The sequence below is a fragment of the Oryzias latipes genome, chromosome 7 (assembly GCF_002234675.1).
Source record: "Oryzias latipes chromosome 7, ASM223467v1".
Lineage (NCBI taxonomy): Eukaryota > Metazoa > Chordata > Actinopteri > Beloniformes > Adrianichthyidae > Oryzias > Oryzias latipes.
Window position 1 is genome coordinate 24411554 of NC_019865.2, and position 144179 is coordinate 24555732.

At 40.2% G+C, this 144179-nt stretch overlaps 4 protein-coding genes across 5 annotated transcripts; 3 read left to right on the forward strand and 1 right to left on the reverse strand.

Moving 5' to 3' along the window:
• The first annotated feature begins 207 nt into the window (after positions 1-207).
• Positions 208-3319, forward strand: LOC101160967 (iroquois-class homeodomain protein IRX-1-like). The gene is made up of 2 exons (XM_023956887.1): positions 208-2254; positions 2346-3319. Exons 1-2 carry the CDS (start codon positions 2042-2044, stop codon positions 3069-3071), a joined length of 939 nt encoding a protein of 312 aa, XP_023812655.1. The 5' UTR covers positions 208-2041; the 3' UTR covers positions 3072-3319.
• Positions 3320-5454: 2135 nt separating this feature from the next.
• On the reverse strand, positions 5455-14746 carry LOC100301586 (CD40). Of its 2 annotated transcripts, XM_011472913.3 has the most exons (9): positions 14601-14746; positions 14034-14115; positions 12258-12383; positions 12042-12188; positions 11866-11959; positions 9779-9837; positions 9137-9232; positions 9020-9051; positions 5455-6305 (listed from the first exon to the last, which is right to left on the reverse strand). In XM_011472913.3, exons 1-9 carry the CDS (start codon positions 14637-14639, stop codon positions 6063-6065), a joined length of 918 nt encoding a protein of 305 aa, XP_011471215.1. In that variant the 5' UTR covers positions 14640-14746; the 3' UTR covers positions 5455-6062. The 2 variants fall into 2 exon arrangements, with proteins under 2 accessions (XP_011471215.1, NP_001153907.1); NM_001160435.1 differs by lacking the exon at positions 9020-9051 and having other exon boundaries at positions 6063-6303; positions 9151-9232; positions 14601-14639.
• A 7878-nt stretch (positions 14747-22624) lies between these two features.
• LOC105353645 (formin-H) lies at positions 22625-93768 on the forward strand. Its single transcript, XM_011472914.3, has 17 exons — positions 22625-22859; positions 23353-23481; positions 25135-25209; positions 26476-26649; positions 26752-26909; positions 29200-29388; positions 30693-31302; positions 31466-31628; positions 42692-42803; positions 43827-43917; positions 54506-54592; positions 66902-67054; positions 74455-74584; positions 74679-74711; positions 74913-75010; positions 82191-82274; positions 91763-93768. The coding sequence occupies exons 1-17, from the start codon at positions 22788-22790 to the stop codon at positions 91862-91864; spliced, it is 2460 nt and encodes an 819-aa protein (XP_011471216.1). The 5' UTR covers positions 22625-22787; the 3' UTR covers positions 91865-93768.
• A 25149-nt stretch (positions 93769-118917) lies between these two features.
• Positions 118918-137794, forward strand: cbln4 (cerebellin 4 precursor). Its single transcript, XM_004086290.4, has 3 exons — positions 118918-119590; positions 129575-129691; positions 135394-137794. The coding sequence occupies exons 1-3, from the start codon at positions 119324-119326 to the stop codon at positions 135589-135591; spliced, it is 582 nt and encodes a 193-aa protein (XP_004086338.1). The 5' UTR covers positions 118918-119323; the 3' UTR covers positions 135592-137794.
• Positions 137795-144179: the final 6385 nt, after the last annotated feature.

The following is a 144179-nucleotide window of genomic DNA, read 5'->3' on the forward strand; positions in this document are numbered from 1 at the left end:
GTGCTATCTTAGATGACCCCACCCTTGCATTGACGTGTTGTCCCTACCATGACAAAGGTGGAAAGATTGCTTGTAATCCATGGACACCAGTGAAGATCACAAATCATTGAAGAAAAAAGGTTCAGAGCACTGTTTAGTGGGTCTAGATGACCCAACTCCCAATGTTAAAGTGCCTAGGATAGCACAAGGGTTACACTGATATCTGGCTAAATTTGTAAAGAAAATAGAAACAGAAATGTAATTTTTCTTGCTTTAACAGATTTTTTTTCTTCTGTAAGACAAAAATATTCATTCAAAAATCCAAACGAAAATCCCTGATTTTTTAGGAGAATTATTTTCTTATACGTTAATTAAAAAACTGCACATACTGGATATGTATTGAAATATATTTAAAAGCTGGCAGCTGAAATCACATTAGAACATCATTTTTTGTTTTCTTTAACTGTTTTACTCTAAAATCTACAAAAAAAAAAAAAAAGAAATAGAAGAAAACCAGTAAACACCGAGGCTTTGGACATTCAGCTGTCAGAACTTGTTTCTGTGTCAAATTACATTAGTAATTTTTTTATTTTTTCCAAAGTTTAATCTTAGAACAAACAAACAAACAAAAACACATTTTAAGTCCAACACCCTTTTATAAAATAACTCATTTGAAGATTTTATTTAAAGTCTGTTGCTTGACCTGCACATCTTTTAGCAAAATGGAGCAAAAAGAGTAGAAAATAAAGTCAAAATACATAATAAAGCAACATTCTTGATGGCAATTAGCTAATTCTGACAGATTCTTCAGGTATTTCTGCATTTACGGCAACAATACTGAACATAAAACGGCATCTGCGCAGATCCATAACTTATTTTTTTTTGGAAACTTTAAAAACTAATAAAACAAAAAATAATAATTCATGAAAGATTTACAAAGTACAAAACCATTTAAGCAAATGTCAAACTAGTTTATCCTACATGTGTGAAAGACGTTAATAACCTCGTAATTTGATGAGTCACCACACCATGACTCTGCTGCTTTTTAACTGGTTTTCTGCAGCTGTTCATAAAAAGCTGCTCCTGCGTCCAGACCTGAACCAGGCCTCCTCTGAAGGACAGGACGGGGGGGACGCGCGCGCAAGAATAATCCTCTCTTATCTGTGACCCACTGGCGCGCGCATCTGTTATCGCGCAATTATCATATACATTAGTCAACACTTGCTTCACTTCACCTCGTTTAATTAGAGCCATTTGATTACTCTGAATTGCGCGCTTTGTTGCGGCCTTGGTTTGGGATGCGTTAACGGAGCAGAAATCCCTGCAGGAAATCCGGAATCAGCAAAACTTTTCGGGAGGTTTTTACGCGTGCGTGAAACTCGCTTTCACGCATAATTTCGTGACTGTGATGCGTTTCATCATTGCGTTCTATCATTTTGGCAGAAAATGCATGAGATGCATGAATGTCAGTCATGGCAATGGGAGTCTACGTGGGAGGGATCTGATGTTTGGCTGCTTTTCCGCAGATTTCTCTGCAGGTTTTGACGCAAAAAGTGTCAGAAAATTGAGATCAAACGAACAGGAAACCCAATTATACATGTTTCAAAACGTGCGAAAAACCAACCAAACCAATGCGCAGTCCCCTAACTTCATTTGGGTGTTTGTATATTCCACTCACAGAAGTCTGTGATGATCTCAGAACATTTGCGAACTTTTACGCATTTGCTAAAAGTTTACAAAGATCCAAGATGGTTCGCAGGTTTCGGTTGCGCCTCCAAAGGTTTTGCTTTCAGTCCAGAGTTGGAGGAGAAACTCTCATTTCCAAGAGAAGCGCACTAAAAGGAACAGCGAGGAGCGTCTTTGATGGGATTTGCTGCCTGTGAAAGCCGCAGGTCTTTTGAACGCAGCTGACAGTCAATGGTGTTAACCCCCCCACCCCCACCCCCACCCCACCCGATGAGCCCCCACCCGCGCGCACACATGTGCGAGCAGCTGGGTGTATAAAAACAGGCCCTGGAGGTTGGGGTTCGCCAATTTGGAAGTTGCTGGGACGCTCGGAAGGATGCCCGCGTCGCAGGTCGGATTTGGAAACTTTTTCCTGGATAGGAGTGTCAACATGCCGAGCGGATATCAGATTCCGCTGCTGGGGGGTCCCCCGTGTGTCCAGCAGCAGCCGCAGCTGGCCGCAGTGGCGGCTGGGATTCCCGTACCGTTCTCTGGACTGCAGGGATACAGCTTCATCCCCTACGCGCACCACAGGCACATGACGCACATGGTGAGGCGGCACTTCTCCCCCCAAAATAAGAAATAACCCCAAGTCTGACTGGCTCAATTTGACCTTTTGTCCTTTTGATATGAATTTCCAGAACAACGGCTTCGAGCTGAAGGCCGCCTCTCCGTACCACCACGCGCTCCTGGCGCACGGAGGCGCTTTCTATCCTCCCTACCGCCCGGGTGGCGCAGAGGATCCCGGCAGGGTGGCAAAGGTGGCCACCCGGGAGAGCACCGGCGCGCTGAAGGCCTGGCTGAACGAGCACCTGAAGAACCCCTACCCGACTAAAGGCGAGAAGATCATGCTCGCCATCATCACCAAGATGAGCCTGACGCAGGTCTCCACGTGGTTCGCCAACGCGCGGCGCCGCTTGAAGAAGGAGAACAGGGTTAGCTGGGCGTCCAGGGGCAAGTCGGACGAGGAGGAGGATGATGAGCAGGAGGCAGAGAGCGACGAAGAGGAGAGCCCCCTGCAGAAAGGTCACCTGGAGGTGGAGCGTGACGCGGAGCCTCGGAGCGGCGCAGAGGAGAATGCGCCCGCGGGTTTGGAGACGCCGCAGCGGAGCGAGGACCATCAAACTGAGCTCGATAAGAAGGTCGAGGGCACCGCTCCGCTCCTCAACAGCGCGGCGGAGGAGAGCAAAGGAGCCGCTGGGAGTCAGAAACCCAAGATCTGGTCTCTGGCAGAAACAGCCACATCAGAAACAGCGCGTAAAGGCGCGGACTGCGCTCCTCACCCCGCCGGGAAGCTGTGGGCGGACTGGGCGTCACGGAGCGGACTGTTCCTTCCATCCTATTACAGCCATCACCAGATGGTCTGACCAGGAGTTTCCAGACTGTTTTCTCCACATTTTTAGCACTTTAACAAACCTTTGAACCTCAAGAAGGAGTTCCGAAAGAACTTTTAAGAATCCACAGAGTCACCAAAGATGGAGCGACTGTTCTCTGTAAATAAATGTATTTTTTCCAGCAGTAAAATGTAAATTATGCTTTTCTTTGTTTCCAAAAACTATTTTTAATAAAATAAACCTGCAGGGAAACTGTGTTTTGGACGTTTGGATGTGTGGAAGCGGGGTTTAATGGCTTCTTCGGGGTTATCCGCGCATGCGTCAGTGCTTGTCGTAAACGAAGTTAGATTAAAGTTTAATTACAGTTTTTTTTCAGTGTTTGATAAGGTTTTTGAGATATAATGTAACTGCTGACAAAGAAAAACCCCTCAGTTCAAAATGACCTCACAGTTGGATTGTTTTTAATCAAACCCTGAGGCTAAAAATGGACTAAGTTTCACCCAGAAAAAAAATATAATCTGGGTCAAAATTAAACTACTATGAACCCAACCATTAGAATTGCTTCAAAAAGTACCCCCAAAATATGTTCTCATATAAATAACCCATAAATTGAACTGTTTTAACCCGTGTGCCATCTTAGATGACCCCCCCTTACATTGACGTGCTATCCCTACCATGACAAAGGTGGATAAAGGTGGAAAGATTTCATGTAATCCATGGACACCAGTGAGGATCACAAATCATTGAAGAAAAAAGGTTCAGAGCACTAGTGGGTCTAGATGACCCAACTCCCAATGTTAAAGTGCCTAGGATAGCACAAGGGTCACAGGGTGTCAAAAAAGTAACTTCGATTTATTTAAAAATGGAGGTGGGGTTGGGGGCGAATTTTAGCTCTCAAGGATAATAAGAAGGCATAAACTCCGATCTGAACCAATATATTTGACAGAAACACAAATTTTTAACCCTTGTGCTATCTTAGATGACCCCACCCTTACATTGACATGTTCTCACCACCATGACAAAGGTGGATAAAGGTGGAAAGATTTCATGTAATCCATGGACAACAGTGAAGATCACAAATCACTGAAGAAAAAAGGTTCAGAGCACTGTCTAGTGGGTGTAGATGACCCAACTCCTAATGTTCAAATGCCTAGGATAGCACAAGGGTTAACCATAAAAAAAACCTTTTTCTGTTGTTGCTTTTTTACGAAGGGCCTAAATATGACACTTTTTCACCTCCCTGTGGACACTATGTGTAACTGCAACAATCTATACTAACTATGTGCTGGAGCCTTTCCTAGCACCTGTTGCTTGACGGCGGGGTTCACTCTGAACAGGTTGCCAGTCAGTTGCGGGGGAACATGATCGCATTTACATTTAGGGACAATTTAGAATCACTAATTAACCAATAAAAAGTGTTTTGGACTGTGGGAGGAAGCTGGAGTGAAAACTCACACGTGCATGAGGAGAACATGCAAACTCCACACAGAAAGGACCCAGCCTGGATTCAAACCAGGGCCTTCTCGCTGTGAGGCAAACGCTAACCACTGCTCCACAGTGCAGCCTTTCAACACAATATTACATAAATTCTAAATAAAATTTTACGGGAACTGTTTTTTAAAAAAGGTTTCCAGGTTTTTTCTTTTTGCTGAGTCACAAACATCATCTCCAAGTAGTAAAATCGACATGATTGAAAAAAAGGAAATCAAATGCCGTCACTAGACATCATGTCAATAAAAAGTATTTCTTATTTTATTGATTTCCTACAATTCCTACCTCTAACTGACATGACAGATTTGATAACATGTCATTCCTTCTGAAATAGAATTTCTTTGTTTTTCCACAGTTATTGTCTTTACTCTGTTGTCAATATTTGTTTTGCTTCCCTTTTCTCCCAAGTTCTTCTAAACCAGGTCAGACAGTTCCAGGTTTTTTTTGGACTTGTCATTCATCATTTTGCTGAAGCTCGGACCCCTGACTCATCAGACCCCATGCCCCCCTCCAGCATGCTTTGGGTCTGTTGCTTTTGTCACACTTAACCCTTGTGCTATCTTAGATGACCCCACCCTTACATTGACGTGTTCTCCCTACCATGACAAAGGTGGATAAAGGTGGAAAGATTTCATGTAATCCATGGACACCAGTGAAGATCACAAATCATTGAAGAAAAAAGGTTCAGAGCACTGTCTAGTGGGTCTAGATGACCCAACTCCCAATGTTAAAATGCCTAGGGTAGCACAAGGGTTACATATATATTAAAATGTGTCAGTGATGCTTATGCATTTTTCATAATTGGCTGTGCATTGTTGGATTTCTTTCTCCATATTATTTGTCATTGCTTTGTTTTTAGAAAATGAAACCTGGTTTAAGTGGGTCTCTGTCGCCATCTTGTGGCCAGGAGCAGAAATGTCAGCAGTCCACTTTTACAACATTTTTAATAAAAGATGACCAGAAACAAGAACAAAACTTTCAAACAATGTAAAAATAGTGCATAGGTCAAAAGAACACAATCAGGTTTAGGTTTCTAATGTAGCTGACAGGAACCACATGCAAACATTCTGATCTATAGGATAAAAACGAAATTTACAGTCATGGATCCTTGCACCTAAATGAACTGCAGTCATAGCTTTAGTCTATAATTTATATTTACATAAATATGTTAAAAACCATCTTTAGACAGTATGTAGTCCATGCAACCTTTCTGATTGTTCTGTATCTTAGGTGTGGGTTTAGACGTTCTGATTTTCACATAGGATGCAAACAAATGTCTTCAGTGATTGAGGAAGCTGCTAAAAATCTTCAGCGTGTTGGTCCATCTGAGGACATCCCGTTAGCTTTCAGGGTCTAACATCCTGATGGCGTCTAAAGATGAAGGGTTTAGTCTTTAGAAGCAGTTGAGGCGTCTTTTCGTTCATTTTCCGCGCTTTCATCCGCTCCTGAGGCTGTCGATGGCGGCATTCGCCATGCGACATATGACACAAAGTAGCCACAGGAATTTGTGGCCACCTGAAGTACTTGAAGTGTTTACAAGGAATTCAATCTCTCACAGGAAGACTTCCCCTCAGAGGAAGAGGAGAATAAGGTTGAATGCTCAGTCGTGGTGTCCATCTGAGATTCCTGACGGGAGAGCTTGACGGCGTTCCCGTGCTCTTGGACAACGCAGTTCCCGTTCTCCGTTATTCCGATGTCCTCGGTTTCCACCGGCGTCCTCGTTTCCTCTTGTCTGATGGGCGTGAACGATTCTGGTCCCAGACTTTCAATAGAACTCTGAGGGAGCAAAACAAAACACAGTTAGGGTTTTTACACAGCAATAACCCATAATGCACAGCTTTAGGTCTAACACTCCAGGAATAACTAAGATATATATATATATATATATATATATATGTATATATATATATATATATACACACACACACACACACACACACTATATATATATATATATATATATATATATATATATATATATATATATATATATATATATATATATATATATATATATATATATATATATATATATATATATATATATATAAGGCCTGCACAATATACCGCAAATTGCAAATTTATCGTTATCGCGACATCAAGCTGTGCAATATGCATACCGCAAAAGACGGCGAAAATCGCAATAAATGGTTACCTTAAATGTGCTAAAACAAACTCATGGTAGCTGGAAGTATTTAATGAATCAAATAAATCCATCTATGCATTTAACCAATCGGAAGGACCCGTTAACGTTGTTGATTAATCAGATGAGCCCTTTTATGTTTGATGTTTTCTCCTACGTCGATGAGGGTCATTTGGAGTATAATTTTTAAACTGTTGCAGTGAAATGGAAATGATGTTTTTGGTTGTTTTGCTATTTGTTTATATACCGCAATTTATATCGTTATCGCAATATTAATCACCAATATCGCATACCGCGAGTTTTCCTCATATCGTGCAGCCCTAATATATATATCTATATATATATAGATATCTATATATATATAGATATCTATATCTATAGATATATATATATAGATATATAGATATATATATATCTATATATCTATATCTATATAGATATATAGATATCTATATCTATAGATATCTATATATAGATATCTATATATATATAGATATCTATATCTATATAGATATAGATATATATATATATATATATATACATATATATATATCTATAGATATATATATATATAAATATATAGATATATCTATATATATATATATATATATATACACACAAATATATTTATATAATAGCATTATGTTGGTTATTATAGCATAATGGTCTTTGGTTACTATATATTAAAAAAAATTTAAATTGACAAATAAATTATCCAGCAATGTACAGAAAATTTTAATAAAGGTAAAAATATAAAAAGGTAAATTTAAGCTGCATATTTTCAGGCTTTTTTCGTGCTTTACAAATCTCCTAGGCCGTCCTCTAACACAGTGTTTTTCAACCTTTTTTGAGCCACGGCACACTTTAACCTTGACAAAAATCCCGCGGCACACCAGCATCCAAAAAAAAAAAAAAGGAAAACAGAAATTCATGGTCTGTATTGATCGACAGCCCCCCCCCCCCCACCCCACCCCACCCGCCCGCAATCTCACGTGTATTTTTGTGATAATTGTGGCCGGAAAAGCAGGAAGTTGCGGCTGTTTTTTCTAAGAGATGAAATGAAAGTTAAATTAGAAAAATTTAGAAACTGTTTGTTTGTTGGGGTTTCAAGACGTTTCGCAAGGACAACTCATTGTGCGCTGGGACACTGGCTCTTTAAGCCAATGCATCATGGGAGATGTAGTGTGAAAAGTGCCGAAAACTTGCAGAAAGACTGGCGTCTCTGAGATTTATTGTATTGTCCACTTGTTTCACGGTCTGACACCGGACTCTGTGGAAAGCTACATCGCTAAAGAAGAGCTTTAGCCGGTATTTTTGTTAGAACTGAGCGACTTTATCAGCAGAATTAAGAACAAGGAAGTGAAGACTTTAAGCACTTCTGATTGGTCAGACTGATGACATGTGATTAAGCCTTCAAGAATGATTGGTGGAGACAGTTAAAGGGACGGGACTTTTCCGCAAACTGTCATAGCTGCAGGTAAATCGCGGTAACGTGATCCTTATCAAAATGTCTTTAATAGAATTAAATAAACACAAAGAAAAAGTAATTTTAAGATCTTTCATATTCCTAACTACTCAGTGTTTTATTAGGGCCTGTTTGGATGAACAAAGAGCTGATATCCTGGAGATGGGAAATGTTTTTAGATCAGTGAATGATTAATGAGGGCAATTTCTCCACGGCACACTTGACCATCTCCCACGGCACACTAGTGTGCCGCGGCACACTGGTTGAAAAACACTGCTCTAACAGAACCATCAGCAAACAACCATGCTAACGGATGTTACGTACACACCAGGCGTTTGACTAAACGCGCATTCTTGACTGCTGTTCACTCTGGACTAGTGTTTACACTGTTTACTAGCACGTCCGCCAACTATAGCAGGAAAAGGCAAATTGTCGACATGGTGTAAATCTTGCGATTTGGGCGCTAGGGCCTGAATGACCTTTTTTTTTTGGAATATGCTAACAGCTATACAAATTGTTTCTTACTGTTCTTATCTTTCTAATTTTTCTAGTCACTGTGCTGCTTTTTCCTTTTTCCTCTATGCATGTCAACCAGTGCTGTATGCGATGGAGATGTCAATTTCCATGCGGGAACCTCCCAAATGGATAAATAAAGCTCTCTCTCTCTCTCTCTATCTATCTATCTAACCTGAAACACACATGTACCACAGAATACATGGACCTTTCACTGGAAGTGGTTCTTTATGGGTAGCTAAATCGTTGTTGAAGTACTTTATGGTTAACAGTAAATTATAATTTGTTTGACTTTTTTGAGATTCAAAAGAGCAAATCCCTTTCCTAATAAAAACAGAATCAAAAGTATAAACTACAACTCCCACGTACCCTTGCACTCTTCTTCATGGATCCTGATCGTCCTACAAAAAGAACACAAAGAGCTGAAACACATTTTTGATCATGGAAACTTCAAACATGTCACCAGAGAGCCTTCAGAGGACGTACGTTTGTGAATACACCAAAGAACGACAACTACAGCCATAACCGCACACAGGACCCCGAAGACTGCAAGTATGGCTATCACATGGTCACGATTTTTGGCTGCAAAGAAAGAGAAAAAAAGATGAATTACTGTAGCAATGATGTCATTATTCATGCCTGAAAAAATCCGAAGGGAAAGAAATATCAAAGGAACATCGTGAAAAAAGGTACGTCTATTCTTTCTTATTAAAAATGTAATTAAATCTTTTTTAGGTTCATTTTTCATTAAAAAAATACTAATTATGTTATTTTAATGATTCTGTAATAAACAATTTCACCTTTGTTATTGTGATCCTTTTTGCAAAACTGCAATCCGATTTTGACTTTTGTCTGCAAGTATTTCCTTGTTTCTCTCAGTTTTTTTTAACCCCCCCCCCTATTTCCAATTTAGTTTACACGGAAAGGCTCATTTGATAACAGCATCCTTCCCTGTGTCTGCACACGCTTGGGTTGTAAACAGAGAAGTCTTTTGTTCCCACACTGCCAACCACAAAGTGTAGCACACGCCCGTCGCAGCACTTTCGCTCTCCGTTTGTGTGTGGTTTCCGACAGCAGGAAGCATTGAGGTGAGAAACCCTTACAGTCAGGCGCGAGCTCAGAACTCACCGCAGATGTTGTCGGAGCGATTTGTTCCGGCTTTCTCAACGTAGAACCCGCTCCCACATCTGCAGAGACAGAAGCAACTCTTTACCGATCCACAGCAGCGTCGCATCAGACGGTCCACTTGTTTGATACATTCAATAGAAAACGTAAAGAAAGGTCTGGTTACTGAATCTGTGTGTTTAACTCTTTTGATGGCAGTTTTGGAGGAGAGCTGAAGGGTTTTCAAACTACAACAGTTCAGTTCGGCAGCTTTATTAGATTTGGTTTCACACTGCGCTTTTGAGGAGGACCAAAGACCCGAATGCTGATTAACAGTTAAAGTGTAGAAAGAACACAGGCCAGATAAAGAAAAGCAGGACATCATGATGGGACACTTTCTAACCTTTGGGAAATGAATTCTGTCCACCAATTATGTAGAGGACAATACCTGTGGAGGTGTCCATCATCAGAAATGAATGGGTGACATTCTGATCATTATTATACTGGGGTCACTTAAGGCCGTGTTACACACCCACTACGTACATTTTGCGCATTTTCCACGTATAAAATTATGGTTTTTCGTGGTACCTGCGTGATACACGTACCAAGCCTTTCTTGTGTTCGTCGATGTGCGCAGATGTCTGTTGAGGGTTTTGGCGGATCGGTTTTTACGAGAATTCGTTTTTGAGCTGTTCAAAATTTTTGGTCGGTTACACCATTTATGCGTATTTCACTTAGTTTATAAGCAATTATTAAGTAAATCTTACACAATTCTGCGTCATTCTTGTGAGATGCTTACACGCAATTCTGACTCTCCAGTACCGGTTCACGTATGTATAACAGACTTTTCACGCATGTCCCACCGCTGTATAACATTTATATAACGTATACGGCGCACTTCACGTTAAAACTACGTAATTGACACACGAATCACCAATGAGTTGAGGATAAACAGCACAATAACCACGCACGGTTCATGTTCTACGTTGATTTACTTGTTTATTGTGGTTTATTCGTACGTCTTCTGTGGTTTTAACAGGGTTCATTTGTGATACACCTGTGAAAACTTCACACCAAGACCACAGCTTTTCACTTTTTCCATGTATATTAACATATAACATATCAACGTAGCGGCTTTGGACTACTGCCTTTACGAAATAACTGAAAATTAAATCACTTATTTACACTAGTTTAGCAAGTTGTTTATCAAGAAGTGGAACATTTAATATGAGGTACGGCACGTTGTCATGGTAACAGCTACAGACTCTACATCTATTGTATGAGGACTAACCAGTGGAAGAAAGTGGTATTTGTGCTAAATGTCACAAAGGATTTCAGAGGGAAAGTTCACCTCCTAAGGTTTTCTTTTTTCCAGAAGATGAAACAAAGTCCAACATCACTTTTTAATGGACACCCAGCAGCCAATCAGAACCAAGTTGTCATCCAGACCGTGGTATACAGCGATCCCTAGTTTATCGCGGCGGGTTACGTTCTAAAAATGACTCGCGTTAGGTGAAACGCAGCAGGATTTCAGATGATCTAAGGCTGTAAAACTCCTCGCTACACAATCTGATCGTGCTCAAAGACTAAACGTGGCAAACTGAACGCATTCTGTACAGGAGACACGGCACGGAGGAGACCACAGCCAATCAGGGTGCAGCACAGAGTGCCCTGTAAAAAACAAAATGTACAAAGTTGCAATGGAAAAAAATGTGTGGGACCACGATAGGTGAACCGTGATGTAACGAGGTACCACTGTATCCACCATTTACTCTGGTCATGAAATATGTTTAGACGACACTCACTCGTCTTGTTGTTGTGATGAACTGTGGAAGAACATTCTGAGTTTCTGTTGGTCCAGTTACCAACTGCCGTTTACAGCGACACAATATACAGAACATTCAGGCTATTTGACTGGAAGTTCTTTGATTGGTGTTCAATATCAATTTTTAATGGACACCTCGCAGCCAATCAGAATTAGGTATTTACCCAGACCCTGCTATAATTACTTTGATCTTTCCGCCTCATCGACAAACTACACAAGACCTTTTGGGTGTTTAAGGCGGACCGCGGCTCAGATGAGTTTTGGGCCAGGCCAAATGAACACTCACTCTGTCCACGTCCAGCAGGCGTCTTCAGCGGAGCTTTCATTGGAAAACGTTCCGTGTCGGCATTCTTCACACACTGTGTCAGACATGTGGCTGCCTGAAAGTCAAAAATGACTTCAAGAAACAGCTCCAACACACAAAAATCTCTACAAAACTGCAGGCCTAATGTGAAAGTGTACCTTTAGTTTGAACTCCGGACCCCACCCCACAGGGGGTGTGAGCCACACAAGTGATGCACTCCCGGCTGGAACAGTGGAAGCCGTCTTTACACGAGCAGACATGCTTCACGGTTGTTTTCATGTCGACCGCCTCCTTAAAGTTCTTGTCTGAAAGAGGACGGGCTCTGTCGGTGAACTTCATAGCAACACGTGGGGTGAAAGGTCAAGAGGACTCACTGGGGTCACAGTAGGGCTGGAGTTTGCATGTGTTTTCTTTGGTGTATTTGTCCTGGTATTCATTCTCCCTGCAGGGCTGGCAGTGAGGTTCACTACAGGACTCTAGAGACGACTGCATTTTCTGACCTGGAAACCCAAAAATCAGGTTTAGTTGGTGACTTTCAACTAAATCCAAACGGACTTCTGCTTCTCACTTTAATTGGAAAACATATTAAACTATGGTTTTTACTTTAAAATATAAATCTTACTTTATAATATAATAAATGCATCTTTCATCTGAAGCTATTCTATCAGTACAATCACAAAAATAATCCAATAATGTGGAGAAATTGATCAGAATATTTGCCCCTTTAGTCTGAAAAGAATAAAAATAAATAATTATGTTTTTTTCTGATAATCATCAGATTTTAATAGTAATATGTAAAGTGTAATCTGTTTTTTTTTATTTATATCAAACGACATAAACACAGTTTAGTTTTTACTTCTATTAAGAGGTTTTTGGTAGGGCTGGGTAGATTCAATGTAAATAATTATTGAAGAATTTGTTAAAAAGAATTATTTTCTTCTTTTAAAACTGAATTTGTTTGGTTAAAAAACACTTTTCTCACAACTAGTAGTAACTTAAACTAAACAAAGGTAGACCGTTCAGAACTAAAATGTTGAATTCTTGAGTTAAAAAGGAAAAGAAAACTGGAAGAAGAAAAAAATAGCTTTAAAAGTAGATCATTAATGTATGAATTTAGTCTACTTTTTTAATGCATATCCAATTTTCAAAATAAAAATCTATAAATAAGAATGCATATTAACCCCTAGTGCCTGGTCAATAACACATTTTCATTGAAATATTTACGCTACAGACATTAAACTAGAGACATGGGAAATAAAAAAATAAAAAAGGAAACTAAACATAAATCAAAGCGGATGAAGGTTCAGAAACGTTTTCATGTTTTCATGCAGATACAAGCTAAAAGGAAGTGGAAGGACAAAAGAGGAACAAAAAACAACTGACACTTAATTAAAAAAAAAAAAAAAGACGCAAGTTTTTCAAACCCAGATCTAACTTGTTTTGTCATTGCTTACTCCAGCTTCTATATTAAGTCCCATCCCGATCCTCTTTTATTGTGAAACCGTTCCATGTGGTCTTTTATTGATGATTTTGTTGTTTTTAGTCAATATAAAAACACGTTCATGTCATTTTCTGAGACATAGTTTCTGCAGAGCGGCAGTAGTTGATTAGAAATTCCCCTCTGAATTGTGGGAGAGACTGTGTGAAGCAATCCAACCCCCACTTCCCATCACCCACTCGCTCCCACTGGCTTACAGCCCCTCACAGCTCAATGCTAACATTAGCAGAGCAACAAAAATGGCGAGCAATGTTGGAGCCATTTAGGCGTAAAAACCTTAGAAATGCAATTTTAAGATTTATTTTCTTTACATATGTCCACTAGTATCACAAAAATGCCACAAGAACATGGGGGAAACAACATGTACACCATTTTCATAAGAAAACAAGTACACTTATTTTCATAAGGAGAGCTTGTAAACAGAGAGCTCTCGACAATGGGGAGGAAAGGGGGGCGGGGTTGCTCCGTGCCATGGTCCCACCAACAACTCAGAGGCGAATTTCTAATAAAGTACTGCTGCTCTGCAGAAACTATAAATAAGTGGTATTGTTTTTTTTAAACTCCAAGTTAAGTTTTAGTGTTTTCTTTAGATTTCCTGGACATTTTTAGCGTGTGTGTGTGTGTGTGTGTGTGCAGCAAAGTGCTTGGTTACCTGGGGGACACATCTTGCAGCACTCTCCACCCTGTTCAAACTGGGTATCTGGATCACAGTGGAGGTCCTCAGCGTCCACCACCTGAAAAACCGACAACATCACATGAGCGGCTGTCCTGACTTCACCCTTGAGCGCAGAGAGAGGGCTCACTTCCTCTCTGCAGGACTGTCAGGGGTTTGGTGGAAAGTACCCAAAAAATCCACCCCCCCTTTTTGCCACAAACAGCAGCAAGTAGTACTGACTTTCAATCTTTCACTGTAGTTTTTGGGTCTTAGCTTATTATAACTCAAGTTGACCAGCTTTTAACTCACCGAAAGTCCATTTCAACCTTAGGCCAATCGAGTCAAATCGAAACTGAAAGTAGGTGAAGTCACGGCGGCTACTCCTCTGCAGCGACTTCACAGAATTTCGACGGGACTATTGCAATTTAGGAACGGACCATCCGGAAATGATCCCAGAACGATGTTACAAACGACTTACAAACACAAGTTTGACTACAGATAAAATATTTTTGGAATATTTATATACTTTTACAGCATGTTAAATAATTGAATCTGCGAACTCACCAAAGCAACTGTCAGGATAAGAGCTGCGAGGAAATTCATGGTGTGCAGTGGTCCGGTCCGCACGCGCTCGTAGATGACAGGCTTTTGAGCGGCTCTACGGGTTGACTTCAGTCAAAGCGTCTACGTCGCGAGGAGTAGTCACGCGGGAGTCGGACTTCCGCCCCTCCCCTTTTATTTCATCTGACCATTTCCTGGAAACGGTTGAATTTCACACCGGAAAACACCTAATCTCCTGTCGCACTGAATATTAACTACTGTATTACAAAAAAACACAAGAGGGTATTTATTTTTTTCATGACTTCCTAACCTTTATTTTGGCTCAAGCTGCATGCTGTTAGCCTAAAATAAAACGTAAAATTAACTTTCAGCACGTGCCACTTTAGCAGTCCTTTTTCTATTTTTCCATTATCGTCAATAATAAAATAATAATAATAGCTTCCAACTTCTTTTTACATTTCTTTTTACACACATGCACCAGCATAACATCATACGAGTCAATAATGCGTCTGACTTAATGTCAAAAACGAATAGTTTTGTGTTGTTCAGAGACGATGTAAAGACCAAGCTGAAGAACTTCTAGCTTTATTTAGTCTCTCAGTGTTTATCTGTATCAGTGTCTTTGCTTTTGACATGGATAGCAATGATTTTGATTTCTTTAGTTTTTCAGTGCTGGATGAACAATTTATGAAAAATGGGGCAAAAACCCTGGTTACTTCTCAATAAACACAACATGAATGTTTGGGAAAACCAGGGCTACAATTTTTTTCAACTTTACATGTCTTTACTTGTACAACATTTGCACTTTTCAAAAGTTAGTCTCACATTCCTCATGTTTTTTGAGTATAAATAAAAACAAACTGAGAAGAGTTTGAGACACTTATTAAAACAAAATTAGATTGATATTTAAATTAAATATGTTTTAAAAGGACAGAAACACAAGACAGTTTGTTGAAAGTTTCCTGCTTGTTATTTTGAAAAAGATAAAAATAAAAAAACTGACTTAAGGGAAGGGGTAACTGTAAATAAATATATGCAGAAGAAGTAGCACACAAACTCATACTTTTTGCACAACTCTGCCAAAAAAAAAACATGATTACAACATTCGGTTTCACGTTTAATAGGTCTGTATTGAATACGACTCTCCCTTGTCGTTGATATGAAATTTCCCCTGTTAACTAACTGTCAGTAATATGTTACGTAGTCACGGGCATTTATATTGAGTCCTAAAACATCGAAACGACAAAGTGTGCCGTATTTAGGCTCATTTAGTAAACTAAAATGGAACAGAACTTTTTAGGATGTTATGGATGCCATAGCAAGGACATTATTTTGTTACCATAGCTCTGTTGAATAAAAACAGATAATAATAGTAACAGCGATCTCTGGACACATTTTGTTGCCACCAGGTGATAACAGCTGCAATGCACCTGCAGGTCAGGAGATCCAGATGCAGCAGGAATGCCTCTCATTCAGTGTAAAAAAGTACATGTTTGCCAAAAAAAAAACCCAGACGATAAGAGAATGATGAAACAAAATGACAACAAAAATGACAAAAGCGCCCAAGTAGCCGGTTGGGGTGACCCCGCCTCTCTGCCATCGCTCTCCCTCCTGCCAGCCATCCAGCCTCTTGGGGTAGGCTGGGGCTTTTGCTCAAGCCCCTGGACCTATTCAGGGCGTACCCCGCCTACGCCCAACAGTATCCGGGACAGGCTCCTGCAGCATCGTCACCCCAAAAGGAATTTAGCGGCTTAAGAAAATGATTGGAAAATAACAAAAATAAGTGAGCTAGATCGGTTGTAGTCTACACACACGCGCACTTCAACCGATGTCTAGTGACTTGATATAAAGGCCTGTGACCCCGTGACATATTTCTGACAGTAATCTAACATTTTGCATTCATAAAAACAGAAATTTCATATTCAAAACAGACAAGTCAAACGTAAAAAAAGGTTTTGTGTTGTTTTGCATAGTTGTGCACACGGTATTCATTTGTGCACAACTGTGTCTTTTTTTCTTGACAGTTACCTTACCTCATAGAAGGGTGTCTCTGTTATATCCTACTTTAAACCTTGAATGAAGGCAGCTCCAGCAATGAATGGGTTTGATGCATCAAATACAAATTAAATATACATATATATAAGTGTTTACATATAAAACATTCATTAGTGTCTTCAATCCTGGTATAGTCACAAGCAGTGAGTTTGATGGAATCAATAACAAAATTTCAAATGAAAAAAAATTGAAGTAAACTGAGTCATTGACGGAGTCTGTGTCGGTCAATAAGATCTCCAGATTACTATAGTGTTGTTGCAAATTCAGTTTGTAGTTCTGATTTTGAGAGAAAAAAAATATTCGTAACATTGATATAACTTTCTTTTTTATTCAGCTTTTTTCTTGTCAATATAAAACAGATTTTATTTGAACCCATAGGTTTGTTGAACGTGTGTTTCTAAGTTTAGGATTTACTCCAACTCTTCAGAAGTTTACAAGAAAAACGTTTTTTTTTTCTCTCCCTACTCGAACATAAATGAAATATACTGCTGGAATCCTCACAATTATTGTTTAGAATCACAATTAAAAGTGAAAGTATAAACACTGCACAAAAACACAGCACGCTCTTTGTTATCTATGCTCTAAAGCGCACAGCGTCATCGAGAAGAACAAAGGGATTCCCCTGAAAGTTTTTATGGGGGCTTTCCCCAGCGACGGCCATGAAACTGCTGGGAGAGATTCCCCTCCGCTAATGTTTCAAAGAGGAGTTACTGAAACCTGCATTATCTGTTGGTCAGCTAAAAAAAAAAAGAAGAACTTATCAGGGCTCAATGTTGCACACTCAGGCAGGCCATTACGCTAATAGAACGAGGAGTGGCCAAAAATCCTCAAACTGTGGAATTTCTCTGTTTTGACTTGCTGGAAATCGCTCCTTGTTGTTCTTCTGCAGGTTTCATGTGAAAATCAGTCAGCTTTCCCATAACATGTGGTATCAGCGGTGACATGTCGTGTGTCTGTCCTTAGACGATAAAGAATTCCTTTGAATTGTTCTTGTCATGCGTGTTGCATCTTATTCCTGAAAAGTTTCAACATGTTCTTAAACTTTCCTTGCTGTGCTCAACCTTCATTTATTGTACGTTTGATTTGGGTGACTATACAGAGAAATGTAAGAAGTAAAGCCTTTGCCACATTGCCACATGTATGTGGGGGTTGACCCACACGGGTGCTGTGAGTTTTTGGGTTGTCCAGGCCCTTGGAGGGTCGTTTTTGCAGAGTGCGCAGGGTTTGGCATTATTTTAAAGAGCTTTAAAATATAAAAAAGAAACAGGATTTCTCGAAAATACGTTTTCGAGACGTCAGGTTGTTGGGAAACTGAAGCTATTGAACTCAGCAAAAAACTGCAGAAATTCTTTAAACTTTTCTTCTTGGTGTTAACAGAATCACAGTTCATTTCAAACGGTAATGAAAAGACTCTCATTCAGGGTGACCTGATTCCTAGAAAAGGAAGCTTAGGTGCTTGAAATGAAACCTGTTTAAAATGTATGTATGTATGTATGTATGTATGTATGTATGTATGTATGTATGTATGTATGCATGTATGTATGTATGTATGTATGTATGTATGTATGTATGTATGTATGTATGTATGTATGTATGTATGTATGTATGTATGTATGTATGTAAGTATATCATTTGGTATACATACATAAACCAAATGGTATATGTATGTATGTAAGTAGGTAATAAACATATATTTTCACAAGGCAAAAAAAAAAAAAAAAATACAATTAAAAATACCAAAAATATGTAATATACAGCTTGGAAATGTCAAAGACAATAGCTAAATCCTGCATTATGCAATACAAATTATAAGAATCAGACTGTTCTTGTATGTTTTGTTGTCAATAAAGTTTTTTACCACTAAAATGAATGCATATTTGCATCATGTTCAGCAAATTTATTTTTGAAAATTTTTGGAATCTAGAGCTGCCATCTGCAGCTACGCCTCTAGTAGTTCTGTTAACGAAAGTAAATAGAGGAAGGAAAGGGCTCAACCATGCATGGTTTTTGTATCAGAAATATTTATGTTTTTTCCATCTCCAGTACACATTTCTGAAGAATACATACGTATAGACATCCGCAGGGTTTCACGTCCCGAGGTTCTGATCATTTCAGTGGTGTGGCACAGGAATATACAAAAGAATCTTTTTTTTTTTAACCCAAGGTATTTTTATTGAGTTTTACATTATACAAACACTATTACAGAGTTCTGAAAGTCTGAAAGACAAATAACTGAAAGAAGTGTTTATAGTAAAGCTAAGGAAAGAAAAAAAACATACACAAAGAAAACAAAAACACAATAATATATAAGAATAGTAAATAAGATAAACAAAATACCCCATACCATTACCTGTCACTGCCACAGTCATACCATCACTCCTTCACGCATGACCTGTACTATGTGCTACCACAAGCAGCTAAGCTGCTGTAGGCTTATGTATATACTAAAGAGCTGGAAATGTTTTCAAAAGGGGACCCCATCAATCTTCAAATATGTCAAGACACTTTTTGAGTGAACACCTAATTTTCTCTAGTTTTAAGCATGACATTATATCCTGTAGCCACTGTGAATGAGACAGGGGAAAGGTATCTTTCCATTTAAGCAGTATAGCACATCATGCCAGGAGTGATGCAAAGGCTATACCCTGTTTTTTGGCAGTACCTAACACAGCTTGATCCTCCACAACCCCATAATGGCTGTTAATGGATTTGGTTTTAAATCAGTGTTAAATACATGAGACATTGTGTCAAAAATTGTCCTCCAATATACATTCAAATGAGGGCATGAAAAGAACATATGATACAGAGAGGCATCTGTAAGATTACATCTTGTACATAGTGGACTAACTGTGCGGTACATAGAGGCCAGCTTAACCCTGGAAATATGGACCCGATGTACTACCTTGAACTGAATTAGATGCAATAAAGCGTAAAGGCAAACCAGAGCCAACAAAGGTCAGAGGCAAGAGATTGTTGTCTTGGCAAAGCTCGAGCGCTATCCAGTTAGGACAGTCCGAGTGGTCATGGTAGAAAGACCAATTCAAAATATTTCTTATATTGGATGCCCAGTAATAGAAGCCAGAATTCGGCAAGGCAAGCCCTCCTTCTATTTTAGTTTTTTGGAGGTAAATTTTATTTAGATGAGGTAATTTACCCTGCCAAATATAGGAGGATATAAAAGAGTCCAGTTGCTGAAAAAAAGAGCCATGCATATTGGCAGAGTTTGGTAAGTTTAGGCAGTATGACCATTTTAACAGAGTTCACTCGTCCAACTAAGGAAATTGATAGGGAAGACCACTGCCTGACTGTCAGTTAAATTTGGTTTAAATAAACAACAAAATTTTCTTTGAATAAATCTTTATATTTTTGGGTAACTGTGACTCCAAGGTAAGTGAGTCTACTGCGCTCTACTTTCAGAGTGAAACTATCAAAGTCTATGTTTCGTGCTGCTTTGTTAACTGGAAAGAGCTAACTCTTACTAATATTCACTTTATAGCCGGAAAAACTGCTAAAATGACTGAGCAATGCCAGGGCAGAGGGAAGGGACTGAGATAGGTTTGAGACATAGAGCAACAGGTCGTCTGCATATAACGAGACCCTGTGCTTCACGCCTCTTCTCCTAATACCAGATAGGTCTTTACAGATATACAAAATAATCTTACAAGATAAATAGGTTCGTGTCCCTATAAAGGAATTTCCTGATTGTTCTGCACTGTTCAACAAACAAAACTTCCCGATTTTTTTCAGGTGAATTTTTAAGTTTAAATATATTGTCATTGTGCATTATGTATGTTTTGTATTCTGTAAACATTATGTAACGCAAAAATATCTGGTTTCACATTCTTAAAAAAATAAAAAGCTTCAGACTGAGCTGTTTAAGCTGCAAAAATAACATCTTTATTCAACGATTTCAATAGGAAGCGATTTTGGATTGATTTATTTTTGATAAAGAAAGACTCTAGACTCCAGCATTGTTTGTCTGGAATGCAGAGATAAACATTGTGAAAAAAAAGGCGACTGACCGTTCTGATTTCATTTCATTGGTGCCGGTAGCAAGTCATTTTCTATGGGTGACGTCACTCTCTCGGTTCAATTTTCATGAAAAAGTCAGACTAAGTAAACGGACCCCATAACGACCCAGAACTAGTAACGCAAATAATCTTCACTGTCGGTTCAACAGGGACTGGGTATGAGGTAATTGCTCCTTTTTCCACCAGGAGGTTTCGGGCACACTGTGACAAGAGGACAAGGTTATTACCAGGTAAGGAGGAGTTGTATGAAAACTGATTTGTTTAGGTTACTCATTTCTGTGATAAGGAGGAATCGTGTGGATTAAAGACACACAAAGTTAGAGAAGGAGGAGGACAGAGGGAGGCACAGCTAGGCAATCAAACTGAACTTATTATTTACCCCAAAATCAAAAGAATCCAAAAAGGTCAGGCTTCTATATCCAAATAGTGGTGATTTTAGGTTTGGTATTGAGGCTTCAAGGTGTGTGTTGACTAGTGGAGGAGGAGTACCCCCCCAGACCCAAATACAACCTCCAGCCCCCAACCTTAAACGTACCAATTCAGCACCAGCAGCCATAACAATCCAAATCGATCCTTACCTTCACCTCACTGTGAAATTACGGAGCCCTTGTCCTGACATTAAGATATTAAAATATATCTTGTTCCCACAGATTAATATCTTGTTCCCTCAGATTAATAAGTCGTTCGTACGAAATACTATTCCGTTCCCACAAGATACTATTGCGTTCCCTCGAAATACTATTCCGTTCCCTTTGAAATGATTAACTCGTACGAACGCAATAATTATTGCGTTCGAACGCAATAATTATTCACGTCATAAGTCATTCACGGGGATATGCTCTCTGTACGCCGCTGCGTTCGAACGGATTAATTATTGCGTTCAAACGAAATAATTTCTACGTTTGCACGAGTTAATCATTTCGAGGGAACGGAATAGTATTTTTGAGGGAACGGAGTAGTATCTTGTGGGAACGGAATAGTATTTCGTGCGAACGAGACAATAATCTGTGGGAACAAGATGTTAATCTGTGGGAACAAGATATATTTTAATATCTTAATGTCAGGACACAGGCTCTGTATGAAATATCATTTGCATGATTTCCAAATTGTCCTTTGTGATTCAAAAATATTTATTTGTATCAACATATAAATACACACACACACACACACAAAGAAAGTATACGGCATTATGTATGTCCTGGATTTTATTTTGTCTGACATGTTTGTTCACAGGCTTTCGGAAAAAAGCCACATTTCAAATTCAATTTGTTACCAGAAGATGTCCTGCTAATGCAAATGAAGCTTTGAGAAGTTTTACACTGGAGTGAACCAATTGGATGAAAGGCTTCAATGCTTCATGAAGCGTCATCAGCCCATCACTACCAAACAGAAGAAACAAAGTCAGAGCAGTCTCACCACTAAGTAAACTAAAAGTAGCAGCTCAAAATGTCAGCAATGATTGAGGCAAACCATCACTGGCTGAAGAGCCACAGTTTTTGAAGAGCAGGGCCTGCAGGCTGGAACAGAGGTGAGATTATTCAACCAGATTACCTGGCAAGGCTGCCTGCTGACGGGGTAAGGGGCGTGTCATGACGTAAACAGTCATTGTGTTGACCTGAAATTTTGCAATCTTAAGTTTATTCATCTTTGGGTGTTACATAAACTGAATCATGACAATTTAAACTTTAACCTGAATGAATCAAATCTTTAAAATGGCATCATTATTAAATTTTTAAGTAATTTATTTTGCTAGTAGTTTCCAGGCTTTACAAGCTCACTTTCATGAAAGACAGAAAACTAAACGCATTGTTGTGCAAGTGGAGGCATGCTGTCAGTCATGTTTGGCGCCCTGCAGGGAAGGCCGCCTTCCAGAGTGGGAGGGACTTCATGAGTTACCTTTATTGGTGCAACCTGAGCTGTAAAAGGGAGGCGGTCAGAAGTGCATACAAGTCATGCAAGTTTCTCTCCACCACTCCATTTGGTAAAAGCAAGTCTTTGCATGGGACCCAAAAAAGTGGGTGTAATATTGTGCGAAATAACAAACAAACCAAGTGAACCATTTTTTTGTGGATTAAGTTTATGTATGGAATTCTGATCCGCCGCAATGCCGAGTCTAGGATTAAAGAAGAAAGAGAATCTCTGTAAGATGGACAAACTAGCTGAGGGCGTGCCACAGGTATGACTATCTCATCATGAGTTCTACTAATAGACCTTCAGCATGCCTAGCGTTTCCCTAATAGACACCATGAAGTCCTTCTTTGGCAAAATAATCTGCTTCTAATGATGAGTAATAGTAACGTTTCAATTCCAGGGAAAACAGTAGTGCAGCTTTCATTCACATCAGATCTATGCGGCAGGTTTTCGTTGGGGATTCTCAAGCACCTTTCACTTCCTCAGATGAACTTTTCTTCCTTAATGTCAGTACTTCCCCAAACTGGTTGCTTTATTGACTCACAACTGTGACAAAGAGGAAGATTGTGTGTTCCTGTAACTGCATGATGGAGAGTGAGTTTGTATTCCAAGAATTTTGCATAAGCGCCCAGATTATTTCCCATTTTTTGGAAATCAACATGTGCCTCTTTGACAAATGGAAATGAAATTTGGAAACATTTTTTTGATTTTGTGACACATGATTAAAATGTTTGACCCTAAACGTTTGGTGTTCCCAGCTGAGCAATGAGATGCAGCTGAGCATCATGAACAGGGTGAAGAATGGAGAGCTGTCTATCGACGATGCGCTGAACCAGGCCAGGAGGGACAGAGTCAACCTCCTGAAACAGCAGAGCCTTTCCACTGAAGTGAGTTTCCTCATCGATGTGCTGTAAAACCAAAACACACGTTGTGATTTCCCAGGTTTCACCCAGAACAATGGATCTGATTGTAAATGAATGCGGAACGTCGCCGGAATGTCTTCCGTGTGTGGTTTAATGTAAATTTTGGTATGCAACTTTACTTGTTTGTTTGGTTTTAGGATTGGTTGACAAAAAACAGGCAAAAACAATTAACTCAGCAGCTAAATAAATATCTCATCACAAGGTGGTAAAGACATAATAAATAGAAAACAATTAAACTCAACACCATTGTGGAAGAAGTGGATTTACTGATTTTTATGACAGATCAACATTTTTTAATAAAAAAAGTTGAAGCAATTATTTTTTGGAGAAGGCTCTAAATTCTGAAAGTGGAGTTCATTTATGGTCATTTTTGCCACCTTTTCTAAGACTCAGAGTTTATTTGATTTTCTTATGTCCTACTAAGTGTGGAAAAATTATGTTTAACCCATTTAACACCAATCTTTTGTTGATCTAAATGCAGACTCTGTGTGTCTAAACTAGATTAAACTGCATTCACACATCACAAAATGGCTCCATGAGGTAACCTGATTGCAAGTTTTTCGGCAAATTCGTATCTGGAATTTGGGAGACGGCAGTAGCATTTCTACACACCATGCGGTGGCCGCGGAGGTTTTTTAGAAAAAGCTGAAATTTTACAGCGACAAAACAATTTTTTGACATCGGTCTGTGGTCGATGTGTTATAATTGACCGATAAAATGTTCTCCAAGGTCCCACAATGGTCTGATAGTCAGCCGATTTCAGACTGCCACTCTCCTTGACCCCATGCCGCCATCCTTCTACCGTCTTCCGATTGTTAGAAATCGGACGGTAACAGCATGGGCACTTGACGAAGGCTGCTTGCCGGCGATGGCCAGACTTCAGTTTGGCAATCCCGGCCTCTGTGAGTCTCGCATAGAAAAGGGGAGACGGTATTGGTGCTGCATTGATGCTCTTTATTCGATGACGACTACTGCTGTGGTTAGACCACTTGACCTTCCTTTTCTTGGGCGCTGGGGCTTTACCCTTGCAGGGTTTCTTGGGAGGCATGTTGTCTAAAAATGTGTACATTTGCAAATTGACTAGATTAAAATGTGTGCTCAAAATGCACCAGTGGTGCCTGGGTGGCTGGGTGGCTGGCGGCTAGTGGCACTTGATATGGACGGCTGCTGTCTGGAGACATTTACGCATCGGCACGATCAGAGCTGCTGTTGGCCGGCAATCTGGCCACCACCAAACAGGAAGTCCCCACTGCCTTTCAATTAAGAAATAAACAGCTTTTACTCAGTCATTACATTTGTTAGAATCAACATTCTCACCTGCTGGCCCCCACATTGAACACTTGAAACATTTGATTGACAGATTACAGACTAATCACTGTTTACTGACGACGTCTCGCTTTAACATGGCGATCGGTGTCCGTATTGCAAAAAATAACGACGGAATTTGGCCTTCATTTCGTGGGGGCCGTTCACACTCACTCGGTCCAGTTCTCATATACAGTCATTGCTTGAGACTTTAAATCACTTTATTGGGAAACAATTAAAAAAACGAAATAATAAAATCAAGTAGGCTGATTCTGTTCCAGCAACTGATTCCTGCCGGGTTTCTGGTTTCAGGAGCAGCTGCCTTCACAACACAACTTCAGCGTTCACAAGTACAACCGTTACAGATGGCAGAAGCGTATTCTTCAGGTGAGTGAAAAACTGTTGCTACTGTTACATCAAGCTTTTGAAATAATAAAGTGTCACTCGTGGGGACGACATTTTAAAAACCCTCTGTTTCTGTGCATTTCCTGCATTAATTTTCTCTAACACATGAAGTATTTGTGAGTTCTTAATAAATGAATAAATAAATAAAGGCAGTAGCAGTTTTATCTTTGTTTTTCATTTTGACGTTCATTCAACCAGGACGTTTATTTTTCTTTCACGTTCTTAATCACACGTCAAGAAGTAGAAAAGTAATAAGTCCTAACTGTAACTAAAAGATATACATGTCATTTTTGTACAACAAAGTATTCGGGCCACCATAACAAAAGACATATATGCAAATAAAGTTGTACAATTATGAGAAAAAAGTCGTACAGACATAAAAAAAAAATCACCAATTTACGTTAATTAAGGTGTAATCTTTTTTTCAAAAAGACTGAATTTTTCAAGGAAAATGTCATGCTTTTCAAAAAAAAAGTTAAATTTGGCATTTAAAATGTTTAGAAAAAGACAAAGCATTACCTGTTTAATTTAATTGCAGAGACATCTGATGAACACCATACTGTTCAAGATTGCCGCTGAATCTGATTTGCTTTTTTGCGCATGTACAACTTATTTTTTGTGAAACTGAAACTTTATTTTCGAAAAAAATTGACTGTTTCCTTGTAAAATTACGATTTTTTGAATTGTAAAAAGTTAGGATTTTGCTCTTGTACAATGTAAACTTTCTTTGTAATTTTGCAATGTTATTGTTGCAGAATTTATAATTTTCAATCATCATTTTACAACTTTATTCTATTACGGTATCCTTATTCTTTTTTATTTTATGGTGGGCCCATTACTTTGTCTTGTTTTTGAGACTAACTTAATAAATGTGCGCTTTTTTTCATTTCATTTTTTTTATCAATTTAGATTAGCCTAGTTGAATTATATGAATGTTTGCTAAACACTGTAAAATGTGGTGTTTATGAGAAGAAAGTGACTATTTGCATGTAATTTTCTAAATATGTGAGCCCGGTGCTGAACTTCTTTCTTACCCGCACAGACCGGAGAAAGGGTTAGGGTTACGTTTAGTGTTAGGACATAGTTTGTGTTCGCAAAAAAAATTTCCATCCGTTTTTATGCTTGGTCGGATGGACTGAAAATACATGTGAATAACATCAGCCTTATGAGAATAAGACTTATTTTTATCTTTGCTATAAAAAAATGCTTGCTTCATGTTCAGGCACTAACTCGAACCACTTTCCCCAGATTGATTTCAAGACCAAAATGCTGTGCAGCATAGAGAGGGGCATCATCAAGCGCCAACTGCCCTTCTCTACCGTCAAGAGTTGTGATGATGGAGTGGGCTCAAAGTTCTCCATTTCCTTTAAAGAGCATCATGATTATGAGCTTGAGGCCACATCTCTGGAGGACAAACACAAGGTAACTTCATGAACTGTTAATCCGTATATAAACTAGCATGGGGTTTATATTGCCATGGGTTTTATGGATGCTGTCACCCACATCTTGGAGTTCTTTGTGCAGATTATGCAGCTGGTGAATCAGATAATTTATGGGAATATATACAACAACCCTGAAGAGGATGATGCAGAAGTGAGCCACAGCTCTCCAGAGTCACGTAGCCTTCGGGAGGGCACGTTGTTACTGCACAGAGGAGGCCTGGCATCATTCAAATGGGTGAAGTACGGATCTCAGTCTCGCTGCAGCAGCACTTGCAAAAAATAAAAATAAATAAAATAAAAAGTCCCCAAATCTGCATATTCCTAAATGAGTGGAAGATAAAGAATGACCCTTTCTCACGAAAAAGTATGTTCAACAAGAGAACATTTTGTACTTCACCTAAAATACGTTTTTCAGCTGAGGGATGTAAAAAGCCACCTTCAAGACCCAACTCTTAATAAAAATGCTGAACATTGATGTCACAGAGTTCCAATAAAACAGTAAAAGCGAAAAAGAAGAACACGTACAGGACTGTCCGCTGTATTAAAAAAAAACATGGTTAATGAAAATAAGTATCACACCTGAGAACATACTGAGAGATAAAGTGTTGCAAATAAGGCTAAGAAAATGTCTTAATGGGCGTTTAGAACTTGTTCAAAAGGCTGACGTTGCTAAAACGTATTTGCTACACGCTAAATTAGCAAGAAAAGAAAAAAATGTGTCCCAAAAAATGAATGATAATTAGTCTTTAATGACTAAATTAGCTGCCGAGAGCATTCAAAACAAATTTTAAAAATATTAATAAAAGCAGAAAAAAATATGGAAGAATGCTATAAACACAATGTTAGCGGATACAACTGCCAAAACGAGCATCAAAAGAATGCTATGTGATATTAAAAAAGCTAACAAAATTAGCAATGGAAAGTCTGAGTTACTCAGACTGGAGTAGTCAGTTGGCCCTGACCGTGTCCTGAACGTTGAGTTTGGTCAACCAGACATTTTTTGATTTGAACCAAAGCTTGTAAACTAAACCATATGACTAAAGATCTCTTCAGTTATTGGTATGGGATTACAAGTGCGAGGCAAAGTAACAAGAGAAAAAAAAATGGAAACCCTGCGCTTTGAAAAAGTGAAAAATCCTGATTGCAAAATTTTTATTTCACTGATCAATTTTGAACGTCTGTATCAAGGTCAGGTACAACACCTTTTATTTTGGAGGCATACTGCAGGGTGATTATTATGCAGGCGAAGGTACACTGATAAGTGTTTATGACATAGATTGTCGGGAAAAAATTTGAGAAGCAGCGTTGATCACGTTAAAAATTGTCTGATGAGCTTCCATTCATCCGACCGCGAACTGAGACCACCTCGAAAGATGGGTCAGAGAGCGGTTCCTGGTCCCAGACCAGGGTCCGCTTGGGTGTATTGAGACTGAAAATTCGTTACAGATTATCATATAAAACAAACTCTGGTTCACTTTAAGCAAACCAAATGTGTCCAGTCTGAATAAACCCTTAGAATCTTAAAAAAAAAAAGGCTGAATAATTGTGAACATAAACATAAAGTTAGCCAATAAAACTACGTGTACAAATGCTAACAGTTAAATTAGCCAAAAGAGAAAAAAAGTGCAATCTTGAAATGTCCAACTTTCATGCCAAAACTGCTAGCTTTTAGCATGTGTGCTAAAAGCTAAAGTAGGAAAAAAGACCTTAAAGTGTTCAGTATTAGAGGCATAATCTAATGTTTGAATAGTTTTGCGTTATGGAAAACTAGCCATTGGTAAGCAGAAATTTAAGATGATTATTACTTCACAGAAGTTACAAACATCAAAGTAAAAGCAAGAAGGTTTAGTTTAGTTCTTTAATGATACAAAAACCTATCTGATGTAAGACAAAACTAGGTAATGAGGGGTTATGTGTGCAAAAAATGATTTAAAAGTAAAAAACGGGTGCAAGTTACACCTGAGACTGAATCTGTGTGAACTTTCTCAGGTTAACCTTATATACATATTGAAAAAATTTTTTTTACATTTAAAATGATTCTGTTGAAGGAGTACGAGTAACTTTATATTGTACACTTTTGAAAAAAAAAACATTGTCATTTGTTTGTAAGTTTTGGATCATGATGTTGTCTTAATAATAAGTTAACCCCTTCACAACCATATATTGGTATGGTTATTTCATAACATACCATTTTATCCAGGACTCAACTTAATTTGGCATAATCTTGAAAGGAAAAGCACTTAAAAATATTATTTATATAATTGGAAAATAATTTAAGGCATGAACAGGTCAACAGGTACAATATTTGTTCTAAATATTTGCTCAAAATCAGTAAATTAGCTTATAAATGTTTGTTTTGGGAAAACGTGCTGCAGAGCATGGACCTGAGAACGTCACTTCTATTGCATAATAAAATGAATTTTTGTGTTCAACTGACATCATGCAGCAATTATATTTGCATATTATTGTATTAGCTGATTAGCAGCTTGGGATACAGTTTTGTTATTGAAAGTTCTTTGTTTCGTCACAGATATGAAGCACAGCTGCATCCTGGCCAGTTGACACTGTTTGCTGTCAGGCACCGAATCCCAGCAGACGGCGAGGGGGCGTCTCTGGAGCCTGTCTCCATTGTGATTCACTTGTCACATGGTGACACCCATGTGCAGAAACTCCACGCCACTGACACTTTCACTTTGACCACCCACAAAAACGATTACCAGTGAGTGAGAATCACAACAGAACGCAACGTTTTTTTTCCTCACCTTGACCCTAGTTTGCTTCACAGTGTTTGCCTTCTGTTGGAACATATACAGGGTTTTGATGGGGGCAACACAGGTGTCAAACATCAGTGCTCAATGGGTCTTTCTTTTCTTGATATCTCAGCCCTACATATCTACAGCTATTTATTTGGATCAAATAAGTACAGTCAACAAGAAGCTGGAAGGGCAGGGATGGTTGGAAAAGAACCAAACCTGAAGTGTGACATCTGTGCCCTAAACTCTTGGTTATCTGACAAATTTGGCTTGATTGAGGAACTTGGATGTACGTCTGTTATGCCTTATTCACAACTTCCCCAACGGATAGATACAGGCTGTCTGCAAGTGAAAAATGGGCAAACCTGTATGGGGCACGCAGGTGGCTTGCAGGAAAGATTAAGTTCGTAGACCAATAGGGCATGCTACGGGCGACAGGGCGAAGCATGCTCTTAAGCACATGTAGATGTAAAATAGGTAGAACCGTAGGCGTATTTTACAGATTTTACAATTTCCCATGCCCCTAAATCCTGTGCACTGCGTTAGGGACCCTTCAGAGCTGTTCCAGTGATAAGTGTGCAACCATTGGGTTCACCCTGACTGTAACGTAGAACATAGTTTGTAGGTATCTTGTTGGTGTCCTATGGGTACTTATGTATCACTTGCACACCCTTTGTTCGCTAAGGAGCCAGAACTCTCATCTTAGAAACGGCTAAAGTGCAGCGTAAAGGGCACCGTAAGTTAAAAGTGCATGCAACTTACATAATGATTACAAATACTTCACGATAGTCTTACAATGGTACTTGAGGTGTCCATATACCTATATATAAAAAAAAATAAAAAATTTAAAAAAAAAAGGCGGCTGAGTAGCTCAGTTGGTAAGGTGAGCGGCTACCATGCAGGAATCCAGGGCTCGATTCCCGGAGGGGACGAAACAATGGTACTGGGGGCAATTACCATATCAATGGCAAGCAGTTAACATCACTCAGTGAGGGTCCTTAGGCAAGACCCTTAACGCTACTGCCTCCCGAGCGCAGTTCAGCTGCAGCTCACCGCTCCCCCAGGGGATGGGTCAAATGCGGAGAAGAATTTCCCCAATGAGGGATAAATAAAGTATCTGAAAAAAAAAAATACCGCACCTGCGTCAACTTTAGATAGGCCCCTCCAATCTATGACCCTCCATGTGTCAGAACAACCCAAAAACCTACAGCACCAGTACCGGTCAACCCACTGTATGTGTGCATTTGACTAAGGCATTAATATGTTTCAGGTTCAGGGTGCCCATACCCGATCCAGTGTCCATTTCCAATACCGTGCAGGAGGAGCGGGATGCCTGGGTCCAAGCCATTAGCAAGCTGTGTTCGGAGTGGAAGAGGAAATCCAAGTGTGATCAGTTCTTTGGGGAGCAAGAAACCTTACGACCTGTCAGCATACCCGAAGACGCAGAGGACGATAGCGCAGATCTTGAATCGAGCGGTGGATTTGAAGGCTTTGCTTACCCTTTACCTGACTACACAACAGAAGATCCCACTTCCACCAGTCCCACAAGCCAAACTCCACCTTTAACCGGTTTTTCAAAGCCTGTCCCCAAACCTAGGACTCCAAAGACGGCTATCCAAGTTCATGATGTTCTGGAGCCCAACTCATCTTCGACCTCTACCACTCCCATTGCCCCATCATCATCATCCCCGCCCTCCCCTCCATCCTCATCTGGCTCTGTTGACTTGAAGGTTTCTTCCATGACACCAGGTTCTCCAGTTGAAAAAAGGCCTCCACCTATGATCGTCCCAGCTCCTCCACCATTACCCCTGAGGTTGAAGAGATCTTTAAAAAAACCTCGCACCAAGGCGTTCCACTGGGATGTCATTGGCTCTGACAAGGTAAAGGATCCTCAAAACAGAGTTATCTAATGGGTGAACCACACATATTTTAGTTTTACTTCCCCACCCACCCCACTTTGCATCAGCATTCCAGTCTTTTCTTTAGTGACATTGATTTTCTTCTCAAGCTGAAGTCGTGCTGACTTAATCTCTGTTTTGGCAGATCGCAAAGTCATTTTGGCTGCAAGAAGGCACCAGGAAGACTGACATTGACACGTCCCGATTGCTCGAGCAGTTTGGCATGAAAGATGTGGTGACTTTCGGCACTGCTGAGCCCAGCAATGCCCAAAACATAAAGCTCAACCAGAAGATCGCTCACAACTTCAGTGAGTAGCCCCACTGTGAAAACAGTCCTAGAGTTCCACTCCTGTTAACTTTTGATCTCAGTAAAGGCGTCCTCAACGGTCTTTTCATTATGATTATACAGTTTTTTACCAAGATCAAAAACACTTTTCAAAAACACATAGTTACTGCAGAGTTAAAGCAGTTCATTAGAAATCTGCCTCTAAATGGTGGTGCAGAAAAAGCTTATCGCTACTACTTGTCACCTATCTGTTTAAACTCTCTCCTGCTAGTTTACAGCCCCCCACACCCTCAACTTAAAATGACCAGCTCAACCAAATGGCAAGCATTATCTGAGCTATCAATCCACACATTTAAAAAAATACTCATATATATATGTATATATACATATATATATTTAACCCTTGTGCTATCTTAGATGACCCCACCCCTACATTGACGTGTTCTCCCTACCATGACAAAGGTGGATAAAGGTGGAAAGATTTCATGTAATCCATGGACACCAATGAAGATCACAAATCATTGAAGAAAAACGGTTCAGCGCACTGTCTAGTGGGTCTATTTGACCCAACTCCCAATGTCAAAGTGCCAAGGATAGCACAAGGGATAAAACATGTTTTTAATCTTTTTATCTTCATAACCACTAGAGGGCAGCAGAGTATTCCTGATGTTGCAGAAGCACAGCTCCTGCTTTTTGAACTGGAAATGTGTTATCCTTTATTGAGTAGAAGCTCTAGGTTAAAATATTTGTATAAATTCTGGAAATTGCCATTTCTGTAACTACGTTGGAGATGAAGACATTTGGAAGTCGCTGTTTGGTGCCAGCAGGGGGCACTAAGCCACCAAACCTGCGAAGACACAACTGCTCTCAGACTGTGCAGCAGTTTTGGAGTGGAACAAATCCTGCCTTTGATTTTGAAGGCTTTTCACTTTCGGTTAACTGAAGCTTGTATATTTCAAGACCCCAAAGGCGAGAACATTTCAGAAGGTTCTCCCTCTCAGGTCCGCCAAGTTGCACTGTGGCTGCGGAGACATGCAGATGTGGTGTGGTTGGTTGCTCGACAGAATCAGAGTGAATGTGCAGAACGGAAACTTAATTAGAGTTCACATGTTCATAAAATATGGATTCAGGGAGACTTAGTAAGAAGGACAGGGATTTCCTGCCCTGGTGAAGAACACCCCTGCAGATGGAGACGGCGCCGCTCTCCGACTATTTACTTGTGTTTGTATCAGGAGCTGAAGATGAGCGATGATGGCCTGCAGGAAACGTGGGGCCGTGCGGCTTCCTGCTGTAAGCTTCCGGAAACGTTTGATAAGCGAGGGGTCTATCCCATTTTGATGCTCTGCTTTTTCGCTCTGATTAACATTGGTACAGTAACATTCAAACTGAAAAAATCCTACTTGAGGTGGAGTCTCACCAATACAGACCTAACTGAACGGGTGAGGATGTGAACATGCTTTACTAATTTTACAAAAAAAAAAAAAAACTAACTATTTTTTTCAGGATTTTCTTAATAAGAGATAAATTGGTTAATATAAAACATAAAAACCCTTTTGAAATAAAAAGCTTTTTTGATGACGCATTGAGCCAGGTCGATCAAAATGTCAAAAGGTTACACAATTAAGTAATTGTTTTGATATGAGGTGCTACCTTTGTGGTTAGATTCAAAAACTTGTCTGGTCTTTTGATTCATTCAACCTCTTGAATGGACGTCGCTAATTCACAACATACCATTTAATCCAAGAATACTTTTGATTTAGAATCACCTTAAGGAAAAAAGAAAAGACACTAAACATTTTTTTTTTTAATGATTGGAACTAAATTCAGGAATTAAAGGGTTAAGGGTACTGGACTAGTTCCAACAACTGTTCAATAAAAATTTTCAATAAAATAAAAATAAAACAACTGATTTATTTTTATTGATTTTTTTGGGTTTGCAATATTATGTGAACTGACTTTTAAACCAAAGAGCAAGCTGTTCACATCTGCACTAAGGCATGGTAAAAAAGAAATTCAAAAAGTGGAGTTCACTTAGTGGCCACCAGGCGGCTTGTCTTGTCAGTTAGAAATCCCTTTGATGTCAAATGAAAGTGTAACCCTTGTACTATCCAATTGGGTCAAGATGACCATTGACGTGTTCTCCCTACCATGACAAAGGTGGACAAAGGTGGAGAGGATTTCATGTAATCCATTAAAACCAGTCTAGTGGGTCTAGATGACCCAACTCCCAATGTTAAAGTGCCTAGGATAGCACAAGAGTTAAACCAGAAATGAAAGTAACCACACCCTCCAAAGTTGTTTTTTCTGCCTTTGTGGTCAAATTTAACATCCATAATATCTCTATTGGGGAAGAATTTTATGAATTCTTTCATTATTTTTTATATTTTAAAGCAAAAATAAATGTTGGGATGGTTGGTTTAACCAAGTTCTCACTCTGATCATCTTTTGATCTGTTGTAAGACAGTTCTCCTAACAGATGGTCTTAAAACTATGATTATGCCATTTGCAGCCAAAATCAAAAAACGTTGTTGTTTTCTAGGACATTTCTGCAGAGCGGCATGCAGGAGCTCATTTGAAATTCACCTCTGATTTTGTGGGCGGGACTGTTGGTGCGGCGCAAACCCCCACTTCCTGTTGCTGTGAACTCAGATCAGGGAGACTGTGGCCCACCTTCTCTTTTGATCAACTCCTGAATCCCAACAATTTTAAGAAAGAAACACACAGAAAAACAAATTTAAGCTTATTTTTTCTAACATATGTCCTCCATTATCAGAAAAAATGCCACAAGAACATGTTAAAAACACGTAAAGACACAATCTTTCATCAGAAGGGGAATTATTATCTATTTAATTTATTTGAATTTTATTTATAAAGCCCAAGATTGCAACACAGTTGTCTCAGCGGGCTTCACAATTGTACAAGACATAATTTTTTTTGATTTGATTTGATTTGAAATGGTTTATTTCAAGCAATCAAAATAGAAATAATACACAAAAACAATATAATCATCAGTTATACATTCATACAGTAACTAATCAAACTTAGGATAATTAGACATAATTAATAAATATTGCTTGAAAGGGAGTGGAAGGACGCAAACTTATATAAACCCACCCCGTTATACTGTAACCATTTTATTACATGATTTATCAATATCCGGTTCATAACTTTTATCAGACAGAATTAAGAATCATAAGGTATCAATAAAGCAGATGCCAAAGATGAATTACTTAAGTACTACGTCAAAAATAACTATTTTAGAAATCAACATGGCAAATGCAGCATCTGAAATATATGCAAATTATGTTGCTTTTAAAAGTCATTCATATGCTTTAAAACATAATACTATATCAGTAAAATAGACACAACACTGTTTCAGGAATTTTCATAGCAAAATTTCATCAAGTATCAAAAGTTATAAACATGTGCAAAGTTATGCTACATTAGGAAAGATTTTTGAATCAATTTATCAATTTTAGGAGCTAGTGAAGTAATATCATCAAAGGTCAATCAATTTAGCAAATTTTCAAAAAATTTGTTTTACTCTTTTTATATATTTTTTTGTATTTTTATTTTATTTTTTTATATAATAAAGTAATGCTGTAGGGGAAAAATAAAAAGGGTCCATAAACTGTCGAATTGTCCAAGGTTGGCATTTCTTCTTTTACTGATAACACCCGATTTTCTTGGTTTAAACAGTTAATAGTTTTCTTCCATGTTATGTCTGCAGACATTAGATTCAGGTCCATATCCTTCTTCAGCTGATATCAGCTGTGGTGAAAGTTGAGGTCAAGTTGTCTGCGGGTCAGAACCCTGCTGTTATTCAGGTGACGTCAGACATCCAGAGAAAGTGATGATTCCAGGTGTCATATTTCTTGAAATTATTTGGCTCTTTGATTTATTACTCCACGTTGTTTCAGACAACCGTAATCAAGCACTTCTCAAAGTCCTTCATGGTGTTCACGACCAGAACCTTGGCCCGGTCCTCTGGACCGAGTGGTTTGACGTAAATCCTGCAGCCTTTAACCCAAGTGTTCTCAATCTGCTTACGCTTCCTGAGAAGCCGTGCATGTTTTGAGATTTCAGCATTCCTTCTGGTCAGATGGTCGTTCAGATAAACAGCAGATCCTCTGAGATTTTTGCGTTGATTCATCAGAGCTAGCTTGTGTTTGAGATTCACAAACCTGATGAGGATCGCTGGTTTATCCGTCTCCTTTCTCCTGGGGAGCAGGTGGCAGGTCTCCATGGTATTGAGATCCAGGGAAATCCCTTTAGATGTGAGAAATGAATGTATTTGCTGTTCCAGCGTCGCTGCACCAATCTCCGTATTAGAACTGCTAGCTACGCTAGCGCTAGCATTAGCAGTGCTAGCTCCAGCTGCATTCAGCTTCGCTCGAGGCTTGATTGGTACTCCAGTGAGAATGACATTATTCATCCTTACTTGCTGTTCCACATCGTCCAGTCTTTTCTCCAGAATCTCGACCCGGTTTTCTCGCTGCTCGTTTTGAGCCCGAAATCTTCGGAACTCTTCCATCATATCCCAGAGCGGTGTTAGCTTAGCCGACACTTGATCCATAAAACTTTTCAGCGTTTCTTGAATAATGTCAAGAGACTTTTTGAGATCTTCATATTCCTGGGGTTTCTTCGGGGGCATGGTCAGCTCTCTTTTTTGGAGAAAAATCAACTTTTTAAGTAATTTGAAGATAGTTGTATTCGCAGAGAGGCACGCCACGCGTCCTGCTGTATAACCCGGAACCGGAAGTCACCGGAAGTAAAATCAGTTATGAATTACAATAGCTGATAGCTAAACTAAACAGACTAAAGTAAACTGGACATCCTCGCCCTTAGACCCTCCTTCTCGGTAAGGAAAACCTCCTAAAACAGATTCCAGGAAATATTTTCAACCCACAAATAGATTTATGGGCGAGTTTTACAGCCTGTTCCTTCTGCTCTGCCTTGCCAATTTTTTCATTTCTGGAAAAAAATGAGATTTTATCACAAGATAGGAACAATAACTAAAAAAAAAAAGTCTTTACATCAACTTAACGGTTCCCATGACCTCCATTCCTTTTTTTCTCTTTTCTTTTCTATATAACAGACTGATGAAGTTTTTATGCATCTCAAGTCAATTAATTGCTTCATCTTTATAAAAAAAAAGAAAATGTGTGTGAGTGATAAGATTGATCTAAAATAACTTTATTTAAAATGAGTAACCCGGCTCTTCTCAGCGCTATTTTATCAAGGACATTTTGAAATGAAAGTTTTATTGCTGAAATATCTAAAAAGTTAAGGTTGCAGGGAGTCATTGCGAATGTAATTTGATTTTTCCCCCTCCTCTATGACTGTGGAATAGATTTTACTCCATTGTCACTCATGCCGTGTATGTTAAAGCCCCCCCCTCAAAACACCCCAAACTGTGAGTACAAGCACAGATTAGCACAGATTTACAAGAACCTGAAGTAAAGTGCAGTAATTCTGGTTTTATTTGAAGTGATAACTAATTAACTCTTCACACTTAGATGGTTAGACGCAGTTTCTGGGCGTTTACACCATGAAACACTAATGATCGTTCCCCGAATTCAGCTGTCACTCAAAATACAAACATGCAAATACAGCCATTCTCCTTCCCTCTGCATCCGCTGGCATTCCTTATGCAAACACACACACCATGCTATTGTGTTGATCGTCACAAACTTGCCTAAATCTGTGCGGTTTATTCAGCTCATATCTCATTCTTTTGCCACACTATTTACTCATCAGATCCTATTATGCAGGTAGTTGATATGCATGCAAACTCTCACTTTTTCTTGGGAATCGGGGGTGGGGGCCTGGGGAGTCGATCTTTGCAGACGGTGAGATTTCACCTCAATTCCAACAATTTTACGTGGAGCAGTCATTAACATACAAATGTTGATGTGATAATTGGCGTCCTGCTAACAACACGGTGGTATTTGTGGGCACACGGGCTAAATCTAGTGATGCATCTATGCGTGCAGCCGCGCACAGCCCCACATTCACCTACAGGTGTTACAAGGTGAAAAGGGAAACTCTTATTTTAAGTTATTGGCAGATTTATTTCGCTGAGTGTCCCTTTAGGGCCCCTTTAGGCCGTGTTACACAGCCGCTACGTATATTTTGTGAATGTTGCATGGATGAAAATTGGTCATACGTGAAAATGTGTGGAAAAAGGGAGAAAAGTCATGCTCTTTAAGTTAAATTTTCACAGATGTATCACAAATGAACCACCATAAAACCACAGAAGTACAAATAAACCATTAAAAAAACAGGTAAATCAACGTAGAACATGACCCGTGCGCGATTATAGTGCTGTTTATATGTAATTCATCAGTGATTCATCCTTCAATTACATAATATGAACATTATATGTGTGCCGTGTGCGTGATATGAAGGTTATACATCTGTGGTACATGCGTGAGAGGTCTGTTAGCCATACGTGGAACAGTTGTGGAAATTCACCAATCTTTGTCTCACAAAAATCCCCTACAAATACATAAGATTTATGTAATAATTATGTATAAACTTCGTGAAATATACCTAAACTGCCTAATCCTCAACCAACCAAGTATTTGGAACAGAATTCACGTAAAGACCCATCGGTCAAAACCTTCGACGGACATCTGAGCACGTCGGCGAATGACAAACGCAAGAAACATGAGTGAATTAGGTACGTCACACATGTATCACAAAAGACTGAAATTTCATACATGGAAAATACGCAAAATGTACGTAGTGGCTGTGTGACACGGCCTTTAGAAATAGGTAAAACATTCTTACTCCACTAGCAGATTTTATTTACATTAATAAAAGAAATGGTCTTACCAAGAATTTTCATTTTAAGAAAAGATTCTAGTCACTAAAATGTGCTTTATCAAACTTTGCTATTGAAAAACCTTCTTGATAGGACCATTTATCTTACAACAGGGTCTTTTTACTTTCCTAAGATTCCGTCTTTGCAGTGTAGAAAACAAGAGGTGCAGGCACCCAACTCTTTGAAGGAACCTTTAAGCTTCTTAAAAAAAAAACAACTCCTGAGACAAAGCAGTTATGAGAGAGCAGCAGCCGATGGAGGGGCGTCAGCACTCGGTTGGCTTGCAACTGGTGTTGTTTCATCACTCAGTCGGGGACAGATGCGTTGGCAGAGGTACACCACAATGCTGCTCGGCCAAAAAACACCCACAGAGCAGATGAAAGGCAGAGGTACCAGGCTTGTGTGTGAACGCATGAGCAGGAATACTAATGTTGCGTCGGCATGCTGTTGTGTCACCACTTCGCTCAAATCTGGTGTGTCAAGGTTAGGGGGAAAAATGAATGTATCTTCAACCTTACAGCAAAATCATTATGATGTATGATGACGGCGCCTCCTGAACTGATGTCAAAATGTTCTCCAATTAAGTTGGGGTATGAAGTTTGAAGTTAGCTGAAATGTTAACAGACGTGGCCTCTAGTAGGACCTTGGTATTTGAAAAGCTGAGAAAATTGAATTTCAGTAATGCTTTTCATGATCTTATCTGATAAGTAATTTTTATTTTAGAAAAATAAAATTAAAAGAGATGAAAAAAATCAAGGCCATGAGCGGCATTGTAGGCACTACCATCCCCTGCCCTCGCCGCCTACGCGGAGTGGCTGTTAAAACGCCCCTCACTCTCCCCTTCTGCCTATCCATTGGTCAGAGCTGCATGCAACACTTTTCAAAATGGTGTCTTTTCTTTTGGATCTATCTCCATAGCAACCATATACTTTTTTGGTCTTCTGGGGATAACGAACAGGTTTGTGTAATTTTTAGAAGAATCAGCAAAAGTATGTTTGGATTTTCCTGGCAACAAAAGGTTCTTTGTCAACCATGTCCACATTCCTAATATGTTCGTATCATATGTCATTTCATTTTATTAACCTTGTGCCTACAATTCTATTTCCCATATTGTGGGGAAATGTGATAATCGCCAAGTTTCACACTTTGCCACAAAATGGCATCCAAGCCATAGTTCCAGTGGCTGTTCCATAATCATTTTAAAACTTCCTTTACATGTACTTCCTTTATATTATGGTTTTTCCCGTTGTGATGTCACCAGTTTTTTGGGAGGGCTAGTTCACTATAACAAAAATTAATTTTCACTGGGTTCTTCTAGCTGAATGTAAGTTTTTGGAGTATGTGGCGGGGGCCAAACTTTCGCTCAAAGGTGCATTAAAAAAGAAGAATTGCAAAAACAATTTGGTCCTTGCAGTCCAGTACTAGTGCAGGACATAAAAAGACAGAATTCCAGTTTAAGATAATACAGAAAAAACACATTTTATTGGAGGTGTAAATACTTTCATAATAAGGCGATCTTGGTCTTTTTTGTTGCTTGTTCGTTAAATATGGTTATTTATTTTGAAAGCTCCACTGCAAGCCTCCTGTTTAATGAGTGGATATGTCGCAGTCCTAATTAAAAGTCCACCTGTGGCTCCATGCACCCAGTGGGACACACTCTCCAACTCTATTACATTCCTCATTTGTCAGGGCAATGCCCAGTGTGTCTGAGTGTCTGTCAACAAAGAATAACATTAGCACGAACACAGAGCAAATGATAGTCCCATTTAATTAGATGACATTTTTGAGTTCTGTTATTGCTAAAAAAAGGGGGGGGGGGGGCTTGTTTCTACTCAGCGGTACAGTAAAGTACAGCACGGTAGTTTGAACACTTCAATGATAAAATAGGCTCATTAAGCCAGAACGGACCAAACCATTTTTGTGCCCCATTGGTTGTAGGTCCATAGAAAAAAGGAATGGACTGGTTGGGGCGGAGCTACTGTTGAAACACATTGATTAGCTGAACGACCAAAGAAAGCGCCAAAAAGCGGCCGTATTCTTCTTCGCAGTCCGCAATTTTCTCCCAAACAACATTATCATTACCAACATGAGCTGCTAAAACCTTCATTGTTGTTGTTGTTAGCTTCATCCCGTATGCGCCGTGACGGTCAACCTTTGAAGGGAAACCTTCAACTAAGTTGTCTGGACCATTCTAAACCGGACCAGATAGGAACATATCGTACTGGACTGAAACGTACCGCTCAGTGAAAACAAGGCTTAAGTTTGATGATGTGAGATGAAAACCTTTGTTGATTCTGATTGAAGAATCTATCTATTTTCTGTAAGGTCAAGGACCTAAAAACAAGACTGGAAAAAAAGGCTTGAATCTGACATTATTAATATAATGATGAGTGTTGATGAAATAACTCACCTGTTCAATGTCTAGTTCGACCTCAAAAGGATTAGAAGTAATTTTCATTGACAACTACTATTTCACTTGAGTAAGAATGGGCCCAGTTTTTAGACATAAACTCCTTTCAAACAAAAATACAAACAAGATAAATATTTCTGTTTTTATACAAGATAAAATCCGAAATGTAAAAGCTGGATGTAAATCAAAAGACGTCGACAAATTGGGAGCAGAGGTTGGTAGTGCTGGCAGAAGTGCAAATAAAATCCTAGAAAATGAACAGATGTGAATGAATACATTTTTATCCAGGTAAAAATCAGAAGAGCATTCTAAGAATATTAAGCAAAGTAGCACTTAAAGGAAGAGCAGCGCTTGAAATTCAAAACTGAACATATCAAAGAACGAAAGGCTGTAGGCATGTAAAAAAGAAATAAGAACGATACACAAACCATTGCTAGCTCCAAAAACAAACCTCAAAAAACGTAATAGTTTCAACACGTCCCACCACTGTACTAAATGTAGGTCAATACATCTTTCTCAAAATATCAATTTAACTTTTAAATTTGTCAGAACTAATCAAAACGTTTCTATTTTATCACGCTGTACTTGTAAGCTAACGTACACTTAAAAATAACAAAAGAGCTACATACTGTCCTCCAGCTATCCTTTTGAGAAACTTCAAACTTACACAATGTGTAATATGTTAAGCTCATACAATGTAAAATAAATAAATAATACTACTTTTTTTTTCTTCAAACGGCGAAAATAACGTCATCGATTTAACGAAATTAAAATCGAATTAACATGAATGTTATGCAACGATCATTTTATAAATTTCTAGGGCACTCGATTTTGGAATTGTAGATTCGGACACCACTACAAAAAGGTTAACGTACTATGTATGAAGTGAGTAGGGAAGAAATTCGGACACAAACCATGTTTTTAATCAGGCTAATGCTATTTTTTTAATCATCATGATAAAACAGTTATTCCTTTACTACTCACTACTTGGTGCACTATATAATGCGTTCGGCATTTTGTGGTGCTGTCGGAATCTACAATTCCAAAATCTAGACATTTTCCAGAAGTTTCTGCAAAAAACCAGCCTACTTGATGCTCACCAGATTATTTAACAATAAAAAATTATAATTAAATTCAATTATTTAAAAAAATAAAATTTACTCATTTTAAATTTAATTTATTATAAGTATTTTTTTATAAACCATCCATGTTTTTATAAAGAAAGCACAGTGGACTCATGAATAGTTTTGTAAAATATTCGTATATATTAGGTCTTTACTTTGTGAAATCTGTGAAATCTGTGACGTCATATTTGACAAAAAAGTAGTGAGTATGGTGTTTGTAATTGTTTTTAAAATCCAGGGCAAAAGATGGTCCCACTCTATATAGTTTTTTACTAGTAAGGGAGTAGAGAGGGAATTCCAAAATAGCAAATGTGTTTTAAAAAAGTGCTTCTTCAATAATATGGCTAATACTGCTGATAAATAATTACAATTGATTAATCAATCCTAATGCCTAAAAAGAGTTTTTTTTCTACTAGTCACTACATTTACACTTGGCTTAAATATCTGAATTCTAATACTTCACCCAGCTCCTGAATTATGCAAAGACATTTCAGTAAAAAAAAAAATCCCATCAGCTTTGACTTGATAAATGCAAATGTGTGTATTTCCCCAAGGCATTCGGAAGAAAGTAATTAAGAAAAGGACCCTTTTGTCTTTGAAATGCTTCTTGAGTCATTTTATTTCAGGAGATTAAGACTATCTGTCAAAGGAAAAGCTTTTATGTACAAGTGAGAGCCTTGATCCCCCCCCCCCCCCCCCCCCCTTATCTATTGTTCTTTCAGACATTTTCCTCAAAAGTTTTCCGGTACAGCCGTGGGAGCTGAAGGACAAACTGTTCATCATTGATGAGAAAGACGGAGGTCTGTCTGATGAGCACATCGCCTCTTTGAGAAGGTAACGGCGGACTGTGCCAGAAGATACTTGTTTGTATTTATTTCTCGGGGTGTCACAACTAAAGCTGAGACATGTAGCACTTTTAGTGCCCTGGTCAGAAAGAACTCGTGTTTTTTCTCCAAAGCAACAGCTTTATAATCATTAACAGACAATGTGGAACAAGAAAAACTAGTAGATAAACAGGAGCCTTCAGTACCTGACATACTGAGAAATACTTTTTTTTTTGTAGCAGCTTGCTTATAAAAATTTTATATCCAGTTATTTGTGGAAAGCGAAACTATTGGCATGCCCTAAGGAATACATCGCTGAAAGCGGGTAAAAGTGTTTTCTGATTCCTACCTACAGTTCTCTTGTTGACCTCCTGGAAGGCTCCAGTGATCTAATGTACTGTGCGCAGGATTTGATTTATTCTATAAAAACGTAATATATATTTTAATACGTTCTGGCACAGGCCTGAGGAATAAACTCTTGAAAGAACCACTCCCAACAGATGCTGCAATATTAATGAGTGATGCCGCTCCAATGGCACAGACTGTATCCCAGACTCGTCAAGGAGTGAATTCCTTTGGTTTGAGGTCAGAAAGCTGAAGTGACAAGAAGATGAAGTCCTACTTAAGACAAGTGGGGTTCAAATTCAGTACCAGAAAGGAGCTGTTCCCATCAGCGTCTCTACCCTTAATAGAAGTCGACGACGGCCATCAGAACCGCTTGGCTTTTAATGACATCTCCAGGCCACTGGAAATCCATCTAATGGGTATAGAGCAAAATGGGGACTTTCTAAAAAGAAAGCATATAATATTTATGTTGAATGTATGGGTTTCTATTTGATTGTTTTTTTCAAATACAAGACTATTTTCTTGCTGAAACCTTTCGGAAAAGTTTAGTTTAATGCTTTACCCTATGGACAAATGCTGAAAATAGTCTTTTAGAGCCATTTTGGTCAGAATTGATTGTATTGGTGCTTGAAATACAGTTTTAAATCAACTAATAGCTATATTTTAAGTGACTTCTCTTGTGTTGAAGGTATGTCCCCACCATGGATGATGTGGAAATGTACAAATCCCATAAAGGACCTGTTACAGAGCTTCACATAGTGGATCAGTACATGATGGAGGTAACGTGTGCAAGAGTGACTTTCCTGTCGAGGACAATTTAATGACTAAAACCATTTCACGTTGTACCTTAGTAAAGGAAGAATATTCATAAGGCAACCAGCTCTAAATTCCAACATGCTTAGAGGAACATTTTGCATCATAGTTGTCTTGAACGGCACTCTGACTGTACTTGAAGTTTTATGCCCAAGGAGATGTTTTTCTACACACATCATGTCACTTTATAGTAAAGCAATTAAAAAATATATGGGCTGTTGCATGTGCATACATTACAAAAAACAAACTGTCTTACTTTTCTTAATATATGGCGTATACCTATTTTATATTCTGTGATGTAGGGAAGTGGTCCCCAACCTGCTTAGACAGTGTATAACCCTTGTGCTATCCTAGGCACTTTACCATTGGGAGTTGGGTCATCTAGACCCACTAGACAGTGCTCTGAACCTTTTTTCTTCAATGAACCTTCAGTGAACCTTACTGGTGTCCATGGATTACATGAAATCTTTCCACCTTCATCCACCTTTGTCATGGTAGGGAGAACACGTCAATGCAAGGGTGGGGTCATCTAAGATAGCACAAGGGTTAACATCAGACAATATTTTTTACAGATTGGCTTGTAAGGGGATAAAGTTGGAATCAGATTTTTAATTTTACTTCCAGTTTCCCTTAACTTTTGAGGGAAAAGTTAATCTGCATCCTCACTACATCAGTCAGGTTCAATGTAAGACCCATTAAAATGCGGCATACACTTACAGCCACTTTATCAGGTACACCTTGTTGGTACCGGGTTGGACCACCTTTTGCCTTCAGAACTACCTTGATCCTTGGTGGCATGGAGTCAAAAAAGTACTGGAAACATTCCTCAGAGAGTTTAGTCCATATTGACATGACAGCATCACATAGTTGCTGCAGATTTGTCAGCTGATCATCCAGATCTGGTGACTGTTGAGATCACCCAGTCAGTCCAGTGAATTCATTGTCAAGAAATCAGTCTGAGATGATTCAAGCTTTGTGACATGGTGCCTTATCCTGCTGGAAGTAGCCATCAGAAGACGGTACACTGTGATCATTGAAGGATGGACAATAGTCAGCTTTCCTTTGGTCTATTGCCATGCCTTTTTTGCACAGCCTTAAATATGAAATGTCCATAGATAATGTTAAATGCCACTAGTTAACTAGTTACATGCAAATTTTCTACAAAGTCACTAATAAGGTAACAAGTTAACTAGTTTGACCAAAATCTCATACTAGTTTACTGGTGACATGCAAAATGTTAACTAGTTATTTAGTGAGATGTGTAAGTTTTACTAGTTAAATAGTAAGAGAGAAAAATTGCACTAGTTAACTTGTGTCATGCAAAAAAATCCCACTAGTCAACTAGTGAAGACAGTATTTTCTTGCAAGTTCACTAGTGCATCCTTATAAAAGTTACTAGTGAAGAACTTTTTGTCAGCTAGTTAACTAGTGTCACAATATGCTAATGTGGAGGAGTGATGTAATGCAGATAAAGTCCTCCCATTGACTCTGCAGTAAAGCTCCAGCATTAACCCTTTCAGTCCCAGTGTTTTTTCACTGTTGATAATTACAGCCCTGTGGTCATTTTGTTAAACTATAATTTCAGAATAAAGAGAATTATGTGAAAATTGCATCATCATAACAATAACCTGAACACAATGTCTTCATTTTTGGTTGTCACCTGTTTACTAGTTGTACGTTTGGCATTACCAGTTAGGCTTAAAACAGCCTGATATCAATGACATCGATGTGACAGTAAAAAGGCCTGCCATAAAGTGGTAACACTCAGCCAAGGCCTTAGCTTTGGTTTAAGCAGTTTGAGGTGTGGGTATAGTTCCCAAATTTCTATGAGAAAAGCAGATTTATTTTCTAAATTACACTCATTAGTGAAAACTCGGGAGAATCAATTAGTATTTGTGCGATCAATATGCATTGACTTTGGAGTAAAAGTCACTTGGTTTCTGTTGCTGTGGATTCAGAAAAGTTGACTTTTTCAATGCATTTCAGTGGCTCCCTTTTGATGACAAGAACAGGAAAAAAGTCCTTTTGCATAATAGTAACCAACAGAATACTTTTTTTCTTTTCACCTTCATACATATTTTTTAATTATCTAACAGGATTTTAAGGCTTGCAGAAAATTGACTGTAACACAATAAGACAAATTTTCCTGTTAAGATTGCAGCTTTTAGAGAGGTGAGCCTTTTTTAATTTTGAGAACCTTCATTGAAATGTAGCATAATTATGGTTTAACTGAAGATCTGTTTTCATAGATGACTTGGATGAAACATGTAAGTCAGGGGGTGCTGATGTTAGGTTACCTCTTGTGAGCTGTTCCTCTTGTTTGGAACAAAGTGGCTTTCACTAAAACTTTTATCTGATTATTGTTTTGTAGGAAAGGTCACACATGTTCATGATGTCTCATCATCTCATAAATGTCTCAAGGCTAAAAAAAAAAGGTTATAGATAAAGCCAAGTGAAAGGGAAGAGTCTGATACCAGGCATGAAGGCTGCAGAAGACGGGCTGTTGATATCTGATCGTGACTTTATGAACTTCTAGAATGTATTTGGGCTAAAGCCTGTTTTCGTTTTACAGAACAGACACAAATATTCCTCTGAGAGAAATACCGACATTTTTGTTTCAACTGAAGTTGAAATGACTTTTGACTTAAATCTGGGCGTACTTAGTTATCTTAACTTATCCTGTGATGGACTGACGAAACATCCAAGATTTACTCTGCTTTTATCCTAACAGCGGATGGGATAGAACCCAGCAATCCTGGCATCCTGATGATGATGAGTCACAACTGTCCTCACACATGGATACAGGCTATCTGGGGGCAAAAAATGGGCAAACTTTTACAGGGCCTACAGGTGACCTGCGTGAAATTTCCAGATTGTAGACTGCTCGGTGAGCCTGAAGAACAAAAATGGGGGGCCCTTAAGTGTTGTTCAGGTGGTAAGTGCCCTGAGTGCCCCGTACAGATTTGGCAATTTTTTGAAGAGCCAGTATCTAGCCGGTCAGACAGTTGTGATAGATTCTTTACTAACAACTAGAACAGGGATGGGCAACTCCAGGCCTTGAGGGCTGGTGTGTCTGCATGATTTCTTGATATCCAAGCCCTACTCATGACTGATTACCTGGTTCAGGTGTGTCCAGTCAATTAGAACATGCCAGAGCAGTTGGAAAACATGCAGGAATGGGGCCCTCGAGGCCTGGAGTTGCCCATCCCTGACCTAAAATGTGGTGTAAGGGCACCACATAACAGCATCCTTGGCATGTCATAAGTGTTTGGAACTTACAATACTTACAAACTGCAAGACAGACATGCACTCCCCTTAACCTTTCAATGTTGGAGATGTCACCGGTGACACCTTAATAGTACATCCTTGACACGAATCAGCTGAGAGTTACAGCAGTCAAAATGATGTAAACACTGGAGCTAAAGTTACACGCACCTTGAACCGGCCGCTCCTTTCTCTCTATGGTCCCGGAAAACCCAAGAACTTGCAGCACCCGGATGAGTCAACCCCTATACAGGGGCTTGTAAATACACCTTTAGACCAGTTTCTGTTTGGTCTTCAGCAGAGTTCCAAGGTGCTTTCACACATGCCAACACACCTGTCTACTGTTTGAAATGGTATAGAACAAACATGTTTGTTCTATACCATTTGTACATGAAACATTTTTCCTTGTTCTCGTACATGTTTACATCATTTATGGCATCCGTGGTCTACAAAAGCCTCGACAGCAACATGCTTTAAAACATCATTCTACATCCGTCTCCCCCTTTCAGTGTCACACCTCCACATTGTTTTTTTTGTTGAAAAACCTGACTTTAATTTTTGCCTGATCACACTAAACATTAGCTGCATTTACATTGAAAAAATTAATCGGAAAGAACCCCTGATCAGAACGAAAATGCTTCATATAAAAATGCCATTCAGAATACTCCGCCCCTATCAGACTCATTCAGATCAAAGTTTCTTTCCGATTGAGATGGGTGGGAGATGCCGATTGTTGATCCGATCGTGGTGCATGTAAACAGTTTATTCCGATTGTGGGTCACTACTGCTTTGCGTCACGCATAGACAGTGGGGCGCTCCAGAGAAAGCCTTGGAGCGCGAACAGGACCTGCCTGCTGCTCTGCACGTGCAAACCGTGTCTCTGAGCAGAGCAGCCGGACTCGTAGCTTTGTGTTTGCGGGGAGGGGGAGGGTGCTTTGTTACATTGTGCGCACCTGAGGAGACTTTGTCCATCCAGTCGCTCTGCGTGAGCCAGCTGCCAGTCTCAGGAGAACCGTGTCCCCCACGAGGACCGTGTCTCAAGCAGAGAATTGGCTTAAAGATGGTGTGAGCTGGCGGAGGCTGTTTTTGAATGCAGAAATGCTGCTCCATGCAGTCCTGAAAAAAACGTGCAAATAGTTGTGTAAATTCACGTTTTAAATTGTGTCCAGACAAAACAAAGGCTACAGCTACTGCTCTTATTTCTGTGCATTGGTGGGTTCTGCACATATTGGATGTTGTTACATCTCAACATTCATTCCTTGAATTATTTTTTCCTTGTTTACTGTTTTATTTTGAACTTTATTTACCCACTTTTATTGGGTTTTCAAGTGTAATGCTTTGGGGTTGGCTCTTTGGATGAAAGCGGCTTTGCCTTGCCTTAATAAAAAATCCTAGTGGCTGCAACTGAATACCCAGAAATCCATGATAGTATTGTTTCAATAAGGATATACAGGCATTTTAAAGGGAAAAAATAATAATTTTGAATAACAAAAGTTATTAATTTTTGAGTTTATTGAAACATGGGTGTACTTTGTTACTTTCCTCAGTTTGTGTGGACTGAAAGACAATAAAATGTTATCTTTTGAGTCTATTTTCTGTTTTTTTTAAAGATAACCCATGTGTAACACCCATGTTAGCCTCACAACCTAAAAATATTCCAGCATTCTCACAAAAATGTGTAATATCCCTGTTGAATGCAATATTTTCACATTTTAAATTGAAAAAAGTATATCAGATTGTATGAGTGTGTGTTTTGTAACAGATTAGAAATCCAGGATTGCTGGAATTCTTTTGTGTGCCGTTTGTTGCTACACAACCCCAAAGCTGCATAGTTGACCCTCATGTTTAACAGTTGACAAGGTCCTCTTATAATCAAAAACTGCTTTTTTTTTTTAATCCGCAAACATAGCTGTAGGGATTGTGGCCAACAAACTCAATTTTGACTCAATCTTGACTTTGTGATGAGGTGTCCTTCTGATGTCACTTCCATACCAAACCCGTTTGCTCATCAATGCCGTGCAGAGGAAGTTTGCTTGATCTGTCTTACCTTTCTTGCCAACATCTTTGGAGTCCTGTCAGTGTTGCTGAAATCTTGTCAGGAACTTTATGATTTCCTTCCAAATTCTTCTTTTCAAACGGCCTTAAAAGGAATAAATCCTAAACGATCGATGCAGTTTTTAAAACGATTTTTCTTTAACTTTGATTGCAATCTGTTTAATGGACCAAAAGTTTCGTTTTTGGGCAAAAACAAAGCATATGACAAAACATGTCATTAAAAACTTGTATTTTGTTTAGATTGTAGAGTCTTTAAAAGAGAAAGGATACATTTTCTTTTATTTTTATTGATTGATTTGATTTGTTTATTTATTTATTTCAAGCATTGTAATCCATACAAAAAAAAAATTAACACAGATTTATCAAAATCGTTACAGAAATGGATTGATTAAAAAAAAAACTGAAAAAAGCCCCAAAGAGTGTTAAATTACTTTTGCTTAATTAAATATAGTGAGCATTACCTAGAGTCATGCAGAGCTTGATTTATTATGATAAAGCTGCTATTGGCTCATAGTAAAATTGCTCTAGTTTATAGTTTTAGTAAAAAGTCTGCCTTGTCTATTCAGCTTTATGATAAAAATGACACACCAGGCTGTTTCCTGTGCCTATCTTATATTATTCCTGTTTATAGTGAGATTTTCCAGGACATTTAACTCGGTTGTGAAATACCACAAAGTTAGAATTAGTTCAACACACTTTAATGAAGCACAGATGATAAAAACTGTAAAGCAGATGTTTTCAATGTTTATGTGAAGCGATTGCCGATTTAACTAACTTTATCTAATCTAATTTCAAGTTTCATAACGTTTTATAAAAAACAAAAATCTTTCCATATCTTTTTTTTTTTTTAGTTTGCAGTGGATTTTCTACTTAATTTCTACAAATTCAGGAAAAGAAAATCAGACATTGATAAACTTCACATGATGCATCACACATTTGTGCAGAGCTGTTGGACTTGGTAAGTTTTCAATAGAAAAACGTGTCTAAGGATTTTTTTCTTTTTTTTACATGCAACTCCTTTGCTGAGTATAGAGAAAAGTTTTGGGTATAGGGAATAACTGATTTACTTCTTTTTATATGCTTATTGATAGGAGTATTTTGTATCTTTCACTATTATCTGTGTAAGTACATTAAACCCAGAGCAGCTAAACAGTACTTTAGGTAGAAGTGTTTGCACGGAAGCTTTCAAGGACGCAGTTCAGTTTTCTATCCTTAAATACTTTACAAAAGACAGAAAAAAATCTGGTCCTAATAAAATTTTGTTCAAAGGCTAAGGAAATTACATTTGTAACTTATAAATGTTTTTGTATTGATCGGTCCCACTGTCTGGGTCAGGACTCCTTTGAAAAACCGATTGGTCCTCTCAACATGGTTTGTCCTGGTTAAATAAGGTTGGATAGAGGTTAATGAACATCAACAAAAATGTCTTCTTTTGTACACTTTGGTCTGTAGTTCAGCTTTCCAGTTTTGTCATTGCTATACCAAAAAAAATGAATTGTGCATTTGTTGCATAGTTATATGTCAGACATCTTTAGAGTTTTACTAAGAGTGGTGAAATAGCATCATAAACACAGTTTGGCCATTTTGTCATCATACAATGTCTGAATGGTTTTATGTCTGAGTCCTATCTCAGTGGTATGTAACATACTAAAAACTGGTGCTTTATTGTGTGCAAATACTCATCTGCACCACTGACTGTATATGAAAACTGGACTGAGTGAGACCCCCCAACCGATGTTCTAAACAGGAAGTACTGTCGGGTCAAAGAATCTAAAATCCCATAGCGAGATAAACAGTTATTACTCAGTCATTCTATTTGTCAGAATACCCATTCTTACTCTGATACCTTTTTATACCTTTATTTATAAATGATTTATTGATTTAGTTTAAGCTATAAAAATAAAGGAATTAAGATAAACAAATAGATAAATAAAAATACATAGATATATAAAGTCTGTTTAATATTAATCCATATATTTATTATAAAAGAAAAGAAAATGATGCTATGTTTTTGACATAATACTTCCAATCATAAATAGACACATTTGCATTTATACTTTACATACAACATAAAACATTGAATTCAATTAAACATTAAGTTTGTCAAATAGTTTGAATAAATGCTTTACAGTGGGCAGCAGGAATGTTAATTTACATAACAGCCCCCTCCAAGTAAGGGTTAATGGCCGATGAAGTCTGCATTATCACTTTTTAACGCACGCCGTGGAAGCCTAAACCGTCCAACGCGAAGTGCGTTAAAAAGTGATAATGCACACTTCGAAGGCCATGAACCCACTTATGCCATGGTCACTTACAAAAGAAATAAATAGTAACCAGTTTTTAGTCCTTAATTCTTGTTTTTTTTTTCCAATTTGGATCGCTTTTCTCACAAAAAGCAAACCATTTGTCCTGCGTGGTAAGGTGTAACAAATTGTCCACGTCGCGCCACCGCTGTAGTCAAGATTTGGCGATATAAAACGATATAAATATATGCTGATCATCCCGATGGGTAGAATAAAGCATCAGTTCAGAAAGAAATTCACCTCTTACCGTTTGTTTTGGCCCAGATGATGAAGCAAAAGGTTGTTTTAAAGAAGCCGGCGCAGTGATATAAAACATTTAAGCTAGGTGACCGGAACTTATTTTTTCACCGTGCGGTTATCCTGTGGTCTATCACTTTTTAACGCATACCCAGCAGCCAATCAGGATTCCGGACCATGGTATAATGTGCTTTATTTAACTTTTTCAAATTGAAACTCAGAAATTTTCTCTTGACCTCTGTGTCATGATTTGATTTTGTTGTCTTGTTTTTGGTCCTTGTTCTGTCTTGTTTCTGTTTCCTGTTTTATTTTGAAAGTCTCCTGTCTTGTCTGGTTTCTTGAGTTTTACTTCCTTTGGTTCCCATTCAGCCCTGATCGTGTCCACCTGTGTCTTGTCTGCCCTGTCTGTATATAAGTCTTGTCTCTGCCTTCCTCCTGTGTTGGTCCATTATTCCTGTTCTGGTGTTCATGTCTTGTCATGCCATGTTCCTTGATCTTTGTCTCATGCCACGTCACGTCACGTCACAGTGAGTTTTTGGTTTTGTCATCCTGCTCGGCAGCGTTTTTTGTTATAATTAAACCCCTTGCCCTTGAACCACGTGCCCCTGCCTCTGCATTCTGGGTCCTACTGGCTCTCGAGCCCCACCACCATGACAGAATGGACCAACCAAATTTTTTGGACCCAGCAAAGCGGGACATGCGGCTTCTGGAGGCCTACTGCCAGGAAGCCGAGCATACGAGGTCTTTTTGGGTGTTTGACCAGGCCCAGTTTCCCTCATATGCCTGGAGTGGGAGCTCCCTGGACTTTACTGGGAGCCGGCTTGCCCTGAGGGGGGGTCGTCGTCGCCGCCACCGTCCCCGTCCACGTCCAGTGGTGGTCCCGGACGCACCACAACTTCGTCCAGTGGTGGTCCCGGACGCACCACAACCTCGTCCAGTGGTGGTCCCGGACGCACCACAATCTCGTCCAGTGGTGGTCCCGGACGTCCCCCGACCCCTCCCGGCTCCCAGGGGGGTGCCGCCTGCGCCCCGACCCGTTCCTGCTCCAAGGGGGGTGCCGCCTTCGCCCCGACCCGTTCCAGCTTCCAGGGGGGTGCCGCCTGCGCCCCGACCCGTTCCTGCTTCCACTGGCACGCCTGACCCGCCTGAGCTCGGCTCCACGCCTGACCCGCCTGAGCTCGGCTCCACGCCTGACCCGCCAGAGCCTGACTGCTGGCCCGACCCGCCAGAGCCTGACTGCTGGCCCGACCCGCCAGAGCCTGACTGCTGGCCCGACCCGCCAGAGCCTGACTGCTGGCCCGACCCGCCAGAGCCTGACTGCTGGCCCGACCCGCCAGAGCCTGACTGCTGGCCCGACTCCACGCCTGACGACTCCACGCCTGACGACTCCACGCCTGACGACTCCACGCCTGACGACTCCACGCCTGACGACTCCACGCCTGACGACTCCACGCCGTCCTCCGGACCTGCCTCGCCGGACCGCTCGGCCCCCCGGCCGTCCTCTGGACTCTTGTGCCCGTCGAGGTTTATCCTCCGGGGCCCCCCCCTCATGTGACTTTTGGAACCTCGGAGCGGTTCCTTGAGGGGGGGGGGTACTGTCATGATTTGATTTTGTTGTCTTGTTTTTGGTCCTTGTTCTGTCTTGTTTCTGTTTCCTGTTTTATTTTGAAAGTCTCCTGTCTTGTCTGGTTTCTTGAGTTTTACTTCCTTTGGTTCCCATTCAGCCCTGATCGTGTCCACCTGTGTCTTGTCTGCCCTGTCTGTATATAAGTCTTGTCTCTGCCTTCCTCCTGTGTTGGTCCATTATTCCTGTTCTGGTGTTCATGTCTTGTCATGCCATGTTCCTTGTTCTTTGTCTCATGCCACGTCACGTCACAGTGAGTTTTTGGTTTTGTCATCCTGCTCGGCAGCGTTTTTTGTTATAATTAAACCCCTTGCCCTTGAACCACGTGCCCCTGCCTCTGCATTCTGGGTCCTACCGGCTCTCGAGCCCCACCACCGTGACACTCTGAACTGCAAGTCATATCTGCTCATGCTGAGTTTGCATTTCTGTAGATTCATCCATGCTGTAGATGCATTAAGTGTATTTGTGTGATGCATGGATGCTTAAAATATTAAATCTCACATGTGAATATGACACATGAGCAGATTTCAATCCCACGTAGATCAGCATGTTAACCTTGGCGTAGAATCTCTGTCAGCATCCCATTTAAAATGCAAAATGTGTCAGAGAACATAACAAGACAAGGAGCGGGTTGCTGCATCTTATGGAGCGTGACGCACTCTGAGACACTAGGGGACGGGAGGCGGCGAAGGATTTCAAACACCAATCCTAATCTCGCTCGTTTAGCATCCGTCAGAGCAGCTGCCCTTTGGGGTTCCCGTAGAAGCTGCGCCGGATGGTCCGCTCACGTGCCGGCATTCATTACAAGTTAGCTTGAACACAAAGGTCAATAGGGTGGTACAGCCAATCGTTTCAAAGTGTCAGGTCTTCCGTTTCTTTGTTAAATCGGCCCGTCGACAGACCTGCAGCCTTTCAAACAGCTGTAGCCTCAGAGCACACTGCAGGTTGTTTTTCTTGCAGCATTAATGGCTCAGCAGGACTTCCCTTTAGATCTCCTCTTAATAATCACATGGAAATGGGTTACGCTGGTGTGATAGTTGCTCTCTCTGATTAGTGGTTTTTGTGCTGCAGATGTGCAATGTGCCCTACCTGAGCGCACAACTTGACCTGCTTCTGGCTTTGAGAGAGCTTCCCAGCAGCATGAACGACCTGCAGCCGGTAAGTTTCCGCCCACAAAGTCACATCAGGTAAACTAACAAGCTGCCTCCAAGTACGCCCCAAAGTGAGGCACGCAAATGGATTCTATAACGCAAAAGTTCATGTTCAGACGCAGCGCGGCACTGAGATGAGGAGGAACATCTATGACCAGCGTCACGCCATGAAAGCTTTTCCACTTCTAACTAGGTTTTTAGTGCTTTGTAAAAAAAAAAAAAGGGGTTGATTTTCTGCCTCAAAGTAGAAAAGGCTAGGAGCCACTTTAAAACGATTCTCTTCATTTGACAAAACAAAAAGGAAAGACAGAACCTAATGCAATCAAGTCATATTGTTCTGCAAGTGGTGCATATTATATATATATTTTAATCTAAGTTCAATAAAAAAAGCACTCTGGAGTTTTAGAATAATTTCTACAAACTTCAGAAGTCTTCTCAAAGTCTTAAGTGAAATGGCATAAAGTCCAATAAAAATGTGCTGAAAGGTACGAATTGGACGGTGTATTTATGGGTTATTGATGGATAAGGATTTAGAAATTTTAAAATAATAAAAATTAGATTTTATTTTTGCAATTTATCAAACATTTGTAACTTGAAAAATGTACACACATCTTATACTCTTTGATGGAGCTAAATGTAATTAAATTAAATTATTGTAATTCAAGATTGAATTAATTATAGATTTTAGAGTCTTGAAAGGCCAAATTATAATTCTTTAAAGCTGCTATTATATTTGATTAAAATCGTTTTTTTATGTATTAAAATAAACTACTTTAATTGTTTAGTTTAAAAGGAATTATGCAGCTTAATCAAATCAAGTCACATTCTTCTGCTAGTGGAGCAAATTTATTTTTCTTTAATCTGAATTCAAAAGAAAAACACTGGAGTTTAAAAAAATCTCTTCCTTTTTTCTTAAAGTAAGTGACAGGAAGTACAATAAAAATATCCTGAAAGGTACAAATTGGATGGTGTATTTATGGGTTATTGATGGATAAGGATTTGGACATTTTAGAATGATCACAATTTTATTGCAAATTATCTAACATCAAGACAGTTTTTATCTGTAAATGCACATAGATTAAGAAAAAAATTGTGTGATGAGTGTTTATATGGTCAAATACTATATCAATGGGATTTTGGCCTTAAAAAAACTTTTAGTGCAACCATCAGTTAGATCAAAATGAATCATGTATTTCTTAGTTTATTTGAGAAGGACTTTGGACATTAAAGTCGGATCATCTTTTGAACTATTGTGAAAGAGTTCCCAGTGGTCTTTTAAGTATGATTATGCCATTTTCTCGCAAAATCAAAAACTTTTATTAGATATAGTTTCTGCAGGGCGGCAGAAGTTAAGTAGAAACTCACCTCCGAGTTGTGGGCGGGGCTATTTGTGTGGAGCAACTCCACCCACTCCTTCATCTAAGGAGGAAGTTTAAAAAAAATATTTTTTTTAAATTTTTTTTAGCATTTTTCATGTGCTCCTGAAAAAATATATTTAAACGAATTTTTTTCGCAATAATTGTTGAAACGCAATTCATTGTGGTCAATGTTCGCCAGTCTAATGAGCATCGATGCACACTAGATACCTGCAGAGACTCCTGGGAAATTTCTAGAGCACTCGATTTTGAAATTGTAGATTCGGAGAGCACTACAAAATGGCAAACACACTATATAGTGCACCATGAAGATAGTAGGCAAGAAATTTGAACATAGCATTAAACTTGTTTGCAACTTGTAAAGAAAAACAAACAGATGCCACTAAATATATATACAGTGTCAGCGCTAACTCCCAACCTTGTTAGTAACACGTAAAAAAACACGGTCCGACAACGCTAGACTTTAGCCTAGTTAGCGTATTCACAATAACAATCAAACTTGTTTGTAATTTGAAAAAACAGAATGGCATTTTGACAGAGCGTTGTGTACCTCACAAAATTGCTTTAACACATGAAACACAACCAACACACAAATAATCCATATATATATATATATATATATATATATATATGTAATCTGTATGACCTTAATCTAATGTCTGCAGACATAACATCGAAGAGAACTATAAACTTTGTTTAAAACCAAAAGAACGGCTGTTAATCAGCAGAAGAAGAAATCCCAACCTTGGTCATTCGACAGATTATGGACCCGTTTTATTTTCCCTTACAGCATTACTTTATTATAAAAAATAAAAAAAAAAAAATGCAAAAAAAGAATAAAACAAATGATTAATCAATTATTGAAAATGGTTAAATTACCTCTTCACTTGCTCCAAAAAAATGACAAGTTGATTTATGATTTTTCCTAATGTAACATAATTTTGCACATATTTTTAACTTTTGATACTTGATCAAGTTTTGCTATGAAAATTTAACAGTGTTATGTTTATTTTACTGATATAGTATTATTTTTTAATCATATCAATGACTTTTGTACGTAACATAATCTGCATATATTTTGGATACTTCACTGCCATGTTGATTTCTAAAAGTTTTTTTTTTTTAATTAATTTAAGTCATTTTCTTTTTCATGTGCTTTATTGATACTTCAAGATTCTTAATTCTGTCTGATAAAAGTTATGAACCGGATATTGATAAATCATGTTATAAAATGGTTACGGTATAACGGGGTGGGATTATATAAGTTCGCTTCCTTCCACTCCCTTTCAAGCAATATTTATTAATATGTCTAACTATCCTAAGTTTGATTAGTTATTGTATGAATGTATAACTGATGATTGTATTGTTTTTGTGTATTATTCTTATTTGATTGCTTGAAATAAACCATTTCAAATCAAATAAAATATAAAAGATTCTAAGACGTGCTGTAATAAAATAAAAAATGAAGGCTTTTAAATGTAGCAGTAGTATTGTAGTAGTAGTAGTAGTAGTAGTAGTAGTAGTAGTAGTAGTAGTAGTAGTAGTACTACATCTTTCTTCCTCCTAATCACGGAGAGCTTCTTCACACCGGGAACATCGAGATGGCCAGATACTGCAGTAGGAAGAGGACGGCTCCCTGCTGGATTTTATTTTTGATGGGGATTCTCTCTGCTGCCTTCTGCTTGTTTCCCAATAGTCCCAATCCATCCTCTGTCTGAGACCAAAGAGAATCGGCAGACAACAGTCATGACGGTTTAATCCATTGCCTTTCATTGTTCTTCCGTTATGAACATATTGTGTGCTGGCAACATGAGTTTACAAAAAAAAACACGAGGAGCTTCATCGAATTTCCATTTACTCTGCTTCTCCTCTGCCATCAGATTTAACGGAAAAGGTCATCCTTTCTAAACTCCTCTATTTGAATGCAGACCCTCTGTAACACGGATCTGCCCTCCAATAATCAGTTTTGCATCCGTATGGCTGCTCTGTCAGATTTTAGGTTCTTCAAGACTAAAAGGAAGAAAGTTTATCAAACATTTGGATGCTGCTTCACGGAGAGGACATAGGCTGGGAAAAAAAGAACTTTTTGTGTACTTCATGACGGTACCTGCTTACCTCTGTAGCTTCATATATAACATCAAGGCGAACAAAACTGACTGGGGATACCGTGATGAGAACATAAACAAAATGGGTCATGTCTATGACACAGATACATTGTGGCTTTTCAGCGTTGATTTGCAGGTCATCCAAAAGTTTCCATGAGCAGATGGGGCAATGGCCAGCATGTTTGGAGTTCTTTAGTTTTGTAGTTCTTAAAAAAAAATTAGAAAAGAAAACGAGAATAAAAATTAAATGAAAAAACTGAAAACTTTAGAACGAAAATCAAAATTTAACATGAAAAAAACAAGAAAATCGGGGGAAGAAACATAGAAAAAAAGAACAAATTAGAATGAAAAATATGGAAAATAATTAGAACGAAAGCTAAAAAAAAAAAATAGACTGAAAAATATGGAAACATTTTGAACAAAAAGCACTGAAAAAAATTAGAACAAGAAAAAAAAACTTTTTTAACAAAAAAACACGTCAAAAATTAGAACTAAGATAACGCGTTTTTTTCCCCATTGAATCCAGTACATTTCCATAGTATTTCTTCAAATTTAAAATATTTTTTGTCAAATTTACAATTTTATTTCTCAACTTTACTATCTTTCTTCAGGTTTCCAATGAGTAGTTTTGAGTTTGAAATAAATCTTGAATTTACGATGATTTTTGATGATTTTTCTCAAATTTCCAATCTGGGTTTTCATTCACTTCAAGCTGATCCTGATTTGTCCCCGTATATACAATAACATGTACTACTCCTGCATACTTTACTAATAAAAGGATGAATAAAAGTTGAGCGAAAATCCAAAGCAATCTTAAATAAAGCTGACCCCTTCATGTCTTACCATTTGGGACACTTTCATCTTTATTGGCCCCAAAGAAAAGCTCAGCATCCTGGCTTGGAGCTGCTCTTTATTGCAGTTAGGGAACTTTACATGTGTGCCCAAACGACCACTTAGTTTTCCAGTTTTTAAGTTTGGCTTTCTGTGTAAAAATGCTAACAAGGCAACTTGTTTGCAGAAACTTTAAATCGCTGGCTACACTTTCATGCAAAAGGCCTCTCATGTTCAGTTTAAGATTTGATCAAAACCCGATAGACCAACATTTTCCAAAGAGTGCCTCAAATGGATTAAAATCATGCTAATATGGATAAAAGCATGAGGCATTATAGAGCCATTATTATTTGGCTAAAATTGCGGCAGTGCTGTGTGGAAGAAAGAATTCCGCCTTTAGGGTTTTTAAGGAGGAAAAACTGCAGTCAGGTGCTGCTCATCAGTGATTATTAGCAGCCCGAGTGGCTTTTTCTGCAGTTCAGTGGCCTGGAGAACACAGCTGTGTGTTAACACCGATTGCAGGGAAAAATGTTTAAGCGCTGACCATTTTCCCTCTTCTCCTGATAAGTGCATCACTTTGGTTTGGCCTTTAAGCAAAAGTCTGTGAAAAACAATCCACAACTATATTCTAAAGCACGGGTGGGCAAACCCTTTGACTTGAAGGCCACACAAACAGTTCTGAAATTTGGCAGAAGGGCCGGACCGGGAGCAGATATGTGGAGTGTTTTGGTAATGCGTCTTTTAGGAAATACCATGGAATCTGGATGAAAAAATTCTTTAATTGTTATAGAAAATGAATATATATATTTTAAAACAGAACATTTTGGAGCTTTTATTTCTGAACTGTGGTTTTTGTTATATTTTAGTGACAGTTGCACCGATGAGTTGATGTCCCTCGGGAACCCCCCCAAACTACAAACCAAAAACCACTGCTGTAGGCAGGCAAACTCGAAACACTAGAAACAGGGGGGGGACAGCATAATAACAAACTATGGAACAGCACAGGAGGAAGGGAAGGGCAGGACTTAAATACATTCAGAACAGACGAGACACAGGTGGAAACTATGAGGGCAGATGGGGACCAAAAAGTAAAACTCGAAACAGCAACGTAACAGGAAACTTTTTAAACTAAAACAGGAAGTGAACTCAAAACACGAAGAAACAAAAGACAACTACCGTATTTTCCCGACTATAAGTCGCCCTTTTTGTCATAGTTTGGCAAGGGGTGCGACTTGTACTCCGGAGCGACTTATATTTGAAATAAATTACATTGTTAAATAATTTCACACGTTTGTTATTTTCACACTTACAACCGCAAGAGGGCGCTCCAGGCTCGGAGTGGTACTTAGTGGTACTTTCATACCACTAAAAACAACTGAGGAGGGCTGAAAAATGCCACTAAAAAGAAAATCATATTCTGCAGATTACAAGCTGCAAGTAGTGAAATATGCTGCCAGAAATGGTAATCGAGCAGCAGAATGAAAGTTTGGAGTGAGCGAGAAACTTGTGAGGGACTGGCGAAAGGCGGGAGTTATTCCTACTGGAATGAAGAAAACCAAAAAAGCTAATCGCGGGCTAAAGGCTAGGTGGCCACAGCTAGAGGAAGTATGCTTATGGTTGAACAACGTGCCTATTTAGCCTGTTCTCTAACCCCCTGTTATTTTAAGTTGCCTTTCAAATTGAGATGTATGTTCTTGGTCTCAGATTTTGTCAAATAAATTTCCCGTCAAAATGCGACTTATAGTCCAGTGCGACTTATCTGTGTTTTTTTCGACTTTATAATGCATTTTTGGGCTGGTGCGACTTATACTCCGCAGCGACTTATAGTCTGGAAAATGCGGTACAAAACAAAAGTAAAGAACTAAAACCGCGACATGATCTCGCTTTAAGATGTGGCCACTCCTCTCTACAACCTTCCATGGGCCCGGACAACCCTGAACCCCACAGCACTCTTAGAGGTGCAGCTTTAAACGGTAAACCTGCGATCTTCCACAGGCTGCCATATAACAAGAATAGTGATGATGAAGATAATCAGCAAATGTAAAATTTTGGAGAATTACCTCTGACTGAAGTTAATTCAGTGTGCAGATAGAAAATAAAATAAAAGATAGAAGGATAAGGAAAGAATATTGGCAAAAAGAATGAATATATAAATAAGGAGAGAGTATGGGTAGACAGGATGAATAGATGAAAAGATAAAGAGAGTGTGGGTGAAGTGCGAAACTCATATTAATGAATGGCTGAAGATAATGAGGAGGATATACAATCAACCAGAATGAGTGAATGAGGAGAGAGTGTGTAGGAAGAAAGGAGCGCTAAACGGGTCAAGAGGGAGGAAGGGAGTGATGGAGGAGAAAAGTGTTCTGGCAGAAGGCAGGGGTGGATGAATAGCTAAAGAAAGAATGTACGTAAAAGCTGAAATAATAAACAAATAAGGATGTAGGGTATGTTGGAGAAGGGGGTGAACGAATGAGGAAAGCATACAGCAGATGGAATGAGTGGAAAAAGAAGAGTCCCGGCAGGAGGAAGGGATGGAAAATAAGGTGGATAGGGAATAAATGTCCTTGCAGAAAGAGCTTTTCCTTTGGCGAAAAAGACAAATGAATTGTGGGTAAATTAAAATAAGGAGATATTGAAGGTATGGATGAGTGGTGGAGTTAGCGAAACCAGAGATGGTTGTTGAAGGTCCAGCTACAGAACATTATCTTACTGCTTTATCTTCATTAAGTCTTAAGCTACGTTCACAGAAGCCTCAGGAATGCGCGTTGTAGCGCCCACTTCCAATGAAGTCCATGTAAACATGAGTTTGAGAATTATACGATTTTCACATATCAAAATACAGCTGTGACAAAGAAAACCTGGAGCAAGAATCAAGATATCCAACTGTAGGCACATGCGCTAGAATCAGGCAGCGACATTCCAGTATGAATACTCTATGCTGAAAGCACACCTACGAATGTGCATCACATGCCAGTAAGAACATAGCATTAGTGACATTCTCCCATAATGGGATGTTGACCCGTTTGGTTGCTGTGGGCTTTTTGGTTGTCCAAGACCGCGGATGGTCGTAGAAAGGTGAGGGAAGTGCAAATATGTCTTGCAAACCCCTTGAGGCTAGTACTTCAGAGGATAGCTTTGAAAATTCAGTTGATAGTCACGCATGTGGTATTTGAAAAGATAATGTGAGTTACATGCATGTATGAAGTCCAGGTGATGCTGTTGTACCGTACCCTTAAGCTACACTCTAGTCATTACTAAGGTGCGAGTACTGGCCACTTACTGACCTTAACCCTAAATCAGCGATGTCAAAGTCCAGGCTTCGAGGGTCGGCCTCCTGTTGGTTTTCCAGGAATCTTGCCTGATCTGCTGCCGACTACCTGGATCAGGTGTGTTTAGCCAAGAAGGGGCTTCGATCGCAGGTTGGTTGGAAAACGTGTTGGACACCGGCCCTCGAGGCCTGGATTCTGACACCCCTGCACTAAATGCTGTATGTGCACATAATTGTAAGTGCCTGTAAGACGTTCTTGAGCTAAGAAAGTTGAGATTCTGATTGTCTATTTATCTAATTTCTAACGGTCAACACTTATCACTTGGGTGTCCCTTGCGCAATCTTCAAGATTTTGGGGGGGGTTGAAAAATGAAAAATCTGTATGAAATGCCAGCATCTCACCCACATCACCCTTACTCACCCGAGTGTTCCCAGCGACCTGTTGCTTATCTATAAAAAGATATTCCTGATTTTCTACAGGCTCACTAAAGCTATGGTCACAGGTGCCAAAATGCCACAGCGCAGTGACCTCATTTACAACGTTTTTTAGCAAATTCGGCAGGTGGCCGCGTGGCGGCCTTTGTAATTAGGAGGCAGCAGTCACATATTTACAAGCTGCACGTCGCTTTTTTGACATGGGGCGGTAGCGACCCAGGCACATCTGGAGGTTGCGGGGGGCAGTCCAGTAACAGGTGGGTGGCAAGAAGGCAGCTTGATAATTGACTGATAGGAGGGTCTCCAAAGTCCCCGAAATTGATTGATGATCAACCGATTTCCAACTGCCACCCTCCAGACCCCCCCCCCCCCCCATCCGATTGTTGGAAATCGTATAGTTGCAGCTTGAAGAATCTGCCGATGCCCCCCCTCCCCCCCAATCAAGTGGTGGCAGCTGTATCCCATGTAACCACATGTAACCATGGCATTAGCAGTCTATGACCTTGATATTTTGTCTGGGTCGCCTGCGTACCCTGTGCAGTTTGTCCATTTTTCATCCCCAGACACCCCCGATCTACCTGTAAGGGCCGTTATGACTAAGGCTTAAAAATAAATAAAGAAGTTTTAAAGCACACTTTTGGAAAGAACCCTGTTACGTATGGCTCATATGGAGCATTTCACAAGAGGAAAGCTGGTTGGAGGAAACAAATGTCTTCTTCTTTTGCTGCTAAATATGGATCTGCGAGCTGTTGAGCCATGATGTGTGCCGAAAGTCTCCCAAGCTTCCACAGTTGGAAACTAATAACAAATACCATCCCTGGAATTTTTATCAAAACATCTACCGTTATGTGGGTCTTCAGTTTTCTCACAGAAGCTTTTTCTCCTCCGGCTGGAGTTTTCATCCAACTGTTGTCTCGGGTGTCTCAAAAGCTCATCCTGAAAAGGAGGAACCTTGCCAGCAGCAGCATTTCTTATGAATACTTCTCAAACAGTTCGGTTGGAGCACACTTATGTCAGAATGATGCAGAATCTGTGAGTAAAAAAAAAAAAGATTTATTGTCGACTAATAAAAAGGGAAATTTTATTATAAAATATTTACAAGATTTCAAAGTCATAATCCAATAAGTTTCCCCAGTAAAAATGGTTGCACACTTGCTGATTGTTTGGCTTTTTTTCCTGTCGTTTTTTATTACCAAAACGACAATGCGCCTTATAATCTGGATGGCTTTATATATGGATTAATTCTGATTTTGCCATTGCAAACAAGGTTAGTTGTTGTTGTAAAATATGCTAATGTGGATAACATGTAGTACTATGGAACTGTGTTTAGTTTTTTTTTAAGTGTTACTAACAAGATTTGGAGTTAGCAGAGTTAGCAAAGTTAGCCTAATGTAAATACCATTGGCGAACTGTGCATTACACACCTGGTCCTGGAGTAGTGAGTGCAACGTCTGAATCACTCAACCCCTCATGAGCCATTTTACGATGCAGAAACGAGTTTTGTATTGCTTATTGAAAATTCCTGTAGCCACAATAAATGCCTCTAAATCAGGGGTCCCCAAACTTTTTCCAGTGAGGGCCACTTGACGTTTCCATTCTCTGATTGGGGGCCGGGGGTTGAGGCCTGTGTGACAGTCGCAGGGTTACCTAAATGTAAATATTTATTGTTTCCCAGAAAGCCACACATAACCAAATATAAATAACTCGATCTGATATAAAATAATCCTCTCTGGGTTCTTCACCAAAAAAAAAAGAAAATAATAAGAATCAGCTAACATATAATAACTTAATAGCTATAATAGCTTTGAGAGTTTGTCTGCTTGCATTTGCAAGCTATCATATTTCTCTTTGTGACAAAAAAATACTTGTTTGTCCACCACAGGGTAAATACCCTGCATTCTTGATCAAATTTTCTCTTCCCTAACCTTATAGTCATTTTTCCGTTCTGAGGGGGTCTGTCCCAGTCGCCTGGACAGAAAGCCATTTGGCAGTTCTATGACTGCGGGGCAAAGGGAGGTTGCATTAGCAACATTTTTAGGTGGGCTGACATTTTAATTCAAATAAGCTTCATTGACGTGAGGAAACAATTCCAGGGATTCCATTGGGCAGGCCCAGCTCACCATGCTTCACTTTCCCATGCTTCCATGAGTCTCGATCATGTGGCCATGCTAAAAAAAAAAAAATGCAACAAAAAGGAAAGAAAAAGGGTCCCTTTCTGGTATCATTCAGGGGGCCGGGTCAAATGCATGGGTGGGCCGGGTTTGGCCCCTGGGCCACAGTTTGGGGGCCCCTACTCTAAATAAATGGAATAAACAAAACATTAAATCTTGTTATGCAACTACAGCCAGCAAAAAACCTTGAAAATAACCACATACATTTATCATGTGATATTTATCATTTAACTCATTAAAAAATCTCCTCCTCTCTTTCCTCCAAAACAGTTCGATCACCCTGTCGTGTAGATTATCATGCTTCAGTTTCGTCAAGAAGTCCTTTTCTATTCCATCAAGGCCATTTCTGAGAGGCGAGTCTGTCCAGTTGTGTTTCTGTGTAGTTTTTAAATCGCTTTAGAGCCGAAAATGTCCGCCGGACAGATGCAGTGTACACAGAGATGGTCAGCGCCAAACACACAAATCTGTACGGCTGCTTCATGATCTCACTCAGATTTTTCTGATGAAGGAAGTCGAGGAGATCAGTGGGAGATTTTCCTGCAAAATCATTCATGGCGTACATTCCAGTCAGCTCTGTTTTTAACTGAAACATCAAAAAGTGCTCCGCGGCTCTGTGTCAAACTGGACAAGGCTGCATGTGGGATATTTTTCCTGTATTCCTGAAACTTCTGTCCAATCACAGGAAATCCCTGCTGACACCAACTCAAAATCTGATTGGTTAAGGGAAATGAATGTCCGTCATCAGATTTCGCATTAGGAGGCCTTCAGAACTGATAATGAAGGCCTCTCTAGCTCTGACTCTGCCTGGTCTCAAATTACAGCTGAAATGCGATTGGTCAAATGCTCCAATATGAAAATACATCTCTGTCTGGAAGCAGCATAACCATCATAAACACAATGAAAGGAAATGGACAGACCATTTGGAATGATTTAATGAGTATGCATGGACACATGATTCAGATATTTTTTAGGACTTCAGAGAAGGCCTTGAAGACGGCCCACCTCTGGTAAATACACTAACGCTGCTTACGTGTAGCGGTGTCGGGCTGTCAATTTTTTTATATGCATTACTTACAAGGTTGGGAGTTAGCGTGGTCACAGGAACATTTGTTTTAGCAACATGATTCTTTTGTTAATGTGTTAATAACAAATTTTACGTGTTAATAACAAAGTTGGGAGTTACAGGTATTGTGAATACGCTTACGCTGCTAACATTTAAGGGTTTAAGAAGATACGTTTTTTCAAACTGTCACATTTGTTTGCTGAAGTTTTGTCAAAAACAAAACTCATGTTCTGTTGTGACTAAATCCTCACAAAGCTGACCCACAGTTTCTGCCCAAATCCATGGAAGTTTGGGACACCCACAACATTTTGGAGAATTTTCCTGTGACTGTAAAAGTCAGAAGTATTTTTTTTTTTAACGACATGCTTTGGATTAACAAGCTTCTGAATAAAGACCAACTTGCTGGTCTTTTTAGATGGCTCCTCTGCTGCCTGGCTCCCACTCAGCAGATAAGACATTGCTGACATTGCTGGCCTTCATACGAACAGGTTAAGGAGCTGTGAAAATGAGTGTTTTTTTCCCACAGTGTTCCAGATGGTGCTGAGCCGAGCCAGTTTATCTGATGAAGCCTGATGTTGGCTTTCTCCTCCGTTTGATTGAGGCTGTCCCACTTGTCGGCTTTTGGAGGTTATTCTTAAAACAGGAGCATATGGTGGAATTGTTGTTTCGGGCCTGATTTGGAAAACTGTTTCCAAGAGCTGTAATTCCCGAAACACCAACCCCTTTTTTCCTCCAAAACACAGAACCTAAAAATCCCACTGTTTAAAAAAAAATACATATTTAGTAGGTTTTATTTAGATTGTTGAGCGGGGAGGCTGAAATTCTGAAAGGGTGTTTGTTTTGTTGACTCATAATCATACCAAACTACAGGATTCCTGCTGTTCTTTTCCTTTGGTCCGATGAGGTGCTGTGAAAATCATATGTTTAATGCACTATGTGTGTACTTTTGTTACTCTTTGTGTCGTCGGAGAACACAAACAAGCTTCGGATTAGAGAAAGCTGCTGCGTGAGGAAATGAATCGGTGAAGGAACTGACTTGGCCCTGTACCCTTGTGTTTGTCTTGCAGCTGATTAACCAGAAGATGAGAATGTGCACGCAGCTGGACGAGTGCAGGTCGTTCGCCTCTGTGCTGCAGTACCTCCTCGCCATTGGTAATTATCTCAACGAGAACGCCGGGAAGGAAAAGGCCATGGGATTTCGCCTCTCCTCCTTAACCAAAGTATGATTCCACCTTGCGTCTGACCTCTCGTCGAGTTTGGTCTCTTGGCTAATGAGCGAACTCATTGACACACACGGCAGGGCTGCTGCACGTCCGTCAGGACTCCGATGGTTGCTCAGGTTCATTCGGGTTGGTCATAGAAACCCTCTGTGACGGCGTTGCCACCTGGATTGACAGGGAAAATGAAGCCTCACAGATACTGTGGCCGAAAGCTGGAATTACATTATTTGTGTAAGAGGTTGAAGAGGTATATGAGATGAAAGAATGTCAACATTTAAGCTAAACCTCCAGGATTAAAGGGTTAAAAAGTAGGTCAAAGTGCACTGAACAAAGGTCGACTGCAGAACCACTCCCATCGGAACCACAGAAGCTTTGCTTTGGTTTTGGTTTGACGACAGAATTTTTTTTTTTTTTTTTTTTTTTCCTGTCCAACAGCTAGGCAGGCAGATGAGACTGAGGGCCTCTTGTGTTGGACATATTTTACTTTAACAAGAGGGGTTATTAATCTTCAGACAAACCAAAGGTGTGACTGAATAAACCCCTTTTGTAATTGAGGCCAAACTTTATTAATTTCAACCATGATTGAAAATCTTTGGTGTTGGACCGGACGGAAAAGGAAAGAAGGGAAGAAGAGGGAGGGATGTCAGAGGGGGGGGGGGGGTGATAGTGAGAGGGGGGGGTAAGACCATGAAGCAGCATAAAGCAGACAGGTTTACTGGTTGTTTATCATTACGGTACAGTTCAAATGTAGTACAAAAAGGGCGGGGCCTGTTCACACACACAAATATTATCAACACACCTGCTAGCTGCAAAAAATGTTCACATGTCAACATGTACACAAAACAGATAGTGTTCACGAACGCATACCTGTGCCTTTAAACCAACTAGTGTGAAATATTTCATTCATTCAATCATGCAAACTATTAGTGCAAAGGTGAGCTAACACCTGTGCTCAGGTGAGTGTTTATGTTCTTCTAAAATGGATGGTGGAATGTGAAAAGAAGGAGGAGGAGCGCCCAGCCACCCCCACACCCAGACCCCCGCCGCAGCAGCAGCGGCAGCCGGAATTCCCCCAACGCAACACGGGAACAGGCAGGGAACAACCGCCGCCCGGACGACAGAATTTTTTAGCTGCTTGATGAACAACGAGACAAAAAATGAAACTGTGATGCTGGGTTTACACCGAACACTGCTGTGTCTGAAAGATGGCCGCTTTTGCGTTGTTTCCGTCTGCTGTCCCGCATTAACCTGAGAGGGAAACAATAAAAACAAGAATAAAATCAGGGAGCCGTATGGCGAAATCAATTGTTCAGCTCCACGGGTCCTTTGACAGACTGTCTAGGGTGTACCCGCCTTTGCCCAACAGTAGCCGAGACGGGTTTCTGAAACCCCTCTGCTCCGAAGGTAATACAGGTGTTAAGAAAAGTTCAGAACTTTGAATCGATTCACTACATTGGATGTGTTTTCTAACCACCGTCACTGAAACCGTCACATGACCAAAGTTGAGTCCCTGATTGGTTGATGCTACCTATAGAGACCACCCCAGAGTCCAGATTTCTTGTAAACTCTGTGCCACCCAATTCGCCCCTTCGTGTCAGCAGCTTAAATCGCGCTACAGGACCTCAGATCGCGTCTGTACATTGACTTAACATTGAAACTTGCCGCCTCCGCCGTGGGAATCGCAGTGTTTCTGCAGAACGGCAAGAGTTCTTTAGAATTTCACCTCTGAATTGTGGGTTGGACCAAGCCCCCTTTTTCTTCCCGTTGTTGGGAGCTCTATGTTTACCGTTAGCTTACACCCCACCTCCCCAACATAACATTAGCGGTACAACAAAAATGGCAAGAAATATTGGAGCTATCCAGCCGTACGCTTTTGATCCAGATTTCAGCTCAGGCAAGGAAAACAACGAAGTACATGGATATATTTGTCTGCATCAGAATGGAGCAGGAGGGAGGTTGTGGTTCGCGCGGCACATTTTCCACATCACATAAAAGCTCTCTTTCAAATGCCTTTTTTTAAAATCTGCTCCAGATTCACAATAATTTGAATGGATAAATACTCAGAAATGTAATTTTTAGCTTAATTTTCTATATGTATTTGTTCTCCATTATAAGAATAATGCCACAAGAACGTGTTAAAAAACCCATAAACCTAATTTTCATTAGAGTTGGTCTTTAACTGGAGCAGCTGCTTACTGTCTGTCATCCCCATGGTTGACTAATTCTTGCTACATGTTTTCAGCAAAGCTACAGAACTTACTATGGACAGCATTCTCTGTTATGTGTTTTAGCACACATTTAACTGACCCTGTGATTTCACTGTGACATCACTTTAAAGAGTCAAAACCTCTTTTCGGGATCAAATAACTTGCTTCTTACATGGTACAGCGATCCCCTTTATTCTTACCTGGAACGGCCTGCCGTTGGTCTAGCAGCCTGAACCAATTCTAAACAGCTTTTGAAAAAAATATGTTGTCATAGTAAGAAATAATTGCATAAGAATTCCTGGGTGGGCGGCCAGAGCAGGAAAACAACACACTCTAAACAATTACAGTGTTATAAATCAAATATTGTAATGTTCCAGCTGCTATGTCACTACAACAGAGCTGCTAATGTAGCAGCTTCGTTGAAGAACTGTCTGTGCCCCATTTACCACATGACCCCAGACAGTCTCATTGAGGAAGAAGTTGGCAGAGAAGCAAAGTCTCCTTTTCAGCATAAACACCCATTTATTTGAACACACAAACAGCCTAACAGCATGGAGGTCACTTCTGCTTCCAGCCCTCTCACTCATGGTTTTCACATCAAGATTCCCCACTTCCCATGAGTCTTAGGGGGTGAAGGCGAGGCTAACCCCCAGGTCGCAACAATATGTTTATCCTGAGGATTTGTTTTCACCTTTGTCACACATGATTCAGATCATTAAACAAAAAACAAAAAAATACACTAAAGGCTATATCTGCAGATTGTTGTTTAAGTCAGATTGTCTGTTGACATAAAGGAGAAAATGGGTCTTTGAGGCTCAAAAATACATGTTTAATTACTGCTCACAATCTAAAAAAAAAAAAGTTAAGTGCAATAAAATCTCAGAGAGAAGTATTTGCTTCCTTGTTATATAATAATTGACTCATTTTATTACCGTGTTTTGTCACTTCTCAGCTTTACAGAAAGGTGTGAGCGCCATTATGGCTTCTGCTCAAAGAATACAAACTATTTCTACCAGGTCGACAGCGGTTTTATGAACTCTAATGTGATGTATTTTGGGTTAAAAAATTTAGCCAAGTCATCACTGCACACTCCTGCAAACTGAAGTTTTCTCTCCGTGGAGAGAGCTCAGCCTCAAATTCAACCCGTCACATTCTGACGCTCTGTCAGGACCCATTATCCCACACTGCAACGCACCGGCTCTCACTTTTTTAGGTTTGTTACTTTGCTGAAGGGGATGTATTTTTAGCTAACCTGGATCCGTTTTCCCAACCGAGCGACTTTGGTTCTTTCATTAGTCGGGTTGTAAATCTAATATGAAGAAGGAGTGAAGAAGGATTTTTTAAATCAAAATTGAGATAAGTTTACGTAGATGTTTTCATGCTGGATGCCATTTTTCACCTCCTTTAAGGAAAACTGCTTCCTTTCAAAGGGAAATTTTAGAGTTAAATTAGAAAATCCTAAAGCTACATTTGCACTGGGCATGTCATGTGTGTTTAACACAGATTTACTTCACAGTGTTCACACTGGACAAACAGGTAGGGGCTTCTTCTTTTTCTACTGTTTACATGCGCATGTTTGCCACCTACAGTTGGAAGAGGCTTGGTGCGAAATGTCGAAACGGTGCAAATCAAGTGAATTTTGCTCCATGCTTGGTGTCATATAAATCAGACTGGGAACAAACCACAGTTGTGAATTTATTTTCCTTGATGAATTTTCGAATGGTTGGCACTTCTGTAAATTAAAAAGGAGGCCATTCATATTTAATCATCAAATCTGATTGGTCAAAGTTAGACATTGTTTAACTTTTAACATGCGTTCTATGACCCCGCGTTTTGTACGTAGAGCGTGAAAATGGTCTTACTGTAAAAATGTCTGTAACTATGCGTGAACCCGATAGTTTTGAACGTGGAAGCCCAAAACACACATTTGTGCAATTTCACATAGACTTCTCATTGGAAGTTGTTGTTTGAAAACTGCAGAGTGCAGTGTGAACATGGCTTAACAGTGCCTGTTTTTGAGGATCAAAAATGTTGAGCGTAAAGGAAAACATTCATCCAACAATTAACATCCAACTCTTCAGCAGAAAGTAGAAACTTTGAATCTTGATTGCTATTCACCCCAAATGGCTTGTTGTCTTCTCTCACATGCCCTGAATGTCTTTTTTTGAGTTCGACTCTTCCTGCTGGGAGGTCATGAAGCAAAGCGTCCTCTGTTTCATTAAATGAAGCTGAGACCTGCGAGCTCCCTTAGAGGTGTCTCCACATCTAATTGAGAAGAATAAACTGTTGCCGCTCCAGTCAGAGTCTCTTCAAATTAACGCCCGACTGCTTTCAAGAAAAATGCGTCAAGGTTATTGGAGATCTGTCCTTTTCTTCTTCTTCTATTAGTCTTCGTGAACGTCGATACTCCCAGCATCCCCTCAGAGGCTTCAAATGGTAAACAGCTTCACCTAGAAAAAGCTATGAGAGTCTGTTAAGGATTAAACAAGTTCCTTTTTAGAATTTCAATTATTTGAAATGTAGTCCTTTCTGGAAAAAAAAATAGCATCCTTTAAAAGGGATATTGTAAATATATTTATCAAAATCTAGAGCATTTAATTTTTTAATGTATATTTTATAAGGATTCCCTAAACAATGCCGCTGCACAGCTGAAGCCCTTCCCACTGCATTTTAAAACAGTTTTCTCACCAGTGATGTATGCTGAATAAATAATGATTTAGTATGTGTTATGTTTTATGCAATTCCCAGTTGGACCTCTAATTACTGTATTTTCCTCAATATAAGGCGCACATGAAAGCCTTATTTTTATTTTTAATGGCAGCGTGTCTTACACACTGCGGCTTACAAAAATAATTCTGGTTGTGCTTACTGACATCAAAATGTTTGGCTGGGTGTTATTATGAGTACGCTAATGTGGCTAACATGAACTGCTGTCGGATAGTTGTATTTTTTACATGTTCCTAACAAAGTCGGGAGTTAGCTTAGTCACAATGATGTTTGTTTTAGGTGTATCAGTCTTTTTTACACGTTTTAGAAAAAAAGGTCGGGAATTACAGGTTTTGTTAATATGCTAATGTGGCTAACGTGTGGCACTGTTGGACTGTATTTTCTATGTGTTAGTAACAAGGTTAGGAGTTAGCGTTGTCATAGTATTGTTTGTTTTGGCGTTATCAACCAGTTTGCATGTGTCGCAAACAAGGTTGGGAGTTACAGGTATGGTTATTATGCTAAAGTGCTAAGTTCTAAAGTTACTGTCAAGGCAGTTAAAGTCTTTGTTTCTGATGGACTTAACTATGACTTTTTTTTCAATTAATGCCTCTCATAGTTCAGTGCCTCTGACAAACATTTGAAAATAGACCTTCACTGTTAGTGCATGCTACGATATGGTGCGCCCCACAGTGCAGAAACTATGGTAAGTAGATATTATCAAATACATGATAGGAATTCTTCTTAAAAAGTTCAACTCTGATGTGTTTGATATTCCTCAAGCATTGGTTTATTTTGGTTTGATGATTACAACCAACAGTTGATGAAATCACAAGATTTTGTGTTTGAGAAATAGCTGATTGCTTTAAAACTGTTCAAGCAAAAGACAAACATGTTAGACTAGGATAAAGATTGAGCAAGGCTATTTACCACTTAGTTGGAGCAGTCTTTGCATTAACTTAGACCTGATGGTCATTGATATCCTGGCGTAAAGGCAGTCCAGACAGTCACATGGACATATACAGGTGCTTCAGGTTCTTGGGTTGTCTAGGCCCATGGAGAGCTGTAGATAGGGGTAGCTGTCACTTAACAAGAGCACAGGTGTGTCTTGCATTTCCCTCAAAGCTCATTGCAAATAGAACGTACAATTGTTGTGCATGTGGAAGGTGTATTGTGAAGTATTTTGTAAGGGTAATGTAAGTGGCACGCACTTACGACGTGCGAGGGACGCTGTTGTACATTGCCCCCACACTACAAGGGCAAATCTGTACAGGGCACGCAAGGAGCACCAATTTATCACGTAAACAGCCCCTACGGGATCCTGGTGCAGTCCACAGGATCAGAGGGGTGGATTAAAAAAAATCAAAAATCTGTACCACATGCCTATGGTACACCTACTTTACCTTTACTCACTCCTGCATATTGTACAAGGTAGCAACCTCTAGCTAGCAACCTCCCCCTAAAAAAACTTCAAGAACATTTTTGTTCAACAGACTCACTAAGTGGCCTATGACCTACCGTACTCTTGAACCAAAAGATCAGAAGATGTTTTCAAGGAAATGATGTTCCTGAAGTCTGCAGGAAAAAAGTAGAGTACAGGAAAGTAGAGGTCGATGAAAGTAGAGGTACAGGAAATTTAAGTACAGGAAAGCAGAGGTACACAAAGTAGAGTACAGTAAGGTGAAGGTACAGGAAAGTAGAGGAACAGGAAATAAAGTACAGGAAAGTAGAGGTACTGTATATGAAAGTAGAGGTACAGCAAAGTAGAGGAACAGGGCAGTAGAGTACAGGAAAGTATAGTACAGAAAAGTGGAGTACAGAAAAGTATAGGTACAGGAAAGTAGAGATACCTGAAAGTACGGTACAGGATAGTAGAGTACAGGCAAGTAGAGATACAGAAAGGTAGAGGTACAGGACAGATGAGTACAGAAAAGTTGAGGACAGAAAAATGAAGTAAAGAAAAGTGTAGGTACAGGAAAGTAGAGTACAGAGTAGTACAGTCCAGAAAAATAAAGTACATGAAAGTAGAGTTCAGTAAAGTAGAGGTACAAAAAACATATTTTTTGAGGTGCAGTGAAGAGTTTCCAAATCTTTTGCTGGTGTCGGTCAACTGTTTGGTCAGTACAATACATACATGTACCTGGAGGTTTTGAAGGACTTTAAAATTTTGTCTTCAAACCAGCTTTTAAAAGATCTCATTAATTTTCTTATACAGCAACTTGGCTCTTGCCCAAAAAAATGTAAGTTATATTTCTGGACCATCTGAGATTGATGATGAATGGAACGGTGTGTCAAAAGTTTCACATTTTAAACCAAATAGCTGATAAAAAAGAATCTTTATTAACATTGCAAAAATTTTAAATTTTAACCCAGTCTCTTTTTCTCTATCGAACGTTGAGAAACCGGCTTCCTGGCATAGACAAAAACGTACCTTAGGTTTGAAAGTCTTTGAAGTCTTTCATGACTTTGCATCTCCTGTGTTCCCAGCTCTCCCAGCTACGTGGCAAAAACATGAAGTTCACCTTACTCCATGCACTTGTGGAGCAGATCATGTTGCATGAGCCCTGCTTGGCCTCGTTTACCCAGGAGTTGGCAGAATTTGAAACTGTCCCTGGAGGTTGGTGCGCATCAATATTAATCAACTCTGAAAAAGAAAAGGTAGATTTTCTGTATGTGACTGTTATTTTTCTGTTTCTCTTGTTTTTGGAAAGCTTCCATCAAAGGCTTGATCGCAGAAGTTGATGGTGAGTAAATCCCAGTTCATCACTGCACCAAAAATAGTGTTCCGACATGTGATAAAATTGATGCAATTGATTCATCGAAAAAAAACTGCAATGTTCTAGTCTGTGAAACAGAAGCTCCAAACTTATTGTTTTAGATTTTTATTTTATGCAAGTTTCACAGCCACAAACTGTCCTCAAAGTGTGTTTGTGTGTGTTTTCCAGTGCTGAAGAACGAGCTGCAGAAAGTCAAACAGTTTAAAAAAGCATCCAAGAAAAGAAGTGGTGGAGCTCGTCACTCCACTTTTCAAAAAGACTTGGAGGTGAGGAAGTAAAAGCTTGGCGATTTATTTCTTTACTGCTTTAAAATCTTCCAAACAAACATTTAGGAAAACAGGTGAATGTGGAAAAACCAAAAGAGGGAGCATTTCATTATGCTGCGTTCACTCCTAATTATGCACCAAATTCACCACTTGACATGTCTGATGTGAGTAGGGAAAGCTACTGTCTAAAGTTTTTTGCCACATCACTATATGGAAGCATATAGTGATGCATGAAGGTAGTTTTACAAAAAGTGCAGACAGATCTAGATAACAGGCTGGGTGGTGGATCATAAGGATCAGTTACAATGCATGTAAAACACGGATGATGTTGAGAGATTGGGTTAATTTATTTCAGGGGTCGGTAACCTATGGCTCGCGAGCCATATATGGCTCTTTTGATGGTCACATGTGGCTCGCAGACAAATCTTTAAATATACTTTTTTTTTTTTCATTAGACCAGTCCTTGTCTGGCGCGATGCGATGCCAGAGGCGCGCAGTAGTAGCGGTGCTTGGAGAACAAAATCTACACCAGCACTATCAGTTACTATTATCTATTATTTCACAGAGTTTGTACCAGCTGGAAACCTGTGAATTGCCGTGCCTAAAACTGCGCGCTCACGTCTCTGAGAAAGAGCGCGCAGTTGCGGGGACGGGATGTGTGAGGAAGAAAGCAGAGGGGGTGGGGGGCACGGCCAATAAGGTGAACCGCGCAGGGATTGTAAATACGTAAAACCCGCTGCCCGTCACTCACTGCAGCGTGTGAGTGTGTGTTTGGCTCCAGGTCTGCATGTGATCAGTCTGTCTCACATCTACAGAACAGTCAGACCTACGATCACGTTTAAAGTCTCAACGCCTGAACGAAGCAGAAACTCACCACGTATCAACCAGACCATCAGCAGAACTACCACGAGAAATACTCATCATTTATTAGCAACAGCATAACAATGTTATTAAAAAGAATCCACAGACTTATTGTACTTTAAAAATGTTGAAATTACATCAAATGTACACATTCATTTGTATATTTAGTTTTAAACATATTGTCGCGGACTGAGTTTAACTTGGCTGTTGGGCCGCGTTAAAAGTTCTGGAGTTCATTAAACGCATCAAGCAGAGATCTGACTGGCCATCAGTTCTGTCGCTCAGCCTGTTGTCAATTAATTAATGTGGATCAATGGGGTTCAGCTATGGGCCGAATAAGGGAAATGGGAGGGCTGGAGCGGCAGGAGCGAATATAAAGTTGGGAGAAGCGCTCTCTCTCGTCTCGCCTCGGCGGGAGAGATTCAGGAGTTGCTGAATTAATTGTACGGCGTTTGTTGCGGTCTGCAGTAACCAGAATAGACAACCCTAAAAGAGGTTAAGTCTCCGTGCCTCAGTGTGGGAAAGGGACACTACATTATTGTATGGCTCTTTCGAAATTACATTTAAAAATATGTGGCGTTTATGGCTCTCTTGGCCAAAAAGGTTCCCGACCCCTGATTTATTTAAAGAACTTGAAGAACTGCGTCTGAATGACGGCCGCTTCCAGCGTTACTTCCGTCTCTGAGTGACCCAGTTTCATGACTTGCTGTTCCGTGTTAGACCGAGGAGCGAAAAAACAACAATACAAGTAGAGGAACTTTTTATATTTGTCTCGATATAAAAAAGAAAAATATCAAAAAGTTTGGTAGAAGAACAAACGGCACAGATCAGTTAGTCCTCCATGTTGGTTTTAGCCGGTTTCATCAACATGCCACGGACCAAAACTGAGTCCCTGATTGGTTGACGCGAAATTTATTCTACAAAACGTCCGAAACATGCTGCTGCCAGACCACTGCGCCCCACCTGATACTCAAAACGTGTCAACATCACTCAAGGTATTGCCTTAAGATTTAAGCTTTTGCCCCTGCTGCCCAAATGTTGTTCAATGTAAAAGTAGCTTAAACCCCTTTACACAGGAGCTTCAGCTTCAGAGTTTATATGAACAACCGTAACTCTTCAACCGTTTGCGCAATTTATGTAATTCCAACGGATTCTAACACGAAGAAAAGCAGCCAGATATTTATCACTTTACAGTAGTGACGTGTTTCCAAAATCAACGTTAATCAGCTGATTCTGTTGTAAGAAAAGTGGCTTTATGTTAGTTTGTATTATTGTGTCCAAGCAGAACCCAGCCGCCATAATTTCACAATCAAGTAATGTTGTCTTGTCTTAAAGTTTGTTTGCGTATTTTTTGGCCAAAATACATCAATCCCAGTGATGGGAGGGTGTTTGGGTTCATAGTGTGAAACAGGCTGAAAGATCTATGTTATCGTTGCAGGTGTCTGTTGTGCCTGACATGAATGTAGTTTTACTTAAATCCAGTACTAATTGGATTTGTGAATGCAATATAATATTTGGATGATGTTTTGTTCTTTTTTTGGCCAATGCTTATAAAAATGTAGCTTTTCTAGACCTGCCTAACCTTGGTCCTTATGATCCACCACCCAGCCTGTTATCTAGATCTGTCTGCACTGCTTTCTGCTAAATACCTGACTCAGGTGTCTACCTCATTCTGACTGATTGAGCACATCTTATCCAGGTTATCAGCAGGGCAGAAGTGCAGGGACAGATAGAAATCAGGAAGATGCACAAAGTGTGGTGAAGATTCTTCATGCTTTGGGAGCCCTCCTTGTAAAACTACCTTCACACCGCCTTTGGCTATGTGCGTTCAAGCGACTGCTTCCTATGAAAAGTCTATAAACATAAATTTTGGGATTTCCATGTTCAAAACTTTTGCGTTCACGCATTGTTATCCAAGTTTCTATGCAACTTTCTACAACCATTTTTGGGCTCCACAGAAAATGTTCAGAAAGGTGTTGAAATGTAAACCAGTTGACCTTTGACCAATCAGGGATTTGGATTTGGTAGTGACGTATAGATGGTGTCCTTTTTAATTCACGGGCGTGCTAACCGATTGAAAATAGAACACAGAAGAGTTTGTGCTCAGCCAGATTTCCATGACACCAAGTCTTTTATGTTTCGCAATAGAGCTGTGAAAGAACAAATCTGATTTAAATAGTAGAAAAAGGAAAAGAAGAAGAAGCCCCTCCCTGCGTGTCCAGTGTGAACACCCTATGCTAAACACGTGTTCAAGAATGCGCAGTGTGAAAGTAGCCTAAGGTCTATGAAGGTTCGTCCCTCTAAGATGCACATAATATTTTCTGGTCATGACAGAATCAAGTTTTAGTGTGGTTGCTTTTGAGTCTATGGCTGTGTTCAAATTCCGTCACTACTCACTACACAGTGCACTATATAGTGTGTTTACAATTCTGTAGTGGCAAGGCAAGACAAGTTTATTTGTATAGCACAATTTGTACAGAAATTCATTCAAAGTGCTTCACAAAACAGGAAAATGCATTAAAACCATAATACATAACAATGCAAAGATTAAAAACATACGTAATCATTATAAAAAGCGCTGTCCAAATATGCCATTCCAAAATTGAGTGCCCTAGAAATTTTCCATAAATTTGCGGAAAAAACCAGTGTGCATTGGTGCTCACTATTGGGGAATATAGACCACAATGCATTGCGTTTGACCAATTTTTGTGAAAAAAGTGTTAAATGTATTTTTTAATAAACCTTCCACATTTTCAGAACACAGTGGGTTCATAAATGGTTGTCATAAAATGGTCGCATTGATTCGATTTTTGCTTCGTAAAATCGGTGACGCCATACTTAGATGGCGTATACTTGTATAGCACTTTTCTACCTTCTTCGACGGCGCAAAGTGCTTAACAGTGACAGTCCCATTCACCCATTCACACACACCTTCACACTCCGCTGCCGAACACCGACTTTCCACCAGATACAAGGCAGGGTTCAGTGTCTTGCCCAAGGACACTTTGACATTTTGGTGGGCAAGGTTGGAATTGAACCTGCTGATCTTCTGATCAGAGGTTGACCGCCCTACCATTATAGGATGGGGAGACCGGCACTTCTGAAACAACCCTAATAAGCTAAAAGAAAATTATAATTTTACCTAAATATCTTTTTAATAGTCCAGAATTGGAAATAAAAAACCTTGGAAGTGATTCTTTATTATTTAAACACTTAGCTGTTGTTTGAAAGGTGATCAGACAAGATGTGAATTTGAAATATATAGAAAGTTAACTCCAATTCAAACAGCCTTCTTTCAGCTGCTAGTTTTGATTATTAATGAAGCTCAAAGCTCCAGCTGTTTATCCATCCAGTGAGTGCAAAAATATTCAATTTGTGAAATGTCACCAGCTGACAAATGAGCCCATGATTGCTGGTAAAACTTTAAAACGTCTTTAACTTGAATAATTTCTGAAGACAGACATAAAAAAAAGAGGAAAAAAAAATAGTCTGAGCATTATGGGATGTTGAAGTCGTGCAGCAGTGGACCGGGCCTTCTGTCAAACGCCTCATCCCTGGTGTTTTGTTCCATGTTGTGCTGAGCACACAGCTCTGGCGAGGCTCCGTTATAATGAAGCCGTTCATTTGCATCTCCCTCGCACGCAGTTAATCTCCTCCTCGGTGTGAGCCTGCTGAACGCTGCAAGAGACGTTGCCCATGTTTTCTTTGCTTTAAAATCCCCAAACTCTATCTGTAGTTTTATGTTTTTTGTTTTTATTTTTATCCTTTTCTATCGTATTGACTGTAGCAGAAGCAGCTAACAGGAAGTCTTTGAAATGCATATTACTTGAAACTTGTTTTTATTCTTCTATTTCATTTCATCCACACAAAACTTGGAGTTTTGTCAAAGTTTGGAGTTTTTCTTGTAAAAAGGAAAATGCTGTAAACCGGAACGTTGAGCCGTAAGTTGTCTCTTCCCCCAAAACAATGAAAATTTCCACCAAGGTCGCAGCGCACGGAAAAATGAAAGGAGTGGCATTCGCCAATTAGTTTGTTTCCTGACAGTTCCCAGAACAGCCATGAGGCTACGTTTGTGCAGCAGGATGTTACAAGCCTTTGTGTACTGTGGCCCTTAAAAATTCAAACAAGACTTTGAGGTAAGAAACCCACAAAGTTCAACAAAACAATATGAATTCAGCTGTTGTTTGCAGTTTGTCCCACAGCCCCTTTTACTGCCTTTGTTCTTTAAATCTTGCTAGTGTATGAACCCCCACCCCCACAGGTACCAATGTCTAAAAGAGCCCTCAACTTTGTGCTGTTAAATGGTTTGTGCTACTTTGTAGTTTTTGCAGAGTTTTGTAACACTCTTTTCTTTTCCTTCAGTTTTGTCAGTGGCTAAATGATTTGTGCAGAGGCGGTTCTAGCAGTTTTGGGGCCCAAGGGTGCACTGCAGAATGGGGGCTCTGCACATCAGCTGCTTCCTACAGCTTCTTAATAAAGTGAAGTTTTCCTTAACAGGTTATTATAAAGCAAAAATGCTGACACTAAACATTACATTTTTTAGGGACTTTTTAAGTAACCTAAATAATAATGTGGATCTTTGGGAAAACAGGCTTTGTACAAGATACAGAGGACAGAAGAGATTGATTGACAAGACCAACAGCCAATCAGAACACACTACGCAGTGCACTGCTATAAAAAAAAGAGGACATTTGTAAAAATCTGCAAAACTATTATGATGAACTGCGAAATAGCCAAATTACAATGTATTTGTGGTTTTTGTAATGGCTAATTGGTGATCTTTATAAATATAGTAGAGTCTAGTTAAATTACACAAGTGTAAGTATTGCTCTAAAATAGCATAAAAATGTTGGATTTTGGACATATAAACAAAACTAAACTAAACTAAACTAAACTAAACTAAACTAAACTAAACTAAACTAAACTTAACTAAACGTATGCCCTACTGTGTTGGTGAAGGTATTTCTTCCCAAAGTAAAACCATCAAGAGTTTTTACAGTTAAAATAAATGAGACTTAAGTTCAGTTTTCTCAAACAATTTCTTAAAAAAATGATTTTGTTTTAAATATATTTATGACTATTTGAATAAAAAAATATAAATATTTGTTGTTCAGTGATTAAAACAGTGATGCTCATGTTTTGTTTACTGATGAATTTAGTCAGGAAGTTAAGTGAATTTTTTTTGAGTGTGACGCTGTTTAAAGTGATGGTTACCATTTCTTTCTTTCAAAATCTTTGTGTTTTTATCTGTTATGTTTTGTTGATTTTGATCTCCTGTTCTAGATGACTATATAATTATGGCGATTAAATACATATCATTTTATTTTCATAAATCCATTACAAAGACACACATATATAACAAGTATTGAGACACAATATATCAAATACTAAAGAATTGGTTTTATTTGTTGATCTTGATTTGTGAATCAATTCGTATAGTCACCTAGGCAATGATCCCAAGCCATATATGGCTTATGGAAAATGGCATAGACTTATAGCTCCTTTTTACCTTATTTGAAGGCCCAAAGCTCTTCAAGGTCCCAGTCCCTGTCACTCATTCATACACACATTAACTCAGTGATGGTGGCTCTACTGCCTACAACCTATGACATCCAGAGGCAAAGTGGGGTTCAGTGCAATCTTCATACCTCTGCCCCATGGCCGCCGGTGAACCCCAGAAATGTGAATGGCGTTGAAAAAGGCGCTAAGCAGGCATTCTTCAATGCTCTTTTGCCATACCATGTTCATACTGGACAGTGGCTATCCAATACTAGCGCATGTACTCAGAATTGGAAGAGGATTGGTGGGAAATGTCAAAGCAGTGCAAATGTCATGAATCTTGCCCCAGGCTTTTTTTTTCACAAATGTGTTCTGAAATACGAAAAACTTGTCATAGAATTCTGGCTGGGAACAAACTGCAGACCTCCATAATCAATTTTCAGTTGGTTGTCTCTTCTGTGTTTTGGGTCAAAGTTTAACTGATTTAACTTTTAAAGCGTGCTCAATGGCCACGTGTTTTGTTTGTAGAACCTGAAAACGGACTTAAGAACTCGCATAGCAATGCATGAACGCAAGAGTTTTAACTGCAAAAGGCCGAAATGCGCATATGCACATGTGTACATAGACGTTTCATAGGTTTGCTTGAACGCCCATTTCCGAGCCCGGTGTGGACTTAGCATTACAAACACCACAGCAGAGACATTACAAAGCCAAGTTCTCAATCCAGTGAGATGTACGTGACAAGTTGACCACTGTTTTCTCATCAGAGTAATTACGAAACAAATGTAAATGTTCTTTGTTGTCTTCCTTGTCATTCCAGATGGTGGTTGAGAGGTACAAAGTAGATTTGGCTTCGCTGACGAAGAAATGTGATGAAATGAAGAAACTCTACTCTGCCATCTTGGTAACCCCTGAGTTATTATTTCAATTTCTCCATAGTACAGCTTCAAGGCTGAATGCCCCCACCTTACGACCCATGCTCTGCCGGTGTCTACTGTAGATTACCCTCTGCACGGCGAGGGCACCTGTGGCGTTATTTTAAAGGGAAAAGGTTGCCTCTTTTGTTTGAGGTGTCCTTAAGCTTATCAATTGCAGCCACAGTTCAGGTCCGCGGCCTCGACGTCATTTCTTTTCAGCCGATTTGCGTGCCCAAAAATATTCCATTCTCCATCTCTTTCATCGTTTAGTCAGGCTCAGTTGGCTGGGAGCAACAGGAGAATGGGAATAAGTTCACGGTGACTCTCAAAGCGTCATGTCGTTTTGACAAAACTGGAAACCGTCGCAGTACAGAAAGGACGTGTCGGCTGACGTTTTTATTCAACAGAATTGTTGTAAGAGAAAAAAAAGACACACGAGTGCTGTGAGCTTCCCTTGTGCTTCAGATGTCTGCATGAGCTCATGATTCATTTGTGCTTGGAGTATTCATGATTTACGTGCTTTTTGATGGGATCTGCTCCGTGAAAATAGCAGTTTCATGTCAAATTGTCCCTAAGAGCCGAGCTCACCTGAGCGTTTATCCTTGACATAAAAACCTCTAGTGAAGAACACATCTCCGTCATGGATGACAAATTTATTGAGACTACTTGTACCCGTGTGGTCTTCCATCTCCGTGGAGGAGAACGTGTTCTTCGTTCACTAACTCGGCAAGATTAGTCGGTCTTATGACATCTTAACGAGTGCTTTGTCTGTCTCTTCGAAAAATGATCGAGATAAAAGCAGTGTTCATTTTCTCATTATCTTCTGTGTGTGACCAATCCATCACCATTGAAGGTCTACTCATCTTCACTGCTGTGTTTGAGTATAAAACCATAGTATCATACGTCAGAATGCTGCGCTGATCTTAAACCAGTCCGAGAGTAACTATCTGAAAAATTACTCATTACTGAGCCCTACAGATCTACTTCTACAGGACATTTAAAACCATTTTTATCCCAAATGTCAATAAAATAGAAAAAAGGATGAACCCAGTTGAGTGGAAAGCCTCAAAGTAGGGTTGAAACTAGCAATTATTTGGTTTCTTGATTACTTCACTGATTATTTTATATGATTGGTCAATTACCCCTCAATTAGTTTGACTATTTTGATAAAACTGATTTGCATGTATGAGTTTATGGCTGCAACATGGAGGACTTCTTTAGAAGATTTGCTGCCCGCAATCTTCTCTCAAACATTAAACACTTTGCATACCTCCATTGTTGTTGTTGGCTTCACCCCACATGTGCAGAGACGGCCCAACTTTGAGTACAAGCATTCTCCTGTTTTGCCTGGACCATTCTAAACAGGACCGTACCGGACCGTTCAGTGGAAACTAGGCTTTAGTATCTTTTAAGAAAAAAGTTTGTTGTATTTACTGTTTGAATGTTTTTACATGAATCTTAGTTCAATATACATGAAATTTGATGGTGGCGCAGCCACAGCAAGAAGGCCCCCGCTTCAAGTCCTGCCTGGGGGACCTGAAACAGAACATCAATGGGGGACCTTTCTGTGTGGAGTTTGCATGTTCTCCCTTTGCATATGTGGGTTTTCTCCAGGGACTCCCACTTTCAAAAAACATGCTTCATAGGTTATTTGGTTACTCTAAATTGTCCTTGTCCTTGTCCTTTTCTAAATGTTTCTATGTGGGATTTAAGTAGTTTTAGTATTTTAGTCGGTTCTTTTAGGATTGCTTAACTCCAATTGGCCATCATCTTGTAAATGTAAAAACTTTTTGGCGAAAGCTATCTCCGAATTCATTCATTACTCCCCTCTCCGAATCTACATTTCCTAAAAACTTCTCAGAATTCTGAGAAAAAACATCAATGCCCACTAGATTTGTGAAGACAGACCATAATGCATTGCATTTGAATAATTAGTCATTTGAAATAATGATGTACTCTTTTTTTTTTGTTAACATGTAAAAGAACAGACTGATACCTCTAAAAAAACATCACTGACTCCCAACCTTGTAAGGAACACGTTGATTAAAAAAAAGCCTGAAACAGCTACACCTTAGCCACGTTTGTGTATTCATAACAGCACCCATTCAAACATTTTGACAGAGTGCTCTGTACCTTTTAAAATCTAGACAATATAAAATTAAATCAACACGATTAGCAAAAAACAAGCTTATATCTCTGCAATTAGTCAATTATGATGAACATGTTTTGTTTCAGAGACCAAAAGTAGGACAAACTCAGGAGTGCAAGACACCAGATTTATTTATTCTTGAACTTTGAGGACCCCAGGCACTGGAGACACACAGCCAATACACGGATGCTAAGAAGATAGGATAGGGTTAGTGACAAGGAAATTACTTGGAATATTCAGAATATAAAGTAGGAGGAAGGCTTACTGGGATGAGGAGAGTTATCCGCAGGGAAAAGAGAGTCGTCAGTACAGTAAATGGAAGGAGGTGTGGCTGCTCACACGGAGGTCAGAAAGGAGAAGCACGCTCGTAAGAGCCTGGTAAAACTCAGGGTCCTAAGGCTCAGTCACAAGGACTTTTGATTTCACAATCCAAATAATACTCTTCAGAAGGGTCTCTGGGAACAGTTGCAAAGTTTCAGAGATGGCTTGGGGCAAGATGGTGTGGCAGGGAAGCAGGAGCAGACAATGGCGGCAGCAGTGTGAAGCTGATAGCGGAGGCTGGAACACAGGCTTAGCAAGTTAGCAGGAAGTTAGGCTAATTGGCGAGTAGAACATGTAGACGAGCTGGCAGCATAAACAGAGCAAATTAGTTGACTGAATGCTTGCAGTGCAACGATCCAGCGGAGAGTGAAGGGCAGAGGCAGAATCTTTTAGGAGCAGGCACAGGTGGAGGAAATCAGTGACGATTAGCAGCAACGGGGAAGTTGCTGCCATGACAGTTAAAGTGGAAGTTAGGTAGTCTGCCCTCTCTGGGTGGGTGGAGTGCCTCTGCCCCAGGTGGAGGAGTTCAAGTATCTTGGGGTCTTGGTAACGAGTGAGGGAAGATCAGAGCGTGAGCTGGACAGGTGGATTGGAGCGGGGCCCGTCATTGGGCGGTCGCACCGGTCCGTTGTGGTGACGAGAGAGCTCAGCCAGAAAGCAAAGCTCTCAATTTACCGGTCGATCTTTGTTCCAAAACCCAGCTATGGTCATGACCTCTGGGTCGTGACCGAAAAAACGAGGTCTAGAATAGAAGCAGCTGAAATGAGCATCCTCCGTAGGGTGGCTGGGTGCTCCTTGGAGATAGGATGAGAAGCTCGGTCACCTGCGGAAAGCTTGGAGTAGAACCGCTTCTCCTCCACATCAAAGGGAGCCAGTTGAGGTGGCTCGGGCATCTAGTCTGGGTGCCTCCTGGACACCTCCCTGGAAAGGTGTTCTGGGCATGTCTCACTGGGCGGTGGCCCTGGTAAAGACCCAGGACACACTGGAGGGACAATGTCTCTCAGCTGCCCTGGCCTGGGAATGCCTTGGGGTCCCCCCAGAGGACCTGGAGGAAGTAGCCAGGGAGATGGAAGTCTGGGCCTCTTTGCTTAGACTGCTGCCGCCATGACCCGGAAGAAACTACTGGTTTTCACACACTCGCCTTTAGAAAGGTGACTGTATTTAAGTACTATAAAAAGAAAATCAGCCATAAAAAGCACTAGTCCATTGTTGTCTCAGTTTTGGATGAAGGTTGAGCTCATCTGCAGCTTTTGTAGACACCCAGACTGATTAAACACTGCAGAACCCTGAAAACCAGAAATGTTTGTGATGAATCGGAAGCTCATCCTACGTGGCCCAATCTTCGGAGATTGGCTGTAGCTGCCTGGACTCACATCCTCATGAAGTGTTTGATCATCAGACTTTAATCAATGTTCCAAAGGTTTAATAGACTTTCCACATTGAAGTAATCTCAGCCAGACGGGGAAAATGCTCAGAGCTTTAGGCTGCAGAAATCACCTTTCACAGTAGCAGGCTGGAATCTGAATGCATGCAAGGATGCTCAGATAATTGAGGAAAACATTTTTGAAACACCATTGCTGCAGTTCTGCTTTTAGAAAGAGGAAATGACTAGATTGTACTCCAGGTGTCTAAAAGCGAGTGACCTTGAACACAAAGTGACTAAATCTGCCTCATAGTAGTAGTATTTTCTTGTGCAGCCATTTAAAAGACTGAACACCTCAGATAAAGTCCTGCTAGTGTGTACTTTATAAATGCAGTATTTTGAAAGGAGACATCCTAATCCCTCTTGGACCTTCAGGTACAAAAAAAAATCCATCAGAATTTACAACCAAGGAAAAGTTCTGCTTACAGTCTAGCTGTGCACATTTATTTACACACCATCACATCTACAGTCATTAGTGCTTTGCAGCACAGCAGTCAAGCTAATTCAAACAAATACATGAAAAAAGTAAGACAACCATCAAATCAGCCAGACCCATTAAGAAAGAGTAAAAAAATATATACAAAAATATCTCCTCTTCATTTTTTAATGAAAATGCAAAACAATTCTCCCCCGTGAACCGCCACCTTAACGTGGTGGGGGAGTTTGAGAGCTCGAGTGATCCCAGGAGCTAAGCTGTCTGGGGCTTAAGCCCCTGGTAAGGTCTCCCATGGCAGACAGGTCCTGGGTGATGAGCCAGACAAAGAGCGGTTCAGAACCCTTTGATGAAAGAAGAGAACAAGGACCCGATTACGTCGCCCGGATTGGCGTCACAGAGGCCTCACTCTGGAGCAAGGCCCGGGGTTGGGGCTCGCAGGTGAGCGCCTGTGGACCGGGGCTCTTCCCACGGGTCCCGGTCGGGCCCAGCCTGAAGGAGCAACGTGGGACCGCTCTCCTATGGGCCCACCACCCGTAGGAGACCTCAAAAGGGCCGGTGCTATGTGGTTTGGGTGGCAGTCGAGGGCGGATGCCTCGGCGACCCAAACCCCGGTCATGGAACTTGGCTTTTGGGACATGGAATGTCACCTATCTGGGAGGGAAGGAGCCTGAGCTGGTGCGAGAGGTTGAGAGATACTGTTTAGATATAGTCAGGCTCACCTCCACACATGGCCTGGGCTCTGAAACTCAGTCCTTAGAGAGGGGTTGGACTTTCTACCATTGTGGAGTTTCTCAAAGTGAGAGGCGGCGGGCTGGTGTGGGCTTACTCGTGAACCCCGAGCTCAGCCGCCAAGTGTTGGAGTTCACCCCGGTGGACGAGAGGGTCATGTCCCTCCGCCTCTGGGTGGGGGATAGGTCTCTGACTGTGGTTTCGGCTTACGGGCCGAACATCAGTTTGGAGTACCAGACCTTCTTGGTGTCTCTCGAAGGGGTACTGGAAAGTGCCCCAACGGGGGACTCCATTATCCTCCTGGGGGACTTCAATGGCCACGTGGGCAATGACAGTGACGCATGGAGGGGCGTGATTGGTAAGAATGCCTCCCCTGATCTGAACCCGAGTGGTGTTTTGTTATTGGACTTCTGTGCTCGTCATTGTTTGTCCATAACGAACACCATGTTCGAGCTCAAGGGTGTCCATCAATACACCTGGCATCAGGACACCCTAGGCAGAACGTCAATGATCGACTTTGTAGTTGTTTCAGGCAACCTTCGGTCCTGTGTCTTGGACACTCGGGTGAAGAGAGGGGAAGAGCTGTCCACCAGTCACCACCTGGTGGTGAGTTGGATTCGCTGGCGGGGAAGGAGGCCGGAAAGACTTGGAAGACCCAAACGTACTGTGAGGGTCTGCTGGGAACGTCTGGCCGAGCTCTCTGTTAGGGAAGTCTTTAACTCCCACATCCGGTAGAACTTCAAACAGGTACCGAGGGAGGTTGGGGACATTGAGTCCGAGGAGGGTCAGCACCGTTAAATCTGAGGCCATGGTTTTCGACCGGAGAAAGGTAGTTTTCCAACTCTCGGTGGGTGGAGTGTCCCTGCCCCAGGTGGAGGAGTTTAAATACCTTGGGGTCTTGTTCACGAGATGGGGATGAGATTGACAGGTGGATCGGAGCGGCGTCCGTAGTAATGCAGTCGCTGTATCGGTCCGTTGTGGTGAAGAGAGAGCTAAGTCAAAAAGCAAAGCTCTCAATTTACCAGTCAACCTTCGTTCCAATATAGTCATGAGTTATTGGTCATGACCAAAAGAACAAGGTCCTGAGTACAACCGGCTGAAATGAGCTTCCTCTGCAGGGTGGCTGGGTGCTCCCTTAGAGATAGGGTGAGAAGCTCGGTCACCCGCGGAGAGCTCGGAGTAGAACCGCTTCTTCTCCACATCGAAAGGAGCCAGTTGAGGTGGCTTGGGCATCTAGTCTGGATGCCTCCTGGATGTCTCCCTGGAGAGGTGTTCCGGGCATGTCCCACCGGAGAAGACCCAGGACACACTGGAGAGACTATTTCTCTCGGCTTGCCTGGAAGCGCCCGAGGAAGTGGCTGGGGCGAGGGAAGACTGGGCATCTCTGCTTAGACTGCTGCCCCCGCGACCCGGTCCCGGATAAGCAGAGGAAGATGGATGGATGGATGGATGGATGGATGGATGGATGGATGCAAAAAATTTGCTCATGAAAGCTGAAATGCAGGGATTTCCTAGGTGTAGCTAGCAACCCAAATCCACCTTGCAGCACCTTAAACTCTGATCACCTAGTGTTCCCAGTGATCTTTTTTAATATGATCTTTTTTAGGACATAGTTTCTGTAGAGTTGCAGTAATCCATTAGAAATTTACCTCTGAGTCGTAGGTGGGATTGTTAGGGTGGAAGTAAGCCCCGCTGATGTCCCATCATCCCTTTGTTTACCCTCTCTCCCGCTATCTCACTGTCCCTCACAACTCCAACCTAACATTACCAGTGCAGCAAAAATGGTAAGCAATATAAGAGCTATCCAGCTGTACCATTTTGAGCCAAATATCAGCTCAGAAGAGGAAAACAAAGACGCACATGGAGCTATTTGTCAACAAGTGGATGCATCAGAATGGAGCAGAGCATGAAACTTTTGACATGCAGATGATAGTTTGTACGTAACAACTACAAGCTTTTTCAAACTGCAGTATTGCATCTGTTCCTGATTCACAATAATTTGAGTACACAGAAATACAGTTTTAACCTTAATTTCTTTTACATATGTCCTACATCATGAGAATAACATGACAAGAACACGTTAAAAACATTTCATTGGAGTGGGCTCTTCAGTATCATGTATGAATAACCAGGATTTTTGGAAAGACCTTGAGACACAAACTACAACCCTAAAGACCCACTCTGATGAAAATGATGTTTTTAACATGTCCTTGTGGCATTTTTCTGATGATGGAGGACAATATATGAAGAAAATTAACATTAAAAATAGCATTTATAATTATTTCTTTATTCAAATCATTGTAAAAAAAAATTATTTTTGGATAAAAACATCCAAAACATTATTAAACGACCACTGCGAACGCTTTGAAAATAAAGCAAACGATGATCGGAGTTGGTCTAAAGACAGCTTTCAGAGACATTGCTTCTGGAATGCTGTCTTTGTGCTGGCTTCCAAACACATCTCAATATTTGACCTCAGTCTCATAAATCGCTCTTTCACTCCATGGTATTTTAAAAATGAAGAGGTTGGTCTTTTAACTTTAATGTGCCCTTCAGGCCATGTCACATTTCAATTACCAGGCAGAGTGCGGAGCATCATTCCTGCATGTTTTATCAAAGTTGCTAAACTCTCAAAATATTTTATGATTTTCCGTGTGATTCTTTTTTTATTTGGTTTCCCATTGTAACAAGCTTTTCCCAGTATTTTTTAATAACCATATTTTTTCTCCTTCAAGTCTCTTTTTACTGTTTTGTCAATGTTGAGGCAGACAGACATTTGTATTTCCACTTGAGCGTGTCCTTTCCAGTCACCTGTCTGCCAACGCTGTGCATGCAACACATGTGAATAAAAAAAACAAACAGAGAATACTTTTAAAAAAGATGAAAAGAGGATCGGAGTGGGAGTTTATTGATTTAAACTTTGGAACATATTTTCCCTGAAATGTTTTGCAGCGTGTTTAGGACTTCATGTGAAAATGGCTGGAGTGGGTCTTTGCCTCTGCCTTGTACTGCAGGACTGTCAGTGAGCTGCCTGCTGTGTTGTGCAAGCACCTCATAGAAAGCCTTGGGTGATGTTTCTGGTTGGCTTTGGTGGCGGTGGTAGGTTTTAGGACTCCTGGCTAGTGGTGGGCCTCTCATCTGAGTTAGTGCAACTTTTAGGTAGGCTGGACTTTATAATGAAACGCAGCCCTGGGGTGGTCTCTACCCAGGCTTGCATTCCCTGTTCCCTTCCCTTGTTCCCTTGTTCGGGGGTGGATGCTCCTCAGTCTGCCCTCTCTTGTGGGGTCTGTGTGTTCTTGTGGTTGGGTCCTCACCTTTTTACTCCACATTCTCTTATGTGCCTGCTCAGTTTTTTTACCAACACATACAGGTGTGCAGGTATGCCATGAGTGACACTTGTTTGTCTGTATGCATTTGTGTGTGTCCGTGAGAGTCCATCAGGACACTGCAATACAGCCAATGTAGAAATAGGTAGAAAAAAAATCAAGAATTTTGAAACATATTCTTTAAATAAATAAAAAATTATCCAAGGTGGTAAGAAAAATGTTCTTACCAAGAATTCTTATTTTATGAAAAAAATGCTAGTCACAAAGATGTTTTTTCTAAACTAATACTACTTTTGCAATTGAAAAACGTTATTATTTTTATTCACATTATTTGTCTTGCAAAACAGAAAATAAGACAAGGGTCATATCAAATATTAGTGCTTCAGTAAAAAAAAAATTGGTGAAACTTAAACTTTGACCTTTACTAGGCTTTTTCTGTTGTTTTTTGGGTCTATTCCCAACAATTTTATTTGTTTCTCTGCAATTTCCTCCCAAAACATTAAAGTAATATATACAACATAGTGTCTCCAAAGATGACATTACACACGTGACAACAGTGAATTCCTTCCAACGCAAGAAGCTTTTATCTTGTTTGCTCAGCTGCTGGCAAGGAAAAAGTTAAGCAAAAGAAAAGAGGAAGTCTTTTTTAAACTTATAACATATCAATGATTCTGCGCAACACAGAAGAAGCTCAGGAGCCTGAACCTGAGCCACAGTCCATGCAGCCCGGAGCATAAAGCAGACCAATTAGTAAGGCTGGCCCTTTTTGATAAAGTTCCTGATAAAGAACCGCTGACATTCCTGTGCCGGTGACCCCCAACCATCCAGGTGTAATTATTAATTAGCTAGTGCATGTTTGCTCCGCTCTCTAGGTGCACCCCAGGACACAGGTGCATGACAAAGCAGCACAAGAACTAATTATATGAAAAAAAAGTTTAACTTGCAGGACCCTGGCTCCTGTTCATTAATGAAAGTAAAAGCGTAGATTAATTCCTTAAACAGTTTTTTGTGAGTTCAAAGGTCTCATAAAATGTAATTGATGGCAGATAAATATTTCAGACATAATCCTGTTTTTTTTCTTTTTTCTGAAGGTTCAATTTGGTGAGCCGGCAGATCAAGACTCCAAGGAGTTCTTCGGGGTGATCAGTCAGTTCCTCCACGACTTCAGGAGAGCCCACGCTGAAGCTGTATGAGTTACACTTCGATCGTACTTTTAATCCAATAATGAGGATTCTGTTGTCTCAGGTGGACACCAAGTTTCAGAGACATCTTAAATGTTCATTTTTCTCTACGTGGGTGAGAAATCCTACCATGGGGAGGCGTCCCAGCAGACTCATGGAGGAAGAAGGCAGAGCTGAGTCAGGGTCAGAGTCCACTATTAAAGAAAGACTGTCATTCTCCTGAACTCAATCTCTGACTTTTGGAAGGGTTGAAAAGGTTGGATTCTAAAACATGGACCGGTTTAGATGAGCTAACAAACCTGTATTTTTATTTTTTTTTTAATCGCAGCCCCTGTTATGGCAGGCCCTATTACAAAGATTTATCATCTTTCCCTTCAGACTGCTGAAATCCTTCATGCTCGAAAATCTGATGTGGTGTATCCCCTCTTTAAAGGTGGAGATTGGTCTGATCCCAACTGCTACAGACCAATTTCAATTCTCCCTTGTCTGGAAAGAATTGTAAATCATCAACTGACAAATTACCCGGAAAGCCACAGTATTTTACCTTCTGACCAATCAGGTTTCAGATCTGGTTATGGGCGCACAACAGCAACCCTTAAAGTTCTTAATGACATTACTTCTGCCTTAGATTTAAAGTTGAAGTACTCAGCAATTTTTTATCGATTTAGCTAGAGCATCCAACTCTGTTAATCGCTCCTGTCTTATTGATTGGTTTTGTGATATTTGTCTCTGAAAACCCACATCTATGGTTCCCAAACTATCTCAGTGAAAGAAAGCAATGTGTTAAATCAGAACAAAATCTTTCTCATCCCCTTCGTGTCACCACTGGCATACCACAAGGTTCTATCATTGGGCCCACTCTTTTCTCCATATATATCAATCACAGGTGATTTCTATGCTGATGACAGTTTTTTCACTCCGTCTGCGCCTCCCTGGACTCAGTGGGAAAACAGCTTCAACATCCACCTTTTCCTCTCTAGACTGCATCTACATTTAAATGTTACCAAAACATAAATCATGTGGTTTGGTAAGAAAGAACATCCACCATTAAATACCCCTACTATCTCCATGCTTGATGGGACACCTCTAGAATAGGTTATCGAGTACAAATATTTTGGAATCTGTCTAAATAATACTTGGTCCTTCTTAACACACATTGGCTGTTTGGAGTTGAAGGTTAAATCAAAAATAGGCGTTTTCTATGGAATGCGCTCTTCCCTCACCTTCTCTGCAAGACATGCTTTGGTTCAAACAGCTGGTTGGTGATGTTATTTACAGATCGGTTTGTAATCATCTGCTGGAAAAGTTGGAACCTCTCTATCACACTGCTATTAGATTTATAACAAATGGTTCCTTTAAAACTCACCACTCTTTACTCATCGGTAAATTGGACATCATTATTCACTCGTCAAAAAATTTATTGGCTACTGTCAATTTACAAACTCTGCTTGGTCTTTCTCCACCTTATCAGAGCCAGCTTTTGCATACCTCGCCCCCGGATACAATACCCGCTCTGCTAAACTGATCTTTTTAACAGTGCCGAAATCAAAATCCTTACTTGGTTCTCTGTCTTTTCAATCTGATGCAGCCACAGACTGGAATGATTTATTAAAAAACTTTCAGATTGGACACTTTTATTTCACAATTAGATTTTAAAACCCATCAGAATGACCATTTTAAAGATAAATGCTGGCTTCACACAGTGCAATGATTTTAGGGTTTTATTTTTTTTAGATTGTGTTTTTTTCTTCCGATTATATTTATTTTTTCCTGTTCTTGTAACCTGTTTACTGCCTTTCTCAAAAGGTCTTTCCTGGTGCCAGGCCAGTTGTAAATAAGAATGTCATTCCTAATCTGTCTTGCCTGGAAAAAAAAAGGTGAAATAAAAAGAAATAAAAACAGATCTAAGGCTACAATTTGAGATCTTTGGGGATTACTCAGCAATGATGCTGCAAGAAGATGATGCAGAACTTCGCTCCGGAATAAAAATGCTGGAGTTACTCAGTTGATTTTGAAGATCTTTTTTTCCCTGTGTGTCCAACAGCAGGGCTTTTCGCCAAACGAAAACAGTTGAAATGAAAAATTTCTCTTTTTAAGCATTTACTTTAACTGCAATATTAGGTGCCAAAAAAAAGAATACCCACAACAGTTTTCCTAATACCACTGCATTTGCATCACACATATTCTTGTAGTTAACCCGGTAAAATATGTCTCAAAAGCATATTTTGGGGTATTTTATTTTTATCTTTGTATTTATCTTTGAAAGTAACAGTACATGTTATAATTTAGGATCAGTAATAGCAACTAATTTTGGTTTTACATGAAAGCTTTTCTTGCTTTTTATCTTCCAGTTTATAGGATTGTCTGTTCTTCTGTTTGCTATCATCATATTTGGGTGACATAAAGTCAAGGTTTCTCAATCAGTTAAAGATTTCACTTAAGTATAGTTCCAGAATAAACAGGGTTTTTTGAAGGAATTATTCAGAACATTTTAGAAATAAGATGAAAGAACCCACAATTCAAAGTTTGTGGGTTTGAGGAAGTGGCTGAAACATTTTTTTTACACAAATCTCAAAAAACTACAGAACCTGAAGTGAAAAGCACATTTTTTCAATCAAGGTCAAAGCACATGCTGAGAGTGGGAAATAGCAAATAAAGCAACTGCAGAAATGTGGACATTGTAAAAGAAAATAATTCATAGCTTTTTAGAACTATTGGACTTAGTTGTGAATATTTAAACACGTTAAAAGACCTATTTTAGTTGTACCTGCAAAATGATACCTTGATGTGAAAGTTGAGAAAAGAAAAGGCCTGAGACCTGCAATGGACTGGCAGGGTGTACCCGCCTTCCTAGCTGACATAGGCTCCAGCAAAGATATGACCCCAAAAGAGATGAAGTGGGTGTTAAATTTCTAATTTCTGTTGTGTCATCACATTTAATCACCTGGTGGTGGATGGTCATTGTTGGGGTCAACCAGCTTTGTGTTCTCTGCGGCCCAAAGCTGTCTGGTGATTGTTGCTAATGTTCAGGGGGTAAACTTTGTGCAAAAAAATTCCTGCCTTAACAAGTAGAACATACTGTTTATTCAAAGTGCTTCGGGCCTAAAAGTAAATTCATGCTACCCAGGGTCACATGACTGGATTATGGACTACCTGAATGACAGACCCCAGCCTTTCCAGAACGCTTTGCAGCAGTGTGGGGGCGCCTAAAAGTAAAGTTCTTTCTCCTATGTCGTTTACTCTGTACACCTCCGACTTCCAACACAACACAGAGGTTTGCCACATACAGAAATTTTCATACAATACCGTCATTGTGGCCTGCATTAAAGAAGAGAAGGAGGTGGAGTATAGGCAGCTGGTGCAGGATTTGTTTTTTTGGTCCAAGCAGAACCAGCTACAGCTGAATGTCCAGAAAACCAAAGAACTAATTCCAGACTTCAGAAGACAACCCCTTCTCTCCCAACCAATCTGTATAGATGGTGATCTGGCAGAGATGGTCACGTCTTATAAATACCTGGGAGTGGTGTTGGATTACAAACTGGATTGGAATGAGAACACCACTCTGCTCAACATGAAATGTCAAACCAGGATTTACTTCCTGCAAAGGCTGGCATCTTTTATCACCACCAAGCTTCTCAGTATGTTTTATCAAACAGTTATTGAACGTGCTCTGCTGTATGCTGTGGTGTGCTGGTGCGGCATAAGCAAGAGAAACCATATCTACTTAAATAAGATAATCAGGAGCGCTAGCTCTGTGGGGGGACTGAGTGGAAGAGGTGGCCGAACAACGGAGATTGTCCAAATTTTGAGCAATCATGGACAATGTGTCACTCTGCACTCCTTGCTCTGCATGAGGCCTTCAGTAAGAGAAAAAGCAGTTTTACCAGCAAGTTTTTAACCCAACGTTGCGCCATTTGCCATCAGACTGCACAGGTCTGGGGGTCCTGACGTTGTGCTCGCCTATGCCTTGCGGTGCCGGAGGGGCCCCTGTAGGGGGGGCCTCCTCTGCACCTGGCTGGGTGGGTCCTGTCGCCGGGGATGGTTGTTGGACAGAACAAGTTAAAAAAAAAAAAAAAAACACTGCACAACACACCATCTTAGAAAAGGAGAGCTTTTATTTTAACTGCACCCCCTTAGTAAACACACCCTTTACTCCTCCAAATATACATTCCAACATATACACACATACATGCACACACACCCTCACAAACACACACGCATTTTGCAAGGAAGGTGGGACCTTGGACCATCTGTCCCCTACCCCATCCCTGGTAGGGGGAACTGGGCCCTTGGCAACGGTGGCCGCGTCCCCTGGTTGCTGGTTTTCTGGGCCCGGCAGTGCCCTCTCCAAGCAGGGAGAGGGATCCCTGAGTTCTCTGGCAAGGCCAAGAGCCGGGTATCGCATCACACCTGAGCCGCGGGTGTCCATGTCCCCGGCGGGGGTCTTGGTGTGGGGATGGCTGGGAACTCTCCCTCCTTCTTTACACATTCCTCCATCCATTTTAGAAGAACATGTCATGATTTCACAAGGGTGAGGAACCCAGATGCTGCAACCCAGAAGGAAGACAGGTAAGTGGATGATGAGAAAGGATTTATTGTTTTCTCCAGATGTGAAGATGGCTGGTTTGAAGAGTGTCCCGATTAGACGTGGCTGTGGCGTGGCTGGAGGGTCTTGAAGCGGTTAGCGGTTGCCGAGGGTTTCCGTTCTCCTGAGGCGTAGAATGGAAGGTCCGTGCTGCCGTCACTCGTGAGCGATAGGATCCTGAGACAAGGAACAAAGAATTAGTCAGAGTCAGAGCCAGAGACTTGGAACAAAGCTGTAACGAGGCTAGAACCAGAACAGTCACCATAAGGGGTAACAAACTGGCGTCGAGTAGTGGCGTTGGATCTCCTTTTGAATCCACAGAAGATGATGAGGAGAGTGATGGCAGCTGGTGGCAATCAGGAACATCAGGGCAGAGCTGGAGGGGGAGGAGACCGCCAGGCACCGTGACAGAACATAAACACTCAATTGAGCACAGGTGTTAGCTCACCTTTGCACAAACACTAGTTGGTCTGAAGGCATAAGTATGCGTGTGTGAACACTATCGGTATTGTGTACATGTTGACAGGTGGACATTTTTGCAGCCACCAGGTGTGTTTAAAATATTTGAATGTGTGTGTGGACAGGCCCCGCCCCTTTTGTTGTACATCTGAACCTGACCTTATTGATAAACATCCAGCCTCTTGTTGCTTTATGCTGCTTCATGGTTTTACCCCCCCCCCCCGCCTATAATCACCCTCCTACCCCCCCCCCTCTCTAACATCTCTTTCTCTTCTTCCCTCCTTTCCTTTTCCGACCGGTCCAACACAAAAAATCCTCAAATACGATTAAAATTAATAAAGTTTGGCCTCGATAACAAAAGGGGTTTATTCAGACATACCTCTGGTTTGTCAGAAAATTCAGAACCCCTGTTGTTAAAGTAAAATATGTCCAACACAAGAAGCCTTCAGCTCTCATCTGTTTGCCCAGCTGTTGGACAGGACAAGTTAAAAAAAAAAGAAAAGAAAAAAAGAAAAGGAGAGCTTTTATTATATTTTTTTACTCGATCAGATGAAATGTTCTTGGAAACTTGATTTTAGGTAATTGTTCTTATTAGCGTTTAATCTATTCAATGTTTTTTTATTTGTTTTAGGAATAATTATATTATTTAGGTGTGGAGAGCTAGCCACCTGAAATTTCCTTCGGGAATAATAAACTCGATCCATTTGTCTGTCTGTCTGTCTGTCTATGACAGTATTTTACTCAGGCATTCAGGTCTGAAGACGAAACCTAAAACCCATCTTCATAACAAAAGGGAACAAATTCCTGAAAGTCTTTAGAATTGTCTGTAATCATGCATCGTCTTGCATAAGTAGAGCAGAAGATCATCTGCATAGAATTGAATAATGTATAGGACAGAAGGGTGAAAATTTAGGGTCCAAACACAGAACCCTGTAGAGCACCACGATTCCCTCTTAAGTGTTAGAAAAGATCATTAGTGTGGTTTAAAATGTATGTTAAATGAAGTAAAAATTAGACCAATATGCCCCTTTATACCATACCAACATCTTGTTAGTAATTAATTATTCAATCACAAAAACAAATCAAATCAAAACAAAACATAAAATGCTGAAATCTTACAAAACAAGTGCAGCCCCAACGATTAAAATTTAAAACCTAAATGTGCAAATATTTGTACTGAACACCAGCTTTTTGTTTGAAATATGGCTGTGGCTTTTGAAAACATGACATAAATTCTGTCTGTAAAAAAAATAAAAAAAAAACATATTACTGAAATGTCAGTTCAGGGAAAAGCTTCAAACTGTCTGGATGAGTTGGGTTCTAAAATCAGTCTGATGGTTTAGACAAAGTGTTAAAGAGCTGTGGGGCTTTGAGAACTGCTCCGACAGTTATGAAGGTGAAAAATTGCATGAGCACAAATTTGGATTCTGTGGCTTCTGTGCTCGATGAATGAGTGACAGTGGTGGCAAAATTCCATTAATTATCTGTCTTATAGAGGTGGTTTTCTTTGTAAAAAAAAAAAAAAAAAAAAGGAAAAACCTCCTAAAGTCATCGTCACTGAAAATGCTGTTAATATTTCTGCAGAGCTAAAAGTCTCAAACCTTTTTGCCTGAAAGAATCATAGGATAGATTTTGTTCTTTACTTTTATGAAGAAAACCAATTTTTAAACTTTTGAAGAGCTTTAATATGCATTTCTGTACTGTATGTATGTGTCTGTGTGTTTATGTGGGCCTGTGTGTGTGTTCAGATTTCATTTTACTATTTTAAATGAATTAAGCCTTAGTTGGCTGGAAGCTTTTTGTTTGTCCAGGTACGTGGAGGGTCATAGAGAAGAGTGGCTGCATCTTAAAGGAAGCAAAAGTGTATCTTTCTGTTCATTTGAGGCTCATATGGTCATCCCAAGGCACGTAATTGATTGACGTGTGTGGTAAGTGTACCGTGAAGTGTCTTTAAGGATAATGTAAGTTATACACACTTATGACTTATGGCTGATGCTGTTGCATGGTGCCCTTAGGCCACACTCTAGTTGTTGGTAAAATCTGAGTTCTGGCTCCTTACTGACCGTACTCGAATATGTATATTCTATGGATGTACTTTGGGTGTCAGGTTGGATCAAACACTTAAACTACACTTAAAGCTAAGTAAGGCGGAGGTAGGTGAGATGTTGGCACTTTCTTCAGATGCAGAAACTCTGTTAGTGCTGTTCAAGAGATACCGTAAGTACTGGCTTATCGTCCGTCTCTTGCGCACAGCTGTAGCAGTGTTCAGTGTTTTTGGCTATGGTAACTCTTCAACCGTTTATGCAATCAACAAAATTTGAGTGTGTTTTGAAGCAGAGAAAAGTAGCTTTGTGCTAATATTCAACACTTTATAGCAGTGAAGCGTTTATGCAATAGATGTAAATCAGCTGATACCGCTGCCAAGAAAAGTAGCTATACAAGTTTTGAATATTGACCCGAGAACAATATATAAAGCCGCATTTCTCTGCATCCAAATCTGTTTGGAATTACAATATTTGTGTAAATGGTCATAAAGACATGGTAGATTGAAAAGCCTGTGTTATGAAAGTGTTGCGGGCGACATTTCCAGTGTTAAACGGTTAAAACCACACTGAGTCAACTGGATGGAAGACCCAATGATCTGTTGATAAAGACATGGAAACAAAAACACTAAATGTACACTAAATCTACTGTTTGTTTTCACGGGCGAGTTGCAGACACGCTGTATAGGCCGGCTCTAGGTTGACATCATAAAATGGGCAAATCAAGGGTAAATCATATTTACTTTTAAAAATTCTGTTCTTTTGTGTGCCAAACATTATCATATTAATGGGCATGGTTTACCATAAAAGGCTTAAGAATAGCATGGTATAGGCCCTTTAAAGGGTTAAAAAAGAATTGTATCAATGCTGTGCATTTCATGTGGCATCCTGTTACATCAAATTGCACTTCAATAAACAACCGCTTTAACCCTTGTGCTATCCTTGGCACGTTGGGAGTTGGGTCATCTAGACCCACTAGACAGTGCTCTGAACCTTTTTTCTTCAATGATTTGTGATCTTCACTGGTGTCCATGGATTACATGAAATCTTTCCACCTTTATCCACCTTTGTCATGGTAGGGAGAACACGTCAAAGTAAGGGTGGGGTCATCTAAGATAAGGGTTAACAGGTGACAACCTATAGTGACATCAGTGTAACAGAAAAATCTCAGAAAGGTGTTTAGTGGTCCAATTGGTTTGTAGTGTGTCCTACATTACTTAATTATGTGGGAAAATGGTTTATGGGTTCAAATGCATCTTTCTACAGCCTAAAATTATTACTGAAAAGTATTGCAACTTTCTAGAAAAACTGTCACAATCTTAAGCTTTCTGTGCAGCAACAGTTCCAAAAAATGTCAACAACTTCCTATGGGACTGATTAATGCTTAGTAATATTATGTATAAATAAAAGTAACATTAAATTCTGTCAAACGAAACACATATTTGGTCACTTCTGTTTTATTTCAAAAGTCGGTTTAATTGATGTTGGTTTTGTGTTAATTGGCAATTATTATGAGACGTCTTAAACGTAGACTTCAAAACTCCCATCTGGCTGAAATACAGACAAGCAGCTCATTTCCACCCAACTCTATTTTCAGAAGCACAAAGCAGACAACTCTTCAAAGTCCTTCAGAGACAAACTCTGCAGTGAGATTAATCTGAAGCTGCTGTTGTGCTCCGGTCACAGACGTTTCCTCCCCAGACACCCCAGCGAAGGCATTGCAATCCACAACGTTGTCACTCTTTAACAAAAACTTGCTTTCAAAACAGGGGAAGCTTTTTCTTTGTGTGCCGTGGAAGTGGTTTGTGTGCTTTGTTGTAGCTGACATTTTAATCAGTTGAAAGAACGCTAGCAACAGCACAAAAACCCCTGTTCACAGACATTACTGTGAACCAGGATGACACCATGCACTGCTGCAGACAAGCAGGAAAAAACTGCCCAATCCTTAAAGACTAGGTGCAGCTGAAACAAACTGTTTTTAATTAAATCGTTTTATCTGCATAAAGCTGTGATTTATTGGAATGAAACGAAGCTATATAATTAAACCTATACATTTCTCTGGTAAACTTTGTTTTTCTTTTTTTTCTTTTTTTTCTCTTTTAATAAATCTTCAACACTCTTTATGTGAATGTTTATAATGTATTTAAATGCCCAAGCAGTTGTTAAGCTCCTTCCTCAACAGAGCCTCAACTGCTTTCCTTGATGCCCAAATCAAACAGTAGAAGCGGGGAACGTGGCGCCTTGTTGGACAGCATTTCTATTTTGGGCCGGGTGCTTCTCCATTCGCCGCTGTCTTAATTGGCAGCTAAGGGAATAACATAAATTAACACAGAGGCAAAAGAATGCTCGCCCCGGGTCACGTTTTTCCATTTTTCTGTCCGCATCCGGAATGCTTTGATGCACGTTGGTGGCATGTCAAAGAGGGCACTTAAGAGAAAAAAAACCCCACAGAAGAACAGGACATGCATAGAAACGGGTAGAGACACACACCCGTCTGGATTCTGGCAGATTCAAAAAGGCAGAGGAACATCTGGGAACTGAACAAGGCATTTTTAAACTTACAGCAAAGAAATCACCCGAAACACGACTCTAGAGGAATGCTAATGTGACTCAAACAGCCAAAAAAAAAAAAAAAATCAAAAAAAAAAAATCAATTAAATGCAGACGGCACCCATCAGACGGAAACATGCCTGTTGTGCTGCTGACAGACAGACACTTCTGGTGTAAACAATCAGTTTGTGAAATTATGTACAGAAAGTCAAGAAGCACCAAAACGTTACTCATTGCTTGATGTGCTTAAAGAAAAACACAAATAAATGTTTGTTTTTTATGTTTACTGACATCCGCTGTTGGTTCCCCCTTGATTTGTTTGTTGTAGTCTGGTTACTTTATTTTGGTCTGCATTAAATCAAATGAAAAACATTGATGCCATTTCTGCTGCTTGTTTTTTTTTTTTAATTTCAATTTATTTATTTATTTGTTTTACCCACTCAGGCATAACTTGTGATTCTATCCTTATTCTGTCTTTTCTTGTACTTTAAAATAAAACCCAGAGCCTCACTTTACTTATGTGTTGCTTTCAAATAGTATTTTTTTTTTAATTCTATCAAAGTAGTTTCCCTGGTGTGTGTGTTGTCTTAAATTCTGATATCCCGACAACTTTTGGAGCTGAAGTTGAGCGCAACTTGATATGTTTCTGACGAATGCTGACGTCACGTTTGTTCCTTAAAATCCATTACCTTAACCCTTGTGCTATCTTATGGGGTCAAAATGACCCCACCCTTACAATGACGTGTTTTCCCTACCGGAACAAATGTGGATAAAGGTGAAGAGGATTTTATGTAATCCTTGGACACCAGTGAAGATCAGAAATCATTAAAGAAAAAAGGTTCAGAGCACTGTCTAGTGGGTCTAGATCAGTGTTTTTCAACCAGTGTGCCGCGGCACACTAGTGTGCCGTGGGAGATGGTCAAGTGTGCCGTGGCTCAAAAAAGGTTGAAAAACACTGGTCTAGATGACCCAACTCCCAATGGTAAAGTGTCTAGGATAGCACAAGGGTTAAGCCAGGGGTATCAGTCTCCAGGTCTCCAGGGCCGTTCTCCTGCTGGTTTTTAAAAAAGGCCCTTGAGGTCTGGAATGTAAGAACTGTGCCTTCCCGGTTCAAGACCGTGTCACACAGCCACTTTGAAGATTTTGTGCATATGGCACGGATGAATAATGGTCATACATGAATATACATGGAAAAAGTGGGAAAATTTGTGTTCTTTATGAGGAATATTCACAGATGAACCACGTTAAAGAACAAATAATCAATGCAAAGAACAAGTAAATCAACGTAGAACATGAACAGTGCGTAATTATTGTGCCATTTATATGCAATTCATTAGTGATTTATGAGTTTCGTAATTTGAATGGGATATTTACACCGTATTTGCAATACAAAAATTGCACATTGGTGGTACATGTGTGAAAAGTCTGTTAGACAAATGTGGAAAGCCACACATTTTGTAAAGCGGCCTAAACCCTCATCAGACATCTGCACAGATCGACACATGGCGAATGCAAGAAACACTTATGAATTATGCATCACACAAATATTTTTTGATGATTTTTCTCCTACAAGATTTTTGCTTTAATGAAAACGTCTCACTACTTGAAGCATTGACCTGCAAATGTTCTGCTTTTTCTACGGCTTTGATTTTGATTCAGAAATGTCAATGCTGATTTGACGCTTCAAAAAAGAAAAAAATTATGGAAGGATAGCAAACACCTATGTCTGCCAATGACGCGTGTACTCCTCTGTTTGCACACAGAAAAGCCAAAGTTATATCCATGACAGCAGAGAAATGAGCCGTCACTTGTGTGGAGATCATCATTCTGTGAAACACATTTACACAAATCCTTGAGAGGCTTGTAGGTTTTACTGACAGTTCTTCCTCTTTTTCCTCTTTTCAACAATCCATTCTCACTGATAATAAAACAAACCCAGCTTATTATGGAGCAGACATGAATGAACAGACAAAAACACAACAGGAGCCATGAACAAAGTGGGTATTTGGTTGTAATAAAAGCACAATTTAGCAATTTTTAAAGATGTTCTTTAAATGCTGTTTCACAATAAGAGCACAGGTACACAAAGACTTTTCTTATTTGAAAAAAAGTAAAACATTTTAAAATAATTTGGCTTTACTTTTCTTACCTCCTGAAAAAAGGCGTTACATAAAATCAATGATTTATAAACCTTTGATTGTTGAGAAATTCATAAACCAGTAAATATCAGAACCATCAACACAGTGCAACGACATGGATAATAATTTAGATTATGTCATGGTGCCTCTGTCAGACTCCTCCCCTCTCTGCTTGGTTCCTGATGCGACTCAGCTGCGACCACTTACCTCATCACCTGCCTGTCTTCTTAAGGAGCCCCTGGACCAGTATTCATCGCCAGTCCGTTGCCCCTGATGGTGGATAGTATTGTTGTCATGTTCATAGCTCTCGTTATTAAGCCTTGGTCTAAGTCTCGCTCTCTACCTTGTTCCCAGGAATCCATAAACACGAGTCGTCGTCTGAGTCTTCTTCATCCACGGATCCAAGCCACAGCATTCCCTCCTGTCATGCCTAGAGCCTCTGCCGTAATTCTAGAGACACCACGAGCCTCTGCCGACCCACCAGTGACGCCACGGGCCACCGGACCGAACCATCCTCGCCGCGGGTTCCTCCAAGGACGTCAACTCCACCAAGAACAATCCACAAACCAAGAATCAATATTAAAACCTTCTTTCATTCCACCACGTACTCACCTGTGTTTCTTCCGGGTTCCAGCGTCTGGGTCTATTCGTTACGCTCGTCATGACAGAACGGACTGGCCATACTCCTGACCCAGCTGACTCGGAAGGATTTCGCCTCGCCCTCTCTCAACAAGGAGCCTTTTTGGAACTCCACTCCAACGCCATCTCAAGAATTACTGCCCTTCAGGAAGATCCACTTTCGCGGATCCAGGTTATTTCACGAACACTACATAATATATCCAACCTCTCTGGTCATTCCACAGTTCCCGATCCGTCCTCATGTTCCGGCAACAGTCCCACTTCCGCTTCCGGTTCAGCCGAACTACCCGAAAATTTCCGCCTCCAACCGGAACCATTTCATGGTGACGTCAAAGCCTGCGGTGGATTTTTATTACAAAGCCAGCTGATTTTCCAGCAAGCCCCCAGGTATTACCAGACCGACCACAACAAAATCACCCTTATTGTCAATTCTCTCAGAAATAAAGCCCTCCGTTGGGCGCAGGCCTTCATATCTGCTAACCCCATTGCACGTCTTTCATATGACCATTTCCTCCGTGAATTTTGCCTAATATTCGATCAACCCCGGAAACAGGAGGAAGCTACTCGATGCTTACTCAACTTCAAACAAAACAATTGATCAGTCAGCGACCACGTCATTGATTTTCGTATTTTAGCAGTTGAAGCTGGATGGCCCGACCTGGCACTCAAAGGTGTTTTTTACCAGTCATTAAATGAGAGAATAAAAGACCACCTCTGCGCCCAACCAGAAGCACGCTCTTTTGAACAGTTAGTCACGGCGGCTCTCCGCTCCGACATTCGTTTACGCGAGCGTCAATTAGAACGCACACAAATTCTTCTTCAACCGGTGACTAGCCCATTTAGCATCTCTACTGCCAAAAATACTCCTCTTATTGAAGCTCCTGCCACGGCAAAATATCTGGAGGAACCGATACAAATCGGCCACTCAAAATTAACTGGAGATGAACGCCGTAAAAGACGAGAAGAAGGTTCCTGTTTCTATTGTGGAACTAAGGGTCATCTAGTCTCCACCTGCCCTCTCCGTAAACCACAGAACACCACGCAAAACGACAGGTCGCTGGGGGCAATAGCCAATTCTGGTAAAGAATTTTTGCTTATTCCTTTCAAACTCTGCCTTAAAACTCATGCTCATGATTTTCGTGCTCTTGTTGACTCCGGGGCGGAGCAAAGTCTCATTGATCAGCAACTAGTTAATGAACTCTCCATACCCACAGAACCACTGGAAATTCCCATAGAGGCTTCGGGCCTGGGTGGCCAACATCTGTCACGCAATACCCATCGGACCAAACCCATCCTGCTCGTATCATCAGGTAACCATAGAGAATCCATTCAACTTCTCATCACGCAGTCTCCGCAAAACCCCATTGTCCTAGGGTTTTCCTGGTTAAAACTACACAACCCTCAGTTCAACTGGTCCCAAGGCACCATTACTAATTGGAGTTCATATTGCCTCGCCAATTGTCTGCTATCCGCAGTTCCCACTGTTTCTGTTTCCCGCTCTGAAGATTCCAGTAATGTTGATCTGTCTAAAATCCCTCCGTGTTATCACGATCTCAAATCCGTTTTCTGCAAGGCCAAGGCCAGCGCTCTTCCACCTCACCGCCCCTACGACTGCGCGATTAACTTACTACCCCGCGCCTCGCTTCCTAAAGGCCGTTTGTTCAACCTATCAGGTCCTGAGAAGGTCGCCATGGAGGAGTATGTTCAAGAAGCTCTGTCACTGGGGCATATCAGACCATCCTCTTCCCCAGTGGGAGCCGGCTTCTTTTTTGTAGAAAAGAAGGACAAAACGTTAAGGCCGTGCATTGACTACCGGGAGCTCAATCAAATAACCGTAAAAGACAAATACACTCTACCTCTCATTTCATCAGTCTTCGACTCTGTACAAGAAGCCCGCATCTTTACCAAGTTAGATCTCAGAAACGCGTATCATCTTGTCCGCATAAGAGACAGTGATGAGTGGAAAACAGCCTTCAACACCCCGTTGGGTCATTATGAATATTTAGTCATGCCTTTCGGCCTTACCAACGCCCCAGCTGTTTTCCAAAGGATGGTTAATGACATATTACGTGACTTCCTGAACCGCTTCGTTTTCGTTTATCTGGACGACATCTTAATCTACTCTCACAACCAAGCCCAGCATGAACACCATGTCCGCTTAGTGCTGGAGAGACTGTTAGAAAACCAGCTATATGTAAAACACGAGAAATGTGAATTCCATGTACCCACGGTGCGGTTCCTTGGTTACATTCTGGAAGCGGGGTGCATCCGTCCCGATCCCTCCAAAATAGAGGCCGTCACCAACTGGGAACCTCCCGAAACCCGCAAAAAGCTCCAGCAAATTCTCGGTTTTGCTAACTTCTATAGACGTTTCATCAGGAACTACAGCAGCATAGCCGCCCCACTTACTCCGACCGAACCATCCTCGCCGCGGGTTCCTCCAAGTACGTCAACTCCACCAAGAACAATCCACAAACCAAGAATCAATATTAAAACCTTCTTTCATTCCACCACGTACTCACCTGTGTTTCTTCCGGGTTCCAGCGTCTGGGTCTATTCGTTACGCTCGTCATGACAGATTATTTTCACACTATACTTTTCAAAAACGTTTATAAAATTTGTTTATGTTTATACTATCATTAAGTCTCACTCAATGTATTATTAAACATGCTGAAATAAATATAATTCTACTAATAAACAAAGAATATTTTGATAAAATAAAATTCTATTTAGGACAAACATTTTATAATATATTTAATTTTTGTTTTGGCCAATAAGGCATAGAGTTATTACAGTATTACAACTACACTACCCAGAATGCTTAGAAGGATCAGCAATTGGTCAGAAGGGTTGATAGGTAGTTTTTTTAGCAAAAGTCTTTCTTCATGTTTTTTTTCCTACGATAATCATCTTTTGCAGAGAGTTCAACAAGACAGATAAATCAAACTTTATTGACAATACCCTCATTTCTGTCGTACATTATGTTGAAACACGGCAACCTTTCCATCCTCCAGCCACATGACTACAGTACCCATAATCCACCAACGGTCCATCAAAACGGCTTTGTAATTTTACCAAAGTCGTACTTGAAACATTTGGACATACTTTAAGGTGGCATTCAAGGTCATCAATAGATTCAAAGTCAATAAGCACAACCAACCTTCGTACGAAAACTATTGATATTTGAGAAATTTAAAGTGCACCTAAGGGTCCTGCATGCAGATTTTAGAATAGCTCTCCTGCAAATGTCACTTTACAGTTTATACAAAATCCTATATCGATGAAACATGAAGCGTCTTTTTTTTTATCATATAAATGCAACACGTGGAAACTGTTTGCAATGTCAAGTGTGTAGAGCCTCTCTATGAAAGACTATGGTCTGATTGGATCTCTTTGTATTTCCTCTTAGTTTTCGTTAGCAGCCTGATTTTATTTGTCACCAAAAACCGCAATACCGTTTTTAGAAAGTTTTTATTTAAATTAAAAAAAATTTTTTTACAGATGTTTTACTATTTTCATTATTTTTTAATAAATTATTTTATTTTTGGCCTGGGACAGACTGGAACAGCCTTCATCCAGCAGTAGCAGTAGTCTTGAAGATGGATGGATGAAATGAGTGTAAATGGGTGAAGATTTAGTTTTCTTCAGGAAAAAAAGTTTTAGTCAAAAAAAAAAAACAAAAAAAAGAAATGAACATGGATCAAAAGCCCTTTTTACCAAGAGGACTTTGCTGTGACCAAAACTGTTCTGGCGTGATATTATGACCAGCTGCCTAAAATTATTTTTCTCGTTTTTGGTGCCAAATCAGCTCACATCTGTCATGAAGCTCTTTGAGACCTCTGCAGGGGTGCTGTGGTGTAGGCGCCAACATGTCAGCACTTTTTAGGCTTTCATAAAAATGTGAGGCAGTTCCTCCCTGAATAGAACTTGTTATCGGCGTACATCTGACAAAAGCTGGATGGGATTATTGTCAGAGGTCAAGTCAATGCTTCAAAATCATAGTTATACTCCTTAACATTTTACTGAATTATTCCTGCTTCATCTGGCTGGGTTTAGAGGTGAGCTTGCTCTACTACAGTAATGCTTGGGTAGCTGATTTTTTATTAAAATAACGTTTCCATAGATGCTTGGAACACACGTTATTTTAAAGATACTTCCCACCAAAAATAAAACAAACACAAAATAAGTTTTATTTAACATATAAGAAAAAAATCTACAAGGAACTAAAGCATGATTAAAAAATAAAACAAAAACAGGTCAAAATAAAGAAAAAAACAGTGACGTGCAAAGGATGTGATAATTAGTGATTCACTTGTAGCTAAGTGGCCAAGTGGTGCGGTGTCCACCCTAACACCAGGATGGGTTCTTATCTTTGTCTCTTTGTCTTGGACTGGACTGAGTGACCCCCATACCACCTCACGTTCCGAACAGGAAGTACCCGCCGGTTCTAAGAACCCAAAATCCCATAGACTTCTACAAAGAGACGAAGAGCTATTAGTTAGTCATTTTATTTCTCAGAATAACTATTCTTGCTCTGAAACCTTTTTTCATGATATATTTTTCTGTAGTTCAAGTTATTCAAGTTGTAAACTTGCCAATCAGATGTCTCAATAAAATTGTGTGGTCTCACTTTAACGTTCAAAACATTTGACAGATTTCGCGTCGGCCTCCTAACCTTGTTAGCCGTGTTCGAGTATTTACTATGACATCTAACCATGTTTGGAACACAAATTAAAAAAACAGACTGACGCACGAAAAACAAATGCTAACTCTCTACCTTGTTGGTAAAAAAGAAAAAAAAACACAGTCCGTGACCGCTTGTTTCCAACTCATATAAAAAGCAGACTGACATTTTGTACCTCTCAAAATAACTTTGCCATCAGTAAACACAGCCAGAACTATTGCATATACTTGTGCTATCCTAGGCACTCTAACATTGGGAGTTGGGTCATCTAGACCCACTAGACAGTGCTCTGAACCTTTTTTCTTTAATGGTTTGTGATCTTCACTGGTGTCCATGGATTACAGGAACTCTTTCCACTTTTGTCATGGTAGGGAGAACACGTCAATGTAAGGGTGGGGTCATCTAAGATACCACAAGGGATAATGGGCACCTGGTTTTAAGGAGCACTGTCATTAAAAAACAAAGTATAGCTTTTATTTTTTTCGCCTTAATGCAAAAAAAATGCAGAACTTTGTCAGTGTTCAGTGCAGTAAAAAATACCACTTCTTGCCAATTTAAATCATTTTTTTGACTTCCTTTTTCCTCTTGGAGAGCAGAGCAATTCTTATTTTCCAGATTGATTTATAAACATAACAACACACAAAAAAAGGAAGAAAAGTAAAGATAAGTGGCTTCATTGATCTGCCGCCCAGAAACGCTGCAGAGTCTTCTGGATCAAGACGTCAGACTTACGCACCAAAGAGGAGGAAAACCACACCGGCTGCCATGTGTGAAAAACGCAAAAGCCTGCATCTGTGATGGTGTGGAAGAGCAGCGCTGCAGCTGATACGGGCTGCTGAAATATCTAGCTCAACGGGCTAGATATAGCTAGATAGATAAAAGCTATAATCAGAGAATTTGCATTTTTGACAACAATATTAGTGCACAGACTTAAAGTTTAGGAAGAAATAATAAAGTAAAACATGAATAACTTGTGGACAAGAAAAGAGAACGGGGTCAAAATAGGATTGTAAACCAGATTGTAAATCTGAAATTTGAAAGTAGTATATTATAGAAACTTGCAAGACATGTTAGTAGTAGGTTTAAAAGTTGTCATCTGGACTTAGTTTTTAAAGTTGACGACGTTTCACCTCTTATCCAAGAGGCTTTGTCAATTCTGAAATAGCTGCTAAAAGAGCTGGCTTATGTGAGCTCATGGGGGAGGAGGTAAACCTGAAACTGGATAGTATTGTCTACTTAGACCAGTGTTTTTCAACCTTTTCTGAGCCACGGCACACTTTAACCTTAAAAAAAAATCCCGGGGCACACCAGCATCCAAAAATTAAAAAAAAAAGAGAAAGTCATAGTCTGTATTGATCTACAGCCCCTCCACAATCTCACATGCATTTTTGAGATAATTGTTACAGAAAAAGCTGGAAACTGCAGCTGTTTTTTTCTAAAAGATGCAATAAAAGTTAAGTTAGAAGATTTAAAAACAGTTTGATGTGTGTTCGTTGGTTTAAAGACGTTTAACAACAGATCTCCTTGTGCGCTGTCACTCTCACAACCCAATGCATCATGGGAGATGTAGTGCATAAAACGGCCGAAGATCGCTTTTCTGAGCTTCATTGTTTTGTTCACTTGTTCCACGGTCTGATACCGGATTCTGTGGAAAGTTACACCGCTAAAGACGAGCTTTAGCTGGTATTTTTGTTAGAACTGAGCGACTTTACGAGCTAAATCGGGACAAGGAAGTGAAGACTTTAAGCAATACTGATTGGTCAGACCGATGACATGTGATTAAGCGCCCCAGGAATGATTGGTGGAGACAGTTAAAGGGGCGGGGATTTTCCAAAATACAGCCGGAGCTGCAGCTGAACTGCGTCATTCTTATCAAAATGTCTTTAATAAAATAAAATAAACGCAAAGAAAAAGTATTTTACGATCTTTTATATTCCTAACTCCTCAGTGTTTTATCAGGGCCTGTATGGATGAACAAAGAGCTGAAATCCTGGAGATGGTTAATGTTTTTAGATCAGTTAATGAGGGCAATTTCCCACGGCACACTTGACCATCTCCCACGGCACACTAGTGTGCCGCGGCACACTGGTTGAAAAACACTTACTTAGACTACATGGTTTCGGGTCGTTAGGACCCGAGACATATTGAAGATAAAAAATAAAAATACAAAAATCCCCCATTGTAAATATAAAAAAAACAACAAAAGAATTATTTTTAAAAAATACTAAAAACTTAAAAAAAAAAAGAAAAACTGTTACTAAATGAACAAAAGGTTTATTTGTAACAGCTGCTGTTTATTTTTCCGTATCTCTTCCAAATGCTTTTTTAAATTCACAATTTTATTTCAGAATTTGTGTTTTCAAAGTTTATCCTGATTTTATGTGTGGTCGGGGCTTAAGCACATTGGCTTTTAATTAAATTAATTTAATGAATTAATTTTAAATTTAATGAGTTGTTTTAATGCTGTTAGTTTTGTTTTCAATTTATAGCATTTCTCCAATTTAACTTTTTTTTTAATTGTCAATTTTTTTTTTAAATTTACAACCTGTTTTTTTTATTCACTTCAAGCTGACCCTGATTTGACCCCATGAAAGAACTTCTACAAGAACACCTAAAATTGTGTTTAAATAAAATTCCCTTAAGCTTTTTGAAAAATGGTCATTTTAAATTTACAGGGCAAATAAAAAAAACTAAACACACCAAATTAAAAATATGTACAAATTGAAAAGAGTAATTTAAAGTTGTTTGTCTCTAAAGGAACTCTTTCTTTAGGGTCTCTACTAGCAAACTAATTTTGACTTTAAAGCAACAAAGGATTTTTAATTAAGTTTTGTTCAGGTTGCATCTTTTTCAGTTTTTGCAAATGTAAATTCATGACATTTTAAAGACAAATATATTTTCAAAGGTGGCGTTTCTCCCTGAAACATAAAACAATGCAGTAAGAAGATCTAGTCGTCTACAAGAGGATGCATCGGAATAGAGCGGAGCAGGGAGCTTGTGGCCCGCCCACTGTGTTTTCTACATCACAGCTACAAGTTTTTCCCCACTCCATTTTTCGTCTGCTCGTGATTCACAGCGACATTTTTTTGTACATGTCCTCCATCATCAGAACATGTTGCCAATTTCAGAAACACATTTTATCTGAGTGGGTCTTTAAACAAACAGAAAAAAATCCTTAGAAAGTAGCACTTGTGGGCTGAAAGCATTTGACACAACCTTTAGCTCACATGTGACAGACAAGAACAGACACTTTCCCAGACTACAGTCGCCATGGGAACACAAGAAACCATTTTGGAATGACATATGGTCTGGTTGTCAATCAGGAACTGTGTGGCCTTTTAAGCGGCCACAAATGAAGTTACTTAAATGTGAGTTTACTTTGGGAGCACAAAGCATGTCACACTGATGCTGTGTGCAACTCCTGAACCATGAAAGCATCTTTCACGTTAGTCTGGAAAAGCAGCAGGAGGCTGACTCCCCAACATAAATAACTAATTGTGACGTAGAGAAAAGCAGCTTTTCTTTGCACCGTATGACGTAAATTGCAGCGTATCAGCGCAAAGCAGCTGTTCTCTCCTTCAGAATCTGATAGAATCCCATTAGATGCATACATGAAAAGTTACAGTAGTGGATACATTAGAATAGAAAGACTGGAGCTACAGCTACAGGCTTAAACGGATAATTGTTCATGGAGAAGGAAAAAGGTTTAAGATGATCATAAATACAGGATGCATGATTAAAAGTGGTTACTCCACAAACCAAATAAACCAGACAAGAAAAAAAAAGGTTAAACTTATCTTAAACACAGCAGATTGAAGAAACAACTAAATCCAAACTTACCCACAGGAGGATAAAAACAGAAAAAAATCAGGCTCTTGAAAGCAGGTATAGATCTTTTTAAATTGTAAAAGAAAATACATTTCAGGAAGTACAGTATTCCTCCCGTATTTGCTGGGGTGAGGGACTAGAGACCGCAAATCCACAGTCTATCAGTCCACAACATTGTGCAGAAGACAAACCATATTTTCAGATTCCTGCAGTCAAAATGGAAGGAAACACAGAAGGACTGAAGAGGCCTGGTGGTTAGTGACCTGGACTTCTAGCTGAAGGGTCATTGGTTCAACTTCTGATGCCCTCAGACCAAAATAAGGAGGGGTATATAAACTTGCTTATATAAACTGAAAGGGGGTAAAACGGGGAAACCAATTCCCCGTTTTACACACTTTGCAAACTATTTGATATAATATATTACCTTTGGCACACTGAAGATCAATTTTCTGACGAAATATTAGTTTTTTTGCAGCCCATGACAACTTGATCTCTTGTGGGTGCCGCCAATTTCATGGCGTTAACCTGGAGTCGGCCTGTGTCACCCACGAAAAACAAACAACATCTGAACTTTTGCAGAGTTGGATGTGCATATTGTGCGTATAAAATGAAAGCATCAGTGGAGAAAGTGGGTGTTTCTGTTGGCCTGGGGGCGGTGCTGGCAGCGCAGGCACTTCCTGGAAGGGGCTGTTCTCACTTTGTGACATCACAATAATAATAAACTTTATTTGTATAGCACCTTTCAAGAAAAAAATCCCAAAGTGCCTCACAGTAAAACATGGTAAAACACAGTCATGTGAACAATGTGAGGACCCACTCGTTTTGGTGGATTGGGAAGGGCTGATGCTCAGAGAGCAGAGTTTCAGAGGAAAACTCTGCGTCAATAGATCTGTCACAAGAACAGGCAGACGGCTGTTTCTAGCTAAAAGTCCACAAAGCTAAATCAAGGTCAGGCAGGGGTCAATAACAGCCATGAGAACATCAGAGAAGACAGGGGTAGTTAGGATCCAGGTGAGAGTCGGGGCAGGCGGCAGACAGAAAACAGCAAACAGACTCAGATACAGGGTAGGGAGACAGAAGATCAGGTCTAAATATAACGCTCGGTAATGAAGGCAGAATAGCACAAACAATACTTCGCGCTAACCGAGGCTCAGTGCAGTGCTTAAGTAGACTGTGAGTGATTTGGCACATGAGAGTCAGGTGTCCAGCACTCAGAAACTGCATGCTGGGGTTGCTGGGAGACAAAGTGTTGGTCCATTAGTTACCCCTGTTATGGTGTTCATGCCATGTTCCTTGTTCCTTGTCTCATGCCACGTCACAGTGAGTTTTTGTTTTTTGGTTTTGTCATCCTGCTCGGCAGCGCCTTTTGTTTATAATTTAACCCCTTGCCCTGGAACTGTGTGCCTCCGCCTCTGCATTCTGGGTCCTACCGGCTTTCTAGCCACCCCCGCACCGTGACAGAATGGACCAACCATACTTTCTGGACCCAGCAGAGCGGGACATGAAGCTCCTAGAGGCCTACTGCCAGGAAGCCGAGCGTACGAGGTCTTACTGGGTTTTTGACCAGGCCCAGTTTGCCTCGTATGCCTGGAGTGGGAGCCACCTGGACTTCACAGGGAGCCGTCTCGCCATGAGGGGGGGTCGTCGTCGCCGTCGTCCCCGCCGTCCCCTTCAACCTCCCCTTCCTGTTCCGGAGGTGGTCCGGCACGCACCACAACCCCTTCCAGTGGTGGTCCCGGATGCACTCCAGCCCCTTCATGTTCCGGAGGTGGTCCCGGACGCACCACAACCCGCTCCAGTGGTGGTTATGGACGCACCCCGACCCGTCCCGGCTCCCAGGGGGGTGCCGCCTGCGCCCCGACCCGTTCCAGCTTCCAGGGGGGTTCCGCCTGCGCCCCGACCCAGCTCCCAGGGGGGTGCCGCCTGAACCCCAACCAGTCCCCGCTTCCACTGGCACGCCTGACCCGCCTGAGCTCGGCTCCACGCCTGTCCCGCCTGAGCTCGGCTCCAGGCCCGACCCGCCTGAGCTCGGCTCCAGGCCCGACCCGCCAGAGCCTGACTGCTGGCCCGACCCGCCAGAGCCTGACTGCTGGCCCGACCCGCCAGAGCCTGACTGCTGGCCCGACCCGCCAGAGCCTGACTGCTGGCCCGACCCGCCAGAGCCTGACTGCTGGCCCGACCCGCCAGAGCCTGACTGCTGGCCCGACCCCATGCCCGACCCCATGCCCGACCCCATGCCCGACCCCATGCCCGACCCCATGCCTGACTGCTGGCCCGACCCCATGCCTGACTCCATGCCTGACTGCTGGCCCGACCCCATGCCTGACTCCATGCCTGACTGCTGGCCCGACCCCATGCCTGACTCCATGCCTGACTGCTGGCCCGACCCCATGCCTGACTCCATGCCTGACTGCTGGCCCGACCCCATGCCTGACTCCATGCCTGACTGCTGGCCCGACTCCATGCCTGACTGCTGGCCCGACCCCATGCCTGACTCCATGCCTGACTGCTGGCCCGACCCCATGCCTGACTCCATGCCTGACTGCTGGCCCGACCCCATGCCTGACTCCATGCCTGACTGCTGGCCCGACCCCATGCCTGACTCCATGCCTGACTGCTGGCCCGACCCCATGCCTGACTCCATGCCTGACTGCTGGCCCGACCCCATGCCTGACTCCATGCCTGACTGCTGGCCCGACTCCATGCCTGACTGCTGGCCCGACCCCATGCCTGACTGCTGGCCCGACCCCATGCCCGACCCCATGCCCGACCCCATGCCCGACTCCATGCCCGACCCCATGCCCGACCCCATGCCCGACCCCATGCCCGACCCCATGCCCGACTCCATGCCCGACTCCATGCCCGACTCCATGCCCGACGACGCCTCCAAGCCTGACAACGCCTCCAAGCCTGACGACGTCTCCACGCCTGACCTGCCTCGCCGGACGGCACGGCCCCCCGGCCGTCCGCCGGACCTGCCTCGCCGGACGGCACGGCCCCCCGGCCGTCCGCCGGACCTGCCTCGCCGGACCGCTCGGCCCCCCGGCCGTCCGCCGGACCTACCTCGCCGGACCGCTCGGCCCCGCGCCCGCCCTCCGGACCTGCCTCGCCGGACCGCTCGGCCCCCCGGCCGCCCTCCGGACTCTTATGCCCGTCGAGGTTTATCCTCCGGGGCCCCCCCCTCTTGTGACTTTTGGAACCTCGGAGCGGTTCCTTGAGGGGGGGGTACTGTCATGATTTGAAACTGTTGTCTTGTTTTGGTCCTTGTTCTGTCTTGTTTCTGTTTCCTGTTTTATTTTGAAAGTCTCCTGTCTTGTCTGTTTTCTTGAGTTTTACTTCCTTTGGTCCCCATCTGCCCTGATCGTGTTCACCTGTGTCTGGTCTGCCCTGTCTGTATTTAAGTCTTGTCTCTGCCTTCCTCCTGTGTTGGTCCATTAGTTACCCCTGTTATGGTGTTCATGCCATGTTCCTTGTTCCTTGTCTCATGCCACGTCACAGTGAGTTTTTGTTTTTTGGTTTTGTCATCCTGCTCGGCAGCGCCTTTTGTTTATAATTAAACCCCTTGCCCTGGAACTGTGTGCCTCCGCCTCTGCATTCTGGGTCCTACCGGCTTTCTAGCCACCCCCGCACCGTGACATAAGGCTGGCATTCATTGTCATTATTTTGGAAGCAAAACTGTAAATTTGAGAATAAGGGATAGTTTTAGAATTTATGAAGATTTACTAAGACTTGTACCTAGATTGTATTTTCATTTTGTTCACATTTTGTTCTAAAATGATTCATTTCTACTGTTACACAAGTTCAGTTTGTCACTGCAATCAAATCAAACAACAACTAGGTACATAAAAACCTGAAAATTTTGAAACCATTTGCTTAGAACTACCAAAAAATATTCATTATTAGGCTGTGTAAAATATATTTTGAAGTAATTCCTTTTATAGCTTATTTTTCCCTTTTTGAATGGTTTTTTGGAACATCTTGTCAAGCAAAAATAATTTGCTGCATAGACAGATCATTTTACTACCTTTTAAGATTAGTGTTCTTTTTTCTATTATATGTCTTTTAGCAGGGCATCAGTGTGGCCCCCTTGAACCAAATTGCGCAATGACCACAAGTTGATCTGGGATAAATGAATATGAGTTTACTTCTATAGACCAGCACAGAGACTTTTTTGTGATTACTTATCCCATTTCTTTCTTCGCCAAAACAGACAGGCTGAGGAGAATCTGAAGATCCCACCTCACTGAGGTACTGGGTTATAACAGGTTACTGAAGCAAGATCTAATATTTTTTCCTCCCTTTTGTTTGTTCCTCCAGACGGCTCTTCTTTGGGGGAAGAACTTGAATCTGGAGAGTAGCAAGTGAATAATAAGTGAAGTAAATAGTCATTTTATCTCTGGGAGAGGAAAACATATTTGCATTGAAATGTTGACTCTTCTCTTCTTTGCTCATTAAACTTATTGTTGGTTTGGCATTTCTGCAAGTAAACTCATTTTGCCGGCGAACCAAATATAATTCAGGCATAAAAAAAACCAATAAATATAAAAATGTCTATTGATCCAGACAGGAAGCTTTCCAATTTGAGCCATAGATCAAACAAAGACAGGAGGTTTAAGTACGTCAAAATAAAAAAAGAGAGGTGAAACTGTGGGCTCAGACGGCTGAGGTGGATAATAAACTGCCTTTAATTGTACAGCTGCACGCCCTGCCACAGACGGGAGACTTGGACCCCGCCTTCACCCAGCTGTTTCTGGGATAGGCTCCAGCAACCCCATTTCCCTGACAGGGAATAAACAGGTTTGGAAAATGAATGGATGGATGTCCAGCAGGACAGTACCAAAACAATGAACCGTAAAAACACACGGCACAGAAAACAAAGTCTGCTGTGTGGAGTGTGAAGAGGAGAGGAGCCCGGACTGCTACCTGGAGGGGCACCCCTGCAGCAGACGATGGTTAGAGATTCCAGACACAAATTCACCGGATAGATCATTTATGACTTTATAAAAATCAGATGTGTGCCCGTTGTTTTATAGGTATAACGGCATGACTATAGAACTGATAAAAATACAGAACGAATGCTTTTTCTTTTCTTTTTTTTTTACTATAGATATTATAAATAGCTGGTAGAAGAAAACCCTGGATCAGGAAAGATTCAAACACATCCAGAAAGTTAAAAGAAATTAGAAATCTCTAGAAATGGCTGTTGTTTTTTCTTTTTGCATGGTCAAAGGCCAAATGTGAGATACACTACAGTATTTATCTTCTCTTGCATGGGATGAAGATGAAAATAAACAACTTCAGAGTGAAATGTGACGCTAAGAACACACTGGGCATATATCGCACGTTCAAGAAACTGCTTTCAGCAGGCAGTGTTCACACTGTACTGTCACTACCTGATACTTGTGCAAGGACTCAGTTGGAGGAGGTTTGGTGCAACATTTTGAAGTGGTGCAAATGTCACAACTCTAGTCCAAGAAATGAAAGACTTGGTGTCAAATATTTCTGAGTAGGCACAATCCACAATTATTAATTTCTCTTTCAGAACCAGTTTTCAAACAGTTGGCACTTCTGTGAATTAAAAATGATTCTATTCTATTCTATTCTATTCTATTCTATTCTATTCTATTCTATTCTATTCTATTCTATTCTATTCTATTCTGACTGTATTCTCTGAGGATTTACATAAAAATGATCAGCACTTCTCTTGTATGAAGATCCTCTAACAGTAGAAGCGCCTCAAGTCAAAACGGAGATTTCCAGCCTCATTTACCAGATGAGCATGAGTCACTCAATCACATTGGACAGAGGGAGGCATGAAGGCTCAGGGGGGGGGGGGGGGGGGGGGGTTAAACTGCACGTTGAAAGACAAATTGGGTCATAGTATATGTTAATACTAAATCTCCCATAACTTGGAGAAAGCATAAAAGAGTTTAGGGGAGGAAAAAATAGCTTTTCCCAAACGATTTATTAATGCTGGATTTCCAAAATTAGCAGTAAAACTATCCGTCATCTGGAAAATTCAAAAACGTGGTGAGCTAATAAAACTTTAATCTTACACAAATTAAATAGAAGTAGTCAAAACTTTGAGCAGACAACAACCGCAGAGCTCCTTAATTACATTTCTGTGATACGTGCGTGCGTAAATTGGATGTCTGAGCGCGCAAACGCAGCGCATCACTGTGGGCTGCTGTTACCAGACGCGTTTTTGGAGCGCCCAGATTCTGCATCGGTGCTCCTCGCAGCATCAGAGACTAGACATCTCCACTTTTATCAGTTTAGAGAAATCTAAACTAAAAAAAAATGGCAGAAAATCACCCGTGATTGTTTTTTCCCGGAAAAAACACAATTTTTAACTGGATTCCCCCTTTTTTTCTGTTGCTTCTGTCGGACATGGCTCGTCTTTGGATCCAATAAGAGACCCTGCCAGCGTTAGACGCGTCTGCGGCGCGGGAGACCAGCGGGGGGGACTCGGAAACTTGAGCGGCGCAGGAGCAGACGCTTTTCTCTCTGTTCGTGGCTGGAAGTGGAACCTAAAAGGAGAGCGCCATGGTGGGCTTCGTCCTCCTCATCCTCAGCTGGACTGTGATCTCTGAGTTCGTGAGGGCCCAGAATGACACGGAACCAATCGTTCTGGAGGGGAAATGCCTCGTAGTGTGCGACTCCAACCCGGCCATGGACTGGAGGTCCTCGTCGTCGCCGCTTGGCATCTCGGTGCGCGCCGCCAACTCCAAGGTGGCTTTCTCCGCAGTCCGGAGCAACAATCACGAGCCGTCAGAGATGAGCAATAAAACGAGAATAATCTACTTCGACCAGGTTAGGATCTGTTTTTAATCATTCATGTGAAATAAATCTGCTTGGATATTAAATTTGACATAACATTTGTTACTTTTAGACCAGTTTTTGAGGGTTCTTTAGGTCATCTTTTATCGTGGGTGATGCTGAACATCATAAAGTCACTGCAGGTTTTAATGTGCAGCTGCGCCCTGGAGCCCAGCTTTGGATGCTGCTCATGCGCACGCTTTTCTCGCGCATGCAGGTGATGGCACCGCATCTAAGGGCGGGCGTCCACGCACACAGCCCCACAGGTGCTCATTACCATCCAGCCTCAAGCTATTCGTGGAACGCCTTGTGCATTCGCCCGCACGCACGCGCTCACCTATACACCCAAACAAACCAGGAGAGAACCTGATTAGTCACGCGTCGGTGGGCGCAGTCAGATGTTTGCAACGATCTGATCTTTGAATTTGTACGATGGAAGTCAGAGATCTGACTGGAGTGTCTCTCAAAGCTCCTGAGGCGCTCAAGTTTTGGCAAACCAACTCTAAATCCACGATTAGGTTGTTCTACTACTGTGAAAATCATGCTGTGGATCAGTTAGAGCTGAATAAATACTGTTAAAATAACAATTAAACTAACTACAAACAACATTAAATGGCTTTGGTTTATTGAAATCTAAAGTTAGGATCAAACTTTTTTATGGGGCTTTTGGTATTTTTATCATGTTCTTGTGGGATTTTTCTGACGATGGAGGAGATATAAAAAAATCAGCTTAAAACTAAATTTTAGAGTATTTCTTTATTCAAATCAATGTGAATGAGGAGCAGACAAAAATAATTGCAACTGGAAGTAGCCTGTTATAGGCCACAGTTGGTTGGTCACAAGCTCCCTGCTTTTGGCTAAAAACAGCATAATCATAATTAAAAGTCCACCGAGAAGGCTTTTACAATCGATCAAAAGATGATCAGAGTTTAACTTTAAGGCAACGATTTATGCGTCAATACTGTTTTAAAAAAAAGAAAAAAACACCTTTTCCTCAAAAATCATATATTTTTTTAGATATTCTGTAGTGGTTGCATTTTGATACAACACACACTCGTGGCATCTTCTCAGTAAAGAAAGCGGTCAAAGGCTCTCTGAAGCTAGATGTCACTCAGAAGCCATTGACTAATTTGCATATGGCTAATGTGCATATAATTGCAAAGTCTGCTGTAAGAGTGTGAAACAATGTTGTAAGAGAAACAAAAGGGTAACAGATGCTTTTTTTTAACAGCTACTCTCCTCATTGTGAAGTTGTTAACAGTTTATTTACGTGTAATTAATTCACAGTCTAAACTTGGAAGACTGAACATCTGCCGCTGAAATTGGGGAGGGGGGACTTTGATGCGAGTGCTGTGTCCTACCTTAGTGCTGTGACTCGTGGGAGGGGCTGAAATCAGCTGATTCTCAATGGGAAGCAGCAAGTGTTAGGTTGAAAATGCTTCTCGAGGTGGAAACATAGACTCAGACTTAAATCAGATAGGCATGTGCACAATGTTATTTTTATTTATCTTTATTCTCCATGACATTCATCTCAGGTCTAAAATTAAAAGCTCTCCATTCAAAGCTTTTGCATTAAAGATCCACTGGTAAGAAAATTGTGTTTTTTAGCATGTCGTAACATTTTTCTCATGATGGAGGACATAAATAAAGAAAATTAAGATTAAAATTGCATTTCTGAGAGTTTCTTTATTCAAATTATTGTGAATCAGGAGCAGACAAAAAAATAGAAGAAATTAAAGCTACAAGTAGCATTTAGCGGGCCCGAGCACGTGCCACCGCCTGGCACGAGCGACCGCCCCGTGAGCAACGCCCTGCTCGAGCCATTCTCGTCGTTTTTTCTTGTCCATTCTGGAGTTCCAAGCTAATGTTAATATGACAGCAGCCTGTGGGGGGGGGGGGGGGGGGACTATAATCTGTTGCCTTAAAGGACAAAGACTTTTGCATATAGCATGAAAAAAATTCTTAAATCTAAGCCTCGTTTAGACCTGCTCATTTTCTCATCAAGTAGAAGAAGGTTTTTATCAGATTAAGAAACAAGCAATGATGATAATTGCTATCACTGTCCCTAAGGATGAGAACAATAGAACTCATTCAATTTTCACTACAATGTCTAGATGAGTGTCAGCTATGTCTGATAACTTGGCCAATTAGCTGGACCGGGATCTTACAAAGTGCATGTGGTTTAACGTCCAGTGTGATGAGTCTGTGGACGGCAACAGTACAGCATAGCTTTTGGTTTCCACAAGAGAAGAACTCCTGACACATCTGCCCTAACAGACAACTACAAGAGGAGTTGAAATGTATAACACGGTGAAGGAGTTTTTGTGCAGAAAAAGGTACCATTAGAAAAGCTGGTAGCCATACCTGCAGACGGGGCTCCTGCTATGATTGACAGACAAACAGGTTTCATCACTCACTGTAAAGCTGACCAATACTTTCCAAAATGTCTGCATTACTGCTGCTTCTTTCACCAGTAGGCCTTATGTGCAGAAGTGATTGGCTCTGGACATATAATGACTCCTATTGTGAAAATCATAAAAAACCTCAGCTGCAAAGCAAAACAGAACAGGATTTTTAAGGTGCTATTGGTGGAGATATCTGCTGAATATGGTGAATCTGAACTTGTATTCTTGACTGACATTACTGGAAAACTAAACCACTTGATCTGCGAGCTGCAAGACATTGGTAAAACTATATTTTTTTATTGACCAGCCTGCCTGAGCCAGTGTTTTTCTTGTGGGGATCTTTTCTGCCAGGGCTTGTCAGCTTGGTCAGTGGATGTTGCTGCAGTTGTCTCCCTTGCTGGGACAGCTGGAGTTAAACACAGCAGCCTCACGGCTGTGAAGTGGACCCCGTTGCTGTCCCAGTCTGGATGGGCACTGTGGTGATGTTCCAATGTTCAGGCTGGCTCCTGGTATGAAGAGATTCCCAAGTACCATTTCCTAACCGCAGAGCCAAGGATGTGTTTACATGTTTAGGTCAAAAATGTGATGAACAGCTTCATGTTGTCTATTGATGTAAGTTTAAACCTAAACATGTTTCCCTGTTACTAATCCAGTTGATATGGTTCTCCATCTGTGTCTAGGTGATAGAAAAGCATTTTTTTATATTTAGAGCTCCAAGCAAACAAACAGTTGTCTATATAAGAGCTTTTACAATTGTGGACTTTTAGCAGGTCTCTGAATACATGTGACCAATGTATGGTGGATTTTCACAGACTTTGTGTAAAACTGAAGGTGACAGAGACTTTGGAGAAGTGGCTACATTGCTCTGGACTTCTTTGTTTCATCCACAGAAGAGTAAAATATGTGATTGATTTTGAAAAGCTGCTGAAAAATGTATCTTTTTAAAATTGCAATTTCTAATTTGGGTTTTTGATTTTGTGTTCCATTTTTTGTGATTGTATTAGAAAGATTTGTTATTTATTTGGTGTTTAAAGGTGGTACATAATGTATATACACAATCTTCTTAGAGACATTTGCTATATGTTGTGTTTGTTGTCGTTGTAGTTTAATTTCTTTGGATGTATTGAAAGGAAATGAAAAGAAGTTGCAGCATTGATTAAAAAAGCATAAAAGAGACATTTACTGTCTGATGTTACATCTGTAGGAGTGTACAGAGACTGGGTTTTGTTTTGGAGCACATTCATATATTTTGTTTGTAAAAAAAAAAAAAAGATAAAATATAAAGTTAATTGTATTTTGGATGAATAAAAAAGCAATGATTAGTGCTAAGGATGTATAAAAGACAAACAAAACAAAGGAAATTGCTGTATTTTAGTGTTGAACTAGGCTTTCTAACTGTTCTACTTTCTGTCTGCCACTCCTGGCTAATTTACATGTGAGCACACAGCCGGGGGGGGGCTAACTCCACTCCTGCAGCAGGGGAGACTGATGAAAAGCTTGAGGATGTAAGATTGAATAAATAAAATCCTAGAGTTGACCAGTTCATTTTATAAATGTAAATATTTTTTATTTTGGTGCTGATAAACTAAACAGATGTTATGATAAAAATATTTGCTTGAGTCAAAATGTCCAAAAATTTGCTTTCAGCACAATAGGGTGATTAAGGTGGTTAAATGTTTCTCGTACGTATAGTGCTGCTTTTCAAACGTGGAGCTTTGTAAGACGCATCTAATTCTGAAATCTCAGCTTCCTGAGACAAACGGCTGATTTCCTATGAAGCTTGATTATATGATCATGCTTCATGATCATTTATGAACATATATAGCTCGTCCAAAATTGTCATATCCATGGGTTCAGAATGGAAGTTTCATCAAATCTATTTAATTTCAGTGAGATTGGACAAGGAATGTGAACGTGAGAGCAACATTTGTGCATGGCGAGATACCCAACTTCGCCGCTCTGTCACGACCACACCCCCGCGTTGAAAGATTTGTTTTTCATCAGAGTAAACTTCAATGGTTTTTCAACAGGTGGACGTCATTTTGAGGTGTGTTTGCTCATCCTACTTGGAGCAGTGATGCTCCAAGTAAAACATGTCATTTCCTGTTGCCAACAGGTGGCGCTACACCTGTTTCGGATTTTTCCACTGCAGATGTGTTCAAAGTCAGACTACAATCATGCACAACAAATTTGGATCAGATTAGATTATTTATGGCTGAGTAATGGCCATTTTTCTTTTCATGGCGTGATTTCGAAACGACTTCAAATTTTGACGCGCCGCCACGGTCACAAACAACCGTAAAAACTTAAAAGCTTCGCAATTTAAGATTGGACATGTGTTTAGTTTACAAAACCAAAGTTTGGAGTCATTGTTCAAAAATCTCTAGGAGGAGTTCGTTCTAGAACGAGGCCTGCAAAGGACCAAAATAGAGCAAAACTGACATATTGACATCAATATAGCAGACTTCCTGTGCGACTGACAGCTTGGTCCCAAGAGACTTTTTTGTAGGTTTCCATCTGATGAACATGTCCTGTAAATATCAAGCTTGTATGTTAAAGAACATGGCGGGGCTCTCAAAAACAAACATGGTAGGTGGCGCTATTGAGCCGTTTTTTGTTCACCCATGCAAGTGCTGTGTATCTAAGTTGGAGATATGTAAGAGGCCTCTCATTCTGAAATCTCAGCCTCGTGATACAAACGGCTGATTTTTTATGAATTTTTAATTATCTGACTGCAACGCAATCAACCACTTCCTGTTTGGTGGTGGCTTGCGCAGGCACCGTCAGGTTTACACCCATGAAACTTTAGACGATGAGAGAAGACCCTTATGAGTATCTCCTGTTGTAATTTTATGAATGTCGGACAAAGCACAGAGAAAAGATAGGTCAGAATGTGACATAAAATGTATTTGTCAATATCTAGGTGGCGCTATGGAGCTCGTCCAAGATTGTCATATCCATTGGTTCAGAATGGAAGCCTCATCACCTCTATTGAATTTCAGTGAGATTGGACAAGGAATGTGCACGTGAGAGCAACTTTTGTGTGCATGGCGAGACGCCCAACTTCGCCGCTCTGTCACGACCACACCCCCGCATTGAAAGTTATGGCTTTTTATCAGAGTAAACTTCAATGGCTTTTCAACAGGTGGACATCATTTTGAGGTGTGTCGGCTCATCCTACTCGGAGCAGTGATGCTCCAAGTAAAACATGTCATTTCCTTTTACCAGCAGGTGGCGCTACACCTATTCCAGATTCTTCCACTGCAGATGTGTTCAAAGTCAGACTACAATCATGCATATCAACTTTGGATCATATTGGATTTTGCATGGCTGAGTAATGGCCATTTTTCTTTTCATGGCGTGTTTTCAAAATGACCTCCATTTTCGACGCGCCGCCACGGTCACAAACAACCGTAAAAACTTAAAAGCTTCGCAATTTAACATCGGACATGTGTTTAGTTTACAAAACCAAAGTTTGGAGTCATTATTCACAAATCTCTAGGAGGAGTTCGCTCTAGAGTGAGGCCTGCAAATGTCCAAAATGAAGCAAAAATGACATATTGACCTCAATATATCAGACTTCCTGTGCGAGTGACAGGTGGGTCCTTTCAGACTTTTTTGTAGGCCTCCATCTGAAGAACATGCCCTGTAAAAATCAAGCTTGTACGTTAAAGCGTATGCGGGGCGTCGGGACAAAAGTCACTGTAGGTGGCGCTATCAAGCCGTTTTTCTGCGCCCATGCCAATCTCCTATAAAATACGAAATTTTTCGCGACTCCTGATGTGTGTGCCAAATTTGGTGAGTTTTGGGGTATGTTAAAGGCCTCAAAAAGGCGACTCTTCCGGTAGAATAATAATAATAATAATAATAATAATAATAATAATAAACATTCGAATTACAATAGGGTCCTTGCACTCCGTGCTCGGGCCCTAAATAGGCGGGTCACAAGCGCCCTGCTCCGCTCCATTCAGACGCATTCACTTGCAGACAACTAGATCCATGTAGGCTTTGTTTTCGTCGTCTGGTATCTGGCCCAAAACGGTTTGGCTGGATAGCTTTGATATTGCTCGGGCTCAGCATTTTTGTTGCACCGGTTATGTTAGTGCACCCCCCCCCCCCCCCCCCCCCCCCCCCACACACACACACACACAATTCAGGGGTGAATTTCTAATGAACTCCTGTCGCTTTGCAGAAACTATATATAGAAAACAACAATTTTTTATGTTAATTTGGCTAAAAACAGTTAAATCATTATTAAAAGACCTCTGGGGACCCTTAACATAGATCAAATGATTATCGAAGTGGGACTTCAGAAAAGAAACACCAACTTTCTATTTGGGTCCAAAGTTGTTTACCAATCACTCATTGCAATGAAATATTAATCTAGTCATGGTCAAAGAGGAATAACTGCTGAGAATTCAGATACAATCTAATTTGTTCAAAGACTGGACTGGAAAGAGCAGGAGACGGAATAGATGGCAGAGCCTGTGATCAAGAAGCAAAGTTCCAGACAGGGTCAGAAATCAGATATGAACGTATTACTGCTTAGTTTTAGCTGATGGGTTTTCAGGTTGTGCCTTTAATGACTGTCTCAGCTATCGCCAGAGTGAGTACGTTTATGGTCTGCAGGTCCGTTGGAATGTCCGCCCTAATTTTCAAGCCCCTGTGTGGAGCTGAGAAGAAAACTAGCAGAGCAGCGGAAGGGACAGGAAACTCACAACTCGTGACAAATTTGCACAGGGGTGTAGTGGTTAGCACTCTCACCTAACTGCAAGACGGCCCTGGTTTGAATCCCGGCCGGGTCCTTTCCGTGTGGAGTTTACATGTCCTCCTCATGTGTGGATTTTTTCTGCAGTTTCCTCCCGCAGTCTAAAAACGTGTTTCATAGGTTAATTGGTGATTCTGAATTGTCCCTGATGTGAGTGTGCGACCTTGTATGCCTTTACGTGGCCCTCCAGTGGACTGAAAAACCATCCAGGGTGTACCTGGATGAATGCTGAAGACACAGTCATTGTAAAAAAAAAATTCTAAAATGTGTGACAAAGGTTTTGTATAAACAAAATCCCAAAATGTAAAACAGTTTAAAGCTTCGGGAAGAACAAGAGGTCTATTTGGTCTTGTCTGAATAGCACACAGGCAGATGACTATAGAGAGGCAGGGAGGGGACCAGAACCGTCACACACAAGGGGGGCAGCACTGAGCCGATGATTTTCATCAGAGAGGACACAGTTGGGCAACTGTGTGGCAGCAACATCTTTCAGGGAGGGTTTGTCCAAATATGAGTCACACGGTCACAGAGAAGGGAGGCTGATGGCCAGAAAAGGGTTTCCTCATTGGACATTGGGGGAAGTATAAACAGGGGTGATTCCAGGGCAGATCAGGGTCAAAATAGGATCAGGAAAGCAGATCAGGATTAGATCAGCAGAAAAACAACTCTCTGACTGAGAACTAGCAGTGAGCAGAGCTACAAACAGGCAGGTGAACAGGTCTGTTAGGGTGGGGTGACTGCTGGGAAAGGCCAACTGGGGCAGAATCCTGACACAGAGTAAACATGTGGCAGTGAGTGGGTACAGGCACTTCTCAACACATAACCATCAGTAGATTAGCAGGACTAGCTGGTGTTTTTTTTTTTTTTTTCATGCAAAATTGCCCCCAAGTGAGCAGGGCAAGGCAAATGTATTTCTAAAGCACATTTCATGTATTAAGACAATGTATAGTGTTGTACATAAAACAGTAAAAGCATTTCAGCAAGGTTAAGAGAAGCATTTCAAAGAAACATTAAAGTAGTTTAAAAATTTAAGATATAATACATTAAAATTAACTTTAAAAAATCAGGGTAATTCTAAAATTTCAAAAAGCAATGGAGAACAGGTGGGTCTTCTATTAACTGAGTGTTGAAGCTAACATACAGCTTTCTCAAAGTCTGTACCAGATATGTGGAGCATAGAAACTGAATGCTGCTTCTCCATGTTTGGGTTTGACTAGAAACTGACAAAAGACCAAATTTAGACAACTGGAGAGGTCTAATGGGTCAAAAGTTCAATAACCTGTTTTGGCGCTTAAACCATTCAAAGCTTTATAAAGCAGCGACATAATGGTGTCCATTTATTTGGTACTAGTCAGAAACTGGTCAGCAGAGTTCTGAATAAACTAGAGTTTCCTCATTGATTTTTCTGGTGGTCTTGAAAAAACACTGTTACAATAGTCAAGATGAATCCATAACCTAGTTTTTCCAGGTCATGTTTAGACATCGAATCTCTTTAATGACTCACGGACCGGTACCGTTCCGTGAGTCATTCCGGTACCGTTCCGTGGGTCATTTGGTACCGGGCAGAACAGAAAGAATGAATAACTTACATTACTTCCGTTTTATTTATTTCAGAATCTGAAAGATGTTTTCTTTTGAAAAATTTCCTGATTCTCTGTTACATCCGTCTATGTCACTCTTGACGCCAGCCAAGGCGCTCTTCTCGTTCACGTGATAGGTTACCGTTAAAATAAAACCCAGGAACCAGCAAAATGGTTAAAAACAAACGTCTTTGGAAAGTTTCTTTGCCAAGGGGAAAACGTCCAGCCAGGAGACAGAAGAGGAGCCTTCGACTTCCAGAGAAAAGAAAGCTACATTTAATAGACTGTACTTCTCTTTTTTGCACCATAACTGTGGGAAGGGGAGAGGATGATGACACCTGTGCGATGCACAATGACTTGCCTTTCAAAATAAAAGCTCAGAGTTCGTCTCGTCATGACTCTGTTTCTCTTTCATTGTAGGGTTGTTAAAATAATCGTCCGCCACATCTTAAAGACCGGTCCGTGAAAAGTTTGTATGACGTCATACCGGTCCGCGGCGTTAAAAATGTTGGGGACCACTGTCTTAAAGGGAACAGATGTGTGTCTTGCACTTTCCTTGACTTTCGACACCTCAAGGAATGTCATGAAAATGGAATGTAAGATTGTTGTGCGTGTGTTTTTGTAAAGATAATGTATGCCACACGCACTTGTGAAGTATGGGGGATACTGTCGTATGGTGTCTGCAGTCTAGTCGTTGGTAAGGTACCAGGACTGTCTCCTTACTGACCGTGCCCAAATGTCTCACACACGGTGTGAAGGAAATGCATAAGAATCTGTGTTGTATGTAGTGCCAGTGTGTAATTTATTTATTAACATACTCGGGAACACAACACTGATTAATTAAAAGTTAAGTAGAAGTGCTTTCTGCACCAGAACCAAAATTGATGCTCTTCAGAGAAACACAGAAACACTTGTTTGTGTTTAGCACAAAAAAAACCTTACTAAAATAAAAGTTACTAAATATTCACGAGAACTCAACAAACGAAAACGTAGTCTATAGAGGAGTTAACAGCCAAATCAATGGTTTGCTGCAGCTTTAATTATTTTGTGAAGCGTGTTACACGCAGTTTGTGTATAATCCCTCTACAGTAGTGAATCGTGTGCATCATTTAATGTTTAATCCTCATTTTACTGTGAAATTAAAGCTTCTTTTGTAAATGCTGAATTCAATTAACACTTTTGTTACACTGATGATAACTTTATTTTGTTTTACTTTCTCTTACAGGTGCTGGTTAATATAGGAAACTACTTTACCTTTGAATCCGTATTTTTGTCCCCACGAAAAGGAGTCTACAGTTTCAACTTTCATGTGATTAAAGTGTACCAGAGCCAAACGATACAGGTAATATATTTTTTATTTATTTTGCATAGACGCATGGCCTGTTGGTGTCTGTTAAGGTGCTGAGCCTTTGTAAACTCTGCTTTGGATGCGGTGTCTCTCTTAGGGACAGCGCTGTAATTACTAGTGTGGATACAGACAAAATGCTTGAAAAATGCATTAGTTGTTTTCTAATATATTCTGGAGGATCTAACCCCCAATGTCCCAGAAGCAATATAAGAGTACTGTTTCTTCCCGAATCAATGTTAACAACTTAAACAAGCAAAAACTTTCAAATGGACTAGCCTATTGCTTCCTTAACCATGTATAATATATTTGAGGAGAAGAGAAAAAAAGTCCCCTTTGTGAGTTAGGCTAAAATGATGTGTTCATGGACTATTTCCATTTTTTCAGTAGCAATATGTTGCCTTTTAAGTGTGCATAAGTGAGGATTTTTTGATATTATACTAGGGCTGCACAGTATGAAGAAACCTCGCAATCTGCGATATTAGTTATCAATATTACGGCCATTAACTTTTGATACATGAACAAATAGCAAAACAACTAAATACGTCATATCACTGTGACAGTTTAATTCAAAGAAGAGTTGACATAACTTAGATTAGACCCTAAATGACCCTCGTCTATTGGAGGCGATTATCCAACAAAAAAGGGCTCATATGGTCAGATGCAGAAATGGAATTATTTAAATCGGTAAATAGCTGCCATTAGATTTTTTTAGCACATTTATCGTAACCATTTATTGGAATTTTTCGCTGTCTTTTGCGATATGCGTAGTGCACAGATTGATAACGATAAAGTTGTGATTTATCGTGCAGGGCTAATTTATACATTGCTAGTTTTCTGGTGTGTTGTTTTAATGCAATGCAACGAACGTCAGGGAGCTACAAGGTAAAATACTGTGTGACCACTGTGGACCCACGGAGGGATGGGATTGCCCAATTGTCGTCCGGTCAACGCCGAGATCCCAACCCAGCTAAGCATCCTAAATGCGTTGCTACCGTTGGATTTCTAACATTGTTGAAAGTGGCAGGTTTGACAACAGTACGGCGGTGAGGGCTGGAGGAGGCTGGCAGTTTAAAATCGGAAAATTTTGGAGACCTTGGAGACCCCCCATATGTCAGTTATCACACTGCTGCAATCCTGCCACCTGCTGGACTGCCACCACGCGACCTCCAAATGTGTCCTGGCGACCACTGACCGAAGTCAAAAATATTGTCCGGTCGCCAATTAGTTTGAATTTTTTCTTAAAACCTCGGCAGCCGCAGCGCAGAAAGTAAACATACAACTGCTGCCTGCCGATTACAAATGCCAGTGCGTGACACCAGCTGATTTTACCAACAAAAATTGAAAAATTCCAAATCTTTTTCAAGAAAAGCGGCTAATTTTTTCCTCACAGTAATGTTTTTTCTCAACTTATCATCATCAGTACCATGTTTTGTTTTGTTTTTCCATTCGAGTTCAGAGAGCAGTGTGAGCAGTAGCTCACAGGTCTGTTTTTGATGTGTCTGAATTCCTTCACTACTCACTACCTGCTGCACTCTAAAGTGTGTTCACCCTTTTGTGGTGCTGTCCACAATTGCAATTCCTGAATCATGTGATTTCCCAGAAGTCTCAGTGAAAAATGCTTGTCGATGCTCACTAGATTGCCAAATTTCATAGCCAAAATCCTGTTCCTATGTAGTTACAGAACAGTTTTTACCCCACTGCAATAAATTTTGCAAACATGGCTAAAAAACATGTCTACTAACATGTCTAACGTGTCTATTAGTGGATGTTTTAAGATTTGCTGAACTGTAATCATGTAATGTTTTTGTTTTAGGTATGTCTATTGCTATTTATTCTATTTTTATTAAGCTAGAAATGTATTGGTTATTTATTTCTGTTTTCAGTAACCGAATTATGCACTTTTAATTTATTTTTTAGTTGCAAATTTAATCACAGTAAATATTTGCTTTAACGTATGAATGACTCACAATAGAGCATTTTTTAAATTTCCTTGTACCAGTGGCAATGACAAAGAAAACGCTATGTATCTATGGCACAGCTACATTCACATAGGTGGTGTCCCACACAGTGAAAAATAAGCAATTGTGTAAAAACAGACTTAGTTTAGCATTATTAGATCAAGGATCAATTCCTCAAGAAATGTGAAGAACCTACAACAAACAGATTGCCTGATATTGTATTTGAATTGACTGTTGAATGCTGATAAGCTCACAATTATGCAGGATCCTATCTAACCTCTCGAAAGGCTATGCACAGAAATCAATAGTTTTGAAAAGATGGAAAATAAGATTATTTTGAAGTTAAGAAAACACAGATTTTGGTTCTTATTTTCAGAATTACTTGGAAAAAAAAATCAATTGTTTGCCTTCAAACATGTTTTTCATAATAGGTTATTGATTACAGAAAGTGAGAATCTTCAAATTTAGATCTAACTTTTTAAAGTCACCGCTTCTACTGTTTTGTAATGTTTGTGTCTGTAATCCCAAATAAATCTCCACAGACAAGAACGCAGTCACACGACTGCACATTACAGATTTCTTGATTTGGTGACCCTTTTCCAAAGCAGCCAGAGCAAGATTACAGAGGAGTACGACCCAAGGGTGATAGGTTTTTCAGCCTCGTGCGATCCTAGGCACTTTAATGTTGGGAGATGGGTCATCTAGACCCACTAGACAGTGCTCTGAACCTTTTTTCTTCAATGATTTGTGAACCTCACTGGTGTCCATGGATTACATGAAATCTTTCCACCTTTATCCACCTTTGTCATGGTAGGGAGAACACATCAATGTAAGGGTGGGGTCATCTAAGATAGCACAAGGGTTAATGTTATGAACTACTATTTTGCATAAACAAACACCTACACATACAATTGTGGTGGACAGACATTTCTTTTATTCCTTAAAATTAGTTGTTTAACTTTCCTTTCCATCAGTCAAGTGACTTTGCTTTTACCAGTGATCAAAACGCCTAAAACACTCCGTAAAATGTGGAATCTTTAACAGGTATTGAGTCCAGATCAGTATTAAGCTAAGTCCTTGTGTGTTTTTTCTCTCACACGTACATTTCAGCACTTCACACTGACAATAATATTTGTGAGGATGCACACCCTCCATAAATTAATCCATATTTGATGTCATTAGGCTATCTTTTTATCGTTGTGGTTCTTGTAATGTCTGTGACCTCTGGAAGTTGGTAGAATAGACTAGACTTTGCATTACTTTATGATTAGTCTCACATCAAAAACGCCATTTGCTATCTAAATCAGCATAATAGCAGTTTTGATTATTCAAATGCAAACATTCATGCAGTGTGCATGAATAAATGAATGAGGCAGACTTTAATAGAAAAAGTCTGCTGCTATTCAGTATTGAAAGGGTCATCACATTGCAATGACTTTTAAAGCTAAAAAAGTGGCGCAACATCCTCCTTGTATATTAACTTTCAGTTTATTTTTCTTGTTTCTAGCTTCTTTAGATTTCTTTTTCTGCTTAAAATGCGAATTTCACAAACTCTGCTTTGTTTATAGTCTTTTGATTACCTGAAAAGTCTTTACATTGTAATTACCCGCATCGGAGTTTGGTTGCCAGAGAACAAAAACATTGTATTTATTGGAAAAGGCAGACGGAAGATCTTTTATTGTTGTCAGATATCAGCAGGGCGTCTCATGAATGAGTTTTTGTAAACGTGGGTCCAGAGCTGGCATCAGGAGTTTCCAAACTGCAAAACCAGCAAAGACAATAATCCACCCATCGCTAGGATCCCACACTCAATCCTTCTCTCTGATGTGAATGAAAATGAGCTGATATCAAAAGTAATTACATTCTAGAGTAAAAACTCCAAAGATTGTGACCACCGTCCAAACTTCACTCTAAATCGTCCCTGGGTTTGAATGTAAGTGTGCTGTGTGTGATGTGTGTGACTGGCGACCTGTCCATTACTTTAGGCCTATCCAAGGCTTATCCCAGCCGATAGGCTCCGGCAGCCCCCTGACCCCAAAAGGGACAAAAAAGGTTTAGAATACGAATAAATGAAAACAATACCTGTACAAATGTTACTGTGACTACACATTCTACCAACTTTGTTAGTAACAAAAAAAATGTAAAAAAATAAAAATAAAATAAACAGTGAGACACCGCTACACATTAGCTGCGTAACCGTATTCACAAAAACACCAACCAAACATTTTGACAGAGCGTTGTGTTCCTTTGTAGATCACTTTGACGTCATTAACAACCAGAATTATTCACTATATGAGGTGTACCATGTTATAAGACGCACTGTCATTTAAAAGAAAAAGAATTTTATCTGTACCTCACAGTGGCGAAAATATGGTATTTAAACAAAGCTTGATCTGAAGGGGTTAAATATGGATATCAAACTGTACGCAGAAGGAAGATGTAAAGCCCCACCAAAGATATTTCTTTAGAATGACTTTTTTTACCGCTATGCTCAGTGACTTCCTGTAGCAACGATTTGATTAGTCAGATCCCCGTGTTCTGCTCCTCAGAGACCATCTCGCTTTTGTCTTTGCATGACTCATTTCAAGCGCAGCTCAAATGGAATGTTTACAGTCTGATTACACTGTCTTTAAATCTCAGGGATGACTCTTTCAGATGGGGTTTGTGGGAATCTGTATTCAGAGTACCAAGTATGCAGTCAGTTTTTGTGATGGCCAGCATCAGTGCAGTGTTCCTGACAAAATAAAAGAGTTCTTTTGGATCAGTTTTGAGGACATGGACTATATTTACCTGGCTTAGAGCTTATGAGTCAGCAACTGTCAGCCAACCTACCCCTCTTCTTTCCCTCCAGCTAAAAAAACAGAATCCATAACCTGATCTCTCCTCATAGTCTTCAACATCAAACTTATTTCTGTTAGAATTGTATTTTTTACTCTACTTTTTACTTTGCTAATTTCGGTTCAATGTGTGAGCTTGCTTCACTGGTGTCTCTGATCAAGCTAAGCTATTAAGTTCTGTTTACACTAAACGTGCTTCACAGTAGCGTCCAATTTTAATGTCACGTCAATGTAGAGGCGTGTTCAGAGTTCCTGCGGCACCATTTGTGCATTGATTGTGTTGCATTGTGGATGTTTTCAGACTTTTAATAACTCTAGGAAAGAAAACCAACCAATCAGGAACTCAGCTTTGGCTCAGGATGTGTGGATGATGTGATCAACAGTAGTCCAAAACCAACATGAAGGAGAGTCTTCATTGTTTACCTCTTGAAATTCATGATATTTTTCTCATTGTTGCTGAGACAAAATAAAAAGGTCTTCTAATTTTATTCTTAGCTTTTTCCTTCTTGGACTATTGCGAGTCCAGAAGTCATCAAACTGGGTCACAAAGAGACGGAAGTACCGCTTAACCCGCAGCTCCATGAGTAGATGGTGAAGCTCACCGTACTGGGAGAGTCTTTGAATGACCTCATAAACCCAGATATGGAGACGCGATTACCAATGCTTTAAATTAAGCATTAAATAAAGCATTTACCAATGCTTGAGCTCTTTAAAATTTATAAATCCAGTTCTTCTATGTAGGCTGACAGTAGTTTCTCCTACACGGGTTAGAAGATTTAAGTTTACGAACACATTTTGAGTCAGGGAAATCGATGCACAAATCTCGTTCGGTAGCATTAGAAACATGTCCAAAAAACGCTTTACTTTACATCTAACTGGTGGCATTTTTTGAACTTTTCAGGTGAACTTGATGTTGAACGGGAAACCAGTCATCTCTGCCTTCGCTGGCGACAAGGACGTCACCCGTGAGGCTGCCACCAACGGTGTTCTCCTGTTTCTTGAAAAGGAAGACAAGGTCTACTTAAAGCTGGAAAAGGGAAATCTGGTTGGCGGATGGCAATATTCAACGTTCTCCGGCTTCCTCGTGTTCCCTCTGTGAAAAAAAGAGAGAAGAATCAATAAAAAAGGACAAGTGCAAGCTTACAGACTTTGTCATGATGTGTCGTCACAGTATAATCGAAACATTTGCTGCTACATGTGTTGGATTTTCGGCCGATGGTTGAGGTTTTAGATGCATAAGGGATCAGACTTTGGAGAGTGTTTATTGATGGGACGTGCCAAACTCCTGTCCAGATGAAAGACACTGGAAATTTGTCCCCCATTGTTGTCGTACATTCCTGCCGCTCAAGCAGCCCACTGAGAGGAACATCAACACATCCCTGTATACCTTCAGACTTTTGTTTGTCAAAATATTTCCAGCATATGGATTTCTCTTTTTCTTTTTCCTTTCTTGAATCCATTGACATCTGCCTCTTTGAGTGCAAACTGTGTATGCCTTTGTTATCTGCGCAACATGTCATCACATGTGTACATGTGTACAACGACATGTACACCTTAAAAACCAACCGGTCCCCCGAGGCAGACGCTGAACTGTGCAAACACCGTTCTTCTGAATACGGGTTTCATACGTGTTCAGAATGTGTGCAGCTCCTGGATTATGCTACGTTCACAGCGGACATGTGATGCGAAATTCAAGAACACGGCGAACCTGGGTTCTTCAATGTGTTTTTAGCTTTTACGGTGTTCACACTGGACTGTTGCTACCGGATACTTGCCCATGTACTTACAGTTGGAAGAAGTTTAGTGTGAAATGTTAAAGTGGTGCAAATCTCATGAATCTTGCTCCTGGCTTTTTCTTTCACAGCTAAATTCTAATATTTGAAAGGTGTCATTTAATTTTACAAACTATAATCAATAATTTCTCCTCCTTGATCAATTTTCAACTCTTCCGTGTTTTGAAAAGGTTGTTACCCATGTGTGACACACCAAATTTGAGTTCCTTATTAGTCAAAGTTCAACTGGTTTCACTTTCAGAAGCCCAAAATGCACAATTATGTGCGTTTTGGGCACATACTGTAAATGTGCATTATAGACTTTTAATTGAACGTGGCCACCTGAACACATGTTGTCAAGGCCGGTGTGAACTTTGCATTGATCTGAACAAAGAACAAACTATTTCACAGAATGTGACCTAGACAGTGATACATTTGGTTTTTCTATAATACTTTTCCGCCAGTCTATGGATTTTCATGCAATGTGAATCTGTAAATCTGTGTTCCTCTCGTAACCACAATGGCTGTACGGTTCATGCGTGTTCATATGTTGCTTAAACAACCATGGTCCCGCTTACTCCTCCTGCTGACCTAGCTTTTTACTTTTTTTTTTAAATAACTGATGTGTCGTTTGCAAAGAAAATCCTTATTTTTTACTTTTTTGGGGGGACTTTTTGCTGTGAAAATAAACAGCTAACAGTTTTGGGGATAGTTTTGTTTTTTGCAGTGGTTCTGATTCTGTTTACACTTTAAGAGCTGAGACCATCAAATTAAAACACATTTTATTTGTTCAACCTGACTGATGACTGCCTCTTTAGTTTTGGGTCAAACCATGACTTTATATGTAAATATAGCAGAAAAATTAACTTGACGCTGGTTGAAAATGGGAGTAATAATCATACATGCTTGTGCAAAACATTGACTTATTGTTATTACAAGTACAAGCAAAAGGTTATAGCCAAGTAAGGTAAGTAAGGAAAGGGGTGTTTCTTGTGAAAAAGTGATATTCTGATGCATTAAATGCACAGATGTGATTTCAGTTCACATTCTTATTTATCTTCTTTTACACCTGAAGAAAATCTTTTGGGTTTAAAGCTTATTTAAGCCTTTAACAGGGACACTTTAGCACCAAAATTTACATTATTTTTAACTCTTGAGCCCTTAACGCAAAAACGTAATTCCAGTGGATTGTGAAGTGGAGAAAAGTTGCTTTGTGCTGTTATGTAACACTTCACGTTATGTTGGATATCAATGCAAAGCCAATGTGAAAAGCTGCATTTCTCTGCGTCAGAATTCATGTTGATTGTGTCAACGGCTGATGATTGATGGTATCTTAAAAAGAGTGTGTTATTTAGGTGTTCTGGTGACTTTTGCTGTTTCATAGGATTAACTGAAAGGAAGTCAATAGCAGTTCATCAAGTGTTCATCTGTTTACAAATGACTTACCCCAGTGGAATGACTGTAGGCATCTAGTGACCCAAAAGGGGCAAAACGGGTTTAGAAGATGAATGAATAAAGAGATTACTTTTACATTTTTTTATTTTTAATGAATACCTTTTTATGTTCAAAATGTTTTATGTACACCACATGTATTTTTTCTTGTTTCAGATAAAAGATGAATACGATGGGTAACGGTTAAATTCTATTTAACACATTTGGATATTTTTAGGCCTTCATGTCAATCCATCACATAAGAAGTGTGCTAAGAGCTTTCCGTCCAGTTAGGAAGGTTTGTAAAAATGATTTATAATGAGTGTTTAAATAACCAGTGTCAGGCATGTGTTGCTGAACCAGCATCCACAGGGGTCCACCAGCAGGATATCACAGAAAAAATACAGACTCAGCAAACACAAGAGGGAGAACATGGGATTGGGATTTTTATACAAAATCTTGCAAATAGCTAATTTTTCAAATAACACATAAATATATATAAATATTATACTTTTATTATTAAAAGTATGATGAATTGTAATTATTAAAAGTGTAATGAATTGTAATTATTAAAAGTATAATGAATTGTAATTATTTAAAAAAATAGAATGCATTAAAAAAGAGTTAAAACAAGCAGATTTAATCAGGTTTTGTGTTAATGGTGATTTAAAGATTACTGCCTGACCTGGATTAGCATAATCGGTAATATTATTCTATGATGGGTCGGTTTTTGACAGGTCTAGACTTCAGTTTCTAAGACTCGTTTATTGCCTAAAACTAATAAAGAGGTAAAATGTCGAACAAATCAACCTAAAGGCCAACAGACATAACCGAAAATCTTTATTAAGGACAGTTATTGCAGTTGTTGATGTTAGTATGTAATGGCAGCCACTTAGATTAGCATTTATATGAAGTGATGTTCAGAAAAGCTTTAGAGTAGTTTCTAAAGAGGATTTAAATCCCTTCAACTGCAACGTGCTGGTTGATGTGATGCTGCATGGACCTTTTCACTACAGAAAAGCCATCACAGTAGAATGTGAGATGCATCACATCCGGCCAAGGTTTTTGCATTGCACTGCTTTTAATCAGACAGGAGCTCCATTATGTAAATTAATAAGTTCTGTTTTACCGTCACTTTTCTGTCACCTTGACCTTATCCGCTTGGGTTTTCTCTGTGCTCTGGCAGTAACAAGGGATGTTCAACAACAAAATTATTGACATTTTTGTCTTTTTTAGATCTTTGTAAGCATTCGTAAAACAATGTCCAGCAGTTTCCCTAAATCTTACCCAGAAGGAACCATATTTTACCCACAATCAAAGAGTCTAAAGTCAACTTTCAGCCCTGTTCTGATATCTGGCCATTTTAAAGTCTAACTTATACTTTTCCGTCTGTGGTCCGTCTTTGCTCCATCTACATTGCATTGACACAAAATATAAGAACCTTTTAGAATCAATCGGAATGTTGACGTTGTTTCCGTCATGTCTGCATCTGATGTCCATTCCTCCGCAACACAAGCTTTACGCAGGAGTTCTATTTCCAGTCCATCGATGTGTTGAATTCATAGTAAAAAATAAATAAATAAATGGAGAAAAGGAAAACGGGTCTGCTTATCAAAAAACAGCTCTTGCAGTTTTTTTTCTTCTATATTTAGGGTCATGTGACCACATGATAACGCATGTTAACACCCCAGATATCCGGTGCCCATTTTTGACAGAGTGGATGAAAGTGGCATGGAGGCTGATTGACGTCCACAAGGGAAGAGAGCGGGATGAACTACACTACATGGTGGTGGCAGAACAAACCCCTCCCCTGGAAGCCAGGGGGGAGAGGGGACAGACAGGAGACGCACCAGAGACAATGCAAACTACCGTATTTTCCGGACTATAAGTCGCACCGGAGTATAAGTCGCACCAGCCCAAAAATGCATTATAAAGTAGAAAAAAACACAGATAAGTCGCACTGGACTATAAGTCGCATTTTAACTTTCACAACCTTATATGACACAATCATAGCAGACTGTTTATCTAATAATTTCACAGTAATTTTTTCTCAAACTTATTTATTTATTCTTTTCATGAAGCATCATTGGCCAACTAATACTCTGTTTTCATCCTGTATTTGTAGAAACAGTTTTCACTTTTATTGCATTTCTGAATCTATGAAATCATTGGAAAATAGAATATTATGTTGTTAGCCTTCAAGATCTTACTGTAAAAAAAAGTTTGCTGATTCTCTGAGTCACTTAACATCCTCTTAACACTTAACATACCTCATACATCAAATTGACCCAGAAACATCATCTCTGTTCTTCACAAATGAACATAACAGGAGGGTTAACAATGTATTTATTTCAATTTATTTCGAATATAAGTCGCTGCGGAGTATAAGTCGCACCCCTTGCCAAACTATGAAAAAAAGTGCGACTTATAGTCCGGAAAATACGGTAACTGACGGTAGTGAGACAGACTCCCCACATGACGCAAAGGAGACAATGCAAATGGACCAGTGTAATTATGGTGTAACCCTTTTTACACCTGAGATGTCGTTGGCGGTACCCAAATAACACGGCCTCTTATGCTTACTGTAACTCTTCGAACATTTACACATTCGGTGTGAATCAGCTGATTCTGATGCAACTTCGCAGCAAAATACTTGTAACTGAACTTGTTTTTTTACTTCAACTGCGTAAACACTACTGAGAAGTTTTGCATAACAACGCAAAGCCAGTTTCTCTGCTTCAGAATCCACTGGAATTTCATTGCAATTTAATTGCGTAAACGGTTGGGGACTTACAGTAGTCGAAAGCTCGGTTTAAAAAAGGTAAAAGTGTTCGATTTGTTGCCATGGTAAATGGTAAAATAGTAAATGGCGTATTCTTGTATTGCGCTTTTCTACCTTTCTCGATGGCCACGGCAGTCACGATCCCATTCACCCATTCACACACACATTCATACACTGACGGTGATCTGCTGCTGAAAACTGGCACCAACCTTCCACCAGAGGCAAGATGGAGATCAGTGTCTTGCCCAAGGACACTTAGGCACGTGGACGGGCCAGGCAGAAATCAAACCTGCAATAATACGATCCGAGGTTGACCGTCCCACCACTGCACCACGAGCGCCCCGCCATGTGAGCCGATTAGTCCGGTTTACTTCAAAAGTGTTGATGTCAGGTTTGAAGAGTGTTCCTGCAGCCTAACATGGAGGATGCTTTTCTGTGAGCACCTTAGCATAATTACACACTATGTTAGGAATGTCAACAGTGAACATTTGAGGAAAATAATGACTAGAATAAAGCCCATAAAGCATTCAACACTCCACATTTGCAATACATCAATAAAACGTGAGCTGGTTGTTTGTTTGGCTTAATAAACTTCTGCAGACGACATTGGATCCTATCGCAAAGAATCATGTTGCTGTTTGCGTTCTGATGGGTTTGGGTGAACCGATGACTTTTATAAATGGTTGTGTTTGTCACGACGTTCTGGCAGCAGAATTTCTATTGAGCTCTTGCTGCAGCTGTGCCATAAACGTCAACCATGAAGAGGAAACACTGTCATTTGAGTCACCCTGAAACGATAATCAGTCTCTTCATCTGCTTGACCCTCAAAGAAATGCTTTAGGTCTTCTCCTTGTTACTCCTGTATTCAGATGCTACTATCATTGAATCGTTTGCCACTGAAAAAGACAGTAGTTGTTTGTTTCATGTAATTTATTGATATTTTATGGCAACTTTAAAATAAATCTGGCAAATTTGGCTCAGGTTTTTAGGTTTAACATCAACCATCAGTCTCTAGCTCAATGGTCTTAAAACCTGCAGCTATTGAGCCACATGTGACCCTTTGACCCCTTCATTGGGGTTCTTTGGTTAAAGAAAATTTTTTTTTTTGGTTGTCAAAAACCGCAACCAGAATTATGGCGCACCTTTTCGAACTATTAACTAGTATATATTTGTTTTTCTATTATAACTATTTTAAAAAAAACAATAGAATTTTAAGTGCGCCTTATGATAGGAGGTCACTTAACTACCTCAGATTTATGTTTGGTTAGTTATATTTAAATTTCTGGCCTACATGCACCAACAACTGTAAAAATAACTACTTTTAATTAACACTGTTACACTACCACATTTACTGCATTGAGATGATACTATGTGAACATGTGTTTTATTTTGGAGGGAAGTCAAATTATAATCTATTTCACATTTTAAAAAAAAAGGTAATTTCTCTTGAGGTTTATGTTTTATTTATGCCAAAAACAACAATAGTTCATTTATATTTATCGTAATATTAACAGTAACATGAATACACATCAGTGTTTTTTTTTCCTATAGGGTAAAATAAAACTTTGTAGCTCCTATGGGTCGCCGTGTGTAAGAAATTGACCTGAATGGGCTTTTCAGTGTTACAGGTTGCAGACCCCTGTTCAATACAGATGAATGTAGGGGCAATAATGCATTTAATTTATGGCTTTTGAACAGGTTTTCACTTTGACAAAAACTATAATATCCATTAAATGGAAATGTGTGTTTCAGAGATGATTTCTTTGTTGTAACAATGCTCATGGGTAATAAAATATATGCTGCTGGAAAGCTTCTTTATTCCCCTTTCAAACTGTGCAGAGTTTGTTAAAAAATAAATACAAGTTTTTTTGAGCTGAAATCTAAAGGTGTGGGTTGCTCTCATGAAAAATATGCCAGATCAGCTTTTGTCAACAGCTTCAAACAGTGTGAGCATCGTGAATTCTATACGACAGAGAAAAATACTGTGAGAGGGGAAAACTAACGCTGGACTTACAAATGAACTTTCATCTACTGCTCTCTTGTTTTATCCTAACTCATTTGTTTGGTGTCCTCATAAATTCTAGGGTCTTAAAATATATACGAATGGGTAATAAATCACATTTTTAATAAAGATTTACCATGTGATCCTGTTGCAGGATTATGACAGACAACTATTTAGAAAAAAAAAAAACTGTGACAAAGCAAGGAAAACATAAAACCAGACACTTAAATACATTGAGGACAATGACAAGAAATGAAAACATCTGTGGATGTTTTGAAGCTCCCCTGTTTAATATAAAGAGGATTTCACTGTTATGGTGAAAGAAGGTTAATAGTAATAAAGCATAACAAGTCATGTGTCCGTGTCATGCATCTATCTCATTCCTGATAAAACTCAATTTGTTTAAATATATTTTGTCAACTCACATCTCTTTGTTTTGAGAATTAATTGAAATGTATTATTGTATAAATAAACACCACTTTTACACAGTGGTGGACTTAGCATTTTGGGGGCCCCAGACGAGCAATAAAATGGGGCCCTCTGCAGTGGTTCTGTTAATTTTTTTAACCCTTACCTATAGGGTAAAACGTCAAAGAGCTTCCTTACTGGTCCACTTTTAGATGTCAAGAATCCAAATGTTTTGATGGGAGTTTAAAAACTAAAATCACATTTATATATTGAAGAAATGTATTCTCTTTACATTATTTTTTACTTGGAAAAAAAGCATTACTGTTACTCTTTTCTTTTTCCTCTTTTAACATCCTATCAGATCACTCTGCTTCCATTTTTTTTAAAAATAGCTTTGGATCATCATTTAATCTCTGCCAGTGTTTCCAGATAGAGAGCTTTCCAGAGGAGTTTGATTTTCAAAAACCTTTTCTTGTGAATATTAAATTTCCAAGTATTAAATAAAACATTAAGAACTAAATCAAGTGTCACCTGAGACGACTCCAAAAAGTTTTTTTTTTGTTTTGTAATGGTGTTTTAAAAGGACATTTTGTGCAACATCAAAGAAAAAAATCCTCCCAAAAACTTATATATGCATTCATAAAACAAATGATCTGTTGTTTTTATATTAATATCACAAAAGGCACAGTTTTTCTGCCTTATTCTGTCTTGTCACCACAGCTTCACGTCAGATCTGTGGTAAAATACATTTCCTATCATATAGAAAGGGAGGTCATGGAATATAAATGTCTTTTGTAAAAAAAAAAAAACCTTTACATATGAGCATATGCTGAGTAAACTAAAGGAACTATCAACCTGACTTCACTCAGGATTGCATAATCTTGTGCAGCAGAGCTCGCTGCCTCATGCTAAAATTAAACAGCAAATACTCAAAATTCAAGGATTTTGAAGGTAACAATGTATAGAATCAAACTTATACATTTCATCAACGGAAAGAGGTTAGTATGAACACACATTTTATTATCAGTAGGGTTTACATCTCATGACAGCAGGTGAAGAAGACAGGTGAAGCACTGGCTCTCCCCAGACGGCACTTCCCTGCTTGTAACTTATTTCAACCAAGAACTGGAGGCTCCTGAACCGATTCCAAACCCGCCCAAACTATGTCCATCCACCTAAGTCATTTTTGCCCGCAAAGTCAGAATAAATTGAGCTGGAAACTGAACAATCTGGCAACGCTGCCAGGAGTTCTATTTGCATCAATATCTCCAGTTACATGGACAAAAGGAATC

Coding starts and splice junctions, on each gene's coding strand:
- cbln4 (XM_004086290.4), top strand. CDS start 119,324: ATGGTGGGCTTCGTCCTCCTCATCCTCAGCTGGACTGTGATCTCTGAG. Junction 119,591..129,574: donor GAATAATCTACTTCGACCAG/GTTAGGATCTGT, acceptor TTTCTCTTACAG/GTGCTGGTTAATATAGGAAA. Junction 129,692..135,393: donor ACCAGAGCCAAACGATACAG/GTAATATATTTT, acceptor TGAACTTTTCAG/GTGAACTTGATGTTGAACGG.
- LOC105353645 (XM_011472914.3), top strand. CDS start 22,788: ATGCCGAGTCTAGGATTAAAGAAGAAAGAGAATCTCTGTAAGATGGAC. Junction 26,650..26,751: donor CTCTGGAGGACAAACACAAG/GTAACTTCATGA, acceptor TTCTTTGTGCAG/ATTATGCAGCTGGTGAATCA. Junction 42,804..43,826: donor CACATCGCCTCTTTGAGAAG/GTAACGGCGGAC, acceptor CTTGTGTTGAAG/GTATGTCCCCACCATGGATG.
- LOC100301586 (XM_011472913.3), bottom strand. CDS start 14,639: ATGAATTTCCTCGCAGCTCTTATCCTGACAGTTGCTTTG. Junction 14,116..14,600: donor TTATCCTGACAGTTGCTTTG/GTGAGTTCGCAG, acceptor TCGGTTTTTCAG/GTGGTGGACGCTGAGGACCT. Junction 11,960..12,041: donor GTCCGGAGTTCAAACTAAAG/GTACACTTTCAC, acceptor TTTGACTTTCAG/GCAGCCACATGTCTGACACA.
- LOC101160967 (XM_023956887.1), top strand. CDS start 2,042: ATGCCCGCGTCGCAGGTCGGATTTGGAAACTTTTTCCTGGATAGGAGT. Junction 2,255..2,345: donor ACAGGCACATGACGCACATG/GTGAGGCGGCAC, acceptor ATGAATTTCCAG/AACAACGGCTTCGAGCTGAA.